This window comes from Ornithorhynchus anatinus, chromosome 2 (assembly GCF_004115215.2).
Source record: "Ornithorhynchus anatinus isolate Pmale09 chromosome 2, mOrnAna1.pri.v4, whole genome shotgun sequence".
Classification (NCBI taxonomy): domain Eukaryota; kingdom Metazoa; phylum Chordata; class Mammalia; order Monotremata; family Ornithorhynchidae; genus Ornithorhynchus; species Ornithorhynchus anatinus.
The window spans coordinates 63,525,989-63,666,170 of record NC_041729.1 but is presented as its reverse complement, the minus strand read 5'-3'; the positions used below and the strand labels follow the sequence as shown (position 1 = coordinate 63,666,170).

Genomic DNA, 140,182 nt, shown 5'->3' with positions numbered 1-140,182 from the left:
TCTATCTCCGTATCAAACACTCCTCACCATTGGCGTTAAAGCAGTCCGTCGCCCGGCCCCCTCCTACCTCACCCCGCTTCTCTCTTACAACCCAGCCTGAACACTTCACTCCTCTGGTGCTAACCTTCTCACTGTGCCTCCGTCTCACCTGCCTCACCGATGACCCCTGGCCCACGTCCTACCTCTGGCCTGGAACGCCCTCCCTCCTCAAATCCGCCAAAAAATTACTCTCCCCCCTCCCCCAGAGCCTTACTGAAGACACGTCTCCTCCAAGAGCCCTTCCCAGACTAAGCTCCACTCTTCCTCACCTACCACTCCCTTCTGATGCCCTGACTTGCTCCCTTTACTCTTCCCCTCCCCACCCCAGCCCCACAGCACATATATATTTCTGTAATTTTATTTATTTCTACTGACGTCTGTTCATTTGTATGGATGTCTGTCTCCCCCGTCCCTGCCCTGCCCCCACCCCCACCCCAGATCGTGAGCTCGCCGTGGACAGGGATTGTCACTCTTTATCGTTGTACTGCGCTTTCCCAAGCACTCAGTACAGCGTTCTGCACAGCGTAAGACCTTAACAAATGCGACCGACTGAATGAATAAAAGTGAAGGCCCTGAGCCGCCGACGAGAGGCCGGGTGGGTTTCGAGCACCCTCTTGGACCGGTCCGTGTCCGGCTCGACTGCCGAGACCGAGCTCCCCGAGTCGGCAGGACGGCGCCGGATTCCCCATGCCCCCGGGGGGGGCCCCCCCCGTACCTGAAGCCCCTGAGGCCTAGGCTTACCTTGGCACTTCCTTGGTTGTGTGGGACTTGCATATCAGGGTGGGGAGGAAGCGACGATTTCTCTTCTTGTCTCCCTGTCCATCAAAAGTTGCTTCATTTCTTTTCTAGAAGTATGAAAACATACAAAAGAAGGTTCAGTTTAAGGCTGGAAAGAAGATGATAGAATTACCACGATCAAGCCGACACCAAAGAAACAACATCTTCCTTCCCCCCTCCTGCTTCCCCCCTCCAACCTGACCCTTCTTGATTAGTACAATCAGATCGATCCCTTTCTAGATTAACACAGGCACAGTGAATACTCACAGTGAAAACTCACATCCACGCGGCACATAAAAACACAGACTGGTCCTCCCCCACCAGATCAGTGCTGGATCCCAGGAATAAATACCCCTTTGGAGCCCGGAAGGATCGTTCCTTGTCATCACTCCCTCGTGGCCTTTCTTCCATAGACCCAGTTGGTGATTTTCTGGGAATAGAAAGAAAAGGAGAGAGAGTAATCCCGCTTTGCTGAGTCTAAGCCCATGGACCCATGTCAACTCTTTGTGCCCTTGAATAAAATTAAAGAAGGAAAAAATAGAGGTGGTATCTATTGTTAAGGGCTTACTATGTGCCAGGTGCTGTACTAGACGCTGGGGTGGATACAGATTTAATCGGGTTGGACACGGTCCATTTCCTATGTGGAGCTCACATCCTCATTTGACAGATGAAGGAACTGAAGCACAGAGAAGTTAAGAGACTAGCCCGAGGTCACCCAGCGGGCAAGCTACAGAGCCGGGATGGGAACCCACGTCCTTCTGACTCGCAGAGCCGGGCTCCACGCCCTAGGTCCCGCTGCTTCCCTTGCCCACTGCTACACGGACCGGGCCCGGGCCGACTCCTGCCCAAATCCCTTCTCTGCTGTGTCTGCCGCAGCTGCCGGGGCCCCGGGAAGAGTTTCCTCCTTCCTTAGGGCAACAGGAGGCTCACTGCCGAGCCCAGGGGAGGGGGCTTCTGAAGCACGGTTCTTGGGGCAGACTTGAGCTCAGAGTGCAAAAGGAAGGGGATCAAAAAAAAAAAAAATCTGTTCCCGAGACATCAAGGGGAGTCTCTGGTGTTCAAAACTCCCCTCGCTATCTCCATTGACTTCAAAGCCTTATTGAAGGTCCCTTTCCTCAAAAGCCCTTCCCTGACTAAGCCCTCTTTTCCTCTTCTCCTGCTCCCTTCTGTCTCACTCTGACTTGCTTGCTCCCTTTGTTCTTCCTCTCTCCCAGTCCCACAGCACTTATGGGTACATCTGTAATTTGATTCATTTATATTGTCTGTCTCCCCCGCTCTAGACTGTAAGCTCATTGTGGGCAGGAAATCTGTTCTCCCTTCTTTTTTTAGGGTATTTGTTAAGCACTTCATTTCATGCCAGGGACTGTACTAAACATTGGGATAGAAAACAAGATAATCAAGTTGGACATAGTCCATGTACCACATGGGACTCACAGTTTTCAGCCCCACTTTACAGATGAGGTCACTGAGGCGCAGGGAAGTTTAACCATTTGCCCAAGGTCATACAGCAGACAAGTCAGGGACTGCGGCCCACCTGATTATTCTGTCACTTCCCAGGTGCTCAGGACAGTACTTGGCTCATAATAAACATTTCAATAGCACAATAATCTATCATGATTCAATGTAGGCAAGGTCAGCACACTGTCATAGGGGAGACACAAAGGATTCAATAAGAGGAGGAGCAGAAGCGAGGAGCCAGAGTTGGCCAGTGAAAAAGTGAGCAGTATGAGTAGACTATCATAGTCCACCAATCTATATAACAGTATATACCTACATGCAGGACTTAGGGCAACATACTTAAATGCTAATAGAGCTACTGGGAATGCTGCAACTTAGGGTGTTGGGAGTTAATCAAGAAAAGTTTCCTGAAGGAAGAGTAGAAGGACGGGTTTCGGGAGGCTTTGAGAACGGGAAGAGATGTGGTAATGATAACAGTGATAATCATAGTGGTATTTGTTAAGTGCTTACTGTGTGTCAAGCAATGTAATAACAATTATGACATTTAAGAGCTTACTATGTGCCAGGCGCTGTACTAAGAGCAGCTGTGTTAGATAAGCTCCACATGAGGGACACGAGATAGGTCCCCATTTTACAGTTGAAGAAACAGACCCAGAGAAGTGATTTGCCCATGGTCACATAGCAGGAATGCGGAGGAGCAGGGGTTAGAAATAACTGTGGTATTAGTTAAGTGCTTATTTCTATTCACGTCTGCCTCCCCCTCTAGGCTGTGAGCTCCTTGTGGGCAAGAAATGTGTCTGTTCTCTATTGTCCTCTCCCAAGCACTTAGTACACAGTAAGTGCTCAATAAACACGATTGAATAAGTGAATAAGAACTGACTCCCAGTTCTTCTGACTCCCAGATCAGGGCACTTTCCACTAGGCAACTCTGCTTCCCGATCTTCTTTAGATAGGAGGTCACAATAGAAGACAATGGGGAGCAGTTTGGACTATTGGAAACAGTACACAGAGGACCTGGGTTCAAATCCCACATCTGCCACTTGCCTTCTGTGTGATCTCAGACAATTCACTTTACTTCTCTGGGCCTCATTTTCCTCATCTGCAAAATGAGGATTCAAACCCTGTTCTCCTTTCCCCTTAGATTGTGAGCCCCATGTGGGACTGGGATTGGGTCCAAACTGATGATCTTGGATCTATTCCAGGACTTACTACAGTACTGGACACATAGGAAGTGCTTAACAAATAGAACAGTTATTATCACGGGGGCAAAACATTGCTAAGCATTTGTAAGCTCCTCACGGGCAGGGAATGTGACTTCCACATGCTTAGTACAATGCTCTGCCACACAGTAATCCCCATTTCACAGAAGAGTGAAGTGACCTGTTTAAAAACAAAGTCAGGTGGCAAGAGCATTGATATCAGCACCTACACTGATCAATCTCCCACAGAATGGCCAAATGGGACTTCCCGGATAATAATAATTGTTAAAGTTGAGAGGCACAATCCCTGCCCTCAGTGCGCTTACAGTTTTCCTCCTCCCCTGCTCTCTTCCCCCACTCCCCCTTCACAGCCTCTCTCTTCCCCCTCTCACTTTCCCCTATCCTTTTCCCTTCTTCTCCCCCTCCCTGCCTCCCTATTCCCTCCCTCTCCCCCTCTTCCCTCAGCAAGGAAAAAGCTAAGGAGCAGACATTCGCCAGAGAATCAATCAGTCAATCGATCAGCGGTATTTTTTCAGTGCACATTAGGTGCAGAGCATGAAGTGCTTGGGAGAGTAGCTCACCCCTCCAAGAGGCCTTCTCAGACTGAGCTTCCCCTTTTCCCTCTGCTCCCTCTCTGCCTCCTCCTTCACCTCCCCTCAGCTAAGCCCCCTTCCCCCCCATTTCCCCCTTTCCCTCTGCTCCTCCCCCTCTCCCTTCCCCTCAGCACTGTGCTCATCTGCTCATGTGTATATATTTTTATTACCCTATTTATTTTGTTAATGAGATGTACATCCCCTTGATTCTATTTGTTGCTATTTTGTCTGTCTCCCCCAGTTAGACTGTAAGCCCGTCAATGGGCAGGGATTGTCTCTATCTGGTGCCGAAGTGTACATTCCAAGCACTTAGTACAGTGCTTTGCACATAGAAAGCGCTCAATAAATACTATTGAATGAATGAATACAAGACAATAGAGTCACTACCACGCTCCATACCTAGTAAACGCTGAATAAACCCAAGGAGACAACTGAAAGGAAATGCTGGTGGGTTTTTTGGGCTCATTCTAAGCAGTGAGGGTCCACCATGACTTTTGTTTTGGGGTTTCAGCATAAACAGGCTGGGAGCGCCTTTGCTTTCTTCAAATGGCTAGATCCTTCTGATGTGCCTGTGACATTATCCTCTGGGGGGAATCAAGGGCCTTACACGACTTCTGAGATAAAGTTGACGCTGTTGTCTAAACCTCAATGGATTTTCTTTCAGAAAGCTGAAAGATTCATTCAATATTCAATAGTATTTATTGAGCGCTTACTATGTGCAGAGCACTGTACTAAGCTCTTGGAATGTACAAATCGGTAACAGATAGAGACAGTCCCTACCCTCTGACGGTCTTACAGGCTAATCAGGGGAGACAGACAAAAACAATAGCAAATAAATAGAATCAAGGTGATGTACATCTCATTAACAAAATAAATAGGGTAATGAAAACATATACAGTTGAGCGGATGAGTACAGTGCTGAGGGGAGGGGAAGGGAGAGGGGGAGAAGCAGAGGGAAAGAGGGGGAAAGAGGGTTTAGCTGAGGGGAGGTGAAGGGGCGGTAGAGGGGGAGCAGAGGGAGCAGAGGGCAAAGACGGCTTGGGAGCTAAAGCAAAAGAATGTTTTCAAGGTCTAAGAGCCTTAATTCATTGCGGGGGGTGCTCATGACTTAAGTCAAGTGAGCTGAAAGGGAAACAGAAAAGCTGGGAAAGCAGAATGAATGGTTTCTGGTCACAGACATGGGGACTGAGCAGAAAACAGGGGAGGGAGACCCCTCAACTTTTTTTTTTATGGTATTTGCTAAGCACTTACTATGTGTCGGGCACTGTACGAAGCACTGGGGTCGATAAAGCTAATCGGGTTAGATATAGGCCCTGTCCCACATGGGGCTCACAGTCTTAATCCCCATTTCACACAAGGCGTAACTGAGGCACAGAAGAGTGAAGTGATTTGCCCAAGACGAGTGGCAGAGCTGGGATTAGAACCCTGGTCCTCTGAGTTCCATGGCTGGGTTCCTTCCAATAAGCCATACTGCTTCGCTGCATCTTTTGTCTACCCCAGAGCTCAGCAGAGTGCTTAGTACATATTAAGTGCTTAAATATTATAAAACGTGCAGTGCTCTGCACAGAGTAAGGACTCAATAAGGACTCAATTGATTGAGTCATCGGGCATTCTGGCTGGAATATATTTTCGCTAGTGAACACACTACTTGAAGACGATTAATATATAAACAGTGTGGCCTGGCACAAAAAGCCAAGACCTAACAAATACAAGCAGTTAAACTTAAAAAATTTTTTTAAAGTGGTAAGAGAAATGAGAACAGCACCTACTCTGATCAATCTCCCACAGAACGGCCCAATCTGACTTCCCGGAGAGTAATGATAACAACTGTGGTATTTGTTAAGCACATAGTATGCGCAAGGCACTGTACTAACCGCTGGGGTAAAAACAAGATAATCAGGTTGGACACAGTCCCTGTCCCACAGTGAGCTCCCAGTCTTAATCCCCATTTTACAAATGAGGAAACCGAGGCACCGAGATGGATGGAGAAGGGAGAGGCGGATGTGTTGCCGGGTCACTGGGGGAGAGTCAGGGATGGGGAGGGAAGAGACGGGGGGTTGGAGGGTCATACAGCAGACGGGTGGCGGAGTCGGGGTGAGAACCCAAGTCTTCTGACTCCCGGTCCCGTGCTTTTTCCACCAGGCCACACGGTTTCTCAGTAACTCCGAATGCTTTGGGGTTACCGGTCAAGGTTTTGCCCAGACAGAAGACCAACCACCAGTCCCCCCACCATCAGGGCAAAGCCCCTGGCCGAGCAGAGTCGGTGAGCGAGTCAGTCCTATTCATTGAGCTCTTGCTGGGTGCAGAGCTCTGTACGAAGCACTTGGGAGAGTGGAATATAACAATATAAGAGGCATTCCCTGACCACAGTGAGCTAGCAATCTAGAGGGGGGACGGACCTTCATAAACATAAATACATTACAGATATGGACATTAGTGCTGTGGGGCTAGGGGGGTGAAGAATAGGGGGAGCGAGCCACGGAGATGCCGAACAAAGTTGAAGAAAAGGAAAAGAGGGCTTAGTCAGGGAAGACCTCTTGGAGACGTGCCTTCAATTCATTCATTCAATCGTATTTATCGAGCGCTTACTGTGTGCAGAGCTTTGTACTGAGCACTTGGAAAGTACAATTCGGCAACAGATAGTGACAATCCCTACCCAACGACGGGCTCACAGTCTAGAAGGGGGAGACAGACAACAAAACAAGAGGCATCAATACCATTAAAATAGAATTATATATATATATATATGTATATATATATACACACACGATTCATAAAATAGAGTAGTAAATCTGTACAGTTATACACAAGTGCTGTGAAGAGGGGAAGGGGGTAGAGCAGAGGGAGGGAGTAGGAGTGATGGGGAGGGGAGAAGGAGCAGAGGAAAAAGGAGGGGGGCTCAATCTCGGAAGGCCTCCTGGAAGAGATGAGCTCTCAGATAGGTTTTGAAGAGGGGAAGAGAATAGTTTGGCAGGTGCGAGGAAAGGCATTCCAGGCCAGAAGTAAGACGCGGGCCAGGGGTCGATGGCGAGACAGGCGAGAACGTGGCACAGTGAGGAAGTTAGCCGCAGAGGAGCAGAGCGTGCGGGCTGGGCTGCAGACGGAGAGAAGGGAGGTGAGGTAGGAGGGGGCAAGGGGATGGAGAACTACAAAGCCAATAGTGAGGAGTTTTTGCTTCTTGTGAAGGTTGCGAGGCAAACCACTGGAGAATTTTGAGGAGGGGAGTGACACGCCCAGAGCGTTTCTGAAGAAAGATAATCCGGGCAGCAGAGTGAAGTATAGACTGATGTGCGCAGGGACAGGAGGATGGGAGTTCAGAAAGGAGACCGATGCAGTAATCCAGTCGTGGGGAAACTTTAAACTTCTAAAGTTTCGCAGGCCCCGTGTACCGGGCGGGACCCGAGCCTGCGGAGACTGCCTGTCCCCCGTATATCGATAATAATGGAACACCGAAGAGGTGGATAAGTCTAGGTTGACGGTTTAGAGTGGAACGCGGGAAGACTTACCTACAGAACAGTCCGTGGAGGCCGGCGGACTTGGAGAGATCACACTCCACCCTCCCCCCGCATGCACTGCCTTATATCCCCTCTGGTGTGCTAAGAGCAAAGGGGGCCCTGTATGGGCAGGCACCTGGCTCCTCGCTCCCTTCCAGATATCTCTGAGGCCCCAAGATTCGCGAGGCGGTATGTTCTTGGCGGTCGTTCACTGTACGGTTTTGTTGCTGCCAGGGGGCCTCCTTCCTCCGACAAGTCCGTCTTCCTCCCACCCGGAGTTGGCCCTAAGCTGGCGCCGTGCAATTAACGAGGCAGGACGGAGTGGAGGTCCGCCTGGACTGGGCTAGCCCCAATTTTTCCCGTGGAGTCTGACCATACACCCCGACTCTGCAGAGAACAAGTCGTGACCATCAGGAAAAGCCCTCTGGCATCAGGTTCAGGGGGCAGGCGACCGGGTGATGATCCATAGGATTTTCACATGCATTAATCTGGGCTATTAGTGATGTGCTCCACCTCGGGACTCCAACATCTCACTCTTTCCTCAGGCTTTAACTAATTAATCAAGCATTTGATGGATGTCATTGAGCTGTTACTGCATGCACAATGGACTAAGCACTTGGGAGAGGGCAGTAGAATAGAGTTTATAGACCTGTTCCCTGCCCAGAACAAGCTTACAGGCCAGAGAGACAGGCGAGAGTCAATCAATGATATTGACAGTGCTCACTGGGTGCAGAGCACTGTAATGAGTGCTTTAGGAAAGGACAACACCATAGAGTTGTTAGACACCTTCTCTGCCCACAACGAGCTTACTCAGATGTTTGTATTGGAAAACAGGATGAGTTGGAAGCTTTCTTCACTGAGAAGTAAGGCTCTCCTATCCTACCTTTCTGAATGCTCCTTATTTTAAAATGGTATTTGTAAAACACTTTCCTATGTGCGAGGCACTCTTTTAAGTGCCGGGGCAGATATGAGCTGATCAGGTTGGACACGGTCCATGTCACCCATGAGGCTCACAATCTTAATCCCCATTTTAAACTCATAGACGGTAGGGAATATGCATCTGGATGAACTCGTATGTACCACAGCTCTTAATACTGTGGTTGTAATGGTATTTGTTAAGCCCTTCCTATGGGCCTGGCACTGTCCCAAGTGCTAAGGTAGATACAAACTAAGGTTGTACACAGTCCATGTTCCACATGGGGCTCACAGTCTTTATGCCCATTTTACATATAAGGTTACAGAGATACAGAGAAGTGAAGTGATTACTCAATGTCACAGAGCACACAAATGGCATAGAAGGAATGAAAACTCAAGTCCTTATGAGTCCCAGGCCCGGGCTCTATCCATTAAGCCACACTGCTTAACACTTAACATAAACCATAATAATAATGATATGGCTTCAGCTATCCCAATCTAAATGACTCCCAAATTCATCTCTCCAATCATCTGCCATGTGAGAGAGAGAAAATATTTTTTTCTTTCCCGACTCAAGGACTGAGGAGTGACGAAGAAGATATACATTTTATTCCATACAAATGCATTGGGGCTTATGGAGCCCAGGCTGCCAAGGGACCACAGAGGGGAGGAAGAGAGGAAGGGTCCAGACCATGTCATTGCTGTTGATAGGATAGGGGGAAACCACTTTGCATCTTCCCACTCTAGGATTTGCTGCTAGTCCTCTTCCCCCTTCATTTTGCTCATCCAGGAGGGATGGAGGACACAGAGTAGTCACACATGCATACACATAGACACACATAAACCCTTGACTCTGCCTGCCCCTAACCCCACTCCCCCAGGGGCAGCCCCTTCGGGCGGGAGAGGGAGTCTGTACTCCTGAAGCCAGAGCTGGGCAGATAACTCCCAGTGGACCAGAGCAGGAGGAAGTCACGCTGTCTATAGAATTAAGGGCCCCAGGGCGACTTCACACCCACTCGAGGTCCAACCTGGAGCACCTGGCCAGAACTCTAGACCCCTGTTTCCATAACCCTCTACCCGTCCAAAGAGGGGCGGCCCCTCTCACCCTGCTCCGGTCCCGGCCCTCGCTCTCACACACGAGGCACACACACATGCACACACCTCCATCCCCTCCTGGAGTTGCAAGGTACTGGTTTGGCACCCACGATGCAGTGTTTGACCCTTGACCCACAAAAGAAATGGCACGGTCTGGAAGGAGGGGTTACACAGTTGCGGGCTGGGGGGCGGGAGGGGGAACGGTCAGGGGGCAGCAGCCTGGTGCCGACCGATTCCCTCAGGGTGGGGCCGGCGCAATGTACGAGTGTCCTTAGCATCCGGTGAATAGCCGGTCAGTCCTCCACTGTCCACGAGGCCAGGCGGTCCGGTTCGGGGCTGTGCTGCGACTTCCTGAGGACAGATGTGACTATTGATTGGCTGATGAGGTGTGTTCTAGCCCACCCGGGGGGACAGTGCCAGCCCATCACAGTTGGGGCTGGGGGGAGGGGGGGAAGAAGGGTTGGTTGGGTCTCCAGTGGGGAGCCCAGTCCTCCACCCGGGGAGTAGGAAGTTACATGTTGAGAAGCCTGCTTAGGGGTCACTACTGGGCCAGGTTGGGATCCGTCACTGCTCTAGTTTGTGGACTGTAAGGAGTTGTGCTGAAGTCTAACAGAAATAAGCATCTCTTCACTATATTCATATTCTCTCAAGAGTATAATCTAGTCTTCTAAAGTGCTCAGTAAATGTCACTGATTCTTAATTCCTTCCACTTGCTCAAAACAGAGCCCTAATAGACCCAGGGTTAGGGCATGACACTAACCGTCCTGTCCGCACCAACCTGTCCGTGGGGAGGCGGGGATGGAGCAGGGGGCTGGGGCTCCCAGGATGCAGTTGGGGCTCAGGCTCCTTCCTTGGCCCCTAAGGATACACTCAAATCAGGTCTCAGGGCAATCTCGCTCTGCCCCCCTGCTCAGATTAGGGGGTGCTGCCACCTGTGCCCAGCCCCATCTGTGCCCCCACCCTAGAGCTGGACTGGCCCCTGCAGACTCACACCAGGGGTAGGGGGGAGAAGAGAAAGAGAGAGAGGAGAGAACACACACACACACACTAGAGAGCAAGACAGAGGTGGACAGAGATAGACCAGAGCAGCTGCCACTCACCCACCCGCAGAAGATGAACCCATGGCTGGTCACCCCAGGCAATCGAGGGTTTACCCCCCAGAGACTTAGCCCCTGCCGACCCTCTCCCCAGCACACACACCTATGGTCCCAGGTTCTCACCTCTGAGCCGGATTGTCTGGAAGACTTCTCCGGGGGGGGGCAGAAAGAAGATGGGCTTCCGCCTTTTCTCCTCCTGCAGCCGAGGCTGTGAATACTTACCCAGTGCCAGGCTGGTCTTGCACCCCGCTCCTCCTCCTCCCCTCTCCCCCAGTAGAGCCTGATTGAGGCATCTGACCCCGAATTTGGTCTGACCCCACCTCATTAAGTACCCTCTTGAACAAGGTGGGTATACCAGACAGCCCCTGCCCACTCGGAGCTGACAATCTAAGACACTCGGTCAGTCGATCATATCTGAGCTCTTACGGAACGGTACTGAGCCTTTGGGAGAGTACAATAGGACAATATAACCACTGCAAGCCCTACCCCAGTAAGGTTACCATCTACAGGGGGAAGCATCAGCTTTGGAACAACACCGTACAAGTGCTTCATAAAGTTCAACACTGCATGGCACGCACGACCCCTGCCCTCACCAAGTTTCCAGTCTACAGAACGGGCATTAAAATTGAGTCGCACACAGGTGGAACGGCATAGACGAGGTCGGTACTTGAAGTTGCGCACGCTGAACCCAAGGTAAGCTTGAATCGGCAGTACGAGTAGGAAAAAACAGAGTAAATCGATACGTAGAGTCAAGGGTGGCATTATTACATTAAAACAGCAGGAGTGTTTATCAGATGCTATTAGACGGAACACGGTGCCAAGAGCAAGATGGGGGTGAGACGCCTCAATCGCTAAAGACACCCATTTCACTCAGTTATATTTACCCAGCCCTTATTATCAGACAGAATCCCTGCCTACTATGAGCGTACAGTCTAGAGAGGGAGACAGACATTTAACGTAAATAAACTTCATCCATTTAAGTCGGAGCCGAGATGAGTCGGGGGAGAAATCGTCTGAAAACATTCTGCAGACTAGGTTCCAGCTCAAGGAGAGATTTGCACTTTGTAACTCACTCTCCCAGGTGCTCAATAGGGTGCTCCGCATCTAAGTACTGAATGACTACTGTCGGTGACTCAGCTTCTACTGCTACAACGGCGGCGCTTGTGTTTGCAGTGCTCTGGGTCCGGCCGGCGTATTGAGCGCAGAGCACTGTATTAAGTATTTGGGAGAGTCTAATAGAACACACATTCCCTGCTCACAACCAGCTTACAGTCTACTCCACACGGGTGCAGCCGCTGAAACCCAACTCATTGCTGGGCTTTTGGGGGGGCTGTAATGGAGTCCCACGGGGAAGAAGGGGCAACATGTATCTTGGGGTACAGGTATCGGGAAGCCCAAAAAGAAAGTCTCCAGACGGCGAGCTGAGATCGGCGCAATCCTTCCCCCGAGGGGCGCGTGACGGTATCCCCACCCCACCCCTTCCCCATCGGCGGGTCTCGGTTCCTGCCCCCAGAGGCTCACAGTCTGACGCTCCGATACGGACGCTCCGGGGCCCGACCCACGGCGCCGAATCCACTGAGGATGGAGGAGGTTTCCAGTGGATGGGGGCTGGTTGCGCACCCCCCTTGTGGATGATGGGGCATTGGGGGGACGGCGGCACAATCCTTGCAGAAGCAGTCCCTCATCTCCTTCCACATTCCTGGTGCAGGGTCCCATGTTGAGTTTGTTCAGGGTCACTGGCCTGGGTGATTAAGGTTGAGTGGGAAATACTAGCTAACTGGGGGCTGGTAAGAGCACAGAAGCAGCACATAACAGACACACACAAAAAACACAGACACACAGAGACTGTGAGCATGCATCCCCATGCACCCCACGGTTTTTGCTCCATCCCCCCTCCCCCAAAACCCTCATCTCTGGATCCAGAGCACCAGTTATCTCCCCTGAAGACAGACCTCATAGCATCACAACCCTTCAACTTCCTCCGCTCCAGAGACACTTGCTTGTCTCAACCAAGCAGACGCTTCTCTTCCTGGGTCGCAGACTCATCTCCAAGTTAGAAAAAAACAAAACCTGGGTAGCCCATAGCACGCCCTGCCCCTCTGGGACAGGAGTATTGGAACCAAATCAGAGGCTGGGCCCAACACGGTCAACACACATCAGTGTCCGATTTTCTACCTACCCCAGCACTTCCAACAGAGCTTGAACACATAGTAAGCACTTGAACGATACCATCATCGCCACATCAGCATTATGGACAAGTCAGTGGTATCAAACACTCCCCATACCACCCTCAGCCCTCTCCATGGCCCACACATAAAAAAATGCAGTTGACAGTGACTATCCAACCGTGGCCATTCCCCCCTACTCCCCCATCACAAACCCACGCATTTCCACACAACTCCAGCTTTCTACACCACCTCCTGGATAAATTGGTACAGTAGATATCACTTAACCCAACACAAGATTATCAACCCAAACCACTGATATGAACACACACACACACACCCAAACACAATATTTCTGGAGCACTTACTTTGTGCCCATCACTGGATGAGAGAAGCAGCATGGTGTAGTGGGTACAGTACAGGCCTGGGAGTCAGAAGAAGGTCATGCCATTTGACTGCTGCAGGACTTTCGGCAAGTCACTTGACTGGGCCTCCGTTCATTCATCTGTAAAGTGGGAATTGAGAATGTGAGCCCCATGAGGGACAGGGACCGGGCTCAACCCCATTTGCTTGTATCCATTCCAGTGTTTAGTACAGTGCCTGGCACATAATGAGCACTTACCACCACAGTTATTAATACTCCTAAGCACTTGGGTGAGTATACTATAACTCCCCACCGCAGCCCCCTCCCCCACCTCCCAAGTGTCACCATCACCCTTTCAGTCAATTATCCCAGACTTTGGTCTCCCCTCCCCACCACTCAACTTCAAATCCTTGAGCCCAGCCCATTCCTCCACCACCCCCAACACCATAATCCATAAAGTGTCCAAATAACCCAACCTTAACCACCCAAGTCATTTCTGAGTCACCCATAGAAAACCAACTTCCCCCCCAACCCCACAAGCCACCCCATCCCCACTCTAGTCAACCAGTAACCCAGCCCTAAATTGCCCCCTTAAAGCATCAACCCAAATCCTTCCTGAGCCGTCAGAAACCAACCCATCTCCCCCATCTCCTTCAGCACCTCCAATTCAATAAGCATCAACTATCAGAACTAAACAAAAAAGATAACCAAGGGGGCGACACAGGCCCTGCTTACCAAATCTCCAGAGCGGCATACTCCATCTCCTCTCCACAGCCTATAGGAAGTAATGCCCACCGGCCCTCCATGGGGCAGGGAGAAGTGCAGCAGCCTCTGGGTCTTTAAAGGGGCACTGCTACTTGCCCCATTGAAGGGCACCTAATGGAGAGACTGGGTTTCTGAGGGTGGGGCTGTAGGATTAGGGGGTAAAAAAAAAAAAAAAAAAAAAGGAAGAAGGTTATTAAGGAGAAGGATTTGCAGCTGCCCATTGTTAAAAGAAACTGAAAAACATCCTTATAGACCTCTGTAACCCATTCACAGACTTCAGATCCAGTTCTTTCTCAGCACTTAATGTAGAGCTTAGTACTCAGGAGGATATTCAATACATGAGAATTGAGCAGCATGACAAGGTCAAGCGCTTAGTACAGTGCTCTGCACATAGTAAGTGCTCAATGCTATTGAATGAATGATAGAACATAGGCCTGGGGGACCAGGGACTGTGTCCAACCCAGTGTGCTCATATCCACTCCAGTGCTGAGTACAGTGCCTGGCACGTGGTAAGCACTTAAAGACCACAATTATTATTAGTACTAAGCCCTTGGGGGAGTACACTACAACTCCCAACTGCAGCCCCCCACCCCCGCCCTCAAGGTGTCACTACCATTATTTCGGTCACTTATTCCAGACTTGGGTCTCCCCTCTGCCCACCTCCACTTCAAACCCTCAAAACCAGCCCATTCCTCAACCCCTTCAGTCACCATAATCAGTCAAGTTACCAAGTCACAGCTGAACGGAAGATAAGCTAATCACGGGGGCAACCACAGACCCTGCACACCACATCCCCAGTAGGGCATATTCCATCTCTTCTCCACAGCCTACAGGAAGTAGCACCCTTGGAAGATGGCCAGAAACCTCTAGGCTTTTAAAGGAGCAAGGCCACTTGCCCCATTGAAGGGCACATAGGAGAGAAACTGGGCTTCTGGGGGTTGGGTTAGAGGATCAGGGAAGAAAAAGGCAGAAAGTCATAAAGAAGAAGGATCTGCCATTGCCCCTTCAGCACTTTTAACAGTGCTTGGCACATAGTAAGCACTCAGTGCCATAATTATTTTGAAAGGATCTGGAAAAACATCTTTAATTATGGACACCTGCAACCCATTCACATACCCCTTGAGAATTGGATCTAATTCCCATCCATTGTTTTCCCAGCACTTAGAATAGTGCTTGACACCAAAGAAGATATTCACTCAATAATAATAATGTTGGTATTTGTTAAGCACTTACTACGTGCAGAGCACTGTTCTAAGCACTGGGGTAGACACAGGGTCATCGGGTTGTCCCACGTGAGGCTCACAGTTAATCCCCACTTTACAGATGAGGGGACTGAGGCCCAGAGAAGTTAAGTGACTTGCCCACAGTCACACAGCTGACAAGTAGCAGAGCCAGGAGTCAAACCCATGACCTCTGACTCCAAAGCCAACCAGAATGCGGTAAATAGAGCACCGGCCTAGGAGTCAGAGGGCCATGGATTCTAATTGCTGATCCACCATTTGACTACTGTTGGACCTTGGGAAAATCACCTCACTTCTGTGGGCCTCAGTTACCTCATCTATGAAATGGGAATGGAGACTATGAGCCCCCCATGGGACAGGGACTGTGCCCAACCCACTTTGCTTGGATCCACTCCAGGGCTTAATACAGTGCCTGGCCCATCATAAGCACTTAACCCATACCACAATTATGAAGATTACTAAGCACTTGGGTGAGTACAAAATAACTCCAAACTGCAGTCCCCTCCTTAACAGTGGAGGCCTCACTACCACTCTTTCAGTCAATTATCACCCCCTTGGGCATCCCCTCTGCAGCCCTCAACTTCAAACCCTTGAGCCCAGCCCATTCCTCCACCCCTTCAGTCACCCTTATCCATAAAGTCACCAAGTCACAACTGAAGGAGAAATAAGCTAATCAAAGGAACATCCACAGACCCTGCTCATCACCACCCCCAGAGAAACAGCCTCCATCTCTTCTCCACAGCTTACAGGAAGAAGCACCCAGGAGCCCTACATAGGAGAGAGAAAAGCCCACCCCCTTCTGGGGCTTTAAAGGGGCAGTGCCACTTGCCCCCACTGAAAGGCACCTATTGGTTTCTGAGGGTGGGGCTTTAGGAGCAGGAAAGGAAGAGGCAGAAGCCTATTAAGGAGAAGGGGTTTTGCAGCTGCCCATGGTTAAAAGGATCTGGAAAAACATCCTTAATTATAGACCCCTGCAACCCGCTCGTTTACTCCTTGAGGATGGGGTTTAATTCTCATCCACTGTTTTCTCAGTGCTCAGGACAGTGCTTTGCACCCAGGAGGAAATTCAATAAATAAAAATTGAAGAGCATAATGCTGTGGATAGAGCACGGGAGTCAGAAGCTCATGGATTCTAATCACTGCTCCACCCCTTGTCTACTGTTTGACCTTGGGAAAGTCATTTCACTTCTCTGGGCCTCAGTTACCCCTTCTGTTAAAAGGGGTATCGGGATTGTGAGCTCCACGTGGGACAGGGATTGAGTCAAACCCGATTCGCTTGTATCCACCCCGGCCCTCAGTACAGCGCACGTCATTATTAAGAATGCACGAATCAATCAATGAATGAACTCAAGCTCTTCCCAGAAACTCTCCCTCCTCCCCCCACGTCCCCACTGTTCCCTCCACTCTCTCTCCTTGTTTTCTTTTTAATGGTGTTTGTTTAGCACTTTCTATGTGCCTCGATGACTTCCAGACCCAGGCCCTTTCCATTAGGTCGTGCTGCTTCTCTCCTTCCCGCTTCTGTGCCGTTCAGCTTCCAGAGAAGGACTGTTGGCATAAGAAGTAGGTAAGAGGAGCCAACTTTGGGAGTGAGAGGACCCGCGTTCCGCCCGCTTTCAGCGGCTCTCCGTCAGCTAAGGAATTTAAACCGAATGGGCCCAGAGTTTACAGAGTCGATGGATCTAAGGTGGAATGTAACCTCACGATGGTGAGTCTTTCACTTCCACACAGCCAAGGGCAACAATCATTCAATCATATTTATCGAGTGCTTACTGTGTGCGGAGCACTGTACTAAACGCTTGGGAGAGGACCATATAGCATTATTAACAGACACATTCCCTGCCCACAGTGAGCTTACGTTCTCGAGGGGGAGACGCACATTAATATAAATAAATAAGTTACAGATATGGACGTGAGTGCTGTGGGGTTGGGAGGGAGGATGAATAAACAGAGCAAGTCAGAGGGAGGCAGAAGGGAGTGGAGAAAAGGAGAACTTTGGGAAGGCCTTTTGGAGGAGGTGTGCCTTTAATAAGGCTTTGAAGCGGGGAAGAGTAACTGTCTGTCGATATCGAGTGGGAGGGCATTCCAGGCCAGAAGCAGGACTTGGGCAAGAGGTCGTCGGCGAGATAGACGAGATCGAGGTACAGTGCGTAGGTTGGCATTAGAGGAGCAAAGGGTGCAGGTTGGGTTGTGGTGGGAAAATAGAGAGGCGAGGTAGGAGGGGGTGAGGGATTGAGTGATTTGAAACCCACAGTGAGAAGTTTTTGTTTGATGTGGAGGTGGACGGACATCCACTGGAGGTTCCGAGCAGCTGGGTGACGTGTGCTGAACGGTTCTGTAGAAAAACGCTCAGGGCAGGGAATGAAGTATGGACTGGAATCGGGGAGAGACGGGAAGCGGGGAGGTCGGCAAGGAGACTGATGCTGCAATCAAGACGGGATAGGATGAGTGCTTGGATTAATATGGTAGCAGAGATGATGCAGAGTGGAGGGCAGATAGAGGAAAAAGGGTCTCCTTCAGTCTTTCAATGATAATAATGTTGGCATTTGTTAAGCGCTTACTATGTGCAGAGTGCTGTTCTAAACTTGGGGTAGATACGAGGTAATCACGTGAGGCTCACAGTCTTCATCCCCATTTTGCAGATCACTGAAGCACCGAGAAGTTAAGTGACTTGCCCATGGTCACCCAGCTGGCAAGTGGCAGAGCTGGAATTCGAACCCATAAAAGAGGGGCAGGGAACGTGTCTGTTAATTCTGTTACATTGTCCTCTTCCGAGTGCTTAGTACAGTGCTCTGCACAGAGCAAGCGCTCCATAAATACCACTGATTGATTTCAAGCCGCTAAACAATTTCATCCAGTACCAAGTGTGCTCTGAGAAGAGGTTGCAGAAACACACAACGTACCAGTAGTTTCTTGGTTGGGGAGGTGGTGGCCTCTGAATAGTAATAAAAATAATAGTGGGATTTGTTAAGCACGCTTCTGTGTATCAGACACTGTAATAAGCGCAAGGGTGTATACGAGCAAATCGTGTTGGGCAAAGTCCCTGTCCCACGTGGGGCTCACGGTCTTGATCCCCATTTTACAAATGAGGGAACTGAGGCCCAGAGGAGTGAAGTGATTTGCCCACGGTCACGCAGCAGGCGAGCGGCAGAGCCGAGATGAGAACTTAAATTCATTCTAATTACCAGGTCCGGGCTCTAGCCACTAGGCCGTGCAGCTTCTCATCACCTCATTGCCTCCTGGATCCACTCTCACTCACAGCCCTAATGAGGGTCCCAGGGTTGGCAAAGACACTTGGAAGATTGGCTTTTTTGAACCTCTCGATGTAGATCCTTTTCTTTCCACTCATTCTTCAGCGTACCATTATTTTATCCAAATTCACCCTTCATCTGTGCGCCACATTTTAGGGAGGTGGAATTTAGGGGAATTGGGGGAATTCTATGGCTCTTTTAAGGCACATCTCCTCGGAGAGGTCTTCCCTGACTAAACCCTCATTTCCTCTTCTCCCACTCCCTTCTGCGTCACCCTGACTTGCTCCTTTTATTCACCCCCTCCCTCGGCCCCACAGCACTTTTGCCCCTAGCTCTAATTTATTTATATTAATATCGGTCTCCCCCTCTAGACTGTAAGCTCAGTGTGGGAAGGGAATGTCTCAACCGGTTCTGTTGTATCGTCTTTGTACTTTGTACTTTGGATGTATCTGTTGTATCTATAGAGAAGCAGCGTGGCGCAGTGGAAAGAGCACGGGCTTTGGAGTCAGGGCTCATGAGTTCGAATCCCAGCTCTGCCACTTGTCAGCTGTGTGACTGTGGGAAAGTCACTTAACTTCTCTGTGCCTCAGTTCCCTCATCTGTAAAATGGGGATTAAGACTGTGAGCCCCACGTGGGACAACCTGATTCCCCTGTGTTTACCTCAGCGCTTAGAACAGTGCTCTGCACATAGTAAGCGCTTAACAAATACCAACATTATTATTATTATTGTCTTCTTACAAGTGGTTAGTACAGTGCTCTGCACACAGTAGGCACTAAATAAATACCACTGATTGATTGACTGGCTTTAGATTGAAAACCCGGGGCCTGGACAAAACTCCATGATGCTTTCTCGTGCAGCCAACCAAAAGCCCAGTGGAGGGGAACAGATTCTGGAGTCCCAAGTGGGACAGAAACTTTGTCTGAGGTGATTGTCTTCGAAAGGTCGATCTACGGTATTGACTGAGCGCTCACTGTGTGCAGAACCCTGTACTGAGCGCTAGGGAGAGAACAATAATACAGAGTTGGTAGACACATTTCAATCAGTAGTATTTAAGTGCTTACAGTGAACGGAGCACTGTTCTAAACACTTGGGAGAGGACAATACTACAGAACTGGTTGAGACATTCCCTGGCCACAGGGAGTTTACAGTTTAGAGGAGGAGACAGACATTAATATAAAACAATTAATTACGGATCTGTGCTTAAGTGCTGTGGGACTGAGGGAGGGGTGAATAAAAGGTGCAACTCCAAGTGTGAGGCAGAAGAAAATCTTCTATCTTCTCCAGTGCTTGGTGCAGTTTTTAGGCACAAACAAAGTGCTGAATAATTACCATCATTACTGTACACAGAGAAGCAGTGCGGCTCAGTGGAAAGACCCCGAGCTTGGAAGTCAGAGGTCATGGGTTCGAATCCTGCCTCTGCCACTTGTCAGCTGTGTGACTGTGGGCAAGTCACTTGACTTCTCAGTGCCTGAGTTACCTCATCTGTAAAATGGGGATTCACTGTGAGCCCCACGTGGGACAACCTGAGTACCCTGTATCTACCCCAGCGCTTAGAACGGTGCTAAGTAAGCGCTTAGCAAATATCAACATTATTATTACACACCTTGCTTCTGTTGCAAGCACATGGGACAACTGTGGGGAGTGAGAACACACACACGCACATAGCCCCCCTCCCCACCCCCAACCCCTTTCATGAAGCACTAAATTGCTCATCTTAAATTCCACTTCTTCCTTCTGCTTATAAGGTATCTTAGTGTCTATTTTCCCAACTAGATTGTGAGCTCCATGTGAGCAGGAATTGTATCTGCTAATTTTATTGTGCTTTCTCAATCAATCAGTGGTATTTATCGAGCACTTCCTAGGGGCAGAGCACAGTACTAAGCATTTAGGAGAGGACAATAATGCAGAATTAGCAGACACATTCCCACCCATAATGAGCTCCCAAGCACTTGGTACTGTGTTGGGTAAATTCTACTGTAGACTGTGTTCTGTTAAACTCTCTCATGCTCTTAGTACAGCGCTCGTCACATAGTAAGTGCTATGTAAAAACCACTGACTGATAGACTGATTAATGACAGGCCAGGCATGTTCATGGGCTTGAGCTGGGACCGACATCCCAGTGATCAATTATCAGTTTGGAAATGCCTGGATTGGTTTCAGTTCAGTGCCAAGAGCACTTGGGTCTTTCAGCTGGCTCCTTGATGTTTTCAAACCTTCCCAGGTGAACAAAACCTACTTTCTGTGGAATGAGTTGAGTCACTTAGAGAGATAGCAACTTATCCATAAATTGCAGATCCGAAGGCCCATAATGAGGTACAAGATCAAAGGGGAATGTAGGGTGGGCTCTAATAATAAAAGGATATTAGATGAAGCCTACACTAGCAAATCGTACACACCGAAGGGCAGAAAAAAAAAACTCCTTGCCTTTAAGGAGTCAGGTAATTCCAGTCCAGGTAATTTAATTTTTTGGCCCTCAGTTAGTGCAATTATTTGCGGGTTCACCTTCCACTAAGGACACTAAAACAAGATTGAGATTCTCTGAAATCTGGGTGAAACAGCCCTCTTCCTATCATTCAATCGTATTTATGGAATGCTTACTGTGGGCAGAGCACTGTACTCAACGCCTATTTCCCCCATCATCCCCCCTCTTTGGGGAGTGGGAGTTGGTGGGGAAGGGGAAATGTAACCTTGTCTCTGATACCTAGAAGCAGCGTGGACTAGGGGACTGAGACCGGACCGGGAATCAAAAGGACCCGGGTTGTAATCCCGGCTCCTGGGAGTCAGTGCCGGGGATGAATTATTACCTTGTCTCTGATCAAGAGAAGCAACGTGGCCTACTGGACAGAGTCCAGGTCTGGGAATCAGAAGGCCCAGCTCTGCCAACTGCTTGCCATGTGACCTTGAGCAAGTCACTTCACTTTTCCGGGCTTCCATTTCCTCAACTGGAAAATGGAAACTCTTTTTTCCCCTCAAACCAAAACTGTGAGCCCCATGTGGGACAGGGACTATCTGACCAAATTAACCTGTTCCCAGCACTTAGTACGGTGCTTGGCGCACAGTAGGTGCTTAACGAATACCATCAAAAAAGGAAAAAAAGATAAATACCCATCCCGCTCCAGGTGCTGGCCATCTTGATGGATGAGTTCATGGATGTCGAGATCTTCTGTAATGTGCTGGAGGCAGCCAATAAACAGGAAATATTTGTCTACATCCTTCTTGACCAAAGTGGAGTGAAGTAGTTGAGGGCAACAGGGCTCAGATCCTGGACATCCACCTCAAGGTGGGCAGGGCAGCCTGAGGCTGCTGAGGCCTGTCCCCAGTTCTGAGCCTGGCACTTCCACTTTCAATTTTTATAGTATTTAAGCGCTTACTATGTGCCAGACACTGTTCTACACACTGGGGAAGATACAGCTCATCAAGTTGGACACAGTCCCTGTCCCACGTGGAGCTAACAGTTTTCATTCCTGTTCTACAAATTAGGTAACTGAAGCCCAGAGAAGTGAACTGACTTGCCCAACTTCACATAGCAGACAAGCAGCAGAGGGGGCATTAGAACCCAGGTCCTTCTGATCCCAGGCCTGGGCTCTAACAGCTTTCTCCCTCCATCTTATCCTTATTTTCCTCTCCCTACATCCCAGTTTGCGTGTTTCATTCTTCTCAAGTAGGTGGCTTCAAGAGAAGCAGTGTGGCCTGTTGGATAGAGCGCAGATCTGAGTTCTAGTCCTAGCTCTGCCACTTGTCTGCTTTGTGCCTTTGGGCAAATCATTTTACTTCTCTGTGCCTCAGTTCCCTCATCTGTATAAAATCGATCCATCGTATTTATTAAGCGCTTACTGTGTAAAATGGGGATGAAGACTGTGAGCCCCGCTTAGGACATGGACTGTGTCCAACCTGATTAGCTTGTACCTACTCCGGTGCTTAGTTCAGTGCCTGGAACATAGTAAGAGCTTAACAAATTCCACATGTTGTTCTGCAGAGGCTATCTCCTGAGGAGAAAACTCAGGAAGCTTCTTCCAAGAGGCCTTCCCAGATAAGCTCTCATTTCCTCTTCTCCCACTCCCTTCTGTGTCACCCTGATTTGCTCCCATTATTCATCCCCCATTAGTCCAATGGCACTTATGTACATATCCATAATTTATCAATTTATATTACTGTTTGTCTCCCCCACTAGTCTGTAATTTCACTGTGGGCAGGGTACATGTCTATCGATTTTGTTCTGGTGAACTCTCCCAAGTGCTTAGTACAGTGCTCTGCACACAGCAAGTGCTCAATAAATACTATTGATTGATTGAACTGCAAGAAAACAAGATTCTCCATCATTACCCGTTCCTCCCTGGAGACAGAATGTTTCTAACCAGAATGTGGCAGGAGAGGTGTACCGGGAAAAATCGAGCAGGAAATTCTCCAGGCAAATCCAAAAGTTCATCATCTCGGACTGGAATTACGGCTCGTCTGGATTCTACGGGTGACCCATCCGACGCCTTGTGCCTCTGCCGGGGGGGAGGCTGGAGAGTGGCTGTGTGTTCATTCAACTGTATGTATTGAGCACCTATTGGGTGCAGAACTCTGTACTAGGTGCTTGGGAGAGTACCACAGAACAGTAAGCAGACACATTCCCTGCCCACAACAAGTTGACAGTCTTGGAGCGAGCACTCTGTGGGCACTTAGGAGGCACATGATGAAAGGAACAGACAGTCCCTCAGCAGCTCACAGTCTAATAGGAGAGTCAGGCAAGTGAACAAAAAGCGCGAACATCCCAGAGAGGGCAAGGAAAAAGAACAACATGGATAAAAACTGGTCATTCACGAATATACTCTGGGGATCATGAATAATGGAAGAACCCTTAGCAAGGTCACCGATTATAGCAGAAGACAGGATATTCTGCTAATCAGGGACTCAAAAGCAGGGACTCACTTCCAAGCATTTTGAATATTCTAAAATCATTTTAGAAGTCAAAAAAGAGGCCATCCAGGATCACTCATTGTCCTAGCAATTGTTGTTTTTATCTCTACTTGGATGCGTGCTAGCTTCAGAATAGAAGTGCTTCTATTATCAATATCAATTCATTCAATAGTATTTATTGAGCGCTTACTATGTGCAGAGCACTGTACTAAGCGCTTGGAATGAACAAGTCGGCAACAGATAGAGACAGTCCCTGCCGTTTGACGGGCTTACAGTCTAATCGGGGGAGACGGACAGACAAGAACAATGGCACTAAACAGCGTCAAGGGGAAGAACATCTCGTAAAAACAATGGCAACTAAATAGAATCGAGGCGATGTACAATTCATTAACAAAATAAATAGGGTAACGGAAATATATACAGTTGAGCGGACAAGTGCAGTGCTGTGGGGATGGGAAGGGAGAGGTGGAGGAGCAGAGGGAAAAGGGGAAAATGAGGCTTTAGCTGCGGAGAGGTAAAGGGGGGATGGCAGAGGGAGTAGAGGGGGAAGAGGAGCTCAGTCTGGGAACGCCTCTTGGAGGAGGTGATTTTTAAGTAGGGTTTTGAAGAGGGAAAGAGAATCAGTTTGGCGGAGGGGAGGAGGGAGGGCGTTCCGGGACCGCGGGAGGACGTGACCCAGGGGTCGACGGCGGGATAGGCGAGACCGAGGGACGGTGAGGAGGTGGGCGGCGGAGGAGCGGAGCGTGCGGGGTGGGCGGTAGAAAGAGAGAAGGGAGGAGAGGTAGGAAGGGGCAAGGTGATGGAGAGCCTTGAAGCCTAGAGTGAGGAGTTTTTGTTTGGAGCGGAGGTCGATGGGCAACCACTGGAGTTGTTTAAGAAGGGGAGTGACATGCCCAGATCGTTTCTGCAGGAAGATGAGCTGGGCAGCGGAGTGAAGAATAGACCGGAGCGGGGCGAGAGAGGAGGAAGGGAGGTCAGAGAGAAGGCTGACACAGTAGTCTAGCCGGGATATAACGAGAGCCCGTAATAGTAAGGTAGCCGTTTGGGTGGAGAGGAAAGGGCGGATCTTGGCGATATTGTAGAGGTGAAACCGGCAGGTCTTAAATATCAATCAATCATTGATGATATTAATCATTAATGTGTGCACTTAATAATAATAACTGTGGTATTGGTTAAGCGATTACTGTGTGCCAGGCACCTGTACTAAGCGCTGGGGTGGATACAAGCAAAAAGGGCAAAGCGGGGAGGAGGATAGAGACAGTCAGTCAATCAGTAATATTCATTGAGTGCTTACCGTGTGTGGAGCACTGTACTCAGAGTTTGGGAGAGTACAACATAACAGTAAACAATCCCTGTCCCATGTGGGGCTCACAGGCTCAAGTCCCATTTTACAGATGAAGGAACTGAGGCCCAGAGAAGTGAAGTGACTGGCCCAAGTTCACACAACGGTCATTCATTCAATAGTACTTATTGAGCGCTTACTGTGTGCAGAGCACTGTACTAAATGCTTGAAATGTACAATTCAGCAACAGATAGAGACAATCCCTGCCCAAAGACTGGCTCACTGTCCAAAATGGGGGAGACAGACAGCAAAGCAAAACAGAACAAAACAAAAACAAGACAACATCATCAAGATTAATAGAATCAAGGAGATGTACACCTCACTAACAAAATAAATAAGGTAATAAATAATATATACAAATGAGCACAGTGCTGAGAGGGGAAGGGGGAAGGGGGAGGAGCAGCAGAGGGAAAGGGGGCTCAGTCTGGGAAGGCTTCTTGGAGGAGGTGAGCTCTCAGTAGGACTTTGAAGAGGGGAAGGGAGTTAGTTTGGCGGATATGAGGAGGGAGGGCATTCCAGGACAGAGGTAGGACGTGGGCCAGGGGCCGACAGCAGAATAGGCATGAACGGGGGACAGTGAGGAGGTAAGCGGTAGAGGAGCAGAGTGTACGGGGTGGGCATTAGAAAGAGAGAAGGGAGGTGAGGTAGGAGGGGGCAAGGTGATGGAGAGCTTTGAAGCCAAGAGTGAGGAGTTTTCGCTTCGTGCAAAGGTTGATAGGCAAGAGGGGTTGACATGCCCAGAGCGTTTCTGTAGGAAGATGATCCGGGCTGTGGAATGAAGAATAGACTGGAGTAGAGAGAGACAGGAGGAAGGGAGATCAGAGAGAAGGCTGACACAATAATCCAGTCGTTATGAGAGCTTATACCAGCACGGTAGCAGTTTGGTTGGAGAGGAAAGGGCGGATCTTGGCGATATCGTGAAGGTGAGACCGGCAGGTGTTGGTGATGGATTGGATGTGAGGGGTGAATGAGACAGCAAGTAGAGAGAAGTAGACCAAATCCCACTGCCCCGCTGGCAGTCAGGGTCTCCACCCTCCTGGTGCCCCTCCACCACCATTTCAGACGCACTGTTGTATGTATGCTAAACGAACTCTCTTCCCCTCTTCAGAGTCTTGAGAGCTCACCTTCTCCAAAAGGCCTTCCCAGACTGAGCTCCCCCCTTCTCCCTCTGCTCCCCCGCCACCCTCTGCTCCTCCCCTTTCCCCCTTCACCTCCCCTCAGCTGAGCCCCCTTCCCCTCTGCTCCCCCTCCCATTCATTCATTCATTCAATAGTATTTATTGAGCGCTTACTATGTGCAGAGCACTGTACTAAGCGCTTGGCACTGTACTAAGCCTCCCCTTCCCCTCAGCACTGTCCTCACTTGAATATATTATTTATTACCCTATTTATTCTGTTAATGAAATGTTCATCCCCTTGATTCTATTTATCATGATAATGTTGTCTTGTTGTTTTGTTCTGTTTTGCTTTGCTGTCTGTCTCCCCCTATTAGACTGTGAACCCATCCCTGGGCAGGGATCGTCTCTGTTGCTGAATTGTCCATTCCAAGCGCTTAGTACGGTGCTCTGCACATAGTAAGTGCTCAATAAAAACTATTACAGAGAAGCAGCGTGGCTCAGTGGAAAGAGCCCGGGCTTGGGAGTCAGAGGTCATGGGTTCGAATTCCACTCGTCAGCTGTGTGACTGTGGGCAAGTCGCTTCACTTCTCTGTGCCTCAGTTCCCTCATCTGTAAAATGGGGATGAAGACTGTGAGCCTCACTTGGGACAATCTCATTCCCCTGTATCTCCCCCAGCGCTTAGAACAGTGCTCTGCACATAGTAAGCGCTTAACAAATACCAACATTATTACTATTGAATGAAGGAACGAATTTCAGCCGCCCACAGGGCCCACGCTCCCGGAAACCGGCCGGGTCCTCTGGGGGACCCCAGTCGGCCCCCCGTCATCCGCAGGCCATCGTCTCCCAGTTCCAGGCGGCGGATGGAAGTCTGACGGGAGGCCGGCTGGCAGAGGTAGGGGCACGCGGTGCTGTGCCAGCTGCACCCAGAGCAGGTCCGGACCCTGTCTGTGGAGGCCCCGCGGTGAGGGGAGACCCCGCCCAGTGCACCCCTGCTCTGGTTCCCCTGCCTCCTAACGGGACGGGCCAGCAGGGAGACAGGGGCATGGCTGAGGTGACCTCCCCAGGGATGGGGAATTCACCCCCATCAGAGAGACCTGCCGACTTAGCTCCCTGTGGTGGGGAGGGGACCTGCGGACAGGTCTGGGCCCCACCTCCTGCACTCCCCCTCCACCCCCGGCCCTGTCCGCTTAGACCCCGAGGGCTCCGTCCTCTAGGCAGGTGGGGGAGTTGGACCCGAGTCGGTGCCCGGGGTCCCTGAAGGACGAGCTGTTCGCCATGGCTACGTGGCCATAGAGAAGCAGCGTGGCTCCGTGGAAAGAGCACGGCCTTAGGAGTCGGAGATCCTGGCTCTGCCACTGGTCAGCTGTGTGACTGTGGGCGAGTCACTTAATAATAATAATAATGTTGGTATTTGTTAAGCGCTTACTATGTGCCGAGCACTGTTCTAAGCGCTGGGGTAGACATAGGGGAATCAGGTTGTCCCACGTGGGGCTCACAGTCTTAATCCCCATTTTACAGATGAGGGAACTGAGGCACAGAGAAGTTAAGTGACTTGCCCACAGTCACACAGCCGACAAGTGGCAGAGCTGGGATTCGAACTCATGAGTCCTGACTCCAAAGCCCATGCTCTTTCCACTGAGCCACGCTGCTTCTCCACTTCACTTCTCTGGGTCTCAGTTACCTCATCTGGAAAATGGGGATTAGAACTGTGAGCCCCAGGTGGGGCAACCTGATCACCTTGTATCTACCCAGCGCTTAGAACAGTGCTCGGCACATAGTGAGCGCTTAACAAATACCAACATTATTATGGCTACCGCCACCCCCGCCTCCCAAGGGGCTCCCGGCTCCCGCTGTACCTGGATTCGGCCTTTCCTAGGTAGGGTCCGGTGACATCTCCTGACCTCACCTAGCCCTGTCTGACCCTGTCCCCTCCCTGCCCACTCCTTCCCCAGCCCATCTCCTGATGTCACCCAGCCCTGTCTGCCCCCGCCCCTCTTTGCCAAGCCTCCCCCTCCCCCAGTCCAGTCAGTCAATCAATAGTATTGAGCACTTTCTGTGCGCGGAGCACTGTACTAAGCGCTCGGGAAAGTACGATGCAACAGAATTAGCAAACACGTTGCCTGCCGTAATGAGTTTGCAGTGTAGAGGGACAGTGCACCAACCAGTCCTATGCTTCCACTCCCCGACTCCACCCCTCCCCACCAAGCCCCACCACTCCATTCCCTCCACTCCCACCCAGCCCAATCAAACCATCAATCACCATCATCATCAGTGGTATGTATTGAACACTTATTGTGTGCAGAGCGCTGTACTAAGTACTTGGGAGAGTTTACATTGTATGGGGGAGAGAGAAAGTAAAACAGTAAACAGTAGAGAAGGTGGCTTAGAGGATAGGGCGTGATCCTAGGAGTCAGAAGGACCTGGGTTCTAATCCTGGCTTGGCCACCTGTCTGCTGTGTTAACCTGGGCAAGTCATTTAACTTTTCTGGGCCTCAGTTGCCTCATCTGTAAAATGGGGATTAAGAGTGTGAGCCCCATGTGGGACAGGGTTAATTTATATCTACCCCAGTGCTTAGGATAGTGCTTGGCAAATAGTAAGCGCTTACAAAGTACTATTATCGTTGTTATTTTTAGTAGTAGTAGTAATAATAAAATCAATGACGGCTGGTTGTGTACATAAGTGCTGTGGGGTCAGGAAGAGTCAATATCAGAGTGCTTAAAGGGAGAAGGCCCCACAGTCAAGGCTACTTGGAAGGGAGGTGAGAGGATAGTCAGGGAAGGCCAGCCCCAATGCTTGGCACATAGTAAGCGTGGTACAGTGGAAAGAGCCCGGGCTTGGGAGGCAGAGTTCATGGGTTCGAATCCCGGCTCCGCCGCTTGCCAGCTGTGTGACTTTGGGCAAGTCACTTAACTTCTCTGTGCCTCAGTTACCTCATCTGTAAAATGGGGATTAAAACTGTGAGCCCCACGTGGGACAACCTGATCGCCTTGTAACCCCCAGCGCTTAGAACAGTGCTTTGCACATAGTAAGCGCTTAAAAAATACCACCATTTTTAACAAATACCATCACTACTATTATCTCCCCACGCCCCTCTCCCTCCCAATACCACCAGCTCCTCCCACCCCCAAACCCACCTGACCCAGAAATACCACTAAAACCCACCAGTTCTCACTTCCCTGGGCCCCTACTCCTACAGGCCCCAGTCCTGCCGCGGCTGCTCCCGTTTCTCTGGCTGGTGGCTCCAGTCCGGGGGGTGAAGGCTGCTTTCCTCCTGACTCACAGGGACTCCGTCTGGCAGACCTGAAGAACCTGATCCAGGCCAAGGTGTCCGTGGTCATCAGCACCTTCCTGACCCTGAACCCCAAGCAGCTGGAGGTGGGGCCACAGACCCAAGAAGGGGACAGGCTGGTGGGGGCGGGAACACTGGGCTCTGTCAGCTGAGAAATGGAGCCAGGGAACCGGTCTGAACAGCCATGGGCGAAGTTTAGGTCAGAGATGCGGGGGGGACTTCCTGACTCCTTTCCCCTCCATCCCCCCAGCCACCAGCCCAGGGAAGGACTGGTGAGGTGGAAGGTGTTGGCCTGAATTGGGATGGAGTATAACCTAGGCGGGAGGGGAGGTGTTCAAGAACGGGCTGGGGGCGGGGGGGGGGTCTCACCCACTCCTGTGCCGGTCGGCAGAATGCCAGCGTCGCCCTGGTGGTTGCCCTGCTGGGGCCCAATGTGGCCGACCTGCAGAAGGCCCGGGACCACCCGTGGAGAGGTTCCGACTGCAGCAGTGGGACCAGGTGGCCCCGGACCGGCTTGGGCTCGGCCTCCGCTCCGGCCCACTCTCGCCCAACCCGGCTCCCGCCCCCACCCACCCCACGCCCCTGGGACACATCCACTTGGAGCTGATCGGGCCGGTGGGGGCCGCATCCCCCGGGGAGGGGCCTGGCTGGCCCTAACGTCCTTCCGCTCCCTCGTGCAGGAAATGGAGCCAGCCGCCTGCCCGTCCTGCCTCCTGTCCTGCTGCCCATGGTCTTCTGGCTGTGGCCGCTCCTCTGATGCTCTGGGCCAGCGCTTCCTCCCCTCCAGCCGCTCCACCCCAGATCAAACGCCACCCAGACGCCGGGCGCTGCTCAGGGATCAGAAGCGGGAGCCCCTGCTGCCTTGTCTCCAGTTTCCACTGCAGCTGCAACAACAGCCCTCAGGCCACTGCCCCGGGTTTCCTCTCCCAGTGGAGAGGCCCTCGGGGAAGCTGGGCCCACCAGACTCCTCTCTCCACACCCACACTCTTACCCCACCCCCCAACTCCACTATGACTGCCAGCCTGGCCATCAGGCCCACCTGGGCACGGCCGGACAAGGTGCAGGCCAGGCAAGTGGGGTGGCCAGCCCAGTGGGCGGTTGGGCAGGGAGTAGGCCGGGAGGGAGGCGGTGGCGGAGGCCAAGCACAGCCTGGCTCTGGGCAACACCTGCTCTCCCCAAACATGCGTGGAATGTTTCCTACCCGCGTCCAGCCGGGCAGGATGATCCAGGGGATTGCCTCACTGCGGGGGGATGGTCCGAGCCGGCCCTGCCCCGCAACACGTCGCTGTGTGACCTCCAACCGGTGCCTCGCCTGCTCTGGGCTTATTTTTTCCCCAACACCCCGAGCCGGCAAGAGAAGCCTGACATGGGTGGCGGTATGGGTTTTGGGCCCTAGGTAGGGCCCAGCTGACTCTGGACCCAGAACCTGCGGTCACAGTAAGGTCACCTGTGATTGGGAGCTATGGAGATGCCCCAACAAGGATAGAATTCCCTGTTCCCTGCCCTTTTCCCCCAACCCCTCCTGTTTCCACAGCTCCTCACCCTTCTACTCCCTCCCCGCAGGCTTAAGTTGAGCTAGGCTGCTCCTGGTGAGTGCAAATCAAGCCAAACTGCCTGTGCCCTAACCCCAGCCCTCTGCCTCCTCGACCAGACAGGGAGCCCCCCACCCCCCAACCCCAGCCCGGGGCCTCTCTGTGGGCAGGCCAGCACGAGGTGCTGGACAGGATGGGCCCAGCCAGAGGAGAAATCCTGCTCTACCCATCTCTCCCCTGCACCCTCCAAGGTTGGGGGGACAGCAAAGAGAGTGGGTGCTGACCTTGACCACAGTCCAGCTGCTGGCACCTCGGTTTCTCCTCTGTGAAACAGGTCCAAGCTCCCCCCTACTCCCAAAGTCTGGTGGGGCTGTGGAAAGGGAAACTGGCCAGGCAGGCTAATGGGACCCAGGGTTCCAGCCTTCCAGCTTTTTTTGGAGGTTGGAGGAGGAGCGAGGGCACCAGTTGCCCTCGGCTGTGCCCCGGGGCTGGGTGGAACAAGGCCAAGGGACCTTGGGGAGGACAGAGGTTGGGCTGCACCTGTCACCATCTGGAGTCTACCACTGGGCCCCGCCTCTGTCATGTCCTCTCCTGCCCCCCCACCTTGGTGCCCACCCATAGCGGCATGGGGTGGGGAAGACCAGGCTATTGTCACTAGGAAACACAAACTTGGCTGGAAAGGGGAGCCCACAGGGCCGGCCAGGGCACTGACTGTGCTTACTAGTTATAATTATGACCGTATTTATTAAACACTTACTCTGTGCCGAGCACCAGGCTAGGTCCAAAACGATCAGATCGGCCTCAGTCCCTGTCCGACCAGCCCCGCACAATCTGAAGAGGGAGCAGGCATCTTCTCCCCATTTCTTAGATGAGGAAAGTGAGGCAGGCAGCAGGCAGGGGCAGATCCAGGTTCCCAGTTCCCTGTGCTCTCCAAGCTCTCTCTTCAGGCTCTGCTTTTTTGGTTACCTGACAGCCTGGAAAGCAGAAGCTGGGCCGGGTGTTGGGGGCTTCCCCCTCATGGCCGGCCGGACATCAGCCCCCGACCCCAGTAAATGTGACTAACTGGAGGTGGCTGTGGGGCTCGCTGCCGGACCACAGTGGCATCGAATGGTGGCATGGGTGGGGTCCGGGGAGTGACCGCAGCTGGCAGGAGTTCTGGGGCTTTTCTTGGCTCCACCCAGTCTCCTCCGGCCCCGCGGCCAGACCCAGATGGACGGCGGGTGAAACAGCCACCTAAGCGTGTCCAGCAGAAGGGGATGACCCTCAGATATCAGAAAGTCCCCAACCCCTGTGGCTTTGTCCCTTGAGGACAGAGTTGGGGCAAAGGCCGTGGGATGGTGGGGATGGGGGCTGTATCCACTCTGCCCAGCCAATGCTGAGACCAGAGGGATGACATCATAATTTTTTGTACACCTGCTGCCCCTCAGGACAAGAAGTGTGTTCTGTTGCCCCGTCCTTTCCCAAGTGCTTAGTACAGCCTTGGCACATAGTCAGTACTCAATTGATTGATTTGCGACTCAGATGTGGGAGTATGGGACAACAGGGGTGGGAATCTGAGGGGACTGGGGCTGCCCCTCCTAACCTCCTCAGACCCCATGCAGCTGCCTACCCCCCTCCTTCCCCAACCTCACGGTGATGAGGGAAGGGCAGAGCTTCAGTGGGGTCCGTGACCGGAGGTGCAGAGACCACCTCATCCCTCCTTGGCCTTTGACACACCGGGAAACCAAACACAACAGTCTCATGACCGACCCCATTTATTCACCATGACCACTGTGTCCCTGCCACCAGGAAAAGGAGGATTCTGTGAGCGCGGAAGGGTTCCCGTCTTCAGGTGGATCCTAAGGAATCCCCAGACCAAACCCAAAGAATAAATAAAGCCTGGGCACAATCCCACCCCTGGCCTCAGAAGCTCCCGGCCCCTGGAACGTGACTGCCAGCTGAGCCACGGACCCACCGTGGGGCCTGCGATGGCCATCGGGGGCTCAGGCAAGATGGGAAAGCAGCCAGAAGCTCAGCAGGAGCAGGGTGATCGATGGGGAGTGGAGCTGGGCTGCAGCGCTGGCGGAGGGATCGAGCGAGGACACTGCGAAACAGAGCAGAGAGCCCATGCTGCAGATAGGAGAGGGCTACTCGGGCTCGCGTCTCCTGCCTACCTGGACTGGCTCCCCGGGGGCTCAGCTGGTACCCATTAGTTCCCGGGTCACCCCATATTCCACGGGCCCAGCCAGGTTTCCCTTGTCCCAAGCTGCCCAGCGCATCCATCCCTAACCTCTGTCCAGCCAGGCTTCATCTCCAAAGAGGGGAAGGGACTCCGGGGGTGGGAAGCCAGGTCCCACCTTCTGAAATCCTCAAGCGAATGATGGCAGACCATTACCCCGGCTCCCTGGGCAGACCGTGGAGGACCACAGTGGGTCACGGACCCTGGGGTAGGAAGGGGCCGGGGCCCTGGACTGACCCTGGGATTATTCCGATGCCCCTGGATTCTACCTATGTCCTTCTGCCTGCTTCCATAATTTATAAATAATCCTTTTCCATCAAACTGCAAGCTCCTTGAGGACCGGGAGCGTGGTTCTTAGGTCTGTTGTGCTCCCTCAGGAGCTCAGTACAGAGCTTTGCTCTCAGCAGGCGCTCAGTAAATTCCATTGATGGGTTAATTAATTGATCTCAGATCAGTGCAATCACTGTCTTTGTAGCAGGGAATGGGCATGGGTGCCAGATGGGCACTGCCTGACCCTTCAGCTTCCCCTGCCCCCCAACCCACAAGATGCCCGGGGGAGCCCGCGGCCACCAGCCTCACTCCTGCCAATCTGCGGGATGACGATATAGCCACTGGGCTTCCCTCCGATATAGCCGATGCCGAGGACTTCCAGAGCGGCTGCCGTCTGCCTCCTGATCCAGTGGCTGATGACCGGAATCCTTCTGTGGTCTTTCAGCTCCTTGACGTTTTCTCCCAGTAAATCACGGACCTCCAATGGGGTCAGCTCCTGGGGCATGGGGGACAGGGGAGCAGAGCGTGCGATGGGGAGCACGGGATGGGATGTACAGCATGGGGAGCAAGGAAGGGGGAGCACACAGGAACGGGGGCACCGAGCAGGGTGAACAGGATGGGGAGTATGGGATGAGGTGTCCAGGTCAGGGATCGTGGGATGGGGAGCTCAGGATCAGGGCCATGGGGTGGGAGGCATGGGGGGGAGACCAGGGGATAGGGATCCAGGAAGGGGAGTGCAGGAAGGAAAGAACAGGGGGAGGAATGGGAGATGGGGAGCACAGAAGGGGGATCATGGATTGGGGAACACAAGAAGGAGAGCACAGGGGGAGGAGCATGGGAAGGGGAGCACAGAAGGGGGAGCACAGATTTGGGAGTGTGAAATGGGGTTCAGGAAGAAAGCTCAGGACAAGGAGCGTGAAGGGGAGTACAGGAAGGGGATTATAGGATGGGGGCAGAGGACAAAGGCAGCGATGGGGAGCACAGAATGGGGAGCACAGGATGGGGCACATGGGAAAGGGAGCTAGGTCAGAGGCAGCAAAGATGTTCCTTGACCTGCAGCATCTGTCCTGGCTCTGACCATACTCCGCATTCCCTTCCCACCCATGTCCTATGCCCGCCAACCTCGCCCACCTTCTCCCACGCCCATCATGCCTACATGCCCCGTGTCCCAGCCAGCCCCGCTCCTGCACCACCCCAGAGCCCACACCCTGGGCTCAAGGAAGTAATCCGGAGAGAGGAGTGAGGCCCTGTGGAGACCCTGACCCCCTTCCCATCCCCTTCGTGACCCCCGCCTGGGCTCGGCTGAGAACCGGGAGCCCTTGATGCCACAAGGATCTCTGGCACACCCAGACCCCAGGACCCCCACCACACTCACGAGGACAGCGCTTTCCTGCAGAGTGAGGAATGTTGCCATGTCCATGTTGAGGTCCTTGTGGCTCAGCCACCTGAGGTCCTCCAGAGATGCCCCCCCTGGGAGAGGAATTGAAGCCCCAGACTCCTTAGCCCCAGCGAGGACCACAATCCTCCTGCACCTGGAAAACGGCACCCCCCACCCACACACCACCACCCCAGCTCCAGTCCCAACCCAGCCCTGCCCAGCTCAGCCTAGCCCCAGCCCAGCTCAGTACATAGGGATCAGAAAAGGGCTCTGGCTTGGGCTGGCGATGGGGCCATGGCATCCACCCACTCCCATCCCCTGAGAGTTTCCAGGGCCCCTTCTGCCACCACCGACCTGCCTGCCCCCAGGCCCGAGGCTGAAGGAAGTACTGGGTACTTTCCCTCTAGCAAAAGGGATGACCTTGGGGAAACGTGCTAGGTCTCCCGGTGGCCTAGAAGGGTGGGGAGGTGAGGCGGGGCACCTTGGGGTCGCTGCGAAGGAGCAATAGGAATCCAGCTTGGGGACAGTGACATCATTCGGGCCATCCCCTTCGAGAGCCCCACCCCACGCTGACATCATTGACTGCTGATAGGCTTCCCCCAGTGACATCACACAAGCCATTGGAAGATCCTGCCCTTGGGGACATCACCTAAGTCATCACTGACCCTGGCAAGTTTTGCCCCCGTCGACAACACTAGCCCTTGGTAGCCCCAGCCCCAGTGACATCACATGCCGTCACTAGCTCTGAAAAGCCCCACCCCCAGTGACATTCCACATAACGTGACCGATCTTGGCACACCCTGCCCTCCGGTGAAATAACCACCCTTGGAACCCCGCTGTCCAGGGTTCCAGGGAGTAGGGGGGTGGACAGAGAAGGGCAGTTGGCTGGCCCCACCCTCACCCAGGTAGGGCTGGATCAGGCGATAAAAGTTTTGCTGTGGCTTCTCATCCTGGAACGCGAGCTTGGCCTTGCGGTACAGGACGCTCTTCTGCAGCTCGGAGCACGCTGACAGGTTCAGCTGAGCCACCATCCTGAGAGGGGGGAGGGAGGGACGGAGGCTGCCCTCGCTGCCAGTTCCCGTGGCCAACCTGGGCTGCCCACCTCAAGCTGCCGACCAAAACCAGCCCGGGACAAACTGGCAGGGAGATGTGCCCTGGGATGTTGGCACCCCATTTCCTTCCCCGACACGGTCAGAGTGGAGAAAGGTACGAGATGGGGGTGCTGACGGCCCCAGGGAAGAGCAATTGGGTCAGAAGCTAGCTAAGCTGACATCGCATGTGCTCCATGACCTTTTGGGAGGAGAACCAGGTGGAACAGGGATGGGAAGGGGAGCCACTGGTCTAAGGTCCCGCCCAATCCTGCCCCATCCCTGGCCAGCGATGTCACGTGGAAGGCCACCAATCCCAGGGAGTCCGTTGGCCGGCAGCCCAGCCCAGACGCACTCACCGGAGGTCCTGGGGCTGGATGGTGTCCAGCTGGGCCTCGGACAGCAGGCACACATACTTGGAACCCAGGGTGTTCAGGACAGAGGCATTGAGGGGATTCCCGCCAAGCATAAAACGCTTGATGACTGTTGCGGTGACCTGCAGGAGCGGGGGATCAGTGACCTGCTGGCCTCAGAAAACCCAGGCTCCATGCCCAGGGCCTCAGTGAGTCTCCAGAGAACCAAGGCTCCATGCCAAGGGCTCAGCCAGGCCCCAGAGAACCCAGGCTGTGTGCCCAGGGGCTCAGCAATGCCCCAGAGAACCAGGATCGGTGCCCAGGGGCTCCTCAAGGCCCCTGGAAAACGCAGTGTCTGTGCCCTGAGGTCAGCAAGACCCCAGAGAACTCAGGGTCTGTGCCCCGGGGCTGGCACGTCCAACCAAAGGAATCAGATTGGAGGGTCCCCAAAGAAGACTGAGGGGGAGCAGACCACCCTAGTACAGGGAAGGCCATGTTGAAGGGGAGCAGTAGAGGACAGACCACAAGGGAGGTCAGGAGGTCATGCGGCCAGGAGCCGGTGACGGTACTGACCGATGAATTAATCACAGCTCCCTCCTCCTGGGGTCTCAGCAGAGAGTCAAGCATTTCCACGGAGGTCACATTCCACTTCTCCACGTCCTGTGATGTCACAAAGCGGATGATGCTCCCGAGACGTTGGATCACCACCTCTGGGTACCCATCGGGATAGACCTGGGTGGGGAGAGGCGGAGGTTCATTTATTCATTCAGTCAGCCATATTTATTGAGCCCTTGCTGCATCCAGGGCACTGTGCTAAGCACTTGGGAGAGTGCGCTACAACAATAAACAGACACATTCCCTGCCCACAATGAGCTAACAGTCTAGAGTGGGGAGACGGGCATTAATATAAAAAAAGATTTACAGATACGTATGTAAGGGGCTGAGAAGGGGGAAGAACAAAGGGAGCAAGTCAGGGTGAGGCAGAAGGGAGTGGGAGAAGAGGAAAGGGGGGCTTAGTCAGGGAAAGTCTCTCGGAGGAGATGGACCTTCAATAAAGGCTTTGAAGTGGGGGGAGAATAACTGTCACATTTGAGGAGGGAGGGCATTCCGGGCCAAAGGCAGGATGTGGGTGAGGGGTCAGTGGCGAGGTAGGCTAGATAGAGGCAAAGTGAGGTTAGCCCCAGAGGAGCGAGGGGTGCGAGCTGAGTTGTAGTATCAAGGTGAGGTAGGACTGGGCAAAGTGATTGAGTGTTTTAAAGCCAATGGAAAGGAGGTTCTGTTTGTTGCAAAGTGGATGGGCAACTACTGGAGTTTTCAGAGGAGTGGGGTGAAATGTCCTGAAAGTTTTTGTAGAAAAATGATCTGGGCAGCAGAGTGAAATATGGACTGGACTGGGGAGAGGCAGGAGGCTGGGAGGTCAACAAGGAGACTGATACAGTAATCCAGGAGTGTTTGTACTGACATGGTAGCAATTTGGATGGAGAGAAAAGGGCGGACTTTAGCGATGTTGGCAAGGTGGGTCCAACAGGATTTAGTGACGGATTGAATATGTGGGTTGAATGAGAGAGAGGAGACAGGAGCTAAAGTTAAGGGCTTGTGAAACCACAGGTATGGTGGTGCTGTCTATAGTGATGGGAAAATCAGGAGGAGGACCCGTTGAGGTGGAAGGCCGGTGGGCAGTCCGGGGCTGAGGCCAGAGGGGGGCCTGCTGGGTGACCCCAGCCCGATGGCCCACGGTACCGGGGTCCAGACCGAATCGCGCTGAATGCCCGTCCGGCTGAGACCCCACCCAACGTGGGGGCGGGGGCCTGGCACCCCTCATCTCTCCCGCCCGGCACTGACTTGACGTCAGCAGTGGGTGGGGCAGACCAGAACATCAGACTTTTTAGCCTCAACCGACACCCCCACTAGCCCTCCCTTGGTCTCCCGTTGCCTCCAGACCAGCTCCACTGGGTTACTGGCTGTCCCCTCAAACTCGCCCTGTCTGAAACCAAACTCCTCAAGTTCCCTTCTCAACGCTCCTCTCGGCTGATCTCCCCACCATCCCCGGGCCCTGAAGTCCGTGACCTGCGTCGCCCTCTGCTCCTCAATCATTCTGCTCTCCTCTCCCACCTACTGCTCAACCCTGCCCCTTCTTCCTTATAATACTGTCCCATCTTCTGTATCCCTCTCCCGACTGTAAGCTCCTTGTGGGCAGAGATGTCTATTTTATTGGATTCTCCCAAGTGCTTAGTTCACCCAGCACTCAAATACAATTGAATGATGGATTAATAATGATTATAACTGCAGCATTTGCTAAGCATTTTCGATGTGCCAAGCACTGTACTAAGTGTTGGGGTAGATAAAAGATAAGCAGATTGGACCCAATCTCGGAAACCTGGGCCCTTCTCCACATGTCCTGTCACCACCCTGGTTCAAGTGCCCAGCCTAACCAGACTGGAGGATTGTAGTGGCCTCCCTGCCAGTCTCGCTGCCTCCAGCCTCTCCTGGCTCCAATCGTATCCCCACTGCTGCCTGGATCATCTTCCTGAAACATTGCTTGGTGAGCATCTCCCCTCTCTCCAAATCTTCCAGTGGCTACCCAGCTCCCTCCCCTGTGTCTAGCACAGACCCCTGCTCGGCCCCAGCCCCCAGCTCTCCCCATCTACTGCTCCCCCTTCTCTTCCACCAATCCCACCACTTGACTGTACCCTCTTCTCAACCCCTAGCCTCAAACTCCCTTCCCCACCATATCTGCTAGACCTCATTCCTCCCAACCTCCAAAATTTCCTAAATCCCACTTATTCCAACAAGCCTTTCCCGACCAATTTCCCAATGCTCAGCCATCTCCAGCCCTTAGGAACTTATTAACACCCTTCATGGCACTCCTGGATACATCCACTTGATTGACTGAGAAGCAGCATAGTCAAGTGGAAAGAGCACAGGTCTGGGAGCCAGAGGACCTGGGTTCTAATCCTGACTCCTCCCACATATCTGCTGTTGTTACCTCGGGTAAATCACTTAATTTTTCTGTGCCTCATTTCCCTTATCTGCAAAATGGGGATTCAATACCTGTTCTCCCTACTACTTAAACTGTGAGCTCCATGTGGGACCCCATTATCTTGTATAAGCGCTTACTAAATACCACAATTTTATCATTAATATTATAATTATAGTTCTTAATTGGACAAGGCTTGCTGACCCTGCACTTGGATCTGTGATCTTTGGGCATGTGATATTCGCCCCACAACATTTATGTACCTATCTTTAAATTATAAATTTTGAACTACTTTTCCGGTCTCACCTTTATAATATCGCCAAGATCCACCCTTTCCTCGCCACCCAAACGGCTATCTTACTGTTAGACGCTCTCGTAATATACCGGCTACATTACTGTGTCAGCCTGCTCTCTGATCTCCCTTCCTCCTCTCTCTCCCCGCTTCACTCCGCTGCCCGGCTCATCTTCCTGCAGAGACGCTCTGGGCATGTCACTCCCCTTCTTAAACAACTCCAGTGGGGTTGCCTATCGACCTCCGCACCAAACAAAAACTTCTCACTCTAGGCTTCAAGGCTCTCCATCACCTCACCCCCTCCTACCTCTCCTCCCTTATCTCTTTCCACCGCCCATCCCGCACGCTCCACTCCTCTGCCGCCCACCTTCTCACCGTCCCCCGTTCTCGCCTATCCAGCCGTCGACTCCTGGGCCACGTCCTCCCGCGGTCCTGGAACGTCCTCCCTCCTCACCTCCGCCAAACTAATTCTCTTCCCCTCTTCAAAATCCTACTTAAAGCTCACCTCCTCCAAGAGGCCTTCCCAGACTGAGTTCCCCTTTTCCCTCTGCTCCCTCTACCCCCCCTTCACCTCTTTTCCCCCCTTCCCTCTGCTCCTCCCCCTCTCCCTTCCCATCCCCTCAGCACGTACTCATCCACTCAACTGTATATATTTTCATTACCCTATTTATTTTGTTAATGACATGTACATCACCTTGATTCTATTTATTTGCTATTGTTTTCATGAGATGTTCATCCCCTCGATTCTATTTATTGCTATTGTTCTTGTCCATCCGTCTCCCCCGATTAGACTGTAAGCCCGTCAAAGGGCAGAGACTGTCTCTATCTGTTACCGATTTGTACATTCCAAGTGCTTAGTACAGTGGTCTGCACATAGTAAGCGCTCAGTAAATACTATTGAGTGAATGAATGAACCACTTAATTATTTCTTTTAACGTCTACCTCCCCCTCTAAACTATAGGCTCCTTTTGGGTGGGGATCGTTGTCTGCTACCTCTGTTGTATTGTACTTTCCCAAGCGCTTTAGTACAGTGCTCTGCACGTAATAAGTGCTCGATAAATATAATCGATTGATCGACTGTTGGAGGAGGGGGCTTTTGGGAGGGCTTTGAGTGTGCCTTATGTGGGGAGGGAGGGAATTTTAAACCAGGGGAATGGAATGAGCTCAGAGGAGGGGGAAGGAGAGTCAAGAGCCAGGATTGGCTAGAAGCTCGGCTTGGGGTGAAGGAAGACAGAGGGTTGGGAAGCACAGATGGGCAAAGTGGATGAGAGCTGGAAGCTGGAGGTGTACAGACTTCCATCTAAGCAGCTGGATGTTTATAATAATTGTGGGATTTGTTAAGCGCTTACCAGGTGTTGAGCGCTGGAATAGATACAAGTTAATTAGGTCAGCCACAGTCCCTGTCCCTCACGGGGCTCACAGTCTTGAGAGGGAGAACAAGTATTTGATCCCCATTTTACAGATAAGGATAATGAGGCACAGAGAAGCGAAGTGACTTGTCTAAGATATCACAACAGGCAAGTGGCGGATCCAGGTTTAGAACCCAGCATCTTCTACTCCCAGGTCCATGCTCTTTCCTCTAGGCCACGCTGCTACATGAATAGTCAATCTTCCCTTCTCCTGCTCTTGCTTAGCACTCAGCACAATGTATTGTGCATAAACCCCCCTGCTGTGCCTCCGGCTGTCTGGGATGGGAGGGGCACTCCCTCCTCTGGAGCCCGCCCCCTACCCCCTCCAGGTTGAGGAGGGGTGCCAAGTTCCCCCACCCACCAAAATGGTCCCCCTCAGTCCCTGGCCCTGGAGTCCAGTCAGGTGGTCTTGCCCAGAGACTGAACCCCAGCCCCAAGGCAGCCCCTGGGACCCATGTCCTCCTGCCTCCCGGTCACCTCGTCCAGCTTCTTCTTGAGGATGGGGAACTGCTGCTCGGAGAAAGGGTAGAGTCCGAGCGACTCCAGCTTCTCGGCCACGATGCTGGCATTGAGGCAGTCCTGCAGCATCTGCTCCGAGTACGCAACTATGTCCGAGGTTTCTATGTCCTCCAATGCCTTCTTGTCCGACGGGCAGCCTAGGGGATGTCACCGGGTGATAAGGACCACACAGCACCTTCTCCAGCAGTTGCCCTCTGGGGTTGCCCCAAGAGGCCTGAGCCTCGTGGGCCACCTATGGACCCAAACTGGCTCTCATATGGTGGCTGGGCCTCCCCCTGGATTTGAGGGGAGGGGGCTCCCACCCAGCCCGAGGCCCTGGGCCTCTCCCCCCTTGGGACCCCACTGTACCTCAGTCACACAACATCCCGGTTGCACCTTCCCACGGACTGAGCCAGGGACAGCCCAGGGCAGGTGGGCTCACGATGCCCCCCGTTGTCATCCCCACCCAGGTAGCCCCCCTCACCTCTGCCCTGCAGCAGGCAGGACAAGCACCAGGGTGCCACAGTTGGCACTGGCCACCCTTGCCCCAATGCTGGCATGGCTGGCTGTTCATTATCCTCCCTCTCCCCCAATACCAGGATCTCTGCTGACCCTCGCCAGCCACCAATCCCCTTCTCTTCCAACCCTGGGGCCTTCCCTTAACCTCAGCCCAACTCTCCCCTAACCTTGACATCACCCCTGACCCTTACAGGCTATCTATCCTCCTTTCCCCAAACCCCAGGGTCTCCCCTGACCTTCTCTGGCCATCCACCCCTCTCTTCCCCCACCCTGGCATCTCCCTGACCCTCTCTGGCCACCCACTTGTCTCTCCTCCAAGCCCAGCGTCTCTCCTGATTCTCGTCGGCCGAAGGTTCCGGACGAAGGCGACAAGGTCTTGCCGAGGCCACGCTGGGTCCGTGATGGCTCCCTTCAACCAGGCAGACACCACCCCCTGGAACAAAAACCGATGCAGCTGGCCAGTGGGGACAGGCCCAGGCGGCCCCTGGGGCTGGAGGAGACACCAAGAGCATCAGCTCAGCGGCAGAGGGAGGGCAGGGGGCAGATCTCCCCCCGTAATGCAGTGTCCACCGGGGTGAGTGGCCACAAGCCCTGGGTCTGCCCTGGCCCTGCCAGGTGACCTCAGCTGAGTCACTTGGCCTCTCCAGGCTTCTTGCTTCCCCATCTCTTTCTGATTTCTCCCAGGGTAGTGGCAGGAGGTGCTGGAGGCTGGGGGGGCGGGGGTGGTCCCGAGGCCTTCAGAGTGGGGTGGGGGGTAGGGGCTTTGTGGGGGCGGCTGGGGATCCCCACATGGAGATGAAATTTGAACCCTCTAGCACTGCTTGGTGTTGGGGATAGTTTTTACGGTGGGTGGGACTGTGTGGCCGATGCTTCTCTGAGAAGTTTAGATTCTATTTAGTTGCCATTGTTTTTACGAGATGTTCTTCCCCTTGACTCTATTTGTTGCCATTGTTCTTGTCTGTCCGTCTCCCCCGATTAGACTGTAAGCCCGTCAAACGGCAGGGACTGTCTCTATCTGTTGCCGACTTGTTCATTCCAAGCGCTTAGTACAGTGCTCTGCACATAGTAAGCGCTCAATAAATACTACTGAATGAATGAATGAATGAATGAATGAAAGTTGGAGGACCCAGGACCATGGGCCTCCCATTGCACTCTGGATAGATGCCCGTTCAGCTGATGGGTCCCGGCTCACCTCGGGGATGCTCTGAACGATGTGCCAGTCAAATGCCCGGAGTAGCCTGTGGAGGCCATTCAAGGTGCCCACTGTCCAGTTGGAGGGAGGCCTGTCCACAAAGAAACACACCTGCCCAGTTTGGGGGTGAGGGAGGATGGGACCAGGGGATGGGGGGGAGTTGGGGCCATCACAAGACCAAGGGAAAAGGGAGGGTGGTCTGTCCCGGGGTTGGGATTAGGCCTGGGCTTGGGCATCTCTTCAGGTTCAGGATATAACTTCATGTTGGGATCAGAGAAGAACACACACACACACACAGGAAGGAGACAGGAAGCAGTTGTTGTAATAATAATAGTGGCATTAGGAGCAGCAGGGACAGTAGTAGTAATACTAGTAGTCAGTTGAGAGCTCTTACTGTTTGTGAAGCACTGTACTAAGCGCTTGGAAGAGTACAATAAATGGACACATTCCCTGCTCACAATGAGCTTACGGTCTAGTGGGGGAGACAGACATTAATATAAATAAATAAATGACAGATACGTACATGAGCGGTGTGGCCTAATGGAAAGAGCAAGAGCCCAGGAGTCAGAAGATGTGGTTTCTAAATCCCAGCTCCGCCACCTGCCTGCTGGGTGACCTGGGACAAGTCATTTCCCTTCTCTGTTTCCTCACCTGTAAAACTGGGATAGGGTACCTGTTTGTCCTCCCTCTTAGTCTGTAAGTCTCAGGTGGGAGAGGGACTTTAGTCTGGATGTATTTTATCTACCCCGGGAGCATCAGCAGTAATAGATGGGTAGAATTGGTGGTGATGGTTGTTATTATTATGGTATTTGTTAAGCGCTTTTTATGTGCTGAGCACTTTCCCAAGCGCTGAGGTAGAGGGTAATCAGATTGTCCCACGTGGGTCTCACATTTTTTATCCCCATTTTTACAGATGAGGTAACTGAGGCACAGAGAAGTTATGACTTGCCCAAGGTCACACAGCAGACAAGTGGCAGAGTCGGGAATAGAACCCACGACCTCTGACTCCCAAACCCGTGATCTTTCCACAGTCACAGTAGTAGTAGCAGCAGCAGTAATAGCAGCAGTTCATTCATTCAATAGTATTTATTGAGCGCTTACTATGTGCAGGCCACTGTACTAATCGCTTGGAATGTACAAATCGGTAACAGATAGAGACGGTCCCTGCCCTTTGATGGGCTTAAAGTCTAATCGGGGGAGACGGACAGACAAGAACAATAGCAATAAATAGAATCAAGGGGATGAACATCTCATTAAAACAATAGCAGATAAATAGAATCAAGGTGATGTACATCTCAGTAACAAAATAAATAGGGTGATGAAGATATATGCAGTTGAGCAGACGAGTACAGTGCTGAGGGGAGGGGTAGGGAGAGGGGGAGGAGCAGAGGGAAAGGGAGGAAAAGAGGGCTTAGCTGAGGAGAGGTGAAGGGGGGTAAAGGGGGAGCAGAGGGAGAAGCAGTGTGGCACAGTGGAAAGAGAACGGGCTTTGGAGTCGGAGGTCATGAGTTTGAATCCCAGCTCTGCCACTTGTCAGCTGTGTGACTGTGGGCAAGTCACTTAACTTCTCTGTGCCTCAGTTACCTCATCTGTAAAATGAGGATTAAGACTGTGAGCCCCACGTGGGACATCCTGATTCCCCTGTGTCTACCCCAGTGCTTAGAACAGTGCTCGGCACATAGTAAGCGCTTAACAAATACCAACATTATTAAAAGGGGAGTTCAGTCCGGGAAGGCCTCTTGGAGGAGGTGAGTAGCAGCAGTACAGTGCTCCAGTGCTTAGAACAGTGCTTTGCACATAGTAAGCACTTAACCAAAGCACTCATTATTATTATTAGTAGTAGTAGTAGAAGCAGTAATAGTAGTAGGAGGAAAAGTGATGACGATAGTAGTACTAGCAGCAGTTAATAGTAGCAATGGAAGCTCTTTGTGGGCAGGGAATGTGTCCGTTTATTGCAATACTGTACTCTCCCAAGTGCTTAGAGTGATTTGCACACCGAAAGCGCTCAATAAATACAACTGAATGATTGAATGGCAGTAGTAATGCCGGAGGTGGTAGTCGTTGTATTAATTATGGTACTTGTTAAGCGCTTACTATATGCCGAGCACTGTTCTAAACACTGGGGTAGATACAAGTTAATCAGGTTGAACACCGTCCCCGTTCCACCTGGGGCTCACCCTCTTAATCCCCATTTTACAGCTGAGCTAACTGAGGCCCGGAGAAGTTAAGTGACTTGCCCAAGGTCACCCACTGGACAGGTGGCGGAGCCGGGACTAGAACCTAGGTCCTTCTGACTCCCAGGCCCGTGCTCTATCTACTAAGTCACGCTGTTTCTCTATTAGCAGTAGTAGATGCCCTGCTGAGAGCTCACCTCCTTCAGGCCTTCCCAAACTGAGCCCTCCCTTTCCCTCCGCCCCTCCTTCCCTCCCCATTCCCCCCACCCCCTCCCTCTGCTCTACCCCCTTCCCCTCCCCACAGAACTTGTGTCTATTTGTACATATTATACTCTATTTATTTCATTAATTATGTGTATAGATCTACGATTCTATTTATCTCGATGGTATTGATGCCTACTTGTTTCGTTTTGCTGTCTCCCCCTTTTAGACCGTGAGCCTGTAGTTGGGCAGGGATAGTTGCTATCTGTTGCCGAACTGTACATTCCAAGTGCTCTGCACACAGTAAGTGCTCAGTAAATACGACTGAATGAATGAATAGTTGTCGTAGTAGTAGCAGCAGTAATATTAGGCATAGAAATGGTAGTTGTGGTGGTGATGGTAATAACGGTATTTATTGAGCACCTTTTGAGTGTGGTGCACTGTACTGAGCCCTGAGAGGGGGAGAGAGAGAGAGAGAGAGAGAGAGCATGAAGGATAACAGAGGCAAAGACATGAGAGATTTGACACCCTGTTCTTCCCCCCAGCCCCCAAGCCCTATACTTCGTGACTGACCGATTGATTATACTCTAGAAGAAAAACAGATTTGCCCCATTTCCTGGGGTGGGAGGGGTGAGGGGTGTCAGTCAGGGTTAACCGCTGCCCTCCCGGCTCCAGCCCCTCCCTGCTGTCCTCCCTTTCCCACCCCCGGCCCAGATGCTCCAGAAACTAACTAACCCGTAGGGTGTGTGGCCGTCACGGAGGGCCGCGCGGACGGCGTCGGCCTGGTCCGGGGCGAGGCCGGCCTCGCAGTGAATGAGCTGGGGCAGCAGGGCCTCCCCCGAGCCGGCCACAAAACGCCCGTCGAGGTCGCAGGCCAAGCGCCCCAAGACGCGAGCATCCTCGGCGCTCAGCCTCCAGCCCCGGACCCCCTGCAAGAGAAGGGATCCCACGAGCTTCTGGGGGCTCTACGTGTGCCCCCCGCTTGGATGCCCGGTCCCCCAGCCGCCCCACCACCACCACTAGGGTCATCCCGGAGAGGGGCCCGAGTACCCAACTCCTCCATCTGCCCCTCTCTATCCACCCTTGCGGCGGTGGCACCCATCTAGGCTCTGGGCAGCTGGTGGCTAAACAGTAGCACTGGCCTCTTTACCATCCCCACTGCTTCCAGCCTCTCCCCACACCGGTCTGGGCCACTGGCGGTTCTGAGGGGGGCCTGGGCAGGATGATCGGGGTGGGGCCCACGCCCGCAGGGGGCTGGCAGAGGACTGAAAGCCAGGCGGAACGAGGCCCAGGGTCTCCTGCCTTCCACCCGTCATCCCACCAACCCCCGTGGCCCCCACGGCAGCCCCCCACGGCAGCCCCCGACCACGCTCAGTACCAGGCAGGCTAAGGCGTCGGCCAACAGCTGGGCACGCTGGGGGTGACCAGGCGGGAGCAGGGCATCCACTCTGGCTTCTCCGACGCGTCTGAAGATCTGCCGGCAGCTGCCCGCTCCCGCCAACTCCAACGGGCTGCAGGGCACACATGGGCAGGCCCAACCTCCGCCACGTGGCCAGTCCGGGCACGGAGACACTCATGCTCCTCCACCACTCCGTCGCCACACTCCCCGCCTCTAGTTGATCCCACCCCTCCACCCCACCTTAGCCCCAACCCACCCTCTCCCCTGCCTCTGCTCCGCCCTAACAGCCACCCCAGGAAAGCCATGCCCTCCGGTCCCTGCCCTCCACATCACCACCCTCGAAACAAATACACAACCCTCCACGGTCACACTCTCTCACGCAAACACACACCCACTGGCATCCTTTGCAGTCACCCATATACATGCACCCCACCACGCATGTGCTTTTAGGCGCACACACACCGGTACGCATTCGCGTGCAAGGACGCACGTGCAAACATACACACACAGCCCTCTGTGGGCCAGACCTGAGGAACAGCAGCAGGTCTCTGGGGAGTTTGTCCAGGTCCTGGGGCAGGTGACCCACCTCCACCACTCTGTCTGCCAGGCAGCTCAGCTGGGAAACAGAGGGGCCAGGGGTCAGCACCCAGACCGGACCCGGCCTGGTAGAGCCTGCCCCAAACCAGCCCAGCCCTGACCAGGCCAGGCGCAACCCAGCCCAGGCTAGACCAGCTCAGACCCGACCCAGCCCATGTCAGACCAGACCAGTCCAAACCCAGGCCAGGCCAGACCAGACCCAATCCAAACCAGATGCAGCCCTACCCAGTCTAGACCAGGAAAGACCCACCCCCAACCCAGGCCAGACCCAGACCATTCCAGACCAGCCCAGTCCAGCCCAGACTGATCAGACCCGACCAGCCCCAGCCCAGTACAGACCCACCCCAGCCCAGAACCCACTGTGCCCAGAGCCCACCTGCTCCGCTGCCAGCCGGACGTCCAGCTGCCCCAGGGCCACCACCAGCTGTCGGAGCCGCCCCGGGGTCAGGGCGCGGACCGCCTTGCAGGTGAAGCCATGAAGGATGTGGGCCGAGAGGCTGCGGACATACTTGACCAGTTGCTCTGCTGCCTCTGACCAGCCCCCTGCCTACCACCCCTGACCTGTTCGCTCTGTCCACCCCCGGCCCTGCCCCAGCCCAAGCTCCTCTCCCAGTGCCCACCTCAGCCCACAGGGCCCTGCCAGACAAGAGCCCGGCAGCCGGCTCACCTGGAGAAGGCGGACCCGTTCTTCACCACGGCATCAAAAAACATGGTCGCCTGGAGTGGGGTGGGGAATGGTGCGGGTCTCAGCAGAACGTCCCAGCACCCACCCCGGCCCCTGAGGAAACTGAGGCCTGGAGAGAGGGCACTCAAATGCACAGGGCACGGCAGCAGCCAACCAGATGGTACAAGGTGGCAGGAATACCCCACTTGACATCCATGTGCGTGGTTGTTCCAAGGATGTGCCCTGGGTGAGGAGGAAGGAACGAATCTCCTCCCCTTAGAGTGTCCCCAGGCCACGCCAACAGTGCCTTGCTGCTCCCCCAGACACAGGCTCGTCTTCTGCCTCCATCCCTGCTCTGCCTGCTCTATGTATATATCTGCAATTTTATTTATTTATACTGATGTCTGGTTTTTTTTACTGATATCTGTCTCCCCACCTCTAGTCTATGAGCAGGTGGTGGGCAGGGATAGTCTCTCTTTTTTGTCGCATTGTATTTTCCCAAGAGCTTAGTACACATGGCTTAGTGGAAAGAGCCCGGGTTTGGGAGTCAGAGGTCATGGGTTCGACTCCCGGCTCTGCCACTTGTCAGCTGTGTGACTGTGGGCAAGTCACTTCACTTCTCTGTGCCTCAGTAACCTCATCTGTAAAATGGGGATTAACTGTGAGCCTCACGTGGGACAACCTGATTACCCTGTATCTACCCCAGCGCTTAGAACAGTGCTCTGCACATAGTAAGAGCTTAACAAATACCAACATTATTATTATTGGGAGTCAGACGTCGTGGGTTCTAATCCTGGTCTGCCACTTGTCAGCTGTGTGACCTTGGACAAGTCACTTTCATTCATTCAATTGTATTTATTGAGCATTTACTGTGTGCAGAACACTGTACTAAGCGCTTAGAAAGTACAACTCGGCAACAGATAGAGAGAATCCCTACCCAACGGGCTCACAGTCTAGAAGGGGGAGACAGACAGTGAACAAAACAAGTAGACAGGCATCACTACCATCAAAACAGATAAATAGAACCATAGCTAAATGCACGTCATTAATAAAATAGAGCAATAAATATGTACAAATATATACAAGTTCTGTGGGGAGGGGAAGGGGGTAGAGCAGAGGGAGGGAGCAGGGGCGATGGGGAGGGGAGGAGGAGCAGAGGGAAAGGGAGGGCTCAGTCTGGGAAGGCCTCTTGGAGGAGGTGAGCTCTCAGTAGGACTTTGAAGAGGGAAGGAGAGATAGTTTGGTGGATGTGAGGAGGAAGGGCATTCCAGGTCAGAGGTAGGATACAGGCCAGGGGCCAGTGGTGGGACAGGAGTGAAGGAGGGACCGTGAGAAGGTTAGCAGCGGCAGAGGAGCAGAGTGTGCAGGGTGGGCTGTAGATGGAGAGAAGAGAGGTGAGGTAAGAGGGGGCAAGATGATGGAGAGCTTTGAAGTCAAGAGTGAGGAATTTTTGCTTGATACGGAGGTTGATAGGCAACCATTGGAGATTTTTGAGGATGGGGGTGACATGCCTAGAGTGTTTCTGCAGAAAGATAATCCGGGCAGCAGAGTGAAGCATAGACTGAAGCGGGGAGAGACAGGAGGATGTCTTAACTTCTCTGTGCCTCGGTTATCTCATCTGTAAGAAGGGGATTAAGACTGTAAGCCCCATTTGGGACAAAGTGATTACCTTGTATCTACCCCAGCTCTTAGAACATTGCTTGGAACCTAGTAAGCACTTAATAATAATGTAATAATAATGTTGGTATTTGTTAAGCGCTTACTACGTGCAGAGCACTGTTCTAAGCGCTGGGGTAGACACAGGGGAATCAGGTTGTCCCACGTGGGGCTCACAGTTTTCATCCCCATTTTCCAGATGAGGGAACTGAGGCACAGAGAAGTTAAGTGACTTGCCCACAATCACACAGCTGACAAGTGGCAGAGCTGGGATTCGAACTCATGACCTCTGACTCCAAAGCCCAGGCTCTTTCCACTGAACCACGCTGCTTCTCTACCACCATTACTATTACAGTACTCAACACACAGTAAGCATTTAATATGATTTAATAATAATAATGTTGGTATTTGTTAAGCGCTTCCTATGTGCGGAGCACTGTTCTAAGCACTTGGGTAGATATAAGGCAATCAGGTTGTCCCATGTGAGGCTCACAGTCTTAATCCCCATTTGACAGATGAGGTAACTGAGGCCCAGAGAAGTTAAATGACTTGCCCACAGTCACACAGCTGACAAGTGGCAAAGCCGGGATTTGTGACTCCCAAGCCCGTGCTCTTTCCACTGAGCCACGACTGAATGAATGAATGCTCTGCCTGCCCCGCCATGTCTGGGGACCCTGGGGAGAGGGCAGCCAGTAGGACAGTCCAAGAGACAAAAGGGGCATGGCTGAGGGCAGCTGGGCTGGGGTGGGCAGCTGAACTGGGGTGGGCAGCTGAACTGGGGTGGGCAGCAGAAGAGGCAGCTGGAGTGATTGGGGGGGGTCAAGGGGAGGGAGGTGGTAAGGCCTGGAGCGGCCAGAGGGGCAACAGGCTGATTCTGGGTGGCCTCTGTGTGGCCTAACAGAAAACGTCCAGGCCCGGGAGTCAGAGGATTTAGGTTCTAATCCTGGCTCCACCACCTGCATGGAGTGACCTTGGGCAAGTCACTCTACTTCTCTGGGCCTCAGGTTCCTCATCAGTAAAATGGGGACTTGACATCCGTTCTCCCTGCCACTTAGACTGTGAGCCTCGTGTGTGACAGGCACTGTGTCTGCCCTGATGATCTTTTATCTACCCCAGTGCTTACTGCAGTGCTAGGCACCCACTAAGCGCTTCCCAAATCCCACAATTTTTATGGCGATTATTACGGACTACCCCCTGGCACCCGCTTGACTGCCCACAAGGCCTGGGGCAGGGAGCGCAAGGTGCAGGAGGGGGCGGGGAGGACGGGGGCAGGGGGCGGTGGGGTGCGGGCAGCGGCTCACTTGCGGACGAGTCCACGGCTTCCTGTTCAGGTCCTCGAGCCGTGGCAGCGTCTCCTCCCTGAAGGCCAGCAGTGCCAGGGGGATGGAGCCCGCCAGCCCGGCGGGGATGGTCTTCACCAGCTCTCCGGGGCTGGACACCGCAGCTGCGATCTGCAGAGGAGGACGCCGGTGGGTCAGCCCGGCCCTGGGAAAGACTCAGAGGGTCAGGCTTCCCCCCGGGCATGGCATGAGGGTAGGGGTGGGGCCTCAGGAGATGCAGCCCTGCCCCCTGCCTCTGCCAGAGTGGTGGGGAGGACGAAAGAGAGGCTTTTCTGTGGAGGTGGGTATGCAGAATGTATGTGTGAGCACGTGTGCATGATAGCAGACGTTTCCACGTGTGCATACGTGTGCATGACTATTGGCTTGGGCGTGACTGCATGATTCTCCATAGTCGGATAAGCGTACACAAGTAGGCTAGCATAAGGCTTCGTGCGCGTGCAAGACTGCCGACTTGTACATGGTGCCAGTGTGCGCATGACTGTGGCTTTCATTCATTCATTCATTCAATAGTATTTATTGAGCGCTTACTATGTGCAGAGCACTATACTAAGCGCTTGGGATGAACAAGTCGGCAACAGATAGAGACAGTCCCTGCCGTTTGACGGGCTTACAGTCTAGTTGGGGGAGATGGACAGACAAGAACAATGGCAATAAATAGAGTCAAGTGCTTGCGCACGGCTGCATGCGTGTGCACGGCTGCAGGACGGTGCGTGAGTGTATATGGCTGTGGACTTCGTACATGGCTTCCTGCATGTGCCTGACTGCAGGGTTGTGCATACACGTGCATGGCTGTGGACTTGTACATGGGTGGGTATAGGGGCACCGTCGGGTTTGTGCAAGGTTGCGTTATGTGTTCACGACTGGGCACGTGTGCGTGCCTATGCACGAGACTGCGGGCCTGTACATGGCTGCGTGTGTGGACACTGCTCTAGATTTTTGCGTGGGAGCAGGTTTGTACACAATTGCGGACTTGAGCGCGGGTGCACGGGTGTGTACGACTGGGCGGGGAGAAGCTTCAGCATTCCCTCTCCATTGCTGCTGCTTCCCATGGGTCAGTCACCAGGCTGTGATGACCCAAGGGATAGTTTGAGTCCGGGCCTCCTCCGGGGGCAGTTGTGGTTTCTTCCAGTCTGTTTGGGGATGGGGTGGGGGGACCTTCGTTTGCATTTCTAGGGAAGGGTGGAGGGGGTCCCAGTTGGTTCCCCCAGGGAACTGTGAGGCCTTTGCCGCACAGGGGCTGCTCGCTTTTACTTTGCTCTGTCTCTGCCCGCAGCTTTTGGGGTCCTGTTTCCTGTCCTAGGGGCCCCTCTCATGCCACCCAAAGGGTGCCCCATCTGGGTCGGGTTGGGCGTGGTGCGATAGGAGTATGAGGGTGGGAGGGCTGGTGAGTCAGGGTCCAGCCTTCCTCCCACGCCCCGCAAGGATCCACAGACCTCACCTGCTCCACGAAAGCCATTTTCAGGGGAGTAGGGATGGTGTCCAGGTGGTCGGCAAAGCCTGGGGCCCTCACGGCATCCAGCACCACGTCCGGGGCCAAGGCCTGCAGCTCGCTACTGGGCAAGCCCCCCAGCAGAGTCCCCAGGGCCGTCAGATCACGGGCGTTCCAGATCTGTGGGGCCCAAATTATGGATGGGAGTCAAGATCAGGGGCAGGGCGGGCAGGAGGTGGGCAGGGTGTGGGCAGGAGGCTGGGCGGGACCGGACAAGAAACTGGGTAGGGCCTGGGGGGTGGGCAGAGCTTGGCTGGGTGGGAGCTGGGAGGGGCCGGTGAGGGGCTAGAGAGACCTTGTTGACCCCCATCCCTAGCGGGCAAGGCCCAGATGAGCCATGACTGTTACCTGGTAGCCAGCGTCCAGCAGCCTCCGGGTGAGGGCAGCGGCCTGGCCTGGGGTCCAACCCTGCACCTGGCTCAGGGTTGGCAAGGTGGCCAGGAGGGGGTCCGGCCCCCCAATCCTGGGATCGATCTGCGGCAGGGAGAGGGCGGCCGCCATCCGCCCTTGAGAGCCCAGGTCGTCCACGGCAATCAGGTCCAGCCGACCGAGTGGCGGCCACGCGGTCACCTGGATGTTCCCGCCCCAGGGTCCCGTCAGGACCTCTTGAAGTCAGGGTCCTCACCCAGAGATGACCACAGTAAAGTGGGGGGAACCCTTCCCCCACCACAATGCCCCCAGGGGATGCCAAGTTCGGCTCCTCTGCTCTATCCATGGTTTGGGGAGGAGGGAGAGGAACGAGTGATTCCTGACCCTGAGGGCTGAGCTCCCCTGCTCCTGCCACCCCCAGCAGAAACAGTGGACTGGACCTCCACCTGTCTGTCTGCCTGTCTGTTAGTCAATTGTACTTATTAAGCACTTACTCTGTGCAGAGCACTGTACTAAGTGCTTGGGAAAGTACAATATAACAGACTGCCTGCCTGCCTCCCTGTCTGTCCACCTGGATCTGTCTGCTTGTCCGTTTGCCTACCTATCCGTCTGCCTGCCTGCCCATGATCACCAACCCGAGCTCTTCCCTTGAATTTTGCTGCTAGAAGGATCTCAAGAGGCCATCGAGTCCATCCCCCGCCTCTGCCTACCCTTGTCTCACACCATCTTAGAGAAAAAGACCTGCAATAACCCATGCCCAATCCCCCCTCCAGCATCTGCCTGCCAACCACCCTGGGAAGCCCCTTCCCACCCCCCAGAGGCAGGGGACTGGGGCTCTGACTACCGGCAGTACTCCTCCAGTCCCCAGGCCCCTGGCACCCACCACCCCGGTACAAACACGCTATGATACCCATCCCTCAGTCCCCAAACTCCTGGTAAACTCATCTCCCCTACCTCCCGCCCGGCACCCATCACCCACCTGATACCTATCCCACTGGTACTCAATCCCCTGGTATCCACTACCCCTTGATCCCCATCATTCTCTGGTATCCATCTCCTAATCCCCTGGTACCTACTCCCACTGTCATCCACTCCTTTGCTACCCAATCCACTGGCATCCATCACCCTCTGGTACCCATCATCCCCAGGAACCCCAGTACCCAATCTCTTGGCACCCACCACCCGTTTCCTGTCTCCCAGTCCCCAATTCCCTGGAACCCACTACCCCCGGTCCCCGTCTCCCAGTTCCCAACCCGCTGGTACCCATCACCAGGCACCCTCCTCCCTGGTACCCGGCCCAAAGCAGACCGAAGGTGGCCTCTCACCATCTTGGCCTCAGCTGGCCCCGTCTGTGCCATCCAGCCTGAAAGAGAGGAAATGGGAGACTCCTGCCGGCCTCTCAGCCTTCCAGAATGGCTCTGTCCTCTGACCCGGGGAGCCCACTGGTCCCTGAAACTAAAACCTCACTCTCCCCTCCCGCCTGGCCCTCCCCGTCCTTGGTGCCACAGCCGGGCTGCCAGACACGGGCAGGAACCGGGAGGTGCCCCTTCAAGGGGGCAGAGGGCTCCGGGGCACTCCGGGCAGCTGTAGGGAGGAGGAAGCATAGGGAAGGGCAAGGGGGGCAGCTCCCCAGTCCAACCCAGAGAGGGGCCAGCTGGCCAGGGCTCAGGGGAAGTGCCAGCCACCAGTCGACTCTGTTCTGCTCTCACCTCCCTCCCGCGGGCCTCCCCCGGGCCTCTCCCAGCAGTTGAATCAACCGTTCCTCCCCCGCAGCCCTCTCGCTCCCCAGCTCTCCTCCTGGAATGCCCTCCCATTGACTCCTGCAGTCTGGCCTCCTCCCCAACACTGCAACGGCTCATCTCCTCCAGGCAGCCCTCCCGCACTTACCCCAGGTCCCCCACTGACCATCTGGGGGCAGGAAGTGGGGTGTCTGAAGGAACTCCAGGTCCAGAGACTGCTTTAGCCCTGGTCCGGGCGGAGGGGCGGGTGGAGGCCGAACCCTAACTTGGCACCTAACTGTTCTCCCTATTAGTCTGTGAGCCCGTCTCTACCCCAGGGCTTAGTACAGGGCTTGGCACAGCTTAGAAATGGGGAAAGCCAGGGCACAGAGCTGCAGGGGTAAAGGCTTATGGGGTGGGGGTTCAGGAGCTCGGGTGAGCCAAGAGGGCCCTGGGGGCAACAGGCTGATTAGCTAAAATTGACCTCTGGGTCAGTCTGACCGTCTGCTCTGCCAAATGGGCTCACGGGTGAGGGGTCTGGTTGGGCCTTTAAGCATGGGAATGCATCACTTCAGTCGCGTCTCTGGCAGAGTCTTTCAGGGGTCTCTGGGATGCACATGTCATATCTGCATCTGGATAGACACGTGTATATGTGCGTGTGTGTGTGTGTGTGTGCCCGTGCTGGGAGGCCCGGTGGAAAGAGCCCAGCTCTGGGAGTCCCGAGACCCGAGTTCTAGTCGCAGCTCCAACAACTATCTGCTGTGTGAGCTTGGGTAAGTCACTTAACCTCTCTGTGCCTTCGTTTTTCTCCTGTGTAAAAGGAGGATCCACTACCTGTTCTCACTCCCTCTAAGGCTGTGAGTTCCCCATGGGGCTGGAACTGTGGCCGATTATCTTCCATCTACCCTGGGGCTTAGCGCAGTGCTTGACACATAGTAAGCACTAATAAATGCCATCGTTATCACTGGACTTCTACATACCTAAGTGAGCATATATTTCTGGGTGTGTCTGAATATATGATCATTTGGATGAGATTTCATTCATTCATTCACTCGATTTATGGAGTGCTTACTGTATGCAGAGCACTGTACTAAGCATCTGGGAGAGTACAATATAATAAGACACATTCCCTGCCCAAAACAAGCTCACAGTCTAGAGTGGGAGACGGACATTAATACACATAAAGCAATTACAGATCTGTACATAATAATAATAATAATGTTGGTATTTGTTAAGCACTTACTATGCGCAGAGCACTGTTCTAAGCGCTACGGTAGATACAGGGTAATCAGGTCGTCCCATGTGAGGCTCACAGTCAATCCCCATTTTACAGATGAGGTAACTGAGGCACAGAGAAGTTAAGAGACTTGCCCACAGTCATACAGCTGACAAGCGGCAGAGCCGGGAGTCGAACCCATGACCTCTGACTCCGAAGCCCAGGCTCTTTCCACTGAGCCACGCTGCTTTCCTAAGTAAGTGCCGTAGGGCCCAGTGGGGGGGGGGGGGGTGAATAAAGGGAGCGAGTCAAGGTGACGCAGAAGGAAGTTGAAGAAAAGGAAAGAAAGGTGGGGCTTAGTCCAGGAAGGCCTCTTGGAGGAGACATACCTTCAATAAGGCTTCAAAGTGGGGAAGAGTAATTGTCTGTCAATTTGAGGAGGGAGGATGTTCCAGAGCAGATAGGATGTGAGCGAGGGGTGGGTTTTGAGAAAGGCAAAACCAAGGAACGGTGAGAAGGTTGGTATTAGAAGAGCAAAGTGTGCGGGCTGGGTTGCAGTAGGAGAGTAATGAGGTGAGGTGTGTGTCTAGATCTACGGGGTGGACATCACATCTGTGCGTGTGTGCGCTGTGTGTGAAAATGGGTGTATTTGACTTTGTTCTATGTACAATACTGATTTTAATAATCAGTGTGGTATTTGTTACGTACTTTTTGAGTGCTAAGCACTGTACCAAGATCTCGAGTTGGACACAGTTCCTGTCTCGCTCAGTCTAAGGGGGAGGGAAGACGGCAGGTACCGAATCCCCAGGTGAGGAAACTGAGGCCCAGAGAAGTGAGTGACTGGCTCAAGATCACACTGCAAATTCTACGGGGGGGTAGGGGTGAGACGGACAGATGCATTTTCCAGGTCAGATTGTGAGCTCCTTCAGTTTTGTGGAGCCCCAAGTCACTTCCTGCGTGGCTCAGTGGAAAGAGCATGGGCTTTGGAGTCAGAGGTCATGGGTTCGAATCCCAGCTCTTCCACTTGTCAGCTGTGTGACTGTGGGCAAGTCACTTCACTTCTCTGGGCCTCAGTGACCTCATCTGTAAAATGGGGATTAAGACCGTGAGCCCCACGTGGGACAACCTGATTCCCCTGTGTCTACCCCAGCGCTTAGAATAGTGCTCTGCACATAGTAAGCGCTTAACAAATACCAACGTTGCTATTATTCCTGGAGGCTGATCGACCCTGAACCACTCCTCTGGCTGGCTGGGTGGGGGTGGGGCCAGTGGGGGCCAACCTGGGCCCCAGGGGTGGGTTCTCGCAGACCTGCCCGGTCTCGGAGAGATCCGATCCAAGAGCTTCTGCCCTTGCTCCCAGCTCTGAGTCACTCCAACTGATGGAAGGGGAAGCTGAGCCCAGATAGGTTGCGTGACTAGCCCCAAATCACACAGCAAGAGTTTGAACCCGGGACTTTGCCCCTGCAGGTACATGAGCCCATCGTTGGGCAGGGATTGCCTCCATCTGTTGCCCAAATTGTACATTCCAAGGGCTTAGTACAGTGCTCTGCACACAGTAAGCGCTCAATAAATATAATTTAATGAATGAATGCGGCCCCCACTCTCCCCCTCCAGACACCGCCCTCCTGGAGTGTTTCTGTCGGCTCTGAGCAGTTTGACCCTCCTGTCCTGTCCTCACACGCACCATCATGTCACCTGCTCCAGCTCCAACGCCCATACTGGGCAGTGCCGGGCATGGGCCGCTCAGGGGCAGCTGGTCCCTAGGATGGGATGGACGGGCCGGATTTCGGGTGGCGGGAATGAGTTTGTACTGAAATTTAACTCAGCCAGGGAGAACCCCCCCAACACTCCCCTCCGCCCCCAGACTCACCCAGCAGCAGCAGCAGGCGGAGCGCGGCCCAGCTCGGGGTCGGCCTTACGGGTCCGGGGTGCCAACCCTTCTCCATCGCTGCCTTCCGGCCTTCGGAAGGCCCACCCTGGGGACAAACACAGACGGATGGGCCCTAGGGTCGCCCAGGACAGCGCAAATGCACCCCCTGCAACACACTCTGACCCCAAGTCAAACACGCCTACTACTAGTGGAAAGAGTCTGGAAGCCAGGCGACCTCCTGGGTTCATTCATTCATTCAATCGTATTTACCGAGCACTTACTGTATGTAGAACTCTGTACTAGGCGCTTGGAACATAAAATCAGACAACAGAGACCATCCCTGACCCACAACACCGTCTAAAAAGCGGAGACTGACAGCAAAACAAGTCGTCAGGCATCGAGACCATCAAGATAGATAAATTAAATCATAGATCTAGACACATCATTAATAAAATAGAGTAATAAATAATACATACAAATAGACAGAAGTGCTGTGGGGCAGGGAAGGGGGTAGAGCAGAAGGAGGGAGTAGGGGAAATGGGGAGGGGAGGGGGGTGGAGGAAAAGGGAGGGCTCAGTCTGGGGAGGCCTCTTGGAGGAGGTGAACCCTCAGCAGGGCTTTGAAGTGGGGAAGAGAGCTAGTTTGGTGGATGTGAGGAGGGAGGGCGTTCCAGTTGAGAGGTAGGACGTGGGCCAGGGGTCGACGGCGGGACAGGTGAGAAAGAGGCCCAGTAAGGAGGTGAGCGGCAGAGGAGCGGAGTGTACGGGGTGGTTTGTAGAAGGAGAGAAGGGAGGTGAGGTAGGAGGGGCCCAGGGAAGGAAGAGCTTTGAACTCAAGGCATTCATTCATTCATTCAATAGTATTTATATATTTTATATATAGTAAACAGAGTCAAGGGGAAGAACATCTCGTAAAAACAATGGCAACTAAATAGAATCAAGGCGATGTACATTTCATTATCAAAATAAATAGGTAATGTAAATACATACAGTTGAGCAGACGAGTACAATGCTGAGGGGATGGGAAGGGAGAAGGGGAGGAGCAGAGGGAGATGGAGGGAAAAGAGGGTTAAGCTGAGGAGAGGTGAAAGGGGGGCAGTAGAGGGAGAAGGGGAGCTCAGTCTAGGAAGGCAGTGAGCAGAGGGAGCCACCAGCATAATCATCATAATGATAATGGTATTCGTTAAGCACTATGTGCCAAGCACTGTTCTAAACATTGGGGGAGATACAAGGTCAGCAGGATGTCGCACATGGGACGCCCAGTCTTAATCTCCATTTTACAAGTGAGGTAGCCGGGCACAGAGAAGTTAAATAATAACGATGGTATTTGTTAAGCGCTTACTATGTGCAGAGGCCTGGGGTAGATACAGGGTAATCAGGTTGTTCATTCATTCATTCAATAGTATTTATTAAGCGCTGACTATGTGCAGAGCACTGTACTAAGCGCTTGGAATGGACAAATCGGCAACAGATAGAGACAGTCCCTGCCCTTTGACGGGCTTACGGTCTAATCGGGGGAGACGGACAGACAAGAACAATGGCAATAGAGTCAAGGGGAAGAACAGCTCATAAAAACAATGGCAAATAAATAGGATCAGGGTGATGTACATCTCAAACAAAATAAACAAAATAACTAGGGTGATGAAGATATATACAGTTGAGTGGGCGAGTACAGTGCTGAGGGGGTGGGACGGGAGAGGGGGAGGAGGAGAGGGCAAGGGGGGAGAAGAGGGTTTAGCTGCGGAGAGGTGAAGGGGGGGGGGGTAGAGGGAGCAGAGGGAAAAGGGGAGCTCAGTCTGGGAAGGCCTCTTGGAGGAGGTGAGCTTTAAGTAGGGATTTGAAGAGGGGAAGAGAATTAGATTGACTAAGGTGAGGAGGGAGGGCATTCCGGGACCGCGGGAGGACGTGGCCCGGGGGTCGACGGCTGGATAGGCGAGAACGGGGGACGGTGAGGAGGTGGGTGGCGGAGGAGCGGAGCGTGCGGGGTGGGCGGTGGAAAGAGAGAAGGGAGGAGAGGTAGGAAGGGGCGAGGTGATGGAGAGCCTCGAAGCCTGGAGTGAGGAGTTTTTGTTTTGAGCGGAGGTCGATAGGCAACCACTGGAGGTTTTTAAGAAGGGGAGTGACAGGCCCAGAGCGTTTCTGCGGGAAGATGAGCCGGGCAGCGGAGTGAAGAATAGACTGGAGCGGGGCGAGAGAGGAGGAAGGGAGGTCAGAGAGAAGGCTGACAGAGTAATCTAGGTTGTCCCACGTGGGGTTCACAGTCTTAATCCCCATTTTACAGATGAGGTCACTGAGGCACAGAGAAGTCAAATGACTTGCCCATAGTCACACAGGGACAAGCGGCAGAGTCGAGATTCGAACCCATGGCCTCTGACTTCTCAAGCCCGGGATCTTTCCATTGAGCCACGGACTTGCCCAAGCTGGGCCAGCAAACGGAGAAGGACCAGGGAGGGGATCTGGAGGAGCGGGGAGGGGGCACAGCAGGGACGGGGGCCTCCATTACTCTCTGGACGACCCCGGCCCAGGCCCCCCAGGGCCCCCTCCGGGTGGGGAGAGCGGAGTCCACAAGCACAGAGCAGAGAAGAGAGGCGCAGAGCAGAGAAAAGAGCACGGTAATACTGAGCAGAGAAGGGAGGACAGGGCAGAGAAGCGCAATTGGGAGGAGAGAGACACAGCACGAAGCAGAGAAGCGCAGAGAAAAGAAGCGCAGTAATGAGTAGAGAAGGAAGCACAGAGAAGAGGAGCACAAAGCAGAGTAAAGAAGGGAGCACGGAGCAGAAAAGGGAGCACGGAGCAGAGAAGCTCAATTGGGAGGAGAGACGCACAGAGTGAAGCAGAGAAGCGCAGGGCAGAGCAGGGAAGCGCAGAGAAGAGACGCGCAGTAATGAGTAGAGAAGGGAGCACAGAACAGAGGAGCACAGAGCAGAGCAGAGAAGGGAGCACGGAGCAGAATAGGGAACACGGAGCAGAGAAACGCAATTGGGAGGAGACGCACAGCGCGAAGCAGAGAAGCGCAGGGCAGAGCAGAGAAGCGCAGAGAAGAGAAGCGCAGTACTGAGTAGAGAAGGGAGCACAGAGCAGAGGAGCACAGAGCAGAGAAGGGAGCATGGAGCAGAACAGGGAGCACGGAGCAGAGAAGCGCAATTAGGAGGAGACGCACAGCGCGAAGCAGAGAAGCGCAGAGAAGAGAAGCGCAGTACTGAGTAGAGAAGGGAGCCCTGAGCAGAGAAGCGTTGGGACGAGCAGAGCAGAGGAGCACAGAGCGGAGTAGAGAAGGGAGCAAGGAGCAGAGAAGCGAAGAAGGGAGTTGAGAAGCGCAGTAGTGGGTAGAAAAGGGAGCGCAGAGCTGAGAAGCGCAGTCCGGAGGAGAGACGCGCAGCGGACCTCAGGGTGGACCTACCTGGCCTCTCCCACTGCCGGTCCCGAGTGGAGTCCGGGTTTCGGGGGAAGGAGCGATTTGCTTTTTCCCTGACCTCGGAGGAGGGGAGGGGGTGGAGGGTGGAGGGTGGGGCCCGCGTCCCGGACCGGTCTGAGGTCTCAGGTGCGCGACGTCCAAGCTCCGGCCACACCTGCTTCCTGCTGGAGGGGAGGAGGGGAGCTCCAAGTCCCGGCCTTCTGCTCCCTGTTCCCTCTCCCTGCTTCCTCTCCCTGCTCCCTTCTCTACACGGGCCCGGGATTCCAGCTGGGATGTGCCAGACGTTGTCTTGAACGCTGGGGTCAGTCGGGTTGGGCACAATCCGTGCCCCACATGGGACTCACAGTCTTAATCTGATTCTCTTCCCCTCTTCAAATCCCTACTTAAAGCTCACCTCCTCCAAGAGGCCTTCCCAGACTGAGCTCCCCCCTTTTTCCCTCTGCTCCCTCTATCCCCCCCTTCACCTCTCCACAGCTAAACCCTCTTCTCCCCCCTTGCCCTCTCCCGTCCCACCCCCTCAGCACTGTACTCGTCCGCTCGACTGTATATATCTTCATCACCCTATTTATTTTGTTTATTCTGTTTAATGAGATGTACATCACCCTGATCCTATTTATTTGCCATTGTTTTTATGAGCTGTTCTTCCCCTTGACTCTATTTATTGCCATTGTTCTTGTCTGTCCGTCTCCCCCGATTAGACCGTAAACCCGTCAAAGGGCAGGGACCGTCTCTATCTGTTGCCGATTTGTCCATTCCAAGCGCTTAGTACAGTGCTCTGCACATAGTAAGCGCTCAATAAATACTATTGAATGAATGAATGAACCCCCATTTTACAGATGAAGCAACTGAGGCACAGAAAAAACGTTAAGTGACTAACCCAAGATCACACAGCAGACAAGTGACAGAGCAAGGATTCAATTGTATTTGAGCACTTACTATGTGCAGAGGACTTTACTGAGCGCTTGGAATGGACAATTCGGCAACAGATAGGGACAATCCCTGCCCCGACGACGGGCTCATGATTCGACTATATCTAAATTAGGATTAGAACTCACGTCCTCTGATGCCCAGGCCATGTGATATTCCACTAGGCTATGCTGCCCATATGCTCCGTGTCATAATAATAATGTTGGTGTTTGTTAAGCGCTTACTATGTGCAGAGCACTGTTCTAAGCGCTGGGGGAGATACAGGGTCATCACGTCCCACGTGAGGCTCACAGTTAATCCCCATTTTACAGATGAGGTAACTGAGGCACAGAGAAGTTAAGTGACTTATCATCTTGCTTCTTCTCACTTCCAGGATCCCCCCCCAACCCCTATGAGCCCCCACCCTCTTCACCCTTCACTCACAATGACCAGCTGGAGAGTTTGGGGGTCAGGGCAATTCAGCAGCTCAAGTCCACCACTCTCCCTTCTCCCTTGAACTCATTACCCCCTATACACACACACACACACACACACACACACACTCTCTTTCTGAGACCCCTCCTCTGCGGGCAATCCTCACCCCCAGAAGCCCCCAGCCTTAAATTCCCAGGAAACTCAGGAATCAATCAATCAATGGTATTTATTGAGTGCAAACTGTGTGCAGAGTGTGTAGAGAAGAGAAGCGCTAAGCGCTGGGAAGAGTACAATACCACAGAGTTTGTAGACAAGTTCCTTGCCTAAAAGGAGCTTACAGTTTCAAGGGGGAGACAGACATTAATATAAATAAATAATTTATAGAGATAATAATAATGTTGGTATTTGTTAAGCGCTTACTATGTGCCGAGCACTGTTCTAAGCGCTGGGGTAGACACAGGGGAATCAGGTTGCCCCACGTGGGGCTCACAGTCTTAATCCTCATTTTACAGATGAGGTAACTGAGGCACCGAGAAGCTAAGTGACTTGCCCAAAGTCACACAGCTGACAAGTGGCCGAGCCAGGGTTCGAACCCATGACCTCTGACTCCAAAGCCCGTGCTCTTTCCCCTGAGCCACGCTGCTTCTCGGTGGTATTTGTTAAGCGCTTACTATGTGCAGAGCACTGTTCTAAGCACTGGGATAGATACAGGGTGATCAGGTTGTCCCTCATGGGGCTCACAGTCTTCATCCCCATTTTACAGATGAGGGAACTGAGGCCCAGTGAAGTGAAGTGACTTGCCCAAAGTCACACAGCTGACAAGTGGCGGAGCCGGGATTGGAACCCATGACCTCTGATGTATATAAGTGCAGTGGGAATGATGGTGGGGTGAATATCAAGTACCCAAAGTGTACAGTTAATAATAATAATTGTGGTATGTATTAAGTGCTTACTATGGGCCGAGTGCAGTCCCTGTCACAGCTGCTCAGTCTTAAACCCAATTTTATGGATGAGGGAACTGAGGCACAGAGAAGTTAAGTGACCCAAGGTCACAGATCATTCATTCAACATGTTCACTGTGTGCAGAACACTGTATTAAGCCCTCGGAAAGTACAATTCAGCAACAGAGACGAACCCTACCCAACAACGGGTTCACAGTCTAGAAGCGGAGAGACAAATGGTGGAGACAAGCAAGCTGCCTTGTTAGTGACTGCTTGTGATCCCACAAACCACAACAGAGAAGCAGCGTGGCTCAGTGGAAAGAGCCCGGGGCTTGGGAGCCAGAGGTCATGGGTTCGAATCTCAGCTCTGCCACTTGTCAGCTGTGTGACTGTGGGCAAGTCACTTCACTTCTCTGGGCCTCAGTTCCCTCATCTGTAAAATGGGGATGAAGACCGTGAGCCTCCTGTGGGACAACCTGATTACCCTGTATCTATCCCAGCGCTTAGAACAGTGCTCTGCACATAGTAAGTGCTTAACAAATACCAACATTATTATTACTGGGAGCCAGAGGTCATGGGTTTGAATCCCAGCTCCGCCACTTGTCAGCCGTGTGACTGTGGGCAAGTCACTTCACTTCTCTGGGCCTCAGTTCCCTCATCTGTAAAATGGGGATGAAGACCGTGAGCCTCCTGTGGGACAACCTGATTACCCTATATCTACCTCAGCGCTTAGAACAGTGCTCTGCACATAGTAAACGCTTAACAAATACCAACATTATTAACAACAGGGAAGAAACTGGCAAAGGCACTGATGGACTTTACTCGAGGCAGGTGATTCCGGCCTGTGGGGGGGCAGATCATTCATTCAATAGTATTTATTGAGCACTTACTATGTGCAAAGCACTGTACTAAGCGCTTGGAATGGACAATTGGGCAACAGATAGAGACAATCCCTGCCCAGTGACGGGCTCACAGTCTAAATGGGGAAGACAGACAGCAAAGCAAAACTGAACAAAAACAAGACAACATCATCAAGATAAATAGAATCAAGGAGATGTACACCTCATTAACAAAATAAATAGGGTAATAAATGATATATACAAATGAGCACAGCGCTGAGGGGAGGGGAAGGGGGAAGAGCAGAGGGTGCGGGGGGAGCAGAGGGAAAGGGGGTGCTCAGTCTGGGAAAGCCTCCTGGAGGAGGTGAACTCTCAGTAAGGCTTTGAAGAGGGGAAGAGAGTGAGTTTGGCAGAGGTGAGGAGGGAGGCCATTCCAGGTCAGCGGTAGGACGTGGGTCAGGGGTCCACGTTGGGACAGGCAAGAGGAGGTCCAGTGAGAAGGTGAGCAGCAGAGGAGCGGCGTGTGTGGGCTGGGCTGTAGAAGAAGAGAAGGGAGGTGAGGTAGGAAGGGGTAAGGGGATGGAGAGCTTTCTAAGCGCTGGGGAGATAGAAGGTGATCGGGTTGTCCCAGGTGGGGGTCATAGTCTTCATCCCCATTTCCAGAGGAGGTCACTGAGGGCACAGTCAATAATAATAATAAAAAATAATGATGACATTTGTGAAGCGCTTACTAGGTTCCAAGCACTGTTCTAAATGCTGGGGAGGATAAATAAATAAATAATGTTGGTATTTGTTAAGCGCTTACTATGTGCCGAGCACTGTTCTAAGCACTGGGGTAGACACAGGGGAATCAGGTTGTCCCCCGTGGGGCTCACAGTCTTCATCCCCATTTTACAGATGCGGTAACTGAGGCACCGAGAAGTGACTTGCCCAAAGTCACACAGCTGACGAGTGGCCGAGCCGGAATTCGAACCCATGACCTCTGACTCCAAAGCCTGTGCTCTTTCCACTGAGCCGCGCTGGGTTGTCCCAGGTGGGGGGGCTTACAGTCTTCATCCCCATTTTCCAGAGGAGGTCACTGAGGGCACAGAGAAGTGAAGTGACTGACCCGTGGAGTCGGGGGGGCTTCCTCTCTCTGTTCTACCCAGTAACAGGCCTGGACCATTCACTGACTGCCATGTGCAGCCCCGGCTATGACGCCCAAGGTGGTCGTTTTGAATCACGAGGGGGCAGCTGGTGGCATACACGGGGAAGGCAGCAGAGGAGCAGAAGCATGCAGATAAGCATTCATTCAATTCAATAGCATTTATCGAGCGCTTACTATGTGCAGAGCACTGTACCAAGCGCTTGGAATGTACAATTCGGCAACAGAGAGAGACAATCCCTGCCCAACCACGGGCTCGCAGTCTATCAGGTTGAACACAGTCCCTGTCCCACATGGGCCCCGCAGTCTTAATCCCCACTTCACAGGTGAGGGAACTAAGGTCCAGAGAAGTCAAGTCACTTGCCCGAGGTCACACAGCAGACAAGCAGCGGAGCTGGGATTGAAACCCTGGTCCTCTGGCTCCTAGGCTCAGGGTTTTTCCACCGGGCCACACTGCTTTCCGACCCGACCGCTGCATCGGCCTCCAAAGTGGTGTTTCTGCTTCTGGCCTCTGCCTTGAACAGATCGTCTTCTCCTCAAAAATCATCAATAGTTACCCATTCCTCATCCCTGACTTCTAGCCCTTAATGGGCTCTCTCCCTCCTACTTATTCATCCCCCACTACACTCCGGCTCCACTTTTAGCTCCTCTGAAGCTCACCCTCTCACTAGGCTTCCCTCTCTCCCAACACTGACCTCTTGCTCTACTTCTCCTTTGCCTGGAACTTCCTCCCCTCCTAACCCACAAGACAACCACTCTTCAAAAAGCCAGCCTCGCAGCACGTAGGTCCATGTCTGTGATTTATTTACGCTAATGTCCGTCTCCCCCTCTACACTGCAAGCTCGTTGGGGGCAGGAAATATGTTTATCCTTATTCTGTACTTTTCCAAGAGCTCAGAACGGTGCCCTGTACACAGTAAGCACTCGATAAATGCGACTGACTTCTCAAATCACGGTTCTTCCAGGAGGCCTTTTCCAAGAAATAGTCTTGATCCCACCATATATCACCTCAGCCCTTATGCACCAAGAGCACTTCTATACATTCCTTTACAAACCTTATTATTTAAGCATTAACTGACATATGTATCTCCTTTTCCTTCCTCCTTCTATAAATGATTTTGCTGTTCTGTCTTCCCCGCTAGATTATAAACTCCTCGACAGCAGGGCTCAACGGCAAGAGCACGGGCTTGGGCGTCGGAGGTCGTGGTCTCTAATCCCGGCTCCGCCACCTATAAGCTGTGTGACTTTGGACAAGTCACCCAACTTCTCTGTGCCTCAGTTACCTCATCTGCAAAATGGGGATTAAGACTGGGAGCCCCTCGTGGGACAACCTGATTGCCTTGTATCTACCCCAGCGCCTAGAACAGTGCTTTGTACATAGTAAGCGCTTAACAAATACCATCCTTTTTTAATTTTATTCTACCTCTATTGTACTTTCCCAAGTGCTTAGTACAGTGCTCTGCACAGAGGTGGCATGCAATGAATACTAACGATTGGTCGACTACAGAGCCTTCACCGGGCCCTTGGATGAGGAGACAAAAGTTACCCTTTTCCTCGCTCCTGGACCTTCTCTGGGAATTCCTCAAATTTATACTGATAGGGTCTGGATTTATGAGACACTATTCAGTCCGCAGACAAAACTAAACAACTCCTAATTTATCTCCTACTCTGAAAAGGCTTTTTTTTAATGGTATATGTTTAGCGCTTAGTATGTGTCAAGCACTGGGGTGCATACAAGTTTACTAGAATGGACACGGTCCCTGTCCTACATGGGGCTCCCAGTCTAAATTCATTCACTCATTCAATGGTATTTATTGAGCGCTTACTATGTGCAGAGCACTGTACTAAGCGCTTGGAATATACAATTCAGCAACAGATAGAGGCAATCCCTGCCCAATGACGGGCTCACAGTCTAATCGGGGGAGACAGACGGACAAAAACAAGACAACTTAATCACGATAAATACAATCAAGAGGATGTACACCTTGTTAACCAAATAAATAGGGTCATAAAAATATATACAAATGAGCACAGTGCTGGGGGGAGGGGGAGGGAGAGGGGGAGGACCAGAGGGAAAAGGGGAAGCTCAGGCTGTGAAGGCCTCTTGGAGGAGGTGAGCTCTCAGTAGGGCAAGGGGGAGGATTTAACCCTCATTTTAAAGATTAGGTAACTGAGGCACAAATCGTTTGCCCAAGATCCAGAGCAGACAAGTGGTACAGCCAGGATCAGACCGCAGCCCTGAGCCCTTTCCATTAGGCCATGCTGCTACTCTTGAAATGAACTTGAAATACATACACGTAAAAGAAGGATGTTTGAAGGATTACCGCGAACATTATAATCCCTGCTCAAGAAAATGGGCAGAGTGAGAAGAAACAATTCACAAGTTGGGACTTCACCACACACATGGGATACCGGCACCCAATGGGAGCGGGAAAGGATCAGATTTTTGCCAGGTAGCTGCATAGTACTTCATGGATTATGTTAGAGCCAGTCCCTACAGATGTGAATTTGGGGCAAATTATCCCTTTGAGGACCAGCACATGACTAAATCAGCAACTCGTGGTGCACAGAGAAGCCTCAAAATGGCACAGAGAAGCCAATACATAGATTATCCTGAATATCTTGGAAGCTCTTTAAAAAGGCCACAAAGGGCTATTTGTAGGACCAAAACAAAAAAAGCTCACTTTCTAATCCACTATTAAGGTAATTCGAGGACACATTTTTTGATGCTGAGTTGCAGTGCGAGACAATAAAAGCTATGAGATGGGATTCTTCCCCAAAAACCTATAGCAAGCTATGGACATCCCTAGTAACATTCTACTAGTCTGTATTAATTTCACCATAAGAAAGGTATCGTTGAGGCACAAAAATCTCCCTAATTAGCTGCCCAACTGGACACTTTCCTGTGGACAACAGCACTTCTCTCAAAACAGTTGTACCCACATACTCACTGACGCTTCTTTTCCGTGTTCGTTACTCACTGTATCCATCAATCAGTGCTATCTACTGAGCGCTTACTGTGGGCGGAGCGCTGCAGTAAAATGCTTGGGAGAGTACAATATAACAGAGGTAACAGACCCTCTCCCAGCCCAATTTTATCTAAATTGAAAGTGCTTTGAGGGCTGGACCATGACGTCTCTATGTTAAATACTTCCTCATCCTCTTGCTGGAAGGAAGTTCAAGTAGATTCAATCCAATTGTATTTATTGAGCGCTTACTGTGGGCAGAACAGTGTGCTAAGCGCTTGGGAGAGGACATACAACAATAAACAGACACATTACCTTCCAAAAAAGAGCTTACAGTCTTTGGCGGGGGGCAGGCATAAATATAAATTATTAATATTAATTAAATTACAACTTAAAAATTTAGTAAATATGAATTGATTTTTCCTAACTTCAAGAGACCCCCTTTATTGGATGTTTCCTAACTTCAAAAGACCCCTTTTCTTCTCTTGGATAACCATACTTCTTGGGGCCAATATCCAAAACAAACATAAGGGATTTAAAATGCAAATAGGAATACGGAAATGTAAAATATTGGCTAAAAGAAATTTCTGACTTGGCTAATTCACAAGATGATTTGGAAGATCTTCCCTCCAACTAACCTGTCTCCTACCCCAGCACAGATCTGTCCTTCAATTGAGGCTTATCAAAATAGAAAGCCTTTAGAAGCCAATGAGTGAGATCATACTTTAGTTCTTTGTATTAAGAACTTTCTGTGTGCCAAGCACTGTGCAAAGCACTGGGAGTAGATAGAAGATAATCAGATCAGACATGCTCCCGGTCCTATACTGAGGCTCATATTCTAAGATGGATTGAAGGCCAATCTCCTCCAAGAGGCCTTCCTTGACTAAGCCCTCTTTTCCTTCTCTTCAGCTCCCTCCTGCATCACCTCTTGCTCCCTTTATTCATCCCCCGCTTCCAGGCCCATAATATTTATGTACATATTTGTCGTGACAAGCAGCGTGGCTTAATGGAAAGAGCACAATTTTGGGAGTCAGAAGCTATGGGTTCCAAACCCGACTCCGCCACTTGTCAGCTGTGTGACTCTGGGCAAGTCACTTCACTTCTCTGAGCCTCAGTTACCTCATCTGCAAAATGGGGATTAAGACTGTGAGTCTCACGTGGGACAACCTGATTACCGTGTATCTACCCCAGCGCTTAAAAGAGTACTTGGCACACAGTAAGCACTTAACAAATACCCTCATCATCATCATCATCATTTATTTCTATTAAAGTCTGCTTCCCCCTCTAGCCTATAAGCTTGCTGTGGACAGGGAATGCATCTTATGCTGACTCAGTGGCAAGAGCCCGGGCTGGGGAGTCAGGGGTCATGGGTTCGAATCCCAGTTCCGCCACTTGTCAGCTGGATGAATGTGGGCAAGTCACCTCACTTCTCTGTGCCTCAGTTACCTCATCTGTAAAATGGGGATTAACTGTGAGCCTCACGTGGGACAACCTGATGAGCCTGTATCTCCCCCAGTGCTTAGAACAGTGCTCTGCACATAGTAAGCGCTTAACAAATACCAACATTATTATCTCCCAAGTATTTAGTGCAATGCTCTGCACACAGTAAGCGCTCAATAAATACGACTGACTGACGGAGAACAGGTATTTTAACCCTCACTTTACAGAGGAAGAAACTGAGAAGTCACGTGACCTGCCCAAGGCGACGCAGCAGACGAGTGGCAGAGTCGACACTGGAACCCGGGTTTCCAGGGCCATGTTCTTTCCTCCTGGAGGAGGTGGGATTTCAGAAAGGTTTCGAAGTTGGGGAAAGCTGTAATCTGGCAAACTAGAAGGGAGAGGGAGCTTCAGGCTAGAGAAAAGGTGGGAGGCAAAGGGTCAGAGGCAGTTGTTATTATGATAGCATTTGTTAAGCGCTTACTATGTGCCAAGCACTGTTCTAAGCCTGGGGTAGATACAAGCTAATCGGGTTGTCCGACGTGGGGCTCACGGTCTTAATCCCCGTTTTACGGAGGAGGGAACTGAGGCACAGAGAAGTGAAGCACCTTGCCCAAGGTCACACAGCAGAAGAGTGATGGAGCCGGGATTAGAACCCACGTCCTCTGACTCCCAAGCCCGGGCTCTTCCCACTAAGCCACGCTGCTTCATGAGGCACAGTATTTAGGCGAGCTTGAGAGAAACGAAAGAGCGTACACTGGGAAGAGAGTGGACAAGCAAGCTGAGTGTGAGGGAGTGACCTAAAGTCAAGGGTCAGGACTTTCTGCCTGACATGGGCGAGGAGTGGGGAACCACTGAAGAAACTGGAAAACATTTATAGAATGTATTTATCTTAATGTCTGTCTCTCCCTCTAGACTCTAAGGTCATGGTGAGCAGGGAACGTCTGCCGACTTGGTTGTATAGTACCTCCCCAAGTGTTTAGTTCAGTACTCTGCACATAATAAGCATCAGTAAATAATAATAACAATAATCATGGTACTTGTGAAGTGCTTACTATAAGCACTTGGAAGCAGGAAGAAGCACTGGCAGAACGGGCTCCTTTGACCACAGACCGGTACTAGACCCTTGGTGGTGGCGTGAGTGTGTGTGTCACTTCCTTGCACGTTGTTAAGACTAAGTAAAATATTTATCGCAGTAACCTCGGTGATCAGAGTTGCGTTTGACTTTAATTACATGTCACAGAGGCTCCCCCGGTCCAGGAAGATCCTGGTTGGTGTCGGGGGCGTGACACGGGGATTATAGATCCAAGTGCCTAGATGATGCAGAGGGAGGGGGAGTTGGGGAAAAGAGGGCTTTGGAGGAGACAAGACCCTAATAATGCTAATAAGCATACAGAAAGCAGGCTAAAGAGGTAGCTCTCCCTTAAGTCCTGCCCACTGCCTAAACTGCCTCAATTTAGAAATGCCCCTTTGCCCCATTTCCCCAGGCATTGGTCCAGCCAGAGCCTATTCTCATGGCTGCCTAGTACAGTCCCTAGAACTCAGTGGTCATTCAATAATAATAATAATAATTGTGGTATTTAGTGCAGTCCCTGCCCCTCACTCAGCATTCAATTAATGATTGTGGTCTTTATTAAATGCTTACCGTGTGCCAAGCATTATACTAAGCACTAGGTTATGCACCATGCAATCAGTTCAGAGTCAGACCCTGCCTTGCACGGGGCCGTCACCGGTCGATTAGACTTGAGTTCCAGAATCTCCGGGCACTAGACAGAGCCCGGGGTTTAAAATAAAAACCTAGATTTCTTTACTTGCACCGGCACACAAGCAAAAAGAGTGTCACAAAGAAGTAGGGATTCAGGGCACAACGGGTGGGCTCCCATGGCTCATCTACCAGACTAGCGCTTACAGTGGATTAAGGAGCAGGTCTGCTTACGAACCACCATATTAAGGAGCAGGTCTGCTTACAAATGAGCACCATCAATGTTGTGGATCTTCCTGACGATGCCAATATAGATAGGGTCTGCTCACAAAGCGACCACCTTCCCGGCTCTCCGTTGTCCTGATGAGGCCATAGCTAGTGACGCTTCTTTTAGTTATAGGGTCTACTTAAGAAAGACGATGAACCCGTCCTGCTCCCCGTTTTCCGGAGAGTGCCACAGTTAGAGGGCTTACTTAAAAGCACAACCAGCCTCCAGGCTCCTCGTCTTCCTAGCGGGGCCATCGTAGAGCTGGCATCCCACAGTCTGGGTGGAGGAGATTGTTAGACCAGGCAACATAGGTCTCCTCTGGCTTCAAAATGCTGTTCCTCAGGGGCAATTTATACAGAGGGCTTTTATTCATTCATTCAGTTGTATTGATTGAGTGCTTACTGTGTGCCGAGCATCGTACTTAGCTCTTGAGAAAATACAGCAATAAACAGACAAATTCCCTGCCCGCAACAAGCTTAGAGGTGGGGAGACAGATGACGATACAAATAATAAAATTACGGCTATGTACGTAAGTGCTGGGGGGGCTGGGAGTGGGGAAGAGAAAAAGGGAGCGAGTCAGGATGAAGTAGAGGGAGTGGGAGATGAGGAAAAGTGGGGCTTAGTCTGGGAAGGCCTCTTGGAGGAGATGTGCCTTCAGTAAGGTTTTGAAGTGGGGTTGAGTAATTGTCAGATTTGAGAGGGGAGGGTGTTCCAGGCCAGAGGCAGGACACGGGCAAGGGATTGGTGGTGCGATAGACGAGATGGAGGCACAGTGAGAAGGTTAGCACTAGAGAAAGGAAGTGTGAGGGCTAAGTTGTAGTAGGAGAGAATTGAGGGGAGTTAGGAGGGGGCCCAATGATGGAGTGTTTTAAAGCCAACGGTGAGAAGTGTTTGTTTTGATGCAGAGGTAGATGAGCAACCACTGGAGTTTTTAGAGTGGGGTCACATGTCCTGAACATTTCTGTGAAACAATGATCTGGACAGCAGAGTGAAGTAGGGACTGGAGTGGGGAGAGGCTGGGAAGTCAGCAAGAAGGCTGATACAGTAATCCAGGCGGGCTAGGATAAGTGATTGCATTAATGTCTAAGCAATTTGGATGGAGAGGAAAGGATGGTCCAGCCTCTCTCCACTAGGCCGCCCTGCCTGTGGCTCTTGGCTGCCCTCCCTCTCCTCACGCTGCGAGCCCTGACCTGCGCTGCAGTGAAGGGAGTCGGCATGCTTTGTCCCCACTGGGCAGAGTTGGGGGAGTCTATGAAGATGGGGCGGGAGTGTGTCAAGGTGAGGCAGGAGGAGTTGGACCCAATGAGTCCACTGGATGCCAGGCATCACACTAAGCAGTGGGTTAATAATAATATTAATAATTATGACGGTACTCGTTAAGCACTTACTATGTGTTCTAAGCACTGGGGCCGATACAAGATAATCAGGTTGGGCACAGTCCCTGTCCCACATGGGGCTCACACTCTTAAACCCCATTTTCCAGAGTAGTGAGGCAACAGAGAAGTTAAGTTGCCCGAGGTCACCTAGCAGATAAGTGGAGGAGCCAGGATTAGAACTCAGGTCCTTCTGACTCCCAGGCCTGTGCTCCAGCCACTAAGCCACGCTGCTTCAAATGCCAAAAGAACCAAGAGACCTGGAGGTAGTTGCTTCCTCTGGCTTCCCTGGCTCCCCCAGTTCCTTCAACCGCCCTGATTCTCCTAGCACCTTTGGGTCCCCCAGTTCTTCCAGAGCCCTCATCTCCCTCAGCTCCCCCAACTCCCCTAGCTCTTCCCTACCTCCCTACCCCCTACCCCGCTTCAGTTCCCTCGGCTCCCCTGCACCCCTGGCTCCCCTTCTCCCCCAGCCCCAACCCCTGACTCTGGGTCTGCTCCCAGTCCACTTGGGGAGGCAGCTAGGAGGGAAGGGGTGAGGCTGACTGGGTGGAAAAGCCTGAAATTCCACCTGTCCATCAGGGTGAGGGGTTGGTGACAGCCTTGGCCTGGGGCCCAGGAGCCACATTGTGCCCGTGTTCCCATCACAGTCTGGCCCGAGGTTCCGGCACCGGCCTCTCCCCGGGGAATTCCTGGGCTAAAACAATGGGCCCAGCCCCCGCCCTCCGGGGGTGGAATCTGCTGAGATCCCCACTCGGGGACCCCCCCCCGCCACTCCTTGAAGGGACACCCCTTCCCCCCACAACCGTGGGCCGGAAGGCGGCCATCCCGCTAGACAGCCTGGAGGGCGGGACTCGTATCTTCTACCCTCTTGCGCTTTCCCCCTTGTTTAGTTTGGGCTTCTGCCCACAGGAGGGGGGCCTGGCACAATGCTTTCGATTGAGAGCCCCCTCCCGCCCCGACCATGACCATACGCCCCACATTCATCGGGACTGTCACGTATGTCAAGCTCCCGCCCGCCTCCTCTTCCTCTTCCTTCTTCTTTCTTCTTCTTCCTCTGTTGCCACCTCAGCTGCCCTGGCAGCATCCACCTGGTGTTCCCTCGGCAGGACCCCCGGGCAGGGTGACTGTGCCCGAATCCTCCGATAGGCCCGTGCTTGTGGCATGAGCACCACCTGACCGGTGGGGGATTGGCCTGTCGTCGATGTGGGATCGGCTCGTGATTGATGAGTCCGAGGACTTGGGTTCTCATCCCAGCTTGGCCACTTTCCCGCTGTGTAGTCCTCTAGAGCTCCTTACGGGTCAGGGGACGTGTGTGCTAATTCTTGTTGTATTATATTCTTCCAACTACTTAGTACTGTGCAACTGATGGATCGACGGATGGGACTGTGTAACCTTGAGCGAGTCACTAAACTCCTCTGGGCCCCGGTTTCCTCATCTGTAGATGGGGAGTCAGTACCTTTTTTCCGTCCCACTTAGGGAGCGCGTGTGGGATTGGGTCCGACCTGCTTATCTACCCCAGTGCTTAATTTAGTGCTCGGCCCATAGTAAACCCTCGACCAACACCACCGTGATTATTTCTATTATTGTTTTGGCACGTTCCTGGTGTGTCGCTGGCATGCAACTGATGTGTACCTGGCATGTGGCACGTGGGTTCTAATCCTGGCTCTGCCAATTGTTTGTTGTGTGTGACCTTGGAAAAGTTGCTAACTTCACTCTGCCTCACTTTACTCAACTGCAGAATGATGGAAATTCAAGACTCGTTCTCCCCCCTACCTAAACTGTGAGCCCCAAGTGGGACAGGGCCTCTATCCGACCTAACTGGAATCTACCCCAGTGCTTAGAACAGTGCTTGACACATAGTAGGTGCTTAACAACTATAATAATAACAATAGTAATGACAATAATAATAATGATGCCACCCAGTCCGTCCCTTCCTTCCTTGGGGAATTTTCTAAGTCCACTCCCGGAGGTTGGCTTATGGGGATTTTCTTCTCTCAGGTCCTGCCGCCTTCCGCCCTCACCGACCCCCGCATGCCCGGGCGGGCAGGGCAGCCTCCAGAGCTGGGCGAGAGGAGGGGCCGGGCGATGCCGGCAGGCTTGGAGCGGCCCGTCCTGGTGAGGTGTCAGGTTCGCGGGGTCTCCCGGGCAGCCATTCGAATTGCAGCATCTGCACCCCGACATGCTGGCTTTGCCGGACCCAAAACCCTCCTGGATCCCCCAGCCCGGTGGTGGTCCCCCGCTTCCCTGGGTGACTCCTGGCTACCCAACGCCCCCGACTCTCAGCTGCCCTGGAGCTGCCCCTGCCAGCCCTTCCCCCCTACCCTTCCCCCACACATACACACACTGATTTTTTCCTTTCACCACCATCAATACTGGAAGCTCCTTGTGGGCAGGGCAAGTTTTTTGTATTTCTGATGGATTTTCCCCTGTACTTAGGACAACGTGCTCCTCCAAGTGAGTGCTCAATAAATACCACCGCTACTATTAAATACTCAATAAATACGATTGAGAAGCACCGTGGTTCAGTGGAAAGAATCCGGGCTTGGGAGTCAGAGGTCATGAGTTCTAATTCCGGCTCCGCCGCTTGTCAGCCCTGTGACTTTGGGCAAGTCCCTTAACTTCTCTGTGCCTCAGTGACCTCAGCTGTAATATGGGGATGAAGACTGTGAGCCCCACGTGGGACAATCTCAACACCTTGTCTCCCACCAAGCGTTTAGAACAGTGTTTTGCACATAGTAAGCGCTTAACAAATATCCACATTATTATTACTATTGCTGTTACTAATACCACTATTAATATTATCACTATTACTGTTACTGTTCCTCCAACAACTACTGCTACTACTACTAAGTAGTGATAATAATAATAATAATGACATTTGTTAAGCACTTACTATGTGCAAAGCACACTAGTAGTGGTTTAATAATAATAATGTTGGTACTTGTTAAGCGCTTACTATGTGCAGAGCACTGTTCTAAGCGCTGGGGTAGATACAGAGTCATCCGATTGTCCCATGTGAGGCTCATAGTCAATCCCCATTTTACAGATGAGCTAACTGAGGCACAGAGAAGTGAAGTGACTTGCCCTCAGTCACACAGCTGACAAGTGGCTTAGTGGAGAAAGCCGAGGCCTGGGAGTCAGAGAGGCCTGGGTTCTAATTCTCGTTCTGCCACATGTCTGCTGTGTGACCTTGGGAAAGTTACTTCGCTTCTCTGGGCTTCAGTTACCTCATCTGTGAAATGGGGATTAAGAGTGTGAACCCCCTGTGGGATGGGGCTGTGTCCAATCTGATCAATTTGTATCTACCCCAATACTTAAGAACAGTGCTTGGCTCATACTAAGCGGTTAACAAGTACTGTAGTTATTATTATTGCTACTCCTATTGATAATAATAATAATAATTTTGGAATTTAAGCGCTTACTCCTGCTGCTGCTACTGATAATACTGCTATTGTTACTACAACAGCTACTAATACTCCTGTTACTACTGGGGCTACTGCTACTGTAAATAAAGATAAGGTAAATAAGACATGGGTTAAGTGCTTACTATGGGCAAAGCACTGTCCTAAGCGCCGGGGGGCGGGGAATATAAGGTGATCGGGTTGTCCCACGTGGGGCTCATGGTCTTAATCCCCATTTTCCAGATGAGGGAACGGAGGCACAGAGACGTGAAGTGACTTGCCCAAAGTCACACAGCTGACAAGCGGCAGAGCGGGGATTTGAACCCATGACCACTGACTCCCAAGCCCGGGCTCTTTCCACTGAGCCCCGCTGCTTCTGTACCACAGCTACTACAGCTCCTGCTGCTATTTCGACTCTACTACTTCTGTAGCTACTCCTGCTGCTACTGCTGTTCGTTGTGGCAGGGAACGTGTCTCTATCTTGTTGTGTGGCACTCTCTCCACCCCTTAGTACAGTGCTCTGCATGCGGTAAGCACTCACTGAATTTGACCATTGACTGCTACTCCTCTTTTAACTTACAACTGCTACTACTTCAAAGACAGAGCTCCTCGTCCTCCCTCCCAAGCCCTGTCCTCTCCCGAACTTTCCCGTCACCGTGGAAGGCACAACCGTCCTTCCCGTCTCACGAGCCCGCGGCCTTGGTGTCATCCTTGAACCCGCTCTCTCATTCACCCCACATACCCGATCCGTCACCAAATCCTGTTGGTCTCAACCTTCACGACATCGCCAGGATCCGCCCTTTCTTCTCCATCCAAATCCCTACCACGTTAGTACAATCTCTCATCCTATCGTGACTGGATCACTGCATCAGCCTCCTTTCTGATCTCCTGACCTCCTGTCTTTCCCCATTTCAGTCCACATTTCACTCGGCTCCCTGGATTATCTTTCTGCAGAAACGTTCAGGGCATGTCACCCCTCTCCTCCAAAATCTCCTATCAACCTCTATATCTTCTCATTATTGGCTTCAAAGCTCTCCATCACCTTGCCCCTTCTTACCTCACCTCCCTTCTCTCCTTCTATATCCCAGCCCACACACTCCGCTCCTCTGGTGCTAAGCTCCTCACTGTGCCTCCATCTCGCTTGTCCCGCCGTCGACCCCTGGCCCGCGTCCTACCTCTGTCCCGGAATGCCCTCCCTCCTCAAACCGGCTAAACCATCACTCTTCCCCCCATCAAAGCCCTATTGAAGGCACCCCTCCTCCAGGAGGCCTTCCCAGACTAAGCTGAGCCCTACGTGGGACAACTTGATTACCTTGTATCTACCCCAGCGCTAAGAACAGTGTGCTTGGCACATAGTAAGCGCTGAACAAATACCAACAATATTATTATTATTATTTTCCTCAGCCCCCCCTCCCTTCCGCGTCACCTCTACTCTCTCCTTTTGCTCTTCCCCCCGGTCTCCCCATCCCACAACACTTTCATTAATTAATTAATTAATTCATTCATTCATTCAATCGTAATTATTGAGAATTTACTGTGTGCAGAGCACTGTACTAAGCGCTTGGAAAGTACAATTCGTCAGTACAGTTTAATGCAGTACTCTGCGTGTAGCCAGCCACACAGCACTTATGTACATATTTGGAGTTCATCTAGTCATTTATATTAAGGTCTGTCTCCCCCTCCAGACTGTAAACTATCAACCTCCGCACGAAACAAAAACTTCTCACTCTAGGCTTCAAGGCTCTCCTTCACCTTGCCCCCTCCTACCTCTCCTCCCTTCTCTCTTTCTCCCACCCACCCCGTAGGCTCCGCTCTTCTACAGCCCAACTCCTCCCCGACCCCCGTCCCCGCCCATCCCGCCGTCGACCCCTGGGCCACGTCCTCCCGCGGTCCCGGAACGCCCTCCCTCCTCACCTCCGCCAAACTAACTCTCATCCCCTCTTCAAAGCCCTACTGAGAGCCCACTTCCTCCAAGAGGCCTTCCCAGACTGAGCCCCCCTTTTCCCTCTGATGCCTCTCTGCCCCCCCTTCACCTCCCCTCAGCTAAGCCCCCTTTCCCCCCCTTTTCCTCTGCTCCTTCCCCTCCCCTCAGCACTGTGCTCATCTGCTCATTTGTACATATTTTTATTACCCTATTTATTTTGTTACTGAGATGTACATCCCCTTGATTCTATTTATTGCTATTGTTTTTGTCTGTCTCCCCCGATTAGACTGTGAGCCCGTCAACGGGCAGGGATTGTCTCTATCTGTTGCCCAATTGTCCATTCCAAGCGCTTAGTACAGTGCTCTGCACATAGTAAGCGCTCAATAAATACTATTGAACGAATGAATAAACTCGCTGTGGGCAGGGAATGTGTCTGTTTCTTGTTCTTTCCCCCATGCCTTGAGCAGTGCTTTGCACACAAGGCGAGCTCAGCCCCCTCTTATCTCACCTCCCCATTTTCCCACTACAACCCAACCCACACACCTCGCTCCTCTAACGCTAACCTTCTCTCGAAACCTCCATCTCGTCTATCTCGCCGATGACCTCTCGCTTACATCCCGCCTCCGGCCTGGAATGGCCTCCTCCTATCCGACGGACAGTGACTCTCCCCCTCCTTCCAAGCCTTATCCAAGTCCCATCTCCTCCAAGAGGCCTTCCCCGACTAAGCCCTCCTTTCCTCTTCTCCCACTCCTTTCAGCGTTGCTCTGTCTTGCTCCCTTTATTCATCGCAGGACATATGTACATATCGGTAATTTCTTTACTTGTATCGACGTCTGTCTGCGCGCCAGACTATAAACTCGTGGTGGACAGGGAATGTGTCTTTTGATTGCTATATTGTACTCTTCCAAGCGCTCAGTACAGTGCTCTGCACACAGCAAGCGCTCATTAAATACAACTGACTGGCCAACTGCTACTCTTGCTGCTTTGCTATTCCTATCACTTGCGTCTACTAATATCCTCCTAGGCCACCCTCTGCTCTTCCCATTCCCGCTGGTCCCACTCCCTTCTCTCCCCGCCTTGATCCGCGGAGGGTGGGGACGGTCTGCTTTTGGTCACGGGTGGTGGCGGGGGTTCCTTTACCAGAAAAGGTGGTTCGCTATTACATTTGGCTCTGCTCCTCTAAGTGTTGTTTTGGTTCTTCCTCCTGGACGTAACAGCTGGTCCTCCCTCCCGACACAGGGTAGGACTGAGGCCCCACCTCTCCTGAGAGGGATTCTTGCCCGGCTGCGGGCATGCGCCCCCGGGACTTGGTTCTCTTGCCCCACACTCGCCCACCCTCGTCCACCCAGACTCTCCCCGCCCCTGGAGCACCAGCGGACTGAGTTACCAATTCAAGACTGGTTTCCCGTGGCCCGGGTACCCTCCCGAGCCTCTCCGGGCGATGGCCCAGAAACAGCCCCTGCCACCCGACACGGGTGAGGGTTTGGGCGCCTGCCCAGGCCCGGCCCGGAGGTTCGGTCCAGGGCGAAGGAGAGGTGAAGGGGACTGCGAGCAGGGAGAGGCCCGAGGGGAGCCAGACCCTCCCACCCTTCGCCTCTCCCCCCCCAAATGCCGTCACCTCCAGCCCACCCCAAATCTGGGCTTTGGGAGGGGACGGGAGGAAGGGGATCTGGGTGGGAAGCAGCGTGGCCTGGTGGCTTGGGAGTCACTTGTGTGCTGTGTAGCCCTGGGCAAGTCACTTAACTTCTCTGTGCCTCAGTTACCTCATCTGTAAAACGGGGATTGAGACTGTGAGCCCCACGCGGGACCACCTGATTACCTTGTACCTACCTCGGTGCTTAGAACAGTGCTTGGCACGTAGTCAGATATCATAATTATTATTATTATCTCCTTGCATCTACCACTGTGCTTTGCACATAGGTGCTTAACAGTTGTGCCATTATTATCACCACTGGCCAGTTTAGCCATTTCCAGCGTGGCTCAGTGGAAAGAGCCCGGGCTTCGGAGTCAGGGGTCATGGGTTCGACTCCCGGCTCTGCCACTTGTCAGCTGTGTGACCGTGGGCGAGTCACTTCACTTCTCGGTGCCTCAGTTCCCTCATCTGTAAAATGGGGATTAACTGTGAGCCTCACGTGGGACAACCTGATGGCCCTGTGTCTACACCAGCGCTTAGAACAGTGCTCTGCACATAGTAAGCGCTTAACAAATACCAACATTATAAGTACTATAGCTACTACAATGAGGTGGTCGGGTGGGGGCCGGGAGGAGGAGAGAGAGGAGGAAGGGCTACTGATGGCTCCTCCCTACTGCTCACCATTCATTCAATAGTATTTATTGAGCGCTTACTCTGTGCAGAGCACTGTACTAAGCGCTTGGAATGGACAAATCGGTAACAGTTAGAGACAGTCCCTGCCCTTTGACGGGAGCACGGTCTAATCGGGGACTACAGAGCCCCATTTTTTTTGTTTGGGTTTTTTATAGTATCTGTTAAGCACTTACTATATAACAATAATAATAGTGGAAGCAGAGCCAGGAGTAAAATCAGCCAAGCAGCCTGAGGCAGCGTGGCTCAGTGGAAAGAGCATGGGCTTTGGAGTCCAGGGTCATGAGTTCAAATCCCAACTCTGCCACTTGACAGCTGGGTGACTGTGGGCAAGTCACTTAACTTCTCTGGGCCTCGGTGACCTCATCTGTAAAATGGGGATGAAGACTGCGAGCCCCACGGGGGACAACCTGATTCCTCTGTGTCTACCCCAGCGCTTAGAACAGTGCTCTGCAAATAGTAAGCGCTTAACAAATACCAACATTATTATCATTATTATTATTAGTGGCAAGAACCCACGTTTGGGAGGCAGAGGACGTGGGTTCTAATCCCGGCTCCGCCACCTGTCTGCTGTATGACCTTGGGCAAGCCACCTCACTTCTCTGGGCCTCGGTTTCCTCATCTGTAAAAAGGGGGATTGAGACGGTGAGCCCCACATGGGGCAACCCGATTACCTTGTATCAACCCCGCCGCTTAGAACGTTGCTTGGCCCGTAGCATTTAACAAGGACCGTTATTTATTATATTTTTATTATTATTAATCCAGGGCCTCTGACTCCCAGGCCCGGGTTCTCTCCGCTCTTCCGTGCCGCTTCTACAAAAAATCCAACTACCCCAGACAAGTCCATCATTACCGTGACTCTGTTGTTCCGGAAAACCTCACTGTTCCCGGGAAGACTGTCCTACTATTGACGGTAAGATCCTATCCATGCGGGTGGTATGTGAAATAACTGATGCGTGACCTGACACTCCCTCCTGGATTGTTTGCCCTTAAAAATAGATTCAGCTGTCCTTTCCCTTCTTCCTCCTTTCTGTAATTTATTTTTAGAGCCCGTCTCCCCCGCTAAACTGTAAGCTACTTATTTTTATTGATGGCATTCGTGCCAATCACTGTGCTAAGAGCTGGGAGAGAGACAAGTTAATCAGGTTGGACGCAGTTCCTGTCCCACGTTCGACTGAAAGTCTAAATCGGAGGGAGGGGGAGTTAATCCCTATTTTCCAGATGAGTTAACTGAGGAAGAACAGAGAAGTTTCAGTGACTTCATTTTTTTTTATTAGCACTTGTCAAACCCTTACTATTTGCCAAGAACCCGGGCTTGGGAGTCAGAGGTCATGGGTTCTAATCCCGCCTCCGCCACCTGTGTGACTTTGGGCAACTCACTTCACTTGGAGAAGCAGCGTGGCTCAGTGGAAAGAGACCGGGCTTGGGAGTCAGAGGTCATGGGTTCAAATCCCACCTCTGCCACTTGTCAGCTGTGTGACTGTGGGCAAGTCACTTCACTCTGGGCCTCAGTTCCCTCATCTGTAAAATGGGGATGAAGACTGTGAGCCCCACCTGGGACAACCTGATCACCTTGTATCCCCCCCCAGCGCTTAGAACAGTGCTCTGCACATAGTAAGCGCTTAACAAATACCAACATTATTATTATTCTCTGTGCCTCAGTTCCCTCATCTGTAAAATGGGGATGAAGACCGTGAACCCTACCTTGTATCCCCCAAAGCGCTTAGAAGAGTGTTTTCCACATAGTAAGCACTTAACAAATGTTATTATTATTATTCTTCTTCTTCTCTGGGCATCAGTTCCCTCATCTGTAAAATGGGGATCAGCTGTGAGTCTCACGTGGGACAACCTGATGACCCTGTATTTCCCCCAGTGCTTAGAACAGTGCTCTGCACATAGTAAGCGCTTAACAAATACCAACATTATTATTATTTTTTGTCTGTCTCCCCCGCTTAGACTGTAAGCCCGTCAAAGGGCAGGGACTGTCTCTATCTGTTACCGATTTGTACATTCCAAGCGCTTAGTACATTGCTCTGTACATAGTAAGTGCTCAATCAGTACTATTGAATATTGAATGAATGAATATTATTATTCTCTGTGCCTCAGTTCCCTCATCCTTAAAATGGGGATGAAGACTGTGAGCCTCACGTGGGACAACCTGATGACCCTGTCTCTCCCCCAGCACTTAGAACAGTGTTCTGCACATCATAAGCGCTTAACAAATACCAACATTATGATTATTCTCTGTGCCTCAGTTCCCTCCTCTGTAAAATGGGGATGAAGACCGTGAACCCTACCTTGTATCCCCCTCAGCGCTTAGAAGAGTGTTTTGCACATAGTAAGCGCTTAACAAATGTCATTATTATTATTATTCTCTGGGCCTCAGTTCCCTCATCTGTAAAATGGGGATTAACTGTGAGCCTCACAAGGGACAACCTGATGAGCCTGTATCTCTCCCAGCGCTTAGAACAGTGCTCTGCACATAGTAAGCGCTTAACAAATACCAATATTATGATTATTCTCTGTACCTCAGTTCCCTCATCTGTAAAATGGGGATTAACTGTGAGTCTCAAGTGGGGCCACCTGATTACTCTGTACCTCCCCCGGTGCTTAGAACAGTGCTTTCCACATAGTAAGCGCTTAACAAATGTCATTATTATTATTGTTGTTATTATTATTATAAGCCTGCTCCACCCCACTAGAGTGAATTGGCCAGTTCCCAGGGTTGGGCCCCCGCACATGCGCTCTGTAGGCGGCGGAGGCTGCCCGCCACCCAAGGCGCGCGCATGCGCGTTCGCCAAGAAGCCCCCTTCGGGCGCGCCTGGCCGCGCATGCGCAGCAAGGCGGCCCCCGGGAAGGGGGCTGGCTGCGCATGCGCACCACGGCACCCCGGCCATGCGCTCCACGGCGGCCCCGGGGGGAGGGGGGCTGAACGCGCATGCGCACCACGGCGGCCCCGGGGGAGGGGGCCTGGCCGCGCATGCGCCCCTGGGCGCCACGGCCGCTTGACGGCAGTGTGGCGATGCGTCCGGGGGCCCTTTACGACGTTTGGCGACAGCGCGGCCGGGCCTCGCTTCCGCGCCCGACGGCAGTGTGGCGGCCATGGCGTCGCCCTTCAGCGGGGCCCTGCAGCTGAGCGACCTGGACGACTTCATCGGCCCCTCTCAGGTGGGCTGGGGGCCTCCCGCCCTGCATCCCCCTTTCCCAGGCGGGGAAACCGAGGCCCAGAGGAAGGGCGAGCCCTGTCCGAGAGGTCACACACTGCTCAGGGCTGGGGGGTGGGGGTCAGAGGTCCTGGGTTCGAATCTCGCCTGGCAGCTGTGCCACTTGGGGCCAGTCACTTCTCTGGGCCTCAGTGACCTCATCTACACAATGGGGATGCAGACTGGGAGCCCCACGTGGGACAACCTCATCCCCCTGTCTCTCCCCCAGCGCTTAGAACAGTGCTTTGCACATGGTAAGCGCTTAACAAATACCAACATTATTATTATTACCCCCCCCCCCCCAGCGCTTAGGACAGTGTTTTGCACATAGTAAGCGCTTAACAAATACCAACATTATTATTACCTCCCCCAGCGCTTAGAACAGTGCTTTGCACATGGTAAGCGCTTAACAAATACCAACATTATCTTTATTATCATTACCCCCCCCCAGCGCTTAGGACAGTGCTTTGCACATAGTAAGCGCTTAACAAACACCAACATTATTATTATTATTACCTCCCCCAGCGCTTAGAACAGTGCTTTGCACATAGTAAGCGCTTAACAAATACCAACATTATTATTATTATTACTCCCCCCCAGCACTCAGAAAAGTGCTTTGCACATAGTAAGAGCTTAACAAATACCAACATTATTATTATTATTATTATTACCACCACCCCCAGCGCTTAGAACAGTGCTTTGCACATAGTAAGCACTTAACAAATACCATTTTCATCCCCTTGATTCTATTTATTGCTATTCTTGTCTGTCCATCTCCCCCGATTAGACCATGGGCCCATCAAACAGCAAGGATTGTCTCTATCTGTTGCCGATTTGTACATTCCAAGCGCTTAGTACAGTGCTCTGCACATAGTAAGCGCTCAATAAATACTATTGAATGAATGAATGAACCTTATATCCCCCTCCCCCCCAGAGCTTAGAACAGTGCTTTGCAGATAGTAAGCGCTTAACAAATACCATCACTATTAATATTATTATTAAGTGGAAGAGCTGGGATTAGAACCCAGGTCCTCTGATTCCCCGACCTTCTTTATTATTAATAATAATAACGTTGGTATTTGTTAAGCACTTACTATGTGCCAAGCACCGTTCTAATCGCTGGGGGAGATACAGGGTGATCGGGCTGTCCCACGTGGGGCTCACAGTCTTCATCCCCATTTGACAGATGAGGGAACTGAGGCCCAGAGAGGTGAAGTGACTTACCCAAGGTCACACGGCAGACAGGTGGCAGAGCCGGGATTAGAACCCGTAACCTTCATTCATTCAATAGTATTTATTGAGTGCTTACTATGTGCGGAGCACTGGACTGTATCCTCTGACTCCCAAGCCCGGACTTTTTCCACGAGGCAACCCTGCTTCTTCCTCCTTTTCCTTCCTTCTCCTCCCCCCCTTCCTCAATCAGTAGAGTGCATCAGTCAGCGGTATTTGTTGAGCACGCACTGTGTGCGGAACACTGTGCTCTTTGGGAAAGGAAAGTGCGTTATTCATTCACTCAGTCGTATTTTTTGAGCACTTCCTGTGTGCAGAGCCCTGTACTCAGCGTTTGGAACGTAGAATTCGGCAACAGAGAGGATAGTAGAGAAGCAGCGCGGCTCAGTGGAAAGAGGCCGGGCTTTGGCGTCCGAGGTCATGGGTTCGAATTCCGGCCCTGCCCCTTGTCAGCTGGGTGACTGTGGGCAAGTCACTTCACTTCTCTGGGCCTCATCTGTCAAGTGGGGATGAAGACCGTGAGCCCCACGTGGGACAACCTGATTCCCCTGGGTCTACCCCAGCGCTTAGAACGGTGCTCTGCACATAGTAAGCGCTTAACAAATACCAACATTATTATTATTATATGAGATGTTCTTCCACTCGACTCTATTTATTGTCATTGTTCTTGTCTGCCCGTCTCCCCCGATTAGACCGTAAGCCCGTCAAAGGGCAGGGACTGTCTCTGTCTGTTGCCGACTTGTCCGTTCCAAGCGCTTAGTACAGTGCTCTGCACATAGTAGGAGCTCAATAAATACTATTGAATGAATGAATGATTATTATTAGTCACTATTCCTGTCCACAAGGAGTTGTCAGGCGGGAGGGGGAGACAATACAATAAATTAGTGTTTATTAAGCACTCACTGTGACAGGACACTGTACTGAGCGCTGGGAAAAATACTCTAGTGCGAATTAGATGCAATCCCTGCTCCTCGAGGGGTAAAAATTACAAGAAACACCTCACCATTGGCTTGAAAGCACTCAATCACCTCTGGTTACTCTCCTCCTAGAATCCAGCCCGCACACGAAATTCCTCTAATGCCAACCTTCCCATTCTACCTGAGTTTGAATCCCAGCTCTGCCGCCCGTCAGCTGTGTGACTGTGGGCGAGTCACTTCACTTCCCTGGGCCTCAGTGACCTCATCTGTCAAATGGGGATGAAGACTGGGAGCCCCACGTGGGACATCCTGATTCCCCTGTGTCTCCCCCAGCGCTTAGAACGGCGCTCGGCACATAGTAAGCACTTAACAAATGCCAACATTATTATTATCATCATCTTTCTCACTGCCGACGTCCCGTCTCTGGCCTCCTCCCATCCGACGGACAGTGACTCTCCCCCGCTTCAGAGCCTTATCGACGGCCCACCTCCTCCGAGAGGCCTTCCCTAAGCCCCCTCTTCCTCACCCCCCCCTTCTGCGTCGCCTTGCTTTGCTCCTTTTATTCATCCTCACCTCCCAGGTGCATAGCTGTAATTTATTTCTATTAATGCCTGCCCCCCTCTAGACTGTAAGCCCGTTGTGGGCATTCATTCATTCATTCAACAGTATTTATTGAGCGCTTACTATATGCAGAGCACTCTACTAAGCGCTTGGAATGGACAAATCGGCAACAGATAGAGACAGTCCCCGCCCTTTGACGGGCTTGTGTTATGTAGAACTCTCCCAAGGGCATAGTACAGCGCTCAGCACACAGTAAGCACTCAGTAAATATGCTTGACATAATTGCTGTGCCTTCCCCTCCTCTGCCTCCTTCCTGTCTCCACTTCCTCTTGTCTTCCTCCATTTTCTCTGCCCCCCTGCCCTCCCTCTGAGATGGGGAGCCAGCAGAGAGTTCTGGAGGTCATTTGGGAAGGGATTTGGTAGTTATTATTATGGTATTTGTTAAGTGCTTCCTATATGCCAAGCACGGGGGTCGAGACAAGTCAGATTGTCGCACGTGGGGCTCGTAGTCTTAATCCCCATTTTACGCTGGAGGTAACTGAGGCACAGAGAAGTTAAAAGTGGCTTGCCCAAGGTAACACAGCAGACAAGTGGTGGAGCCGGGATTAGAACCCACGTCCTCTGACTACCTTCATTACCTGTTCTTTGTCCTGCTTAGACCGTAAGCCCCAAATGCCACAATTTATTTTAAATAATAATGTTGGTATTTGTTAAGCGCCTACTATGTGCCAAGCACTGTTCTAAGCGCCGGGGGAGATACAGGCTAATCAGGTTGTCCCACGTGAGGCTCACAGTTAATCCCCATTTTACAGATGAGGTAACTGAGCCACAGAGAAGTGAAGTGACTTGCCCACAGTCACACAGCTGACAAGTGGCAGAGCCAGGATTCAAACTCATAATGACGTTGGTATTTGTTAAGCGTTTACTATGTGCAGAGCACTGTTCTAAGCGCTGGGGCAGACACAGGGGAATCAGGTTGTCCCACATGGGGCTCACAGTCTTCATCCCCATTTTGCAGATGAGGTCACTGAGGCACAGAGAAGTGAAGTGACTTGCCCACAGTCACACAGCTGCCAAGTGGCAGAGCCAGGATTCGAACTCATGACCTCTGTCTCTCAAGCCCGTGCTCTTTCCACTGAGCCACACTGCTTCTCCCAAATCGGGAGAGGACCTGTTGCTGCCCTGGTTCTCTACGTCAGTGCTTGGCGCAAAGTCAGCGCGTAATAGCACAGTTACCGCCGCTGCTCTCACTCCTAAAATAAGCCATTTGGGGTCGGGGGTGTTTTCCGTTTCAGGATTGCATAAAACCCCTGACGGTGGAGAAGAAGCCCGGCAGAGGGGCAGCAAAGATCCGAATCGAGGAGGATGGGAATTACTTCCAAGTTAACCAGGTAAGCCCTCCGGGGTGAGCGTGGCTCAGTGGAAAGAGCCCGGGCTTGGCAGTCAGGGGTCATGGGTTCGAATCCCGGCTCCAACACTTGGCAGCTGTGTGACTGTGGGCAAGTCACTTCACTTCTCTGGGCCTCAGTTCCCTCATCTGTAAAATGGGGATTAACCGTGAGCCTCACGTGGGACAACCTGATCACCCGGTGTCCACCCCAGCGCTTAGAACAGTGCTCGGCACATAGCAGGCGCTTAACAAATTCCAACATTATTATGACCCCGGGCTCAACCCGGCTCTGGGAATTAAAGTTCCCGTCCACCTCCCCCGTGAGAATAGAAGCCCCCCGTGTGCCGGGAATGGGCCTCGTGCTTGCAGTGTCCTTTCCTGGGCGTTCAGTACAGTGCTCAATAAATGCCCTAGTTACTTCTTCCAATACTATTACCTTAGTACAAATCGTCGCATTCAGTAGGCCCTCGACAAATCCCATTTTAATGACTATGGTATTTCTTAAATGTTTTCTATGCGCAAAATACTGTACTAAGGGCTGGGAGTGATAGGGTAGAAACAGATTGGGCACAAGTCCCTGTCCCTTGTGGGGCTCACAGTCTGAGAGAGAGGGAGAACTAGTATTTTGTGACCATTTTACAGATGAGGAAATTGAGGTTCAGAGAAGTGGAATGACTTGCCCAAGGTCACACAGCAGGCACATGGCAGAGTGAGATGAGATCCCAGCTCCTCTGGCTACCAGGTCTGTGCTCTTCTACTCTAAGATTACTGTGGTCCAATGCATTGCTCTCAGGAGGCACTTAATGAATATCATCATTCAGTCGGCATCATTCATTGCCGATTTGTCCATTCCAAGCGCTTAGTACAGTGCTCCGCACATAGTAAGCGCTCAATAAATACTTTTGAATGAATCATCATTATTATAACTTAGTAGTACATTAGATCGGGTCTCTATACTCAGTAGGCACTTGATAAATACCATTGCTATTCTCAGTACTACTGCTATTACTACTAATATTAATACTGCTGTTCATTCAGTCATATTTATTGAGCGCTTACTGTGTGCAGAGTACTTACTAAAAAGTGGAGTGCACCGATAGAGACGTTCCCTGCTCCCAGCGGGTTCACAGTCTCGAGTGGAGGAGACAGACGTCAATGCAAGTAAACAGGCATCACTGTAAATAAATAGAATTATATAGAGACATTCGCTGCTCCCAACGGGGTCACAGTCTAGAGTGGAGGAGACAGACGTCAATACAAGTAAACAGGCGTCACTATAAATAAATAAAATTATAGATATATTCATATATACATAAGGGCTGTGGGGCGAGGGGGAAGAGCAAAGGGTGCCAGTCGTGGTGACCCGGAAGGGAGTGGGAGCTGAGGAAAAGTAGGGCTTACTCTGGGAAGGCCTCTTGGAGGAGGTGCACCTTCAGTAGGGCTTTGAAGGGGGGAAAAGTGATTGGCGGATTTGAGGAGGGAGGCCGTTTCACGTCAGGGCTTGGCGGCGAGACAGGGGACATCAAGGCACAGTGAGAAGGTTAGCGCCAGAGGAGCGGAGCGTGTGGACTGGGATATAGGAGAGAAGGGAGATGAGGTAGGAGGGGGCAAGGTGATGGAGAGCTTTGAAGCCGACAGTAAGGAGTTTTTGTTTGATAGGGAGGTGGATAGGCAACCGCTGGAGGTTTTTGAGAAGGGGGGTGACGTGTCCTGAACGTTTCTGTAGAAAGATAACCTGGGCAGCACAGTGAAGTATGGACTGGAGTGGGGAGAGGCAGGAGGTTGGGAGGTCAGCAAGGAGGCTGAGGCGGTAATCTAGGTGGGACAGAATGAATGATATTTAACGAGGTAGCGGTTTGGATGGAGAGGAAAGGGTGGATTTTAGCAACGTTACGAAGGTGAGACCGAAAGGATTTGCTGCTGGATTGGATATGTGGGTGAATGAGAGGAGGCAAAGACAATGCCGAGATTCCGGGCTTCTGAGACGGGACGGATGGTGGTGCCGTCTTCAGTGACGGGAAAGCCTGCGAGAGGACGGGGTTCGGGCGGGAAGATAAGGAGCTCTGTTTGGGACGTGTTTGAGGTGATGGGAGGACATCCAAGGAGATACGTCTCGGCGGCAGGAGGAGATGCGAGAGTGGAGACGGAGAGAGATCGGGGGGTGGGCGAGAGATGTAGATTTGGGTATCATCTGCATAGAGATAGTAATTGAAGCCATGGGAGCGAATCCAAGGGAATGAGTGTCGTCGGAGAATAGAAGGGGACCGAGAACCGAACCTTGAAGGGTAGGGGATGGGAGGGGGAAGAGGAGCCCGCGAAGGAGACGGGGAATGAACGGCCAGAGGGATAGGAGGAGAGCCAAGAGAGAACAGAGTCAGTGAATTCAAGGTTGGACAGCGTGTTGAGAAGAAGGGGATGGTCCACAGTGGCAAAGGCAGCTGAGACATCAGGATGGAGAAGGTCAGGAGATCATTGGTGACCTTTGAGAGGGCAGTTTCAGTGGAGCGAAGGGGATGGAAGCCAGATTGGAGGGGGTCCAGGAGAGAGTTGGAGGAGAGGAATTCGAGGCAGCGAATGTAGACGACTCACTCGAGGAGTTTGGAGAGGAAAGGTAGGAGGGAGGTGGGGCGATAACTGGAGGGGGCGGTGGGGTCAAGTTGGGGTTTTTTTTAGGATGGGAGAGACGTGAACGTGTTTGAAGGCAGTGGGGAAGAAGCCGTTGGAGACTGAGCGGTTGAAGATGGTAGCTGAGGAGGGAAGGGGTGAGAGTTTTTATAAGGTGCAGAGGAATGAGGTCCGCTGCACGTGTGGAGGGGGTGGCACTTGAGAGGAGGCAGGAGATTTCCGGAGATACTGCTGGGAAGGATGGGAAAGTTGAAGGGGGGGATTGAGGAGGAGGAGGGGTGATTTTGGGGAGCTCACATCTCTTGGTGTTAATTTTCTTAATAAAGTAGATGGCCAGACCTTGGGGGGCATGAGGGGCGGGGAAGGGGCGGGAGGCCTGAGGAGGGAATTAAATGTCTGGAACAACTGGCGAGGATGATGGTCTTGGGTGTTGATAAGAGAAGAGAAATATATTTGCCGGGTAGCGGAGAGGGCAGAGTTAAGGCAAGAAAGGACAAATGTGAAGTGGACAAGGTGGGCCTGAAGTGTAGATTTCCGCCAGCGGCGTTCAGCGGCGTGAGAGCGGAGGCGGCGGACAGTGGAGGGGATCCAGGGCTGTGGGACGAGAGGGACGAAGGGAGAGGGGAGTGGAGGAGTTGAGTAGAGAGAGTGGTGTTGAGGGCATCTGTTGGTCATCAAGAGTGGATAGATTGGGGATGGAGGCTAGACTAATTACTGTTATTACTAATCCTGCCGCTACCTCTGCTTCTGCTATTAATAATAATGTTGGTATTTGTTAAGCGCTTACTATGTGCTGAGCACTGTTCTAAGTGCTGGGGTAGACACAGGGAAATCAGGTTGTCCCACTTGGGGCTCACAGTCTAAATCCCCATTTTACAGATGAGGTAACTGAGGCCCAGAGAAGTGAAGTGACTTGCCCACAGTCACACAGCTGACATGTGGCCGAGCCGGGATTCGAACCCATGATCTCTGACTCCAAAGCCCGGGCTCTTTCCACTGAGCCACGCTGCTTCTCTACTAATCCTGCTTCATTATTAGTACCATCTCTATTACCACTTCTAGTTCTCCTGCTACTGCTGTTGCTATTACCCCTTCTGATGCTCATAATAATCATAATGATAATGTTGGTATTTGTTAAACGCTTACTATGTGCTAAGCACCGTTCTAAACACTGGGGTACATAAAGGATAACCAGGTTGTCCCATGTGGGGCTCACAGTCTTAATCCCCATTTTCCAGATGAGGTAACTGAGGCACAGAGAAGTGAAGTGACTTGCCCAAAGTCACACACCGCTGACAAGCAGCGGAGCCGGGATTAGAACCCGTGACCCCTGACTCCTAAGCCCGTGCTCTTTCCACTGAGCCACGCTGCTTCTCTCTGCTACTAGTGCTAGTCCTAGAAGCAGCATGGTGTAATGGCCAGAGCCCGGGCCTGGGAGTCCAGAGGTCATGGGTTCTAATCCCAGCTTCGCCACTTGCCTGCTGCGGGACCTTGGGCAAGTCACTTCACGCCTCTGGGCCTCACTAGGTTCCCTCATCTGAGAAATGGGGATGGAAACGGTGAGCCCCACGGGGGACGGGAACTGCGTCCGACCCGATTTGCTTGTATCTGCTCCAGCGCTTACTACAGTGTCTGGCACGTAGTAAGTGCTTAGTAAATACCATTAGTAGTATTATTATGCTAGTGCTCTTGCTGCTATATTGATTCTAATGCCACTCCTGGTCTTAGAGCCAGCTTAAGCCCGGGAAAGGCAGTCAGGCAGTCAGCCCGTGACCGCCCAGAGTGTCGGGAGGCCTGAAGCTGGGCCCGGCGGTTCTCCAAACATTCCTCCTGATGCGGGGGAACTTCCCCGGATGTCTGGCGGGAGCGAGGGGACGCTCGACCCCGACCCCTCGCCCCCCGCCGGACTCTGCGCCGCCCAAGGCCGGGGGACTGGGGGGACGAGCGCTCCGCTGGGCGTCGTCCTCCCCCCAGAGAAGACCCTCGGTTCGGAGACGGGGAATTCCTTCAGGGAAGGCCGCCGGGATCCCGAAGCCGCGCCATCGGCCTCTCGATCGATCCGTCGATCGATCAGTGGTAATTTTTGAATGCCTACTGTGTGATTTCGAAAGGACCAGGTCTGAGCTGAATACAGCGTTGGGCTCAGAGCTAAGCAGTCGGTAAAGGCCACTGACGACGAAGCACTCGAGAGAGCGCCCGCGGATGCCAGATACCCAAACCCTGCCCGCCGGGGGCTCAGAGTCTGCTACAGCGGGAGGGCAGGACAGGCTGGGGAACAGGCAGGATGGAAGGTAAGGGACGTGGTATGGCCCAGTGGAATAAACCCAGGTCTGGGAGTCAGAGAACGTGGGGGTCTAATCTTGGCTCTGCCACCTGTCTGCTGGGTGACCTTGGGTGAGTCACTTCACTGGATCTCCGTTTCCTCATCTGTCAAAGAGGATTAAATCCTCCTCCCTCCTACTTAGACTGTGAGCCCCCGGTGGGACAGGTCTCCAACCTGATCTGTTATTTTATATCTAACCCAGCACTTAATACAGTGCTCGGCACAAAATAAGGGCTCAGTAAGCACCATAAAACGAATGAGGCTGTAACAAGAAGGAGCGGAGATAGATCAGGATGAAATGACAGACAAGCAACAGAATGTGGGAATGCAGATCTAGGTGAGACTCATTGTGAGTTTGGGGGCACAGAGGCAACGGGATGCTGATCATCTGTCAGTGATATTTATTGAGCCCTTAGCGAGTTCAGAGCTGTGTACTAAGCGCTCGGGAGAGTATGACGCCACAGAGTTGGTAGATGTGATCGCTGCCCACAAGGAGCTGACAATCTAGAGGAGGAGATGGACGTGAAAAGAGATCGGGGAGAAAGGAAAGAGTAGAGTTTAGTGGGGTGGGGGCGAGCTTCAAAGAGCAGCCAGGCCAGGAGGCCACCATTTGAGGGCCCTTCGGCCCCGAGGGAGGAACTCCTGGGCTCGGTCAGGAGGCCAGGGTTCGGCTTCCTCAGGCGAGTGGGGGGCATCGGCCCCCCGGGGCGAGGGGGTCAGGAGGCCGGGCATGAAACTCCTCCGGGCCAGGCCTCTCTGAAGGAGTCAGACTTCTGGGCACTAGGCAGTGAGTCAAGCCTGATCTTGGGCATCCAGCCCTGACCCCAGCTCCCGGCAGCTTGTGCCCTCCGTGCTCCCCTCTCCCGCAGGATGGCCAGGCCCAGAAGCTGGAGAAGGCGAAAATCACGCTGAACGACTGCCTGGCCTGCAGCGGCTGCGTGACCTCGGCGGAGAGCGTGCTGATCGCCGAGCAGAGCCACGAGGAGCTGACCAGAGCCCTGGCTGCCAACAAAGTATGCCTCGAGGGCCCCGTCCTCCCCCCGAGGGCCCGACCCCCGACCCCCGGGGGTCCTTCCATTCCATCAAGGAGGCAGAGAGCCGAGGGGGCTGATGGCCAAGCAGGGAGCTGACCAGGGCCCTGGCTGCCAACAGAGTACGCCCTGAGCGGCCTGGTCCTGCCCCACAGGTCCCACCCCAACCCTGAGGGTCCCGTCCCAACCCCAGGGATCCTGGCCCTCCCCCAAAGGTCCCGCCCCGAGGGTCCTGCCCCAGAGCTGCTCACCTGCTGCCAGCGTGTAGTGATGTCTTCTGTTAATCAGTGGGAATTATTGAGCTCACTGTGTGCCGAGCACTGTGCTGAGCTCTTGGGAAAAGAGAAAGCGGTCAGAATCTGTAGACTTGTTCCCTGCCCACAAGCAGCTTAGAGGGGGAGACAGACATTGACAGAAATTACAGATATGGAAAAAAGTGCGGTGAGCTGAGTGAGTTCTCCAAAGAAGTAGGTTCAGATGGAGACTAGAAGGGGATCCAGAACTGAGTCTCGAGGAGTCCCGCAATTCCGGGGTGGACGGCAGAGGAAAAGTCCACAAAAGGTACCGAGAATGAACAGCTGGTGATATAGGAGAACTAGGAGGGGACAATGTCAGTGAAGCCAAGGTTGGATAATATTTTCAGGAGAAGGGGATGGTAGACAGTGTTGAAGGCAGCTGGAGAAGGATCAGGATGGATATGAGCGCATTGGATCTGGCAAGGAGATCACCGGTGACCTTTGAGAGGGTGGTTTCTGTGGAGGGAAGGGGGCGGAAGCAGATCGAAGGGAGTCAAGGAGAGAAATTGGAGGAGAGGAATTTGAGATAGCGGATAGAGACAACTCGCTCAAGGAGTTTGGAGAGAAATGGTAGGAGAGTGATGGGGTAATGGTAGGGAACCATGGGGTCAAGGCTGGGCTTTTTAGGGTAGGGGAGACTTGGGCATGTTTGAAAGCAGTGGGGAAGAAGCCACTGGAGAGTGAACAGTTGAAGATAATCAGGGTGGAAAAAGGGGAGGAGGCAAGTGTTTTGCGAAGTCGTGGAGTCGGGGGTGGGATTTTGAGAGAGAGCAGGAGCTCTCCTCTTGAGATAGCCAGTGGGGAAATTGGGAGAATGAAAGGAGGAGGGAAGGACTGGAGAGGAGCTGGGGAGATTGTAGGGAAGTTTTAGGGTTCCCGTCTGCCCCCCCCCCAGCTGTGGTGTAGTATTGGGGCGAGGCCTAAGGAAGAGGTCAGATGGAGCCAGCGGGCAACAGGGCACGTAGAGCATCGATGGGAGTTTTAAATGGTCGACGTGGCAGGGAATCGGAGGGACGGCCGTTGCGGCGGCGGTGGCGCCTCGCACCTCCTTGCCAGGCTCTGGCGAGGTGAGGCCGGCTGGGAGCCCAGCAGCCGCTGGAGCCGGTGAGACGCAACGGGGCCCAGGGAGCTGGCGGCCGTGACCCCGAGAATGACCCCTCCTCTGAGCCACTGCAGCCGCTGCCCCTCCCTTCCACCCACCTCGCCGTCACCGGCGCCGGGGGAGGGCCGCTCACAGCAGCTTCGGACGTTGAAGCGTCGTCTGCAAACGGAGGGATGGAAACAAAGGTCTGAATGACCATCAGCGCGGGGCCTGATGCGGCGGGTGTGGCCCCGGGCCCCGGGCCCGAACCCACGGAGGAGCCGCTGACGGGTCCCTCCCCGATTTTCAGGCGGCAGAGCCTGGCCAGCAGAAGTTGGTGGTGGTGTCCATCTCACCGCAGTCCCGGGCGTCGTTGGGAGCGAGGTTCGAGCTGACCCCCCTGGAGACGGCCAGAAAATTGACAGCCTTCTTTCAAAGCCTGGGTGAGCCCGAGTCCCCCACTGCCGGGAGGCGGGGTCGTCTCCCTCCTGCCCCCGACACGCTCTTGTGATAGTAAACCCTAAGCGGCTCAACAGGACCTCCCCCTGCCTCCCATGGCGGGGGCGTTTCCTGGCCCTCACAGAAATCCAGTATTTGCAGAAGACCCACCGGCCCTCCGCAAGATTTGGGTGCCGGCCCTCAAGGAACTCAGTTTTCCTGTTTTTTCGACAGGCCGTTATGACTATTACTAATAATAACCGGGGTATTTGTAAAGCATTTACCGTGCGCCATGCTCCACACTGGGGTAGATTCAAGATTATCGGTTTGGACACAGCCACCATCCCCTACAGGCTAAGAGGGAGGGAGAGCAAGTATCTAATCCCCATTTTAAAGGTGGAGCAATGGAGGCCCAGAGAAGTGAAGTGACATATAGTGAGCCCACGGTCAGCGCTCAATAAATACGATCGAAGGAATGAATGAACTTGCCCAAGGTCACACAGCAGACAAGTGGCGGAGTGGGGATCAGGACCCGGGTGTTCTGTCTCCTTCCACTGGGCCACGCTGCTGTGGCCCCAGAGAGCCCAGGCTTCTCCCCAAACTCCTGGCTGGCTGTGGGAGAACGGGCCTCGCGAATATGGGCGGTTCTCGAGTCGAGTCCAAGTCGACTCCCCATTTCAGCTCTCCGGCATTTGGGTTTTGACTTTTCAATGACAGCCCCAGGGCTTGGGGCTCAAGAAGAGCTGCGGGGGATCGGGAGAGCAATTTTAAAACCCGGGGCCGGGGAGCATGGTGGAGCAGAGAGAGGGGAGACCGGGTTTCACCCAGGGGGTGGCCCGACGAGGTTCAGTAAGTCAGCGACGCTTCCGTGGGAACGCCCCGACTCTGTGAAAGCCAGTGGTATTTGTCAGGTGTCTAGTGTGTGCAGAGCATAGTACTGGACGCTTGGAATCGCTCAGTAGAGCTGGTAGATGTGCTCCGAAACCCCAGGGAGCTCTCAGTCTGGCAGGGGAGGACGTTGAAGTCGCTTCATTAATCCTGTGCGGGAAGTTGAGTGCGTCCGTCTGGGTCACGACAGTCGGGTACCGGATCTCAGTCCGGGGACTGATCTCCCTCCCTACCCCTCTGGCTGATAATAATAATGTTGGTATTTGTTAAGCGCTTTCTATGTGCAGGGCACTGTTCTAAGCGCTGGGATAGATACAGGGTCATCAGGTTGTCCCACGTGAGACAGCTGATCCCCATTTTACAGATGAGGGAACTGAGGCACAGAGAAGTGAAGTGACTCGCCCACAGTCACACAGCTGACAAGCGTGTCAGCTGGAAGCAGCGTGGCTCAGTGGAAAAGAGCCTGGGCTTCGGAGTCAGAGGTCATGAGTTCGACTCCCGGCTCTGCCGCTTGTCAGCTGTGTGACTGTGGGCAAGTCCCTTAACTTCTCTGTGCCTCAGTTCCCTCATCTGTAAAATGGGGATTAACTGTGAGCCTCAGGGATTAAACCTGTGGGACAGGGTCCGTGTCTGACTCAGTTTGTGTGTATCCACCCCAGCGCATAGTACCATGCCTGGCACATAGTGAGCGCTTAATAGATGCCATCATTATCATTATGGAGATTGAGACTGCGAGCCCTATATGGGACGGGGAATGTGTCCAACCCGATTATCTTATATGGGCCCCAGTGCTTAGTACAGGGCCTGGCACGTAGTAAATGCTTAACAAATACCATAAAGAGAAAGAGAGGCGCTGGTTTTCCTGGGCGACCACCTTGCCTGCCCGAGCGGGGCTGGGGTGGTGGGGGGAAATAATAATAATGTTAGTATTTGTTAAGCGCTTACCATGTGCAGAGCGCCGTTCTGAGCGCTGGCATCGTGCGGCCCGCCGGCACTGAGACGGAGGCTTGGTTTCAGGGGTGCACCACGTGTTCGACACCACCTTCTCGAGGAACTTCAGCCTCCTGGAGAGCCAGCGGGAGTTCGTGGCCCGGTTCCGGAGACACTCCGCCTCGGAGCCCGCCCTGCCCATGCTGGCCTCCGCCTGCCCAGGTGGGGACGAGGGGCCGGGGCGAGCCGAGCTGCGCAGAAATCCGTCGGGACTCTGTGCTGAGCGCCTGGGGACAGGAGTCGAGTCCGAATCAGTCAGCCGGTAGTGTTTCCTGGGGGCCGACTGTACCGAGTGCTTCGGGGAGAGCAGTCCGGGCAGAATGAGTTACCGGGCGTCTGCCGTACTGAGCCCTTGGGAGAGGACAGTCGAGTTAGAATTCATTCATTCATTCGATAGTATTTATTGAGCGCTTACTATGTGCAGAGCACCGTACTGAGCGCTTGGAATGGACAAATCGGTAACAGGTAGAGACGGTCCCTGCCCTCTGACGGGCTCACCGTGTAATCGGGGGAGACGGACGGACCAGAACAGTGGCAATAAGTGGAATCAGTCAATAGTATTTACTGAGCACCTGCTGAACGGAGCAGTTGAGAGAGGGCAGTTGAGTCAGAATCAGTCGATAGTATTTACTTAGTACCTGCTGTGCAGAGAGCACTGGGAAAGGTAGAAATCATCAGTCATTGGTATTTACTGAACATCCACGGCGTGCAGAGCCGCCTTGCCGACTTGTTCATTCCAAGCGCTTAGTACAGTGCTTGGTACAGTGCTCTGCACATAGTAAGCGCTCGATAAATACTATTGAATGAATGAATGAGTGAACGACCGACTCGGAAGAAGGCAGTAGACTTTGCAGGCAGGATCCCTGCCCTCAAGGAGCTTCCAGTCGCAAACCAGGAGGTTCCCAGGCATTGGGCAGCTCCAAACCAAACCCCCAAGGGGCTGGGAGTCAGAGGGCTTGGGTTTTGATCCCGGTCCCGCCGTTTGTCTGCTGTGTGACCTCGGGTAAGTCACTTGACTTCTCTGGACTTCAGTTATCGCATCTGTAAAATCCAGTCGTAGTCATCGAACGCTTAGAAAAATGGGGATGAAGACCGAGCCCCGCATGGGACGTGGATTGGGTCCAACCTGAGAAGCTGGTATCTGTCCCAGCAAATAGTACCGTGCCTGGCATGTAGGAGACGCTTTAAAGATATAATAATAATGATTGGTATTGGTATAATAATATTGGTTGGTATAATAATGATAATGTTGGTATTTGTTAAGCGCTTACTATATGCAGAGCACTGTTCCAAGCGCTGGGGTAGATATAGGGTAATCAGGTTGTCCCACGGCAGGCTCACAGTCTTCATCCCCATTTTACAGACGAGGTAACCGAGGCCCAGAGAAGTTAAGCGACTTGCCCACAGTCACACAGCTGACGAGTGGCAGAGCCGGGAGTCGAACCCATGACCTCTGACTCCTCTTTCCACTGCGCCATGCTGTTATGTAAAAGATATCATTTTACATAAAAGGGGGGACACCGTGGGCCCGTTCTGGAGGAGGGAGGCCTAGGGCCCCACCCACCCACAAGTCCCCTCCGCCCTCCCCGCCCGCAGGTTGGATATGTTATGCCGAGAAGACCCACGGCAGCTTCATTCTGCCGTACATCAGCACCGCCAAGTCTCCGCAGCAGGTCATGGGCTCGCTGGTCAAGGATCACCTGGCCCGGCAGCAGGTATCGGGGCCCCCCGAAGCCCAACAGCATCTTGGGCGTCGGGTTTCGCGCCCACTGGGCGCTTGGGAGTGGCACGGGGTGGGTGGCGTGAGCGATGGAAGGACTGGGGCCAGGCACCATCCCCAGCCCAGGCCCTCCCTTGGTGTGGACCACCCGGTCGCGGGGGGACGGGGGGAGCGACGCGAAGGGGGGCGGCCCCACCAGTTAGCGGGGTGGGGGGCGGCGACGACTTTCCGGGGCCTGCGAGGAGCCCAGCCCTGTGACGCCGGCACCGGGTTCTCCCGCAGCACCTCCCCCCGGACCGCGTCTACCACGTCACGGTGATGCCCTGCTACGACAAAAAGCTGGAGGCGTCACGGCCGGACTTCTTCGACCGAGAGTGCCAAACTAGGGACGTGGACTGCGTCATCACGACGGGTACGGGCGGCGTGAAGGGTTCGGGTGTTCCCGCCCACGAGCTGCCGTAGGGTTTCCCCGAGACTCCGCAGTCACCCTCTGGGGAAGGGGGAGGAGGAGGAGGAGGGAGCAGAGGGGAGGAAGAGGAATTGGGCGAGAGGGAGGAGAAGGGAAAGGGGAGGGTGTATATATCGGGTACCGGACCCCTCAAACCGGACTTAGCACCTTCCTTTTGGGAGGATTCCACCCCAAATCGGGCATTCTTCCCCCCGCCCCCCGGATTGTCGAGCACTCTGTGGGAACTGTGGCCCCAAGAGTCAGTAGCCCAAGTTCTAGTCATCCCCCCCCCGCCCCTGGCCTGCTGGGCAACATTGGATCAGTTACAGCAGCTCTCTGGGCCTCAGTTCTCTCAACTGCAAAATGGGGCTAACCGGCTTTCTGTCCCGGGCCTGTGAGCCTGGGTGGGGCAGCGACAGCAGTTCATCCCGGGGCTTGACAAGTAAGGGAGCTCTTGGTAAATACCGCGGGGGTGAAAAGCAACAGGGAGGGCCGGGAGACTCACCTCGGGGGCGTATGGGCCGCTCTCGGCGGAGCCGGAGCGCCTAGGGTCCTCCGCTCTGTCCGGGCAGCCGGCCGGTTCCTGCCGCGGTCGATCGATCGTCCCTCGGACGTGGCCACGGGGTCGGGCGGGTGGGGCCGCCGTTCAATAAGCCGGCCTGGGCCACGGCCGCCCGAGAGGGGCCGGGGCTATAGTGGAGGTAGTCACTAATCGATATCAGTGGTATTTGTCCTTATTGACAATAATAATAGTAATAATAATGGCATTTGAAGTGCTCACTATGTGCCAAGCGCTGGGGTAGATTCAAGGGAATCAGGTTGTCCCATGTGGAGCTCACAGTGTTAATCCCCATTTTACGGATTAGGTAACTGTTGCACAGAGAATGATGATGTTGGTATTTGTTAAGCGCTTGCTTTGTGCAGAGCACTGTTCTCAGCGCCGGGGTAGATACAGGGTACGGATAGATACAGATACAGGTTGTCCCAAGTGGGGCTCACGGTCTTCATCCCCATTTTACAGATGAGGGAACTGAGGCCCAGAGAAGTGAAGGGACTCGCCCACAGTCGCACAGCTGACAAGGGGCAGAGCTGGGATTCGAACCCTTGACCTCTGGGCTCTCTTTACTGAGCCACGCTGCTTCTCTAATTGACGTGACTTGCCCAAGGTCACACGGCAGACAAGTGCGGAGCCGGGATTTGAACCTACGGCCTCTGACCCTCAAGCCCGTGCCCTTGCCATTAGGCCATGCTGCTTCTCATGTGGTATTTGTTAAGCGCTTACTATGTGCCAGGCCCTGTACTAAGCACTGGAGTGGATACAAGCAAATGGGGTTGCACCCAGTCCCTGTCCCGCGTAGAGCTCACTGTCTTATTCCCCATTTTACAGATGAGGTGACCGAGGCCCAGAGGAGTGAAGTGACTTGCCTCAGGTCACACAGACAGGTGGCAGAGCCGGGATTAGAACTCGGGACCTTCTGACTCCCAGGCCGCTGCTTTATACATTTCACCATGCCGCTTCTGCGTGTGGCACCGTTATAGGATAATAATAATAATGTTGGTATTTGTTAAGCGCTTACTATGTGCCGAGCACTGTTCTAAGCACTGGGGTAGACCCAGGGTCATCAGGTTGTCCCTCGTGGGGCTCACGGTCTTCATCCCCATTTTACAGATGAGGTAACTGAGGCCCATAGAAGTGAAGTGACTCGCCCACAGTCACACAGCTGACAAGGGGCAGAGCCGGGATTCGAACTCATAACCTCTGACTCCCAAGGCCGTGCTCTTTCCACTGAGCCACGCTGCTTCTCTACTCTCCCAAGTGCTTAGAACAGTGCAGTGCACACAGGCGCTCATTAAATTGGATTGGTTGACTGATTTCGGAGCACTGAACTCAACTCTTGGGAGAGTGCGATAGATCCCGGCTCTGCCCCTTGTCAGCTGTGTGACTGTGGGCGAGTCACCTCACTTCTCTGGGCCTCGGTTCCCTCATCTGTAAAATGGGGATGAAGACCGTGAGCCTCACGCGGGACGACCCGATGACCCTGTATCTCTCCCAGCGCTTAGAACAGTGCTCGGCACATAGTAAGCGCTCAACAGATACCGACGTTATTAACGGGGTTGGTAGACGAAATCCCCGCTCTTAGGAATTTTACAGCCCAGAGCAGCGAGGCCCAGTGGATGGAGCATGGGCCTGGGACGCGGAAGGACCTGGGTTCTAATTCCGGCTCCGCTGCTTTCATTCATTCATTAATTCAGTCGTGTTCATTGAGTGCGTAGCGTGTGCAAAGCTCCGTATTAAGCGCTTAGGAGAGCACAGTATAACAATCGACGGACACATTCCCGCCCACCACCAGCTGTTTGTCTGCTGTGGGGCCTTGGACGGGTCACTTAACTTCTCTGTGCCTCAGTCACCTCATCTGTAGAATGGAGATTAAGACGGTGAGCCCCATGTGGGCCAGAGTCCGTGTCCAACCCGATTTTCTTGTATCTGCCCCGGCACTTGACAGATGCCATTATTATTCTTATAGCGGGAGACAGACTCAAAAATAGATGACCCACAGGGGAAATGGTAGGATCTGGAAATGAGTGCTGTGGGGGGCTGGAGTGGGTATAAGAATAATTCTGGTGTTTTGTTAAGCGCTTACTATGTGCTGAGCACTGTTCTAAGCGGAGGGGTAGATAGAGGGTAAACTTGGGGCTCACATTTTTTCCAGATTAGATAAGGAGCCAGGTCCACCCTGCCCGCCTCCCCCCCCTCCAAGTAGCTGGGGATACCGGGCGCAAAGGGGAACTACTGATTGAGTGCCTTCTGGGCGCTAGACGCTGTACTAAGTGTTGGGAGAGTATAACCAAAGCTAGACCGATAATCCCAGCACCCCAGGAGCTCCTGGTAGACAGGGATTGTGTCTGCCAACTCTATCTTGTGGTCTAGCGCACTCAGGAAGCGCTCGGAAAATACCACCGCTTGATTGCGGTCCAGTGGGCACAGGGAAATGCGAGACCACCCAAAACGGCAAGGGCTGCAGGCACGGGACCCCAAGAAGATGAAGGCAGTCGTAGCAGGGAGGTACCCTCAGCTCTCACGGGCAGCTCCGGGCACATTCTCGGGTCGCAAACCTCCTTGTGCCCCCCGCCGCGGGACCGGTGGGGTCTGGTCGGTTCTGAAGGTTCCCGCGGGGCAGGAGGACTTAGGCGGCCAACGGGAGGCCGGGCTGGCAGCGAGGGGCGCGGCGGGGACTCCGAAGTGGGCCGAGACCCGGGGGGTCTCCCCGGTGGCAGCCGCGCGACCTCCGCTTGGAGAATGGCCTCCGGCTGGGGACCGAGCAGAGGACCGAGAGGGGTCGCGGGGTCGCCGCCCGGGTGGAGGCAGGAGGATGGACCCGATAACCTCTCGAGTCTTATTCTCTGGCACTTATCGTTTCATTTTCTTACCCGAAATATCTACAACTAACTTGATCATTAAAACCATGCAAGTTTAGCCCTAGGTCTGTGTGTGAATTAAGAGTGAATAGGCTAAAAGAACTGATTAAGAGGCTGCCCGCTTTTCTTTTCCCTCGAAATCCCGCTTACCCAAGTCCCCCGGGGGGCCGCAGTCGCATCCCTCTGCCTCCAGCGAGCTCTCCCGATTGCGGGTTCGACGGCGCCACCCGGCAGATGCCGCCGAGGGTTTATCCCTCCCTGGTGGACATTTCCCCTCCCGAGTTCCGGGCCCCGGCGCGGTGCCTTCAGGCTGTGGTTTTTCCTCCAGGGGAAGTGGTGAGGCTGCTGGAGCAGGAAGGGGTGTCCCTGCCGGACCTGGATCCCGCTCCCCTGGACCCGACGTAAGCAGACCGTTGGGGCGGGCCCCTCGGCCGCGCGCCCCCCACCCTCCCGCCGGCCGTGGGAGGGGTCCCCCGGGCGTGCGCACGTGCAGTTTGGTTTTGAGGTCGGCGAGAGCGTACGGCTCGGCAGGGCCCAGCTCCGTAGGTGCGTTGGCCCTGGGCCATCTGGCACTTGTGGGAAGAACAAGGAGGCTGACCGCCCGAGACTGGGGGGGGAAAAGGAGGCCCACCACCTGAGCCGGGGCGGTGGGGGAGAAGGAACGAGAGGGCTGACCGCCCTAGATGTCGGGGGGACGGGGAGGCCAACCGTCCGAGACCGGGGGCGGCGGTGGACGGGGAGACTGACCACCCGAGATTGGGGTGAGGGTGGACAGGGAGGTTGACTGCCCGAGACTGGTTGGGGGGGTGGACAGAGAGGCTACCAGCGATTGAGGGTGACCGGGACAGTGACCACCCGAGCTCCTTGAGGATAGGGATGGGGTCTTCTCCCTTTCTCGTGCCGCCCTGAAGGCTCAGAACAGTCTTGCGTCCAAAGTAGATGCCCACTGAATACCATCGACGGATTAAAACGATGGATCGTGGGGGAAGACCCGACTCCCCCCACTGCCCAGGGCATTGGCTCTAGGTGTCGGGCTCCTGCACCGGGCACCAAGAGCCGCCTCCCCTCCCAGGTTTGGCAGCGGCCCGGACCAGGAGCCGATCGGCCACCGAGGAGGCGGGGCGGGGGGCTACTTGGAGCACGTCTTCCGCCACGCAGCCCGGGAGCTCTTCGGCATCTCCGTGGGCGAGCTCACCTACAAGCCTCTGAAGTGAGTCTGGGCCCCGCCGGGTTGGAGGATGAGCGGGGGCGGGTGGGTCCCGGGCGTGGGGGTCGGCAGAACCGCCGGTGCCCCCCAGGCGTCGGACGGGCACCGCGTATTTGCCCCTGACCCCTGGGTCCGAGGAAACGGTGCCGTCTCCCCGCTACCGTTAGGCCATCGGCCTTACCTTCCCCGGGGTCAGAGTTCATGCCCTGGCCCCGCTGGACGGTTGGGGAAGGCAAACGGCACCCCGCCGGGGGTCTCCGTTGGTGGGCGTCGCCCTCCGTGCCGCGGGCCGGGCAGGGGCGGTGGCGGATGGGACGGAGGGCCCCCCCCAGTCCCCCTCCAGGCGGACAGTCGGGTCTCGGCCCGTTTGAGGCCTGGACGGATCCGGACACGGCCCGGCCCCTCTCCGTCCGCGCGGGCACAGGAACAAGGACTTCCAGGAGGTGACTCTGGAGCGAGACGGCTCCGTCCTGCTGCACTGCGCGCTGGCCTACGGCTTCCGGAACATTCAGAATGTCGTCCAGAAGCTCAAGCGGGGCAAGTCGCCCTACCATTACGTGGAGGTCATGGCGTGTCCGGCGGGTAGGTGGGGGGCCCGCTCGGCCAGCACTGCAGGGCTTGGAATGAGGATCGTACGAATCGAGGGGTTTGCCCAGCACCCAGAGGGTCCTGGACACTGTACTGGCCACCTGGGAGAGGCCCCCAGAAGCCCGGGACACATGCCCTGCCCACAGGGAGCTTCCATTTTGACCGGAGAGGTTGACCAAATATATCATCATCTAGAGTGCTCGGGAAAAATAGCGCGGTCTGGAGAATAGAACGGGGTTCTCGAGGTCAGGCAGGCCGCTTCACCTCCCTGGGTCTCAGTTATTTCATCTGTAAAACGGAGATGGGATCTTTGTTCTTCCCTTTATTCTGGGAGCCCCAGGGTGGGACAGGGACCGTGGCCGTTGGGACGATCTCACGCCTGCCCCGCCACCTAGGGCACTGCTTTGGCACCTGGTAAGCGCGTAACAAATGCAGTTATCGATCCACTGGTCCCACCCCAAAAGGAGCTGACCTGGTCCCAGCCAGGACCCCCAACCAGCTCCGCCAAGGTCCCCGGAGGAGCCCGGACTGTGACTCTCGTGGGGCCCGGGGCTCCTGCGCCTCTGTAGCCCCGCAAGACCGATTGGCCAACCCGGTGCTTGGCCCCCTGTGGGATTGGCAGTGGAGAGAGGGGGTGGTGTCTTTCGGGCCCCGAGCCCCTCGAGAAGGCCTGCCCACCCAGCGGGCCAGGTCCAGTCCGGGGTCTCCGGTTGTCCCCGGTTGGGCGGAGACATTCAGTAAGGTCACCCCCGGGTGGACCTAACCTCATGGGCTGGTCGAGAACCATCTTGGTCTCCCCAGGGTCGGTTGGGATTAGCGCCCACCCCGCTCCACCTCCCTTGCGCTGGGCAGGGCCGGGCCCCAAACTGCAGCCGTCCCTGGAGATCAGCAGGACCGTGGGGGGGAAGGGGGGCGTTGGCTGACCCCAGGTGGCCCCCGGAGTGTTGTAGGGACCCCCTACTGAGGCAGAGGAAGGCAAGGAAGGAGCCCGCAACCTCCCCTGCCTGCCTTTACGCCCCTCCCCCCCAACCCCGGGACCCCTAGAGCAACTTTGGGCAGATGGGGAGGGCTGAAATACTATCTTTAATGCTAGAGGCAGGCCCCCGATTAATTCCCAGCACCCCAAATTCTGTAGCTACCTACAGCACAGAAGAAAGTGTGGGCGGGCGCGTGTACATATAGTTCCAGCATTTATTCCGAGCCCTCTATGTAGCACAGATTCATCCTCCCCCATCAGAGTGGAAGCCCCTCGTAGTCAGAGAGCAAGCGTTGTGCTTCTGTTGTCCTCTACCCAGCACCGGGTCCAGCGCCTAACTTTCGTGATAGAGCGTGGCTGCTGCCACTCGGGCGGAGGACCTGGAAGGGCAGGGGGGTGGCGGCTAGCCCGACTGAGCCTGGACCCGCCTTGACCGGTCCCCTCAGGGTGCCTGAACGGCGGCGGCCAGATCAGAGACGACGGGGCGTCGGGCAGAGACCTGATGCGGCGCACGGAGCAGCAGTACGCGGCGGCCCGGAGCGAGCCCCCCGAGGCCCACCCCGGCGTCCGGGAACTGTACGCCCAGTGGCTGGGCGGGGAGGGCTCGGAGAGGGCCGCCCAGCTTCTGCACACCCGGTACCACGCCCTCGAGAAAGCCGGCGCCAGCTTCAACATCAAGTGGTGAGGCCGCGGGGGGCCCGGGGACCTCCACCCGTCCGGGACGGACGGCCGGGGCCTCTGGCTCTGCCGAGGAAACCCGCAGGCCCGTCCCCGCGCCCCACCCCGTGCCGCCTCCCGGGACTCAGCCGCGGACTGGGAGACGCGGGCTGCTTGAAACGCGTTGGACTCCGGTCACCCGTGGGCTACCGGCTCAGCCCGGGGCTGGAGTCGGGGGCCGCAGCGCGTCTGCGGCCGGAGCGTATCCCCCCCTCCCCCGCCGGGCCCCCCAGCGATTCTTGGGCTGTCAGCCAGAGAGGAAAGACGCTTTGCCAGTTGTTGTCCAGGCCACCGGGAATGCCCGGTGGCGGAAGCCTGGCCACGGGGCACCGGGTGGAATAGGCACAGCCCCGGGGTGTCGGTCGGTGTAGGCACGTCTGTCGAGTATAATCCAGTGATGCGGGCCTAGCTGCGGACAGTCCGGGGACGCCGGATGTTGTAAGCCCAGCCGTGGATCGCCCGGCGGTGTAGGCCGGGCCCTGAGGTAAGGGGTGCGGGAACGACTTCGTCCCCCTGCCTTAAGCGGGGATTTCTGGGCGACGTGAGCCGGCGGGCTCCCGGCTGGATTCGAGCAGCCGCTGCCAGGGTTTTCCAGGGGGCCGACGTCGGGCTTCAGACCGACTGGCTCCCGTGTGCTGCGGCCCCATGGGGATTAGCGGAAAAAGGAAGGGGGATGCTGCGATGGTACGGTGGTCCCGGCCGCCGCACCCGGTAGGAGTACGTGACCCGAGGGGTGGGTAGGGGCGGGAGGAGCTCTCTTCCCAACCCCAGATGGGACCGTCTTCGCCAGCGCCGAAAAAGGGCAGACCGCCGTGGTGGTGGCCCGCTGGGTCGGAAAAGGGGACCGACTTCCGAGTGAGATTTTAAGCTGAAAATAAATGGGGCGAGAATGAGAGGGGCCCAATCTCTAGTCGATCGATCGGTGGCGTTTTTTTTAAATCATTATTATGATTATTTAAGTGTACCAAGCACTGGGGTGGGTACAAGATGATCGCGTTAGACATAGTCCGTGCCTCACAAGTGGCTGAAGGCTCAGGCCCGCCCTCTTTCCGTGAGGCCACGCTACTTCTCGTCGAATGAGCCCCTCCGGAGGGCTGGGCACTTCATCAATTAAATTCGGGCCCGAGGGACGTGCGTGCTAATGGAGCCTGGGTTAAGAGGTTGCCCTCATCGGAGCACCCACCCGGGGACTCTGCCGCTTCTCAACACTTTCAATCTGTCCTGTCAGGTTTTGGGGAGGAAGGGCCGGTCTCCTCGCCCCCAAACCACCCCCCAGCGATTGGAAACAGCGGCCCAGTGGATAGAGAACGGGCCTGGGAGTCTCGCGGATCCGGGGGTGCGTCCGAGACGATAGACGGTCCGACCCGGTGGGAAAATGAGACTCCCGGCGACGGCCTGAAATGCCGAGCGGATGATCGGTCCGGAGGTGGGGGTGCGGCGTCCGACACGGAGGAGAAACGAGGCTACCGGCGATAGCGTGAAACTGCCGAGTAGATGATCGGTCCAGATGCGGGGGTGCATCCTCCGACACGGGGGACGATGAGCCTCCCGGCTAAAGCGTGACGAGAGGCGGCGTGGCCCGGTGGGTAGAGGACGGAGCTGGGAGTCAGAAGGACCCGGGTTCTCATCCCAGCGCCGTCACATGCCCGCTGTGTGACCTCGGGTAAGTCGCTTCACTTCTCTATGCCTCAGTTCCCTCCTCTGTAAAATGGGGATTTAGACTGTAAGGCCCAAGTGGGACGGGGACTGTGTCCCACCCGAGATTATCTTGTATCCGCCCCCCCGGCGCTTAATACAGTGCCTGGCGCATTTAGTAAGCACTTAACAAATACCACAATTTATTAATTGCTGTGAAACTGCCAGGCGGAATCTGTCCCGTACACCTTCCCCTCCGCATCCCCGAACATACCCCTTCCTTCTTCGTGTCTGCACGCCTTAGAAAATGGAATTTCGTTGGCGTCCGACACCTCGATTGCTTTGCCCACCTGCAGACGTCCCCGCTAGTCTAAATCCCGTTGGCACTGGGCTGCCGGCTCAAGCACCGCCTTACGTTTCCTCTAGAAATGGCTCTCGGGCGGATTTCAAAACTCACCAGCCTTAAAGAAGCAGTACGGTATAGTGGATGGAGCACAGGCCTGCGAGGCAGAGGCCTGGGTTCTAATTCCGGCTCTGCCACCTACCTGCCCTGTGACCTTGGGCAAGTCACTTCACTTCTCTGGGCCTCACTCCCCTCGTCTGTAAAACGGGGATTAAGACCGTGAGCCCCTCGTCGGACAGGGACTGTGCCCAGTCTGATTATCTTCTATCTACCCCCAGAAGAGTTCCTGGCCCATAGTGAGCGCTACAGAAATACCAATATTATTATTATTAAAGAGAATTCTCTCAGGTTTCTTCTTTGGGGAAGGTGTCGAGGTGCTTTGAGTTGTCTGGAGTTGATGATAATAGGTCTTTGGGGGCAGGGACTCTGTCTACCAGTCCTGTTTTATAGAAACCCCTCCCAAGTGCTCAGTCCAGCGCCCTGCGCATGTGGTTATTGTGAAATGCCATCGAGTCATTTCCGGCCCCTGGCTGCTCCACAGCCTCAGCTTCTCCAGAACATCCCATCTCCACCTGTAGTCATTCTGTCCAGTGTTTTCTTGATAAAAGCTTGAGTCCCTGCTGTTGTCTTCGATCACTACTTCGGTCGCTCGATCATCCGCCCTGGACTCTTTCCCGTGCCGCCGCTGCCGCCCAGCACAGTTGAATAAGGATGATAATAATGTTGGTATCTGTTAAGCGCTTACTGTGTGCCGAGCACTGTTCTAAGCGCTGGGGGGAGACAGGGGGATCTGGTTGTCCCACCTGGGGCTCACAGTCTTAATCCCCATTTGACAGATGAGGTAACCGAGGCACCGAGAAGTCGAGTGACTTGCCCGAAGTCACACAGCTGACAAGTGGCCGAGCCGGGATTCGAACCCATGACCTCTGACTCCAAAGCCCGGGCTCTTTCCACTGAGCCAACCCTGTTGCTTCCACTTAGACCTTTGGATTACGGTTAACCCTGTTGAGAGAACCTCTCTCAGGGGTTTAGCTTGAAACCTCATCGACGTACGCAAACTCTCCCGCCGCGACAAGGTGTTGATTCTCAGGTGAGGCTCTGCGCACTGTAAGAACTTAATAAGACTGAGTTAAGCACCGATCGCTGTTATTATTATTAGGATTCGATCGATCTTATTAAGTTCTTATTATTAACTGAGGTCTTTGAGGGCAGGGAATGGGTCTAGCAACTCTGTGTTGTACTTTCCCAAGCCTCTGGTACCGTGCTCTGCACACAGTAAGTGCTCAACAGATAGGATTGATAGTGGCTCAGTGGAAGGAGCCCGGGCTTGGGAGTCAGAGGTCATGGGTTCGACTCCCGGCTCTGCCCCTTGTCAGCTGTGTGACCGTGGGCAAGTCACTTCACTTCTCTGTGCCTCGGTGACCTCATTTGTCAAATGGGGATTGACTGTGAGCCTCAAGTGGGCGACCTGATTCCCCTGTATCTTCCCCAGCGCTTAGAACAGTGCTCGGCACCTAGTAAGCGCTTAACAGATACCAACATTATTATTATTATTGTTACTGAGCGCTAGGCTTGATACAGGATAATCAGGTTAGACCCAATCTCTGTGCAAGCTGGAGAAAAAGAGGGTTTAATCGGGGAAGGCATCTCAGAGGAGGTGAGACCTTAGTGATGCTTTGAAGGTGAGAGAGCGGTGGTCTGGCGTATATGGAGCCGGAGAGAGTTCCAGGGTATTAATAATGTTGATATCTGTTAAGCCTTTTCTATGTGCAGAGCACTGTTCTAAGCGCTGGGGTAGATACAGGGTAATCGGGTGGTCCCACGTGAGGCTCACAGTTAGCCCCCATTTTACAGATGAGGTAACTGAGGCACAGAGAAGTGAAGGGACCTGCCCACAGTCACCCAGCTGACAAGTGGCAGAGCCGGGAGTCGAACCCGTGACCTCTGACTCCCAAGCCCGGGCTGTCTCCACTGAGCCACGGGATGATGTGGAAGAGGGGTCGGCGGCAAGATCGATGAGACGGGGGCACGGCGAGTAAGCCGGTTGCTAGAGGAGCGGGGTGAGCGGTCTGGGCTATAGTAGGAGAATCAGCGAGGTGAGGTAGTTTATTGAGCGCTTACTGTGTGCAGAGCACTGTACTAAGCGCTTGGCAGAATACACTATAACGATAAACTGACACATTCCCCGACCACCACAAGCACTTGGCCTAGAGGACGGGTTTACACGCTGTGTGATCTTCAGCAAGTCATTTAACTCCTCTGTGCCTCCGTTCCCTCACCTGTAAAAATGGGGATCGAGACTACGACCTCTACGTGAGAAGCAGCATGGCGAGAAGCAGCATGGCTCAGTGGAAAGAGCATGGGCTTTGGAGTCAGAGGTCATGGGTTCGAATCCCGGCTCGGCCACTTGTCAGCTGTGTGACTTTGGGTAAGTCACTTAACTTCTCGGTGCCTCAGTTACCTCATCTGTAAAATGGGGTTTAAGATTGTGAGCCCCAAGTGGGACAACCTGATTCCCCAATGTCTACCCCAGTGCTTAGAACAGTGCTTGGCACATAGTAAGCGCTTAACAAATACCAACAGTACGTGGGACAGGGCCTGTGTCCGACATGCTGATCCTGTGTTCTTCCCCCGGCGCGTAGTAAGTGCTTAACAAATGCAATATAAAAGAAAAGAACCAGCTTGCAGTCTCGAGGCTGTGACGACCTTTCCTCCTGGCCTGGCCGCCTTCCTGGGGCCGTGGAGAAGCAGCGCGGCTCAGTGGAAAGAGCCCGGGCTTTGGAGTCCGAGGTCATGGGTTCGAATCCCGGCTCGGCCCCTCGTCAGCTGGGTGACTGGGGGCGAGTCACTTCGCTTCTCGGTGCCTCGGTGACCTCATCCGTAAAATGGGGATGAAGACTGTGAGCCCCACGTGGGACGACCTGATTCCCCTGTGTCTACCCCGGCGCTTAGAACGGCGCTCGGCACATAGTAAGCGCTTAACAGATACCAACATTATGGAGCCCCTGGCTCGGGCCACCTTCCTCTGAGGTCTCCGCTAGCTCCCTGCTTCCACTCCCTCGTGCTAGGCGGAGCGTCCGGAAAGCCGGGGGGCGAGGCCGTCTTTCATCCCCTTTTTGCAGATGGGGAAACTGAGGCTATATCGTAAGCTAGTGTCTGTTAGATTGTACTCTGTATTGTCCCAAGTGCCGAGTACAGTGCTCTGCACTAAGTGCTCAATAAATGCAATCAACTGACTGCCCGATTGAGGCCCAGGATTCCATACCCGTTCTCCCTCCCCCTTGGATTTTGAGCCCCGCGTGGGACGACCTGATCACCTGTACCTCCCCCAGCGCTTAGAACAGTGCTTGGCACATAGTAAGCGCTTAACAAATACCATCATTACTATTATTATTAAGACTGTGAGCCTCATGTGGGACTGCGTCCGACCCTTTAACTTGCATCTACCCCAGCGCTTGGCGTGTAGTAGTCGTTCAAAAATTCCATCATTACCCAACCCAGATACCCATTCATTCATTCATTCAATAGTATTTATTGAGCGCTTACTATGTGCAGAGCACTGTACTAAGCGCTTGGGATGAACAAGTCGGCAACAGATAGAGACAGTCCCTGCCGTTTGACGGGCTTACAGTCTAATCGGGGGAGACGGACAGACAAGAACAATGGCACTAAATAGCGTCAAGGGGAAGAACATCTCGTAAAAACAATGGCAACTAAATAGAATCGAGGCGATGTACAATTCATTAACAAAATAAATAGGGTAACGAAAATATATACAGTTGAGCGGACGAGTACAGTGCTGTGGGGATGGGAAGGGAGAGGTGGAGGAGCAGAGGGAAAAGGGGAAAATGAGGCTTTAGCTGCGGAGAGGTAAAGGGGGGATGGCAGAGGGAGTAGAGGGGGAAGAGGAGCTCAGTCTGGGAAGGCCTCTTGGAGGAGGTGAGTTTTAAGTAGGGTTTTGAAGAGGGAAAGAGAATCAGTTTGGCGGAGGTGAGGAGGGAGGGCGTTCCGGGACCGCGGGAGGACGTGACCCGGGGGTCGACGGCGGGATAGGCGAGACCGAGGGACGGCGAGGAGGTGGGCGGCAGAGGAGCGGAGCGTGCGGGGTGGGCGGTAGAAAGAGAGAAGGGAGGAGAGGTAGGAAGGGGTAAGGTGATGGAGAGCCTTGAAGCCTAGAGTGAGGAGTTTTTGTTTGGAGCGGAGGTCGATGGGCTACCACTGGAGTTGTTTAAGAAGGGGAGTGACATGCCCAGATCGTTTCTGCAGGAAGATGAGCCGGGCAGCGGAGTGAAGAATAGACCGGAGCGGGGCGAGAGAGGAGGAAGGGAGGTCAGAGAGAAGGCTGACACAGTAGTCTAGCCGGGATATAACGAGAGCCCGTAATAGTAAGGTAGCCGTTTAGGTGGAGAGGAAAGGGCGGATCTTGGCGATATTGTAGAGGTGAAACCGGCAGGTCTTGGTAATGGATAGGATGTGTGGGGTGAACAAGAGGGACGAGTCAAGGATGACACCGAGATTGCGGGCCTGCGGGACGGGAAGGATGGTCGTGCCATCCACGGTGATAGAGAAGTCTGGGAGAGGACCGGGTTTGGGAGGGAAGATGAGGAGCTCAGTCTTGCTCATGTTGAGTTTTAGGTGGCGGGGCGACATGCAGGTGGAGACGTCCCGGAGGCGGGAGGAGATGCGAGCCTGAAGGGAGGGGGAGAGGACAGGGGCGGAGATGTAGATCTGCGTGTCATCTGCGTAGAGATGGTAGTCAAAGCCGTGAGAGCGGATGAGTTCACCGAGGGAGTGAGTGTAAATGGAGAACAGAAGAGGGCCAAGAACTGACGCTTGAGGAACTCCAACGGTTAAAGGATGGGAGGGGGAGGAGGCTCCAGCGAAGGAGACCGAGAATGATCGGCCAGAGAGGTAAGAGGAGAACCAGGAGAGGACAGAGTCCGTGAAGCCAAGGTGAGATAAGGTATGGAGGAGGAGGGGATGGTCGACAGTGTCAAAGGCAGCATAGAGGTCAAGGAGGATCAGAATGGAGTAGGAGCCATTGGATTTGGCAAGAAGGAGGTCACGGGTGACCTTAGAGAGAGCAGTCTCGGTAGAGTGGAGGGGACGGAAGCCAGATCGGAGGGGGTCTAGGAGAGAATGGGAGTTAAGGAATTCTAGGCATCGATTGTAGACGACTCGTTCTAGGATTTTGGAAAGGAAGGGTGGTAGGGAGATAGGACGACAACTGGAGGGGGAAGTGGGGTCAAGAGCGGGTTTTTTTAGGATGGGGGAGACGTGGGCATGTTTGAAGGCAGAGGGGAAGGAGCCCTTGGAGATTGAGTGGTTAAAAATAGAAGTTAAGGAAGGGAGGAGGGCAGGGGCGATGGTTTTAAGAAGGTGAGAGGGAATGGGGTCCGAGGCGCAGGTGGAGGGGGTGGCACTTGCGAGGAGGGAGGAGATCTCCTCTGAGGATACTGCAGGGAAGGATGGGAAAGTAGGGGAGGGGGTCGGTGGGGGGGAGGGGAGAGGCGGAGGGGTGACTTTGGGGAGCTCAGACCTGATCGTGTTGATTTTCGTGAGGAAATAGGTGGCCAGATCATTGGGGGTGAGAGATGGGGGAGGGGGAGGAACAGGGGGCCTAAGGAGAGAGTTAAAGGTCCGGAACAATCGGCGGGGGTGACGGGCATGGGTGTCGATGAGGGAGGAGAAGAAGCTTTGCCTGGCGGAGGAGAGGGCAGAGTTAAGGCAGGAAAGGATAAAGTTGAAGTGTGTGAGGTCGGCTCGGTGCTTGGACTTTCGCCAGCAGCGCTCGGCAGCTCGAGCATAGGAGCATAGGAGGCGGACGGAGGAGGTGATCCAGGGCTGTGGGTTAGTGGAGCGAGAGCGGCGGAGGGAAAGGGGGGCGAGAGAGTCGAGATGAGTAGAGAGGGTGGAGTTGAGAGCGGAGACCCGATCATCGAGAGTGGGAAGAGAGGACATTCATTCATTCATTCAATAGTATTTATTGAGCGCTTACTATGTGCAGAGCACTGTACTAAGCGCTTGGGATGAACAAGTCGGCAACAGATAGAGACAGTCCCTGCCGTTTGACGGGCTTACAGTCTAATCGGGGGAGACGGACAGACAAGAACAATGGCACTAAACAGCGTCAAGGGGAAGAACATCTCGTAAAAACCGATGGCAACTAAATAGAATCAAGGCGATGTACAATTCATTAACAAAATAAATAGGGTAACGAAAATATATACAGTCGAGCGGACGAGTACAGTGCTGTGGGGATGGGAAGGGAGAGGTGGAGGAGCAGAGGGAAAAGGGGAAAATGAGGCTTTAGCTGCGGAGAGGTAAAGGGGGGATGGCAGAGGGAGTAGAGGGGGAAGAGGAGCTCAGTCTGGGAAGGCCTCTTGGAGGAGGTGATTTTTAAGTAAGGTTTTGAAGAGGGAAAGAGAATCAGTTTGGCGGAGGTGAGGAGGGAGGGCGTTCCAGGACCGCGGGAGGACGTGACCCAGGGGTCGACGGCGGGATAGGCGAGACCGAGGGACGGCGAGGAGGTGGGCGGCAGAGGAGCGGAGCGTGCGGGGTGGGCGGTAGAAAGAGAGAAGGGAGGAGAGGTAGGAAGGGGCAAGGTGATGGAGAGCCTTGAAGCCTAGAGTGAGGAGTTTTTGTTTGGAGCGGAGGTCGATAGGCAACCACTGGAGTTGTTTAAGAAGGGGAGTGACATGCCCAGATCGTTTCTGCAGGAAGATGAGCCGGGCAGCGGAGTGAAGAATAGACCGGAGCGGGGCGAGAGAGGAGGAAGGGAGGTCAGAGAGAAGGCTGACACAGTAGTCTAGCCGGGATATAACGAGAGCCCGTAATAGTAAGGTAGCCGTTTGGGTGGAGAGGAAAGGGCGGATCTTGGCGATATTGTAGAGGTGAAACCGGCAGGTCTCGGTAACGGATAGGATGTGTGGGGTGAACGAGAGGGACGAGTCAAGGATGACACCGAGATTGCGGGCCTGCGGGACGGGAAGGATGGTCATGCCATCCACGGTGACGGAGAAGTCTGGGAGCGGACCGGGCTTGGGAGGGAAGATGAGGAGCTCAGTCTTGCTCATGTTGAGTTTTAGGTGGCGGGCAGACATCCAGGTGGAGACGTCCCGGAGGCAGGAGGAGATGCGAGCCTGAAGGGAGGGGGAGAGGACAGGGGCAGAGATGTAGATCTGCGTGTCATCTGCGTAGAGATGGTAGTCAAAGCCGTGAGAGCGGATGAGTTCACCGAGGGAGTGAGTGTAAATGGAGAACAGAAGAGGGCCAAGAACTGACCCTTGAGGAACTCCAACGGTTAAAGGATGGGAGGGGGAGGAGGCTCCAGCGTAGGAGACCGAGAATGATCGGCCAGAGAGGTAAGAGGAGAACCGGGAGAGGACAGAGTCCGTGAAGCCAAGGTGAGATAAGGTACGGAGGAGGAGGGGATTTTCGACAGTGTCAAAGGCAGCAGAGAGGTCAAGGAGGATCAGAATGGAGTAGGAGCCATTGGATTTGGCAAGAAGGAGGTCACGGGTGACCTTAGAGAGAGCAGTCTCGGTAGAGTGGAGGGGACGGAAGCCAGATTGGAGGGGGTCTAGGAGAGAATGGGAGTTAAGGAATTCTAGGCATCGATTGTAGACGACTCGTTCTAAGATTTTGGAAAGGAAGGGTAGTAGGGAGATAGGACGATAACTGGAGGGGGAAGTGGGGTCAAGAGCGGGTTTTTTTAGGATGGGGGAGACGTGGGCGTGTTTGAAGGCAGAGGGGAAGGAGCCCTTGGAGATTGAGTGGTTAAAAATAGAAGTTAAGGAAGGGAGGAGGGCAGGGGCGATGGTTTTAAGAAGGTGAGAGGGAATGGGGTCCGAGGCGCAGGTGGAGGGGGTGGCACTTGCGAGGAGGGAGGAGATCTCCTCTGAGGATACTGCAGGGAAGGATGGGAAAGTAGGGGAGGGGGTCGGTGGGGGGGGAGGGGAGAGGCGGAGGGGTGACTTTGGGGAGCTCAGACCTGATCGTGTTGATTTTCGTGAGGAAATAGGTGGCCAGATCATTAGGGGTGAGAGATGGGGGAGGGGGAGGAACAGGGGGCCTAAGGAGAGAGTTAAAGGTCCGGAACAATCGGCGGGGGTGACGGGCATGGGTGTCGATGAGGGAGGAGAAGAAGCTTTGCCTGGCGGAGGAGAGGGCAGAGTTAAGGCAGGAAAGGATAAATTTGAAGTGTGTGAGGTCGGCTCGGTGCTTGGACTTTCGCCAGCAGCGCTCGGCAGCTCGAGCATAGGAGCGTAGGAGGCGGACGGAGGAGGTGATCCAGGGCTGTGGGTTAGTGGAGCGAGAGCGGCGGAGGGAAAGGGGGGCGAGAGAGTCGAGATGAGTAGAGAGGGTGGAGTTGAGAGCGGAGACCCGCTCGTCGAGAGTGGGAAGAGAGGACAGGGCGGCAAGGTGAGGCGAGATGCTATTGGAAAGACGGATGGGATCGAGAGAGCGGAGGTCTCTGTGGGGCAGTAGCGAAGATTTGCAGGGGGAGGGAGTGTGAGAGATGAGGCAGGTGAGAAGGTTATGGTCCGAGAGAGGGATTTCAGAGTTGGTGAGTGAGGAGATAGTGCAGCGGTAGGAGATGACAAGATCGAGGGTGTGACCGAGTCGGTGAGTGGGCGCGGTATGGTGGAGGAGGAGGTCGGCAGAGTCGAGGAGGGATAGCAGGCGGGCGGCAGAGGAGTCGTCGGGTACATCCGTATGGATGTTGAAGTCTCCGAGGATCAGAGTGGGCAGAGAGAAGGAGAGAAGGAAGGTGAGAAAGGGGTCAAGGTGGTTGAAGAAGTCGGAGGTGGGACCGGGAGGGCGGTAGATGACGGCGACAAGTAACTGGAGTGGGTGGTAGAGGCGAATGATATGGGCTTCGAAGGAGGGGAAGGAGAGGGAGGGGGGAGGAGGGATAGTGCGGAAGCGGCATCGGGGCGAGAGGAGGAAGCCGACGCCTCCTCCCTTACCGGTGAGTCTGGGGGAGTGGGAGAAGGAGACGCCTCCGCTGGAGAGAGCGGCGGCGGAGACCGTGTCTTCGGGAGAGAGCCACGTTTCCGAAAGGGCGAGGAGGAGGAGAGAGCGGGAGAGGAAAAGGTCATGGATGAAAGGTAGCTTGCCTGTAACAGAGCGGGGGTTCCAGAGGCCACACTTGAAAGTAGCTGTGGGTGCAAGGGGAGGAGGGGGGGAGGGGCGGGGGGAGGGGAGGGTTTGGATGGGAAGGAGGTGGCGGGGCCCTGGACGAGGAGAGGGGGATGAGGGGTGGCGGTGCGGCAAGGTGAGGAGAGATGCTATTGGAAAGACGGATGGGATCGAGAGCGCGGAGGTCTCTGTGGGGCAGTAGCGAAGATTTGCAGGGGGAGGGAGTGTGAGAGATGAGGCAGGTGAGAAGGTTATGGTCAGAGAGAGGGATTTCAGAGTCGGTGAGGGAGGAGATAGTGCAGCGGTAGGAGATGACGAAATCGAAGGTGTGACCGAGTCGGTGAGTGGGCGCGGTATGGTGGAGGAGGGGAGAGTCGAGGAGGGATAGCAGGCGGGCAGCAGAGGAGTCGTCGGGTACATCCATATGGATGTTGAAGTCTCCAAAGATCAGAGTGGGCAGAGAGAAGGAGAGAAGGAAGTGATGGATGCAGTGCTTAGCACATAGTAAGCATTTACTCGACCCAGGTACCGATAGAGGAGCGACAGATTTGGCCTCCCGGAAAGAGGAGAACCCTCCGAGTCAAAGGAGGACAGAGGCTCGTATTCATTCATTCAATAGTATTTATTGAGCGCTTACTATGTGCAGAGCACCGTACTAAGCGCTTGGAATGGACAAATCGGTAACAGAGACGGTCCCTGCCCTCTGACGGGCTCACAGTCTAATCGGGGGAGACGGACGGGCAGGAACGATAGCGATAAATAGAATCGAGGGGATGAACGTCTCATTAAAACAATAGCAAATAAATCACATTCCAACCCTCTCCCTTCCTGCCCCGGAAACCTTCGCCACCGTGTGCTTATCTCTGCCTCGGTTTTCCCTTCTGTGACAAATAATTTACCCCCACCGTCCCCCCGACCGACTTGGTGAACGCTGAGTGGGAACCTGAGCGAGCTGGGTCTCGGTCAACGCTGCGAGGTGAGCAGCCTGCGTCGGCAGAGAGAGACCGGAGCTCTTCCCCCAGAGAAACCCCGACACGGTCGGGGCCGTGCCGGGGTAGGGCCAGCTTGACGACGGCAATGCTATAAGTGAGAAGATAATCGTGACGATCGGTCGAGCTGTCGACGGTATTTTTTGAGCACTGTACTAATAACGTCGGCATTTGTTGGGCGCTTATTATGTGCCGAGCGCTGTTCTAAGCGCTGGGGTAGATACCGGGGGAATGAGGTGGTCCCGCGTGAGGCTCACAGTCTTCACCCCCATTCTACAGAGGAGGGAACGGAGGCCCAGAGAAGCGAAGTGACTCGCCCACAGTCACACGGCTGACAAGGGGCAGAGTCGGGATTCGAACCCGTGACCTCCGACTCCTAGGCCCGTGCTCTTTCCCCCGAGCCTCGCTGCTTCTCTAATCGAATCTCTAATCTATTCTCTAATCTAATGGAATGATGGTGTTTACCGAGCGCTCCCTGCATGCAAAACGTGGGGGAAGGAACAAGAAACAGAAGCATTCCCCGCCCACAACGGGTTTACGGTCTGGAGGGTGAGACAGACGTTAATATAAATGAGCAGACCAACTCCAAATATGTACAAAAGTGCTGTGTGGCTGGCCACACGCAGAGTACGGCATTAAGTTGTACTGAAGAATTGTACTTTCCAAGCGCTCAGTACAGTGCTCTGCACACAGTAAGCACTCAATAAATACGCCTGAATGAATAAGATCAAAAAGAGATGCAGCCAGCGAGCGGGAAACCTCGGGGAGCCCAAGGTTCGGAGGTCGTGAGAACCGGTGCGTTGCTCACGTCCCGCAGCAGGCAGCGGGGGAAACCGCACGGCTCCCGTCTCGTCGGCCGAACTGCGAGGCTGCCTCTGCGGGGCTCCGTCGACCGATTAGAGCCTCCCGTCTGCCTCTTTCGCCTCAGAGCCACCGTGCTGGTCCCCGGTGAACACCGAGAGGGCCGGGGGCCTGGAGAGGGGCTGGGCTGGGGTCACACGGCGTCAGGGGCCGAGCGGGAGCGGGCTTGGGAGTGCCGCGGACGCCCTGTCGGCTCCTTGCGGGCGCCCGATCCGGACTCCGTGCGCACGTGTGCCCATCCGCTCCAAAACGGACAAGCCCGTCATACACGGGCAAGCCTGGACAACCACACCCGCACCCCTCCCGTGCCCCCAGGAGCTCTGTCCCCGCCCCCGAGCAACCCGAGTTGGTAGCAACGGGCGGACGTGGAGAGCGCGGCTGTGCTGGAGGCCTCGGTCCCCCTCAGTGGAGCCCCGGGACCACCGCGGCCGCGGGATCTGGGCCGCAAGCACGTGAGTACGAGCCGGAGCGGCCCCCCCTTTCGTCGGACCCCCGGTTCCAGGCCGGGTGACCGGGGGCAGGGGGAGGCCGTTAGTTTAATGATAATGCTGGTATTTGTTAAGCGCGTACTATGGGCCGAGCACCGTTGGAAGCGCTGGGGGAGACACGGGGGATCCGGTCGTCCCACGTGGGGCTCACAGTCGTCATCCCCATTTCACAGATGAGGTAACGGGCACAGAGAAGTTAAGTGACTTGCCCAAAGTCACACAGCCGACAAGTGGCCGAGATGGGATTCGAACCCATGACCTCTGACTCCCAAGCCCGGGCTCTTTCCGCCGAGCCGTACTTTACCTTTCGTCCCTTGGTTTCCTCACCTGCAAAATGTGTGTGTTTGTGTTGGGGGGGGGGAGGGGGGCTTATTACACCTGTGATCACACCTGGCTCTTAGGCGGCTTGAGAGGGTGGACAGGAGATGCACAAATGTGCCAGCGCTTTGGGAATAAATGCCAACAACAGGGCATTACCATCCCTTGCAGGAAGCCAGAGGAGTGGGCTCGGGACATTTCATCACTCAATCAATTAAGGGTATTTAATAATAATGATAACGTAGGTATTTGTTAAGCGCCTACTATGTGCGGAGCACTGTTCTGAGCGCTGGGGTCGATACGGGGTCATCAGGCGGCCCCACGTGAGGCTCACAGTTAATCCCCGTTTTACAGATGAGGTAACCGAGGCCCAGAGAGGTGAAGCGACTCGCCCACGGTCCCCCAGCTGACAAGCGGCAGAGCCAGCATTCGAACTCACGACCTCTGACTCCCAAGCCCGGGCTCTTTCCACTGAGCCACGCTGCTTCTCAGGCTTTACTGAGCCTTTACTATGTGCAGAGAACCGTACTGAGCGCTCGGGAGAGGCGGCAGACACGTTCCCCCTGCCCGCAGTTAGCCGAGACGCAGGAAGATTAGTCGCCCGAGAGCTCCCCGGAGCTCCATCGTAATAATAATCAGCAGTGTCGGTTGAGCACCTGCTGTTTACCCAACACTCTGCTAAGCACTGATCACTTAGATAAATGAGGTCAAACGCAGTCCTCGTTCCACGTGGGCCTCACAGTCTAAAGGGGGAGGGCAAATAGGTATCGAATCCCCCTTTTACGAATGAGGAAATGGAGGCGTAGAGCCATCGAGAGATTTATCTAAGGCCCCAGAGGCAGCGCTGTGATCGGAACCCGGGTCCTTCGGCTCCCAGGTCCGGGCTCTTCCCACGCCGCGCCGCTTCTGACTTGCCGACTTGTTCATTCCAAGCGCTTAGTCCAGCGCTCTGCACATGGTAAGCGCTCAATAAATAGTATTGAATGAATGAATTCCGGGGGTCAGAGAGGGGCAGCCGCCGCCCGCGGGCCACACGGCCGACCCGGGGGCAGGACTGGAACTCACGGCTGGGGAGGTTGCGGTTCATGCTCCGTCCCTGGGTGGAGAGAGTGGGGCGCCCTGCCCCCCGCGCATGTGGACACGCGTGGCCAGGCATCGGGGAGGAGGCACTAACCGACGCGGGGATCGCCCAGCCTGGCCCGAGGAGACGGGAGGCCCCGGCCTTGTCGGACGGCTCGGAGATGAGACCGACGGCCCCGCGGGGGCTCGACGAGGAGCAGCGGCTGAAGGTGCGGGGGTCGCCCCGGTGCCCTGGGGATGTCGCACCGCCACGGGGACCGGGCTCGGCGGCAGGGAGGTGGGGAGGAGCAGGACCACGCCACCTTGTCCAGGCCCCGGCGGGGAGGGACCGACCCAGACCACGTCGTCCCCGGGGCCGGGGGATCCGGGCCGTGCCCCCATGGAGCCTGAGACCCTTTGCCCACCGCCCCCCAGGCGTCCAGAGACCTGATTAATCTCCAGCTGGAGACCAACCGCACCAGAGAGCGGTACGAGGCCGAGACCTTTGAGCTCAAGCGCCAGGTGGGTAGTGGTAAAAACATCTTTTACGGGATGTTCTTCCCCTCGACTCTATTTATTGCCATCGTTCTCGTCCGTCCGTCTCCCCCGATTAGACCGTAAGCCCGTCCAACGGCAGGGACTGTGTCTGTTACCGACTTGTTCATTCCAAGCGCTTAGTCCAGTGCTCTGCACATAGCGCTCAATAAATACTATTGAATGAATGAATGAAAGTGTCCTCGAGCGGGGCGGTCCGAGGTGGCCAGTGGCAGGGCAGAGGGGAAGGGAGGCCGAGCCCGAAGGACGCCCCCCCCCGCCACCGCTGATCCTCCCCGGGCAGATCCTTGCACTGGAGACGCGGGAGTGTCAACGGCAGCTCCAGGCCGCGGAGGTTGCCCGGCGGGAGCCGACCCGTCGGACAGGCCGCCCGGAGGAGGGACGCCACCGGGCCCCGGCCCGGGGGCCCCAGCAGGTGAGGGCGGGGGGTCACCAGGGGCCCAGGTCAGCCGGCCGGGACGGAGCCGCAGACCCACGGGAGGGCCCGGCGGCCCCCCGCTCCTAGGCCCGGCTGCCCCGTCCGGGTCTCGGCAGGCCCCGGCCCGAGTCCCGCGCTTTCCGGAGGGTGCCGCCTACCCCGTTTCCGCAAGAGATCCCCACTCGGTAGGCCCGGCTGTCCTGCTGCCGGCCGGTGTTGCCAACCCCCGGCGGATTTGCCCCCCAGTGGGACCGGAGGGCCCGGGCCTGCCCCAACGGGAGGGAGCCATCGCCTCCCTCGACGCCCTGTCTCCCCCGCTGCAACACAAGCTCCTTGTGGGCAGGCGATGCGTCACCCTCCCGAGCGATGCCCTGCAGAAGATACCGTGGGTCACGGGCAGAGAAGCAGCGTGGCTCAGGGGAAAGAGCCCGGGCTTGGGAGTCCGAGGCCATGGCTTCGAATCCCGGCTCCGCCGCTTGTCAGCTGGGTGACCGTGGGCGAGTCCCTTCACTTCTCTGGGCCTCAGTGACCTCATCTGTAAAATGGGGATGAAGACTGTGAGCCTCCCGTGGGACAACCCGATTAGCCTGTATCTCCCCCAGCGCTTAGAACAGTGCTCTGCACGTAGTAAGCGCTTAACAAATACCGACATTATTATTATTATTATTATTACAGAGAAGCAGCGTGGCTCAGTGAAAAGAGTATGCCGACATCATTATTATTATCATTACCCCAGCGCTGCACACAGTAAGCGCTTAACAGATACCAACATTACTATTATTATTATTATTTACCCCAGCACTGCACACAGTAAGCGCTTAACAAACACCAACATCATTATTATTATTACCCCAGCACTGCACATAGTAAGCGCTTAAATACCAACATTATTATTAGTAGTAGTATCACCCCAGCACTGCACATAGTAAGCGCTTAACAAATACCAACATTATTATTAGTATTATTATCACCCCAGCACTGCACCATAGTAAGCGCTTAACAAATACCAACATTATTATTAGTATTATTATCACCCCAGCGCTGCACACGGTAAGCGCCTAACCGATACCGACATTATTAGTAGTAGTATTATCACCCCAGCGCTGCACACAGTAGGCGCTTAATACCAACATTATTCTCGGTATCATTCTAACCCTGACTCGGCCACTTGCCCGCTGTGTGACCGTGGGCGAGTCCCTTCTCTGTGCCTCAGTGACCTCATCTGTAAAATGGGGATTAAGACCGCGAGCCCCAGGTAGGACAGGGACTGTGTTCAACTGGATCTGTCTGTATCCACCCCGGGGCTTAGTACAGAACGCGGCCCACAGAAGATATCGCTATTATTATGATCAATAATAAGGGTGGGGGCTTAGCTTTGCCAGGCTGCTGTTCACCCTCTTCCCTCCCTTCCTCTCCCAGCCAGGAGAAGCACAGACGCAAGAGAAGAGTGTGAGTGTTTTCTACCCTGCCCCTGACGGCCAAGCGACACCTCTTCCCCCCCTCCCCCCAGCCGCATCCCCTGCCTCGGTGCCTCACCCACAGGGCAGGTGGGCACCAGAGTGGGCAGCGGACAGACACAGGGAGGGCAAACAGGCCGCATGGAGCCGCCAAGGAGGGAAGGGGCCCGGTTTGGAAAAGAGCAGGGAGGGTATTCTGGCTGGGTCAGGGGAGGAGCTGGGGGGCAGCGAGCCGCAAGTCCCTCAGCTTGGCCTGAACGTTTGGAGAGTCGTAGGAGGCCACAGGGTCAGACCCACCACTCGCCTCCTTCCCTCTCCCCCCGCCATGCCCTCCCCCACTCCCCAGCCGCTGCCCGGCCGGGAGCTCCCGTGGGCAGAGATGGAGAGGATGCAGGGCCTGCCCGGTGCCCAGCGGAGGAAGCTGGAGGAGACGCTGTGAGTTGGGGGAAGACGCGGGAGACCACCCTCTCCCTCCTCCCATCCTAGGGGGGCATCCGTCCGCCCATCCGCCGGCCTACGGTCGGCCACGGTCCCCGCTGGGGGCCGCATCCGTCCTTCTCCTCCCACCTGGCAACCAGGGCGATGCCAACCCGCTACTCCCTCCCGCCACAATTCTCCCCCCTCCCCCCATTGGAAGGGTGCCCAGGTCACGAGCACCAGAGTTCAGAAGGTTGGGAGTCCCCAGTGCACTGGACTCGCCTCCCACTCCCAAGCCTCTGTGAATTTTAGGCCTTGGGGGCAGAGGTGCCACACAGATGGGTCGCCCCGGGGGCTGGCAAAGGAAGGTGGGGCGGTGGGGGTGGCCCCGGCCCCGGGGGTCGGTGCGCTTGGGGGCCTTGATGCCCACGGGCCTCCAGGCCGGGTGCCGCCCCAACCCCTGCGCTGCCATCGAGCGAGCTCAGCCGTGCCCTCCCATCCGGGTTGGCAGGGCTCAGAGGGAGCGGGAGCTGAGAGAGGCACGGAGCACGGCCCACAGTGCCCGGAAACAGCTGGCGGAGCAGTCGGCGGTGAGAGGGCAGCCCCCCTGCCCAGCCCCAGTACCCAGGCCGGTCCCCGGGCCTGGTCCCAGCTGCCGCCCAAGCCCCCGGTCATCGGACCCACGGGAGGAATCTCAGGTGGTCTGTAACCAGACCTAGGGCCCAGCTCCAGCGCCCGTTCCCGGCAACGGGGGTGGTCTCCTGGCCAGTCCCTCTCTGGGGGTTCCCGGGTGTGCCCGCGCAGACAGCTGGGGGTGGCCTGCCGTGGCCCTTAAGCTGAGCTCCTGGAGGGAGCCATCGTGCCCAGACTAACCCGAGCCCCCAGGGACACCGTTCCCACAAGGCCCGAGCAGGCGGGCTCATCCACAGCCCCACTAGCCCCAGATCCCCGCTAGCCGGCCATTCCTCCTGCCCTTCCTCCCGGACTCCCCCACCTCCGTGGCCGTCTGGCAGACGCTGGTCGACCCCAGGGAGCTAGATCTGTCCCTCTGGTCTGCCCTATCCCCCAGGCGGAGGCACGGGGATGGCACCCTCCTCCTCGACCCATCGGGGGTCAGGGTCCAGGGGCCGAGGCCTCTAGCCACTGGGCTTCCTGCCTTGACCCAAGGGGGTCAGACGGGGAAACCAAGGCACGGAGCGGCCTCTGAGAGCCCGGGGCCCCGTTCTCTCGGACGGCCCTCGAGGACGCAGGGCCCCTCCAGGGGTCACAGGGACCTCGGGTGGCCTCCCTGGCTCCCCCTCCTCCACTCCTCTTTCCACCCTCCCTGCGGGGGGGCCGAGGGAAGGAGACCCTCTCCAGGCCTCATGCCCGCCTGCCCGCCCCCGTGCCCGCCAGGGGCTGCTCACTGCCCAGGGGCAGCTCAAAGAGGTGCGGGAGGAGAACTCACGTCTGCAGCTCCAGCTCAAGACCCTGAACGACGAGTATCGAGGACGGCTCCGGCGTCACCTCCGGACCCTGGCGGTGAGGGAATCCCCCGGCCGGTGGACGCCACAGCCCCACCTCTTGCCCCGGCCCCGGCCCCGTCACCACCGTTAGGCCGGCCCAGCCCCTGGCCTCGTCCAGCCCCACCGCCTCCACACCCTCAGCCCCGTCCCTGGTAGGGGAGAAAGGTCTAGGAGGAAGCAATCGCCGAGGCGGCCCGTGGGGAGGGGGCAGATATGGGCGGAACATCCCCCCCCCCCCAAATTTGGCCAAGGACTCCAGCCCCGTTCCCGTGCTACTGCCAGCCCACCCGGCTCTGCTGGCAGGGTTTCATGGCCGGTCCCACCAAGCCTGAGCAGGACCCCGGGAAGGAGCCCCCCGGCCCCGGGCGGGCCTTGGCGGATGCCATGCTGCGGGACATCGGAGTCACCTACCAGGCCCGCGAGCGGCAGCTGGCAGGGGCCGCCCGCACCCTCAGACGGCGCCTGCGAGGGCTGCTGCGGAGGCACGAGGAGCTGCTCGTCGCCTACAGGTGGGACGGGGGTGAGGGGGGGTCACCGCCGGCCCTCCCACCTCCACCTGGCCTCTCCCCCGACCCCTCCCCAGGTCACGCCGCCCCTCCCGGAGAACGGGCCAGACCCACGCCAGGCCCCCGGCCCCCTCGACCCCTCCCAAGCTCTCCTCGGGGGTCCCCGGGCAGGATGCAGCGGGAGCAGATCCTGGCCCACGGCGACTCCCTCGTGGAGCCGGGGCCCCCCGAAGCCCACTTCGCCGGCGGCGCCGGGGACCGGCAGCGGCCCGCCTCGGCCCGGGAGCTCGGCCGGCCGCGGGAGGACAGAGCGCGGCTGGAAGCCCGCCTCCGGGAGCTGCAGGCCGTACGGTCAGGGGTCAGGGGTCATGGGCAGGGGGGCGGAGGAGGGCCGGCAGGGCTTGGTTGGAGAAGCGGCGCTGCTCGGTGGCAAGAGCCGGGGCTCGGGAAGCGGAGGTCGTGGGTTCCCATCCCGCCTCCGCCGCTCGTCTGCCGGGTGACCCTGGGCGAGTCCCTTCACTTCTCTGGGCCTCCGTCCCCTCGTCTGGAAAACGGGGACCACGAGCCCCACGTGGGACAAGCTGATGACCTCCTATCTCCCCCGGCGCTTAGAACACGGCTTGGCACAGAGCGAGCGCGTAACGTCGTCGTTATTGTTATTATTGTTCTCCCACGTTCGGGGGAGGGCTCGGGAGGCAAGCAGCGTGGCTCTGGGCAGAGAACCCGGGCTTGGGAGTCGGAGGTCGTGGGTTCTAATCCCGCCTCCACCGCTTGTCAGCGGGGTGACTCTGGCCAAGTCCCCCAGCGCTTAGAACAGCGTTTGGCACATGAGCGCTTAACGAATTCCGACATCGTCGTCGTCATCATTATTATTAAGGGAGGAGGGAGACCCCCCCCGACTCTCCTTCCTCTCCAGACAAAGCCCGATGGAGCCCACAACCCCGCAACGACCCTGCCAGGGTGAGACCCCCACCCCGCCCCCACTGCCCCCCAAGCTGGGGTTCGGGGGAACCCGGGAGGGATTCGTACGCCGCTCCCCTTGGTCCTGGCCAGGCAAGGCCACCCGCACTCTAATAATAATCATAATAACGCTATCTGATAGAGAAGCAGCGTGGCTCAGTGCCAAGAGCCCGGGCTTGGGAGTCAGGGGACCCGGGTTCTAATCCTGGCTCCGCCGCCTGGCTGCTGTGTGACCTCAGGCAAGTCACTTCACTTCCCCGGGCCTCGGTTGACCTCATTCGGGAAAATGGGGATTAAAGTGTGAGCCCCACGTGGGACAACCTCATTACCCTGTCTCCGCCCCAGCGCCGAGACACATATAGTAAGCGTTTAACAAATACCATTACTATTATTATTTTTAAGTTAATCAAGTCGGACACCGTCTCGGTCTCACACGGGGCCCGCAGTCTAAGTAGGAGGGAGAAAGGGCATTGAGACCCCATTTTACAAATGAGGAAACTGAGTCCCAGAGAAGTGAAGTGTCTTGCTCAGGGTCACGCAACAGGCAATTGGCAGGGCCAGTTTAGGATCCAGAGGCTGAATAGGAACCCAGATCCCTGGACTCCCAGGCCCCCGCTGCTCCTCCCTGGTCATCCGAAGCCAAGGCCAGGGCCTTGGCCCTCGGGGTCCCTCGGGGCTCCCGGGCCCCTCTGCCGTTGATTGGCATGGGGGGGCTGAGGCTGGGGTGCCCCCCTCCGCTCACCTGGGAAGAAAGCAGGCCCAGAGAGGGCGAGGGGAGTGCCCGCTCTCACACGGCGGGTGCGGGGCGGCTCCGGTAGGACGCGGGCCAGCCCGGGGCCGCAGCCGCTCGCCCTCCCTCCCTCCTAGCCCCGAGGACGAGGAGCACTGGGCAGAGCTCCGCCAACAGCTGCGGGACTTCACCCGCACCACCCAGGTACCGTGGGGGCGCGGAGGCTGCGGGAGGAGGCCGACCCCCGGCCCCGGCCCGAGCCGAACCAACCGCTCCGTGCCGCCCGGCAGAGCCAGCTGGAGCGGGAGCGGAGCCGGCTGCTCAGCCGGGCCCTGTTGGCCGAGGAGCGCTTAGCGGAGCTGCAGGACTACGTGGACCGGCACCTGGCCAGGTGAGCCCGCCGCCCCCGGGCCGGGGGCTCCCGGCTGGGCCCCTCGGCTCCCGGGGTGAGGGGCGGGGGGCACCGAACCAGCCCGCCGCCTTCGCCCGGCCTGCAGGGGTGGGGAGAGGGGGGTGGTCCGGGCTCCCCGTGGGGGCTGGGGGACGGGGCTGGGCCAGGCTCCCAGACACCCCCTACCACCTTCACCTGCCCGCCCCGGGCACGGCCCAGGTACCAGCAGGAGATCGTGCGGTTGAGGAAGGAGCTGCCCCCCGGCCCGGCCCGGCCCCCGGCAGCCGGCGACGAGGCCCGAGACCCCAGAGGGCAGGGGCCATAGGTCCGGCTACCTGGGGGCTCGGGAGACCGGCTGGACCCCACCTTCCCTCCCACACTCCCCGGATCCAGCCCGGCTCCCCCCGCCCCGCCTCGCACAGACACCCCTCCTCCTGGGCTTCGGCTCTCCCCGCCAGCCACCTCCTGCCATCTCCGGTCTCCTCTCTCACTCCACCCCAGCTCGCCCCTTAGCCAGCCGGCTCTCACGTCTGTCTACCTCTCCCCGCCCGCCCCTCCCTTCGCCCCGGAAACCGCCGGACCCCGGCTCACCCCCTCTCGGCGCCCTCCTCCCCGGCCGGCTAGGGGCCGATCCATTTCCACACTCGGCCTCTCCCTTTATTGATCGATCCGGCGGCCTGCCGGAAGCAGTCGCCGCTGTATTTTCCCTCCTGCCCGCGCCGTGTGGATGGAGTCTTCGCCTGGCCGGGTCCCCGCTCGGCCGTAAACTCTTCAAGGACAGGGTTCTGCGTGTGTCACCCTTATTGCGCGGCCCTCGGCAGTCACCCGATAAAGAGGACGCGGCGCCCGAACCAAGCGTGGGTCCCAGCGCCGGGGGCCCGCCGCTGCCGTCGCCCGGGGCGGCGGGGACCCGCGGTCCGGCACGTGGCCCGGCCCCCGTCGCGGCCCCGGCTCCCGGGGCAGGGGAGGGCGGGAGGCACCTAGACTGACGTGCCCCGCGAGGGGGCCGCGGCCCACTGGCGGACTCGGTGCATGTCGTAGGCCCAGGCGCGGTCTATGCCCTCTCCGATCACGGCCGAGGGCGCCCAGGTGGGCAGGGGGAAGCGCCCGGCCACCACCCGCGCCCGGTCCGGCAGCTCCGCCAGCAGCTTGGTCTCCAGCAGGGGCAGCTGTGGGGAAGTCGCAGGTTCGCCGGGCCCCGACCGGAGAACGGGACCCAGGTGCCGCGCGGGGCCGAGCCCACCCGCCCGGTCCCCACGCCTTTGGGCTTACCACGCTGGGTGCCAGGAAAACTGTGACGTTGGTGCAGTCCGACAGGTTAACCTGCAGGCCGGGCACCGGGGGGGGGGGGGGGGGGGGGAAGGGAGGGGAAGAGCCGAGGTTGGGGGAGCCGCCCCCTGAGCCGCAGGGGCGGTGTCTGCGGGGGCCTCCCGTCCCGCCAGCTGGGAAACACACCCTTCCCGGGTTCCCACCCTGCTGGAGGTTCTACCCCTCGGCCAAAGGTGATAGACGCCCCCCGACCTTGTGCCCCTGGAAGCTGGGGGGCTGCACCTGCTCCCACCCAGACCCTCCTGGCCTCTCCCGAGACCCAGGGCACTTGGGCCCTGCCCGTCAGGGAGTCCCGCGGAGGGGCTGAAGGGGTGGGGGGCTGTCGGCCGGCGCCTGCCACATCCCGTCTCCATCACAGGTTTCCCCGGCATCCCGAAACTCCTCTGCTGAGCACGGGCACCGCCGAGCCCAGCGGCCCCGGGGGCCGGAAAGGAAGCCGGGGCAGGGGCGGAGGGGCAGGGGCGAGGCTCCGGCCCCGTCACGCGGCCTGGGGCAGACGGGACCCCAGGCCTCGAAGCCCGGACTGGGCCCTGGCGGTTCAGCCTCCCCGAGTCCTTGCAGTCAGAGAGGGTTCTGAATCCCGGTCCCCCGCCCCGGGGCCCATCCCGAATCCCGGGCCCGGGGTCTGTGTGTGGTGGGGTGGGGGGGTGACGTTACCCGCCAGAGATCCTCGCGGTGGTAGGTGACAGCTGGGGCCCGGCGTCGGGCTCTCCAGGCGTGGAACTGGGCCAGCCACAGGAGCCAGGGGTTCAGCTCGTAGCCCACGGCAGGGTGGAAGCCGCGTCTGGACGCCTCCAGGACCTGCGGGAGGCACGGCCGTGGGCCCGCGGGGCTCCCGTCCGAGGGGTCCCGGCCGAGTCTGCCGTCACCACGGGACGGCAGCCGCTCACTCCCCTCTGGGCCGCTTCCCAAGCGCTTTGCACAGTGCCCCGCACCCAGGGCTCCTCCCGCAGGCCCGGAGAGCCGGGGGCTGGGGGGCGGCGGGCAGGGGCCCGCCCCACTTACGATCCTGCCGTCACCGGAGCCCAGGTCCACCACCTTCCCCGAGCGGCCGCGCAGCAAGGTCAGCACGTTCTCCACCTGCCGGGCGCTGGCCGGGACGTAGGGCACCTGCGGGGACGGGGACGTGAGCCCGGGGCCGGCTCAGCCCCCCACCCCCGCCTCGCACCCCCGCCCGCCGCCGACCCACCTGGAGTCTCAGGGGCACCCGGCGGAAGCCGGGCATGAGGAGTCCGGCCCAGACGACGTAGGCAGCCACGCCGGTGCCGGCCGCCAGCTGCAGGAGCCCCGCGCCCCCCAGGCGTCGCCCCCGCAGCTCTGCCAGCGCCTCGCCGGGCTCGTCGGGGTCCATGGCCGGGGGAGGCCGGGCCCGGACCCCCAAAAGGCCCCGCCTTGGCTTCCTCGGCTCGCTGTGGCGCAGACGCTTCCTCGGGATTGGGTGGATCCGGGTGACGGGATCGGACGCGGTCCCTGTCCCAGCCGGGGCTCACGGTCTACGGGAGGGGAGAGCGGAGGAGCGGATAGAATGATAACGTCGGTATCCGTTAAGCGCTTACTACGTGCCGAGCACCGGTCTAAGCGCCGGGGGAGATACGGGGTCACCAGTTCATCCCCATTTTCCGGATGAGGTCACTGAGGCCCAGAGAAGTGAAGTGACCTGCCCACGGTCACCCAGCTGACCAGCGGCTGAGCCGGGATTCGAACCCGTGACCTCCGACTCCCAAGCCCGGGCTCTGGCCACGGAGCCGCGCTGCTTCGAAGCTGCGGTATTGGTTAAGCGCTTACTTATGTGCAGAGCACCGTTCTAAGCGCCGGGGGATGCAACGTGATCAGGTCCCACGTGGGGCTCACCGTTTTAATCCCCGTTTGACAGATGAGGGAACTGAGGCCCGGAGAAGTGAAGCGACCTGCCCAAGGTCACACGGCTGACTAGCGGCGGAGCCGGGATTAGAACCCGTGACCTCTGGCTCCCATGCCCGCGCTCTTTCCACTGAGCCACGGCTATCCCATGCCCATTTTACAGATGAGAAAACTGAGTCCCTGAGCGGTGAAGTGACTTGCCCAAGGTCACCCAGCAGGCCCCTAGAGGAGTGGGGATTAGAACCCAGGTCTCCTGACTCTCCTGACATTCGGAAAAGGAATGGAGAGAGCCGGGGCCTGGGAGTCGGAAAGACCCGACTCTTTCACTTGGCTGCTGTGTGACCTTGGGGAAGTCCCTCAATGTCTCTGTGCCTCCGTCGCCTGAGGATTAAAGACTGTAGGATGGGGATTAAAGACTGTAAGCCTCAGCATGCAGCCTGACGATCTGGCATCTACTCTTAGAGAAGCAGCGTGGCTCGCTGGAAAGAGCCCGGGCTTGGGAGTCAGAGGTCGTGGGTTCGAAGCCCGGCTCTGCCACGTGTCAGCTGGGTGACTGTGGGCGAGTCACTTCGCTTCTCCGGGCCTCAGTTCCCTCATCTGTAAAAATGGGGATGAAGACCATGAGCCCCACGGGGGACAACCTGATTCCCCTGTGTCTACCCCAGCGCTTAGAACAGCGCTCTGCGCATAGTAAGCGCTTAACAAATACCAACATTATTATTACTCTTCACTCTGGGCTTCAAGGCTCTCCATCACCTCGCCCCTTCCTACCTCTCCTCCCTTCTCTCTTTCCACCGCCCACCCCGCACGCTCCGCTCCTCCGCCGCCCGCCTCCTCGCCGTCCCTCAGTCTCGCCTATGCCGCCGTCGACCCCCGGGCCACGTCCTCCCGCGGTCCCGGAACGCCCTCCCTCCTCACCTCCGCCAAACTCACTCTCTTCCCCTCTTCAAAGCCCTACTGAGAGCTCACCTCCTCCAGGAGGCCTTCCCAGACTGAGCTTCCCCTTTTCCCTCTGCTCCCTCTCTGCTCCCCCTCCGCCCTCTGCTCCTCCCCCTTCCCCGTCCCACAGCACTTGTGCCTATTTGTAGATATTACTTATTACTCTCTTCTATTAACGATGTGTCTAGATCTATGATTCTATTTATCGGGCTGATATTGACACCTGACGACTTGTTCTATTTTGCTGTCCGCCTCCCCATTTTAGACTGTGGGCCCGCCGTGGGGCAGGGACGGTCTCTATCTGTTGCCGATTTGTCCACTCCAAGCGCTTAGTCCAGTGCTCCGCACATAGTAAGCGCTCAACAACTACTCTTGAATGACTCTATTGCGGAATTGTTCATTCCAAGCGCTTAGTCCAGTGCTCTGCATACAGTAGGCGCTCAATAAATACGATTGAATGAATGAATGAATCTCAGGGCTGGGTAGGGGGCCTGGCACGTTGTCTGTCTCCGCCCCCTTCTAGACTGGGAACCCGTTGGTGGGCGGGGATGGTCTCTCTCTGCTGCCCAACTGTACTTTCCAAGCGCTTAGTACAGTGCTCTGTACATAGTAGGCGCTTAATATGAATGAATGAATCTCAGGGCTGGCACATTGTCTTCCCCCCTTCTAGCCTGGGAGCCCGTTGGTGGGCGGGGATGGTCTCTCTCTGTCGCCCAACTGTATTTTCCAAGCGCTTAGTACAGCGCTCTGCACCCAGGAGGCGCTCAATAAATATGAATGAATGAGTCTCAGGGCTGGGCAGGAGGCCTGGCACATTGTCTCCCCCTCTTCTAGGCTGGGAGCCCGTTGGTGGGTGGGGATGGTCTCTCTCTGTCGCCCAACTGTACTTTCCAAGCGCTTAGTACAGCGCTCTGCACCCAGGAGGCGGCCAGAAACACCCCTGAGTGAATGAATGGATTTGAATGAATGAATGCCTAAGGCTTCATGGGGCCTCCCTCGGCGCCCCCTCTCACCTGTCCCGGAAGTGTCCGTCGGGCGAAACCCGTCCCCCGCGCGGCCCCGGAAGTGCCCTTCGGGCGCGTCCCGGCCGCCGCCCCGGCCCCGAAAATGCCGGCTGGGGGAGGGGGGTCCCCGCTGCTCCGGCCTCGGCACCCGCCCCCCGATCCCAGCAGAGCCCGTGCGGGGAAACCGGGCCGCCGCGCCCCGCCGCCCCGCTAACGGCCCCCCGCCGACGCCCGCCAACGGCTTCACCCGTCCCGGAAGTGTCCGTCCGGAAACGGGTCCCCCGCGCGCCCCGCACTGACGTTCCGGGGCGGGCCTCCTCTCCCCCTGCCTGCTCCCGGCCCTGCAAAGCCTCCGGGGCGAGGATTCAGCGTTGTTATTAATAATGCTATCGATGAATGCGATAATATGAATATATTATAGAATATATTAACAGTATACATTCTACATCGCGTGTTATATAATGTATCATATATAATATATACATATATTGTGATCATGATATATTACACATTATATACCGCATACTATAGAATATATGATATATCATATTATATATTGCACATGTATTATATCATATAATTATTATTTAGTATCATATAGTTATTATATAATCATACATGCAATTATATCATTATATATTTTTATATATTTGAATATATGTGATTGTATATAATTGGAATCATATATCATATAATTACATAATATATAATCACATTCGTTATAATCATATAATCGTATATAATTATACACATACAATTATAATTATAACTAAATATATAATTATAAATATGTATGTATATGTTTTATATATGATTGTATATAAGTATAATTATATGTAATATATTATCTATGCATAATCATGTTTATTTTAATTATGTGTATTATAATTATATGTAAATGTTTATATATATAATTGTATGATTAAATAGAATATTTGTGTATAATTATATAGCATAATTATATACTCTAATTATACACACGTATAAATATATAATTATTATATATCGATTTATCAATGTTACCATAATAATGATAATGTTGGTGTCTGTTAAGCGCTGACTATGTGCAGACCACTGTTCTAAGCGCTGGGGGAGAGACAGGGTCATCAGGTGGTCCCACGTGGGGCTCACAGTCTTCATCCCCATTTTACAGAGGAGGGAACTGAGGCACAGAGAATAATAATGTCAGTGTTTGTTAAGCGCGTACTATGTGCAAAACACTGTTCTAAGCGTTGGGGGGATAGAAGATGATCAGGTTGTCCCACGTGGGGCTCACGGTCTTAATCCCCATTTTACAGATGAGGGAACTGAGGCCCAGAGAAGTGAAGTGACTTGCCCTTTCAAAGTCACCCCGCTGACAAGCGGCAGAGTCAGGATTTGAATCCACAACCTCTAGCTCCCAAGCCCGGGAATTTTTCGCTAAGCCACGCTGCAGAGAATCAGTCTTCCTGATAATGTGTCCAAAATACACTCATCTAAGTCAAGAAATTCGGCCTGCTGTTCAGTTGTATTTATTGAGTGCTTACTGTGTGCAGGGCACTGTACTAAGCGCTTGGAATGTACAGTTGGGCAACAGATAGAGACGATCCCTGCCCAACAATGGGCTCACAGTCTAAAGACCACTTTGGTTTAATTTGCTCTAAAATCCATTTTGTTTGTCTTTCGGGCAGTCCGTGGTATTCGCCAAAGCCTTCTCCAACACCACGTTTCAAAAGAATCGATGTTCTTTCTGTCCTGTTTTTTCCCACTGTCCAGCTTTAGGATCCATACATTGTCACTGGAAATACCACAGAGCTGACCATTTGTATTTTTGTGGCCATCAGCACATTTCATGACTCTTTCCAGGCTCTTCATAGTCTTCCTAACATTAATCTTCGGCATATTTCTAGGCCCGGAAAAATCAATCAATGTAAATAATCAAGTACACGGCGGAGGTTGAAGTAGCTGCCGGGGCCCTCTGGCATCCCGGAGACCTCGACCGAATTCCCACTTTCTCCCTGGAAAGGTGGCCCGGGCCTTTGGCCGCTGCCCCGTCAGCCAGTCAGTCAGTCAATCAGTTGTATTTATTGAGAGCTTTCCGTGTGCTGGGACCCTGGGACAGCTCAAGGTCAAATGCTATCTCGTGACCTCCCGAGCCGGCAGGCAGAACTCGGAAGTGAGGGTGGGACACGGCCCCCACGACCCAAACTGCCAGATGGACAGCCCAAGCTGGGAATACAGAAGGTGCCCTCGCCCCCGTGCCAATCAAATTAGGAATGGAGGAGGGGGGAGGGCAGAGATTGGATAAACTGAGGCCGGAAGCCGGAATGGCCTAAGGGCACAGGTGATAAATACCTGCCGCCTCTAACCTTCTGCGTAGAGGAACGGGACGCGCAACAGCCGGCTGCCGGTCGCCTCTGTCCGGAGCGTGAGAAGGCCACTCCGCCCGCACCGAGTGAGGAGCCGTGGGATGGGTGAGTGTCCCGTCCTGCCGAGCGTTCGTGGGGTTGGAAGCCAGATGCTTCACCGTGGGTATGTAACGTTTAAATGGATTTGATGTCTGAGTGGGTGCCTCCCCAGGGGGACGTGAACAGGGTGGGAGCCGGCCGCCTCACCACGTGCGAGTAGCGCCTACGTGAACTTAACGCATAAGTGGGTTTTAACGTCCAAGTGGGTCTAACGCATAAGCGGGTTTTAGCGTGCAAGTGGGTTTAACGCCTAAGTGGGCTCCTCCCGATTGGGTGCGCATATGGGGGGAACTAGCCGCCTCACCACGTTGTGAGTAATAATAATGATAATAATGTTGGTATTTGTTAAGCGCTTACTATGTGCCGAGCACTGTTCTAAGCGCTGGGGTTGACACAGGGGAATCAGGTTGTCCCACGTGGGGCTCACAGTCTTAATCCCCATTTTACAGATGAGGTAACTGAGGCACCAAGAAGGCAGACCATAAGCGAGCTCTCCCTGGGCGGGCCCTGGTGACCTCCCACACGGCGCGTAACATATCGGTGTATTCCTCCCGTTAGGGAAGCTCTGACACCATATTCCTCCCAAAGGGTAAGCTTTAACACCATATTTCCCTCCCAAAGGGAAGGCCGATTGTCGCATCTACATAATTAATTCAATTCTCCCCACGGAATAAATTCTATACAAACCTCAGGTTTTCCATCCCCGGCCTCTCTCTCGCCGCGCCGATTCCAAAAGAACCCGTCCCCGGCGACCGCGCCGAATCCGAAAGAACCCGTCCCCGGCGACGGGTGACAGGAGCGTACGATGTAACAATATACAGACACATTCCCTGCCCACAGCTAGTTTACAGGCTAGAGGCTGGTCGCCTGCCCACTTCCCCCCAACTGCTGCCAGACACTGTCCTGGCACTATGGGCCAAAGCTAGAGAGCTTCTACCCCACCGGGGGAGGTCACACTCATTTAGCATTAGCCCGTGATTCGCAAACACGATCCGTCACTTAATCAATGGCATTTACTGAGTGCTTACTCTGTGCAGAGCACTGTACTAAGCGCTTGGGGGAGGACGATACAGTAAATAACTGTCCTCGCTCCACCCTAGACTCTGAGCCCCACCTGGGGCAGGAACTGTAACTGACCTGATTAGCCACTTGTCAGCTGTGTGACTTTGGGCAAGTCACTTCACTTCTCGGTGCCTCAGTTGCCTCATCTGTAAAATGGGGATGAAGACGGTGAGCCCCACGTGGGACATCCTGATTCCCCTGTGTCTACCCCAGCGCTTAGAACAGTGCTCGGCACATAGTAAGCGCTTAACAAATACCAACATTATTATTATCATTATTATCTTGTATCTCCCCCCGTACTTTGTACTGTGTTTGGCACATAGTAAGAACTTGCGGTAGAAGGGTAGCTAGACATTATCTTTGTCCTCAAGGAGCTTAGAAACTAGCAGTTAATCACATTTACTGCATGCAGAGCACAGAAATTCATTCATTCATTCAATAGTATTTATTGAGCACTTACTAGGTGCAGAGCACTGTACTAAGCGCTTGGAATGTACAAATCGGTAACAGAGACAGTCCCTGTCCTTTAACGGGCTCACGGTCTAATCGGGGGAGACGGACGGACAAGAACAATAGCAGTAAATAGAATCGAGGGGATGAACATCTCATTAAAACAATAGCAAATAAATAGAATCAAAGTGATCTACATCTCATTAACAAAATAAATAGGTTGATGAAAATATATACAGTTGAGCGGACGAGTACAGTGCTGAGGGGAGGGGAAGGGAGGGGGGAAGTTCTTGGGAGAGTCCAATATAACAGAGTTAGCAGACATTTGTCGGGCCTACAAGGAGCTTGAATCTAAATGGGGAGGAAGACATTAAAACAACACATGGATACGGACCCAAGTGCTATAGGGCTGGGTGGAGGGTGAATAAAGGGTGCAAATCTAAGAGCACCTTGAAGCAGCGTGGCTCAGTGGAAAGAGCACGGGCTTTGGAGTCAGAGGTCATGAGTTTGAATCCCGGCTCTGCCACTTGTCAGCTGTGTGACCGTGGGCAAGTCACTTAACTTCTCTGTGCCTCAATTACCTCATCTGTAAAATGGGGATTAAGACTGTGAGCCCCACGTGGGACATCCTGATTCCCCTGTGTCTACCCCAGCGCTTAGAACAGTGCTCGGCACATAGTAAGCGCTTAACAAATACCAACATAAGAGCAGAGGTTGATGCAGAAGGGAGTGGGAGAAGAGGAAACGAGGGCTTAGGCAAGAGCTCTCGGAGGAAATGTGCCTTGAATAAGGCTCTGAAGCGTGAACGTCTGTCAAGATATGAAGGCAGAGGAAGTTCCAGGCAAGAGGCAGCCTGTGGCCGACGGGGGTTGAAGGCGAGGTAAAGTGAGTAGGTTGGCATTAGAGGAGGGAAGTGTGAGGTTGGGGTTGTAATAGGAAATCAGGGAGGTAAGGTAGGAAAGGACAAGGTGATTGATTGATTGATTGAAAGGCCAATGGTGAGGAATTGCTGTTTCGTGTGGACAACCACCGGAGGTTCCTGAGCATGTTAGAAAAATGATCTGAGCAACAGAATAAAGTATAGACTGGAGCAGGGAGAGGCAGGGAGGTCATTGAGGAGGCTGATGCAGTAATAAAGGTGGAAGCAGAACCTCGAGGAGCACAGGCCTGGGAGTCAGGAGGATCTGGGTTCTAATCCCTACTCCACCACTTTTCTGCTGTGTGACTTTGGGCAAGTCACTTTACTTGGGCCTCAGTTACCTCATCTGTCATATGGGGATTAAGACCGTGAGCCCTCTGTGGGACAGGGACTCTGTCTGACCCAATTAGCTTATATCTACCCAGGGCTCAGAACGCATAATAAATGTTTAACAAATGCCAACATCATTATTATTATTATAAGATAAGTGGATTAACGTGGTAGCAGGCTGGCTGGAGAGGAAAGGGGCAGATTTTAGCAACGTTATGAAGGTAGAACTGACAGGATTACTTGAGAGATGGAATACATGGGTTGAATGAGGAGAAGCAGCATGGCTCAGTAGAAAGAGCCTGGGTTTGGGAGTCAGAGGTCATGGGTTTGAATCCCTGCTCTGCCACTTGTCAGCTGTGTGACTGAGGGCAAGTCACTTCACTTCTCTGGGCCTCAGTTCCCTCATCTGTACAATGGGGATTAACTGTGAGCCTCACGAGGGACAACCTGATTCCCCTGTATCTCCCCCAGCGCTTAGAACAGTGCTCGGCACATAGTAAGCGCTTAAATACCAACATTATTATTATTGAGAGAGATGAGTCAAGGATAATGCCAAGGTTATGGGCTTTTGAGGCCGTCTTCAGTGATGAGAGAGTCAAGGGAAGGATAGGGAAAATGAGGACAGTGCTCTGTACTCAGTATGCACCTAGGACAGTGCTCTGCACTTAGGAGACACTCAATAAATATCGAAGATGATCGGGAAGCAGTGTCACCTAGTGTATAGAGCATGGGTCTGAAAGTTAGAAGGACCTGGGTCCTAATCCCTGCTCCGCCACTGGTCTACTTCTTGACCTTGGGCAAATCACTTAAACTCCGTGCTTCAGTTCCCTCATCTGTTGAAAGGTGATTAGGAATGAGCTCATGTGGGAAATGGACTGTGTCCAACCTAATTAGATTGTATCTATCCCAGTGCTTAGTACAGTGCTTGGCACATAGTAAGTGCTTAACAAATAACACGGGCTTAGGAGTCAGAGGTCATGGCTTCTAATCCCGGCTCTGCCACCTGTCAGCTGTGTGACTTTGGGCAAGTCACTTCACTTCTCGGTGCCTCAGTTACCTCATCTATAAAATGGGGATTAAGACTGTGCACCTCATGTGGTACAAGAAGCAGCGTGGTGCAGTGGAAAGAGCACGGGCTTTGGAGTCAGGGCTCATGAGTTCGAATCCCAGCTCTGCCACTTGTCAGCTGTGTGACTGTGGGCAAGTCACTTAACTTCTCTGTGCCTCAGTTCCCTCATCTGTAAAATGGGGATTAAGACTGTGAGCCCCACGTGGGATGACCTGATTCCCCTGTGTCTACTCCAGCGCTTAGAACAGTGCTCTGCACATAGTAAGCGCTTAACAAATACCAACATTATTATTATT

The 140,182-nt window shown here is 54.5% G+C and overlaps 4 protein-coding genes across 6 annotated transcripts; 2 read left to right on the top strand and 2 right to left on the bottom strand.

The window, feature by feature from the left end:
- Positions 1-32,372: 32,372 nt before the first annotated feature.
- On the bottom strand, positions 32,373-83,699 carry MSLN (mesothelin). The gene is made up of 21 exons (XM_029083319.2): positions 83,476-83,699; positions 60,923-60,995; positions 57,524-57,629; positions 54,045-54,082; positions 52,699-52,920; positions 52,300-52,470; positions 50,823-50,972; positions 47,869-47,918; positions 47,578-47,698; positions 47,132-47,220; positions 46,584-46,716; positions 45,941-46,134; positions 42,831-42,921; positions 41,942-42,071; positions 41,099-41,277; positions 36,517-36,675; positions 35,950-36,086; positions 35,404-35,534; positions 34,500-34,594; positions 33,434-33,620; positions 32,373-32,719 (listed from the first exon to the last, which is right to left on the bottom strand). Exons 1-21 carry the CDS (start codon positions 83,697-83,699, stop codon positions 32,619-32,621), a joined length of 2,781 nt encoding a protein of 926 aa, XP_028939152.1. The 3' UTR covers positions 32,373-32,618.
- Positions 83,629-108,282, top strand: CIAO3 (cytosolic iron-sulfur assembly component 3). Of its 2 annotated transcripts, XR_003757006.2 has the most exons (12): positions 83,629-83,763; positions 87,802-87,897; positions 93,714-93,857; positions 95,563-95,695; positions 97,596-97,730; positions 99,165-99,283; positions 99,571-99,700; positions 103,482-103,554; positions 104,226-104,363; positions 104,785-104,942; positions 106,371-107,125; positions 107,870-108,282. XR_003757006.2 is itself a non-coding variant. In XM_029058645.2 (11 exons), the coding sequence occupies exons 1-11, from the start codon at positions 83,698-83,700 to the stop codon at positions 106,607-106,609; spliced, it is 1,431 nt and encodes a 476-aa protein (XP_028914478.1). In that variant the 5' UTR covers positions 83,629-83,697; the 3' UTR covers positions 106,610-107,556. The 2 variants fall into 2 exon arrangements, 1 of the variants encoding a protein (XP_028914478.1); XM_029058645.2 differs by lacking the exon at positions 107,870-108,282 and having other exon boundaries at positions 106,371-107,556.
- Positions 108,283-118,598: 10,316 nt separating this feature from the next.
- Positions 118,599-133,815, bottom strand: ANTKMT (adenine nucleotide translocase lysine methyltransferase). Of its 2 annotated transcripts, none has more exons than XM_029058705.1 (6): positions 133,619-133,815; positions 130,996-131,299; positions 130,812-130,916; positions 130,464-130,607; positions 129,750-129,800; positions 118,599-118,903 (listed from the first exon to the last, which is right to left on the bottom strand). In XM_029058705.1, the coding sequence occupies exons 2-6, from the start codon at positions 131,155-131,157 to the stop codon at positions 118,787-118,789; spliced, it is 579 nt and encodes a 192-aa protein (XP_028914538.1). In that variant the 5' UTR covers positions 131,158-131,299; positions 133,619-133,815; the 3' UTR covers positions 118,599-118,786. The 2 variants fall into 2 exon arrangements, with proteins under 2 accessions (XP_028914538.1, XP_028914537.1); XM_029058704.2 differs by lacking the exon at positions 118,599-118,903 and adding an exon at positions 129,113-129,646.
- On the top strand, positions 124,316-128,495 carry CCDC78 (coiled-coil domain containing 78). Its single transcript, XM_029058703.2, has 4 exons — positions 124,316-124,403; positions 124,897-126,761; positions 128,175-128,290; positions 128,377-128,495. Exons 2-4 carry the CDS (start codon positions 126,104-126,106, stop codon positions 128,479-128,481), a joined length of 879 nt encoding a protein of 292 aa, XP_028914536.2. The 5' UTR covers positions 124,316-124,403; positions 124,897-126,103; the 3' UTR covers positions 128,482-128,495.
- Positions 133,816-140,182: the final 6,367 nt, after the last annotated feature.

What these genes read in the sequence shown, in the direction of transcription:
- CIAO3 (XM_029058645.2), top strand. Translation starts at nt 83,698, where the DNA reads ATGGCGTCGCCCTTCAGCGGGGCCCTGCAGCTGAGCGACCTGGACGAC. An exon ending in ACTTCATCGGCCCCTCTCAG is followed by an intron (nt 83,764 to 87,801) that starts GTGGGCTGGGGG and finishes TTTCCGTTTCAG; the next exon opens with GATTGCATAAAACCCCTGAC. An exon ending in CTCACCTACAAGCCTCTGAA is followed by an intron (nt 104,364 to 104,784) that starts GTGAGTCTGGGC and finishes GCGCGGGCACAG; the next exon opens with GAACAAGGACTTCCAGGAGG.
- MSLN (XM_029083319.2), bottom strand. Translation starts at nt 83,699, where the DNA reads ATGGCCGCCACACTGCCGTCGGGCGCGGAAGCGAGGCCCGGCCGCGCT. An exon ending in GGCCAGCTGAGGCCAAGATG is followed by an intron (nt 52,921 to 54,044) that starts GTGAGAGGCCAC and finishes GGGAACATCCAG; the next exon opens with GTGACCGCGTGGCCGCCACT. An exon ending in GACCTGCTGCTGTTCCTCAG is followed by an intron (nt 46,717 to 47,131) that starts GTCTGGCCCACA and finishes TGTGCCCTGCAG; the next exon opens with CCCGTTGGAGTTGGCGGGAG.
- CCDC78 (XM_029058703.2), top strand. Translation starts at nt 126,104, where the DNA reads ATGGGCGGAACATCCCCCCCCCCCCAAATTTGGCCAAGGACTCCAGCC. An exon ending in CGTACGGTCAGGGGTCAGGG is followed by an intron (nt 126,762 to 128,174) that starts GTCATGGGCAGG and finishes CGGCTCCGGTAG; the next exon opens with GACGCGGGCCAGCCCGGGGC. An exon ending in ACTTCACCCGCACCACCCAG is followed by an intron (nt 128,291 to 128,376) that starts GTACCGTGGGGG and finishes GCCGCCCGGCAG; the next exon opens with AGCCAGCTGGAGCGGGAGCG.
- ANTKMT (XM_029058704.2), bottom strand. Translation starts at nt 131,157, where the DNA reads ATGGACCCCGACGAGCCCGGCGAGGCGCTGGCAGAGCTGCGGGGGCGA. An exon ending in GGGTGCCCCTGAGACTCCAG is followed by an intron (nt 130,917 to 130,995) that starts GTGGGTCGGCGG and finishes CCGTCCCCGCAG; the next exon opens with GTGCCCTACGTCCCGGCCAG. An exon ending in TTTTCCTGGCACCCAGCGTG is followed by an intron (nt 129,647 to 129,749) that starts GTAAGCCCAAAG and finishes ACTTCCCCACAG; the next exon opens with CTGCCCCTGCTGGAGACCAA.